At 56.3% G+C, this 119,273-nt stretch overlaps 4 protein-coding genes across 11 annotated transcripts in view; 2 read left to right on the forward strand and 2 right to left on the reverse strand.

The window, feature by feature from the left end:
• XCR1 (X-C motif chemokine receptor 1) overlaps positions 1 to 3,882 on the forward strand; it is a 7,694-nt gene extending 3,812 nt beyond the window's left edge. Inside the window, exon 2 of the mRNA XM_045856506.1 lies at positions 1 to 3,882. This exon is cut by the window's left edge and continues 1,122 nt beyond it. The gene's annotated coding sequence lies outside the window, so the exon portion shown is untranslated.
• Positions 3,883 to 7,514: 3,632 nt separating this feature from the next.
• Positions 7,515 to 78,230, forward strand: FYCO1 (FYVE and coiled-coil domain autophagy adaptor 1). 6 transcript variants are annotated; one of them, XM_045857183.1, is made up of 18 exons: positions 7,518 to 7,924; positions 16,667 to 16,806; positions 19,837 to 19,943; positions 21,527 to 21,652; positions 25,398 to 25,504; positions 26,984 to 27,127; positions 29,973 to 30,063; positions 30,988 to 33,423; positions 34,496 to 34,588; positions 35,318 to 35,436; positions 37,568 to 37,735; positions 39,146 to 39,295; positions 40,012 to 40,223; positions 42,858 to 43,002; positions 59,312 to 59,407; positions 67,625 to 67,835; positions 72,753 to 72,862; positions 74,682 to 78,230. In XM_045857183.1, exons 2-18 carry the CDS (start codon positions 16,752 to 16,754, stop codon positions 74,755 to 74,757), a joined length of 4,446 nt encoding a protein of 1,481 aa, XP_045713139.1. In that variant the 5' UTR covers positions 7,518 to 7,924; positions 16,667 to 16,751; the 3' UTR covers positions 74,758 to 78,230. The 6 variants fall into 6 exon arrangements, with proteins under 6 accessions (XP_045713144.1, XP_045713139.1, XP_045713143.1 ...); XM_045857187.1 differs by lacking the exon at positions 7,518 to 7,924 and adding an exon at positions 12,479 to 12,497; XM_045857185.1 differs by lacking the exon at positions 7,518 to 7,924 and adding an exon at positions 13,286 to 13,548.
• On the reverse strand, positions 49,635 to 54,560 carry CXCR6 (C-X-C motif chemokine receptor 6). Of its 3 annotated transcripts, none has more exons than XM_045857190.1 (2): positions 54,408 to 54,560; positions 49,635 to 51,547 (listed from the first exon to the last, which is right to left on the reverse strand). In XM_045857190.1, the coding sequence occupies exon 2, from the start codon at positions 51,524 to 51,526 to the stop codon at positions 50,480 to 50,482; it is 1,047 nt and encodes a 348-aa protein (XP_045713146.1). In that variant the 5' UTR covers positions 51,527 to 51,547; positions 54,408 to 54,560; the 3' UTR covers positions 49,635 to 50,479. The 3 variants fall into 3 exon arrangements, with proteins under 3 accessions (XP_045713146.1, XP_045713147.1, XP_045713145.1); XM_045857191.1 differs by having other exon boundaries at positions 54,381 to 54,433; XM_045857189.1 differs by lacking the exon at positions 54,408 to 54,560 and adding an exon at positions 54,234 to 54,398.
• A 7,617-nt stretch (positions 78,231 to 85,847) lies between the features above and the next one.
• Positions 85,848 to 96,017, reverse strand: CCR9 (C-C motif chemokine receptor 9). The gene is made up of 2 exons (XM_045857293.1): positions 95,970 to 96,017; positions 85,848 to 87,294 (listed from the first exon to the last, which is right to left on the reverse strand). Exons 1-2 carry the CDS (start codon positions 95,988 to 95,990, stop codon positions 86,212 to 86,214), a joined length of 1,104 nt encoding a protein of 367 aa, XP_045713249.1. The 5' UTR covers positions 95,991 to 96,017; the 3' UTR covers positions 85,848 to 86,211.
• Between the last annotated feature and the right edge of the window lie 23,256 nt (positions 96,018 to 119,273).

Below are 119,273 nucleotides of genomic sequence, written 5' to 3' on the forward strand. Positions count from 1 at the left end.
GGTGCTGCCGGCTGCAGGGGTGGGGGCGACATACCTCACGCTGGGCCAGTCCTCTATGCCCCCTCTTCTGCAGAAAGGTGGCTCACTGCCCAGAAATTGTATATTGCCCTCGAGAAAAACATTTCTTAGATTCCGAGTTTATTACTCATTCTTTCATTAACGCATTCATGGAGGCCTGTATTTCTTATCATTGCTGAGTTCAGAAGGTTCTGAATGAATGGAAACCATGAAAGGCTTCCCTGAAAGGAGCATTCTTCAAGACTGGATGAGGGGCCGAAACTCACTAGGAGCGATAATTGCACAAGAGAAGGCTGCCGGCGAGACGGTCTCTGCCATTCCTGACTGTCGGGTTGTCCCAGCTGGTTTTGGGGAGCATGGGTTCTGTCTTCCTCAGTGGCGACTGGATGAGACTGTCCGCAGGACAAAAAGTAACCCTAGTCTCATGTAAGCATAGTCGGAAGGAAGTCTGGAGTCTAGAAGCTCGCGGCTGGACTGGAGACGTGTTCTGTGTCGTGACTCCAGTTTCCAGCACATGAACTGGCTTTGCCCATTTAGTCCATCGGTCTCTTATGGAAACAAATGGATGCAACAAAGGCTGTCTTCTGCATGGAGTGTGCATTGGGAGGAGATAAAGATAGACAAGGTAGAGCTGCTCCCCACCAGGTGCCAACAGTCCAGCTCCGAAGGCGCAGATAAGTAAGCACCCACCTCGGTGAAGGCGCCTAAGGTGCAGGTGCCTCTGGCATCTCATTCTCTCCAGCTGGATGTTGAACAGACGCTTCAGATTCGTCACTTCCCACCTGCAATGTTCTCCTCCCACTTGATGGCACCAGCCTCCCCTCCGGTCGCTCGGCCTCCAAACCTGAGTCATCTTTGAGCCCTGCTGTCCTTTCCCATCACTCCCATGGCCAGGTTCCATTGACTCCACCTTCCCAAGGTCTCTCAGAGTTGTTCTCGCCATTGCACGCCCACGGATCCATCCCCAAATGGCCTCACTTCCTCGGTGCCCTCCTGCAGCTCACCTCTTTCCCCACCAGTGTCCTCTGCGTTGAAATCAGGGTGCTCAAAACCCCCAGTGGCTCCTTATCACACAGGAAGAAAGACCAAACACCTCAGCAAGTGCTCCAAGGCCCCTGCAATCCAGTGCCAGCTGACTTTTCCATTCTCACTCCACCCTAAAGCCCCACCCCCACTAGCTTGGGATCCAACCACAAAAGACCATGGGGCCTCTTCCAGACATCCTTCTCCCAGTTTCCTCTGGGCCTCTGGCATGCTGCCACCTGGGTCTGGACACTTGTGCTTCTGCTCCCTAATGTACAAGCCCCAGCTGAAAGGCCAGCTCCTTCAGAAGGCCCTCCCCAATCTTCAGATCAGGAGAGCACTCTCTGGGCTGTCGTGGCACTCTGCTGGTCCCCTCAAAAATATCATTTGTCCTTTCTACCACATGTCATAGTTACACACGCGCATGGCTTATCTCCCTGCCCCAGGAGACCGCAAATCGCCTGAGGGCAGGAACTTGGTCCTACGCCCTGCCAAGCAGGGACCCTGGTGCTCTGTCGCAGTGTACTAAGTGGGAGCAAAGAATGACAGCTGTCACTCTTCTTCTAATTTGTGCTTTTTTGAGGAGCTGTGCCCAGGGGCACTTTCTACCTTCCTTGCCCCAGGCCTCTTCTTTATAGATATTAACCTTCCTTTCCTGGTCTATGCGCAGAGTACATTGCTTAATCTTTTCCAAGGTCAAGGGGCAATGACTACACTTGATCTTGCTTTTTAGTTCATGGTACACATGCCTGTCTCTTACACGGTTCCACCGCTTCACATCCAAGGACAGAGGGGAAAGCCACCCTCTAAACTTTCCCATACACACAGACCTGGTCCCAATCTGTCGACCTGATTCAGCTCCGCAGCGAAGCCTTTGGCAAAGCTCCCCGGGTGATCCAGACATGCACCCTAGTCGGAAACATTTGGCTGCAACTCCTTGAAAATGGGACTTCCAGGATCTGCCACAGATCCTTGGGCAGGACCTTGCACAGAGTCACTGCGGCACTCAATATATGCCTGTTGAATAAGGTAGCAGCGAAGACCGCCCTGGGCTGGAGCCTAGAGAGCTTACATGGCATTTTCCCCTCCATTTCCAGCTATGATGTCGATGATCCAGTTGCCCCGTGGGTGGCCAGCCGTGGAGGAGTTTGACCTTGCCGGGGAAGAGTGAGGCTCTAATTTTAAGAATTAGGTCAGTAACACCTGCTGGAGAGGGCTGGGCAGTGAACCAGAGAAGGGACTGGCTAACCAGCAGGCGGGGCCGTCACTCGCCGTGGATGGAAGAAACAGCAAGAGGAAGGAGACGGTGAGATGGTTTCAGGGTCAGAGCTAAGCCTGTGGGCCTCTGTCGGGCGCATCACCCGGCACCCCTACCTCTCAAACGGATAGTATTAAACTTTTGTTCAGTTTTTATGTGCACGGCAGGCTGAGCTGAAGGAGCAGAAGGACAGAGGTTTCCTGCTCCTGTATCCACTTGGCCAAACCAAAGTGGGTTTTGAGCCTGCTCCTCTTAGAAGGCAGGTTTGGGAGGTCTTGTATCACCACGGGGCATCCCCTTGGAGAGGCTTGATCCACCGTCTCCTTGCCCCACCCCATTCCTTCAGTCCCCAGATGCGTATCCAAGTATTTCCTTCAACACATACAGCCACCTCCCTAGGAGCACTTCGTGAAATACGATCATGTTCATCTCTTTACGTTTCTAGTGCTGTTTTGGCACTCCTGATAGACCAGCTCTCAGAGGGATCTTTAACCAAGAGTCCTCTCCTAATCCAGCTCCTTGAGAATCCAAGGGGAGAGGCCAGGAGACAGAGAGGTATAAATGGGAAGGTGGAGGGACATCCTATCAGAAAAGGAGCATGGATGAGGCCAGGGATCACACTCTCTGTTCTCTGACCACCCCCTCCACTCACCACAACCTCCTGCTTCCCCCTCCCGCCACCCACTGAAACCACTGTGCGACCTCAGCTAGACTCTTACGGGACTGTCGCTCTCCCAACAGTTAAAAAAAGGATGCCCCGGACGCTGGGCTGCAGACCTACCCTCCCGGAGCCTAAAAAATCCCCAGTGGTACCCAAGGAAGACCCTCCCCACAGCATTTCCATCGCCACGTTCTCTCAGACAGAAGCAAGAGGAGAGGAACCCTGCCGATTGTCAAACAGGGACAACCTCCAAGCCCAGGGCAGCCCCCAACCTCCAATGACCCCAGCCAGCGTGGAACTCCCTCGAGAGCACAATCTGTGTTGCATGTCTAGAACCTTCCTTGGTGCCCTGGACTATTTGTGGCTGGGGGAGTAAGTGAATAGGAGACCATCTTTTTGGTTTGCTTTGTTTTCTATTTCCATTTCCTCTTCTGATCATTTGCCTATAGTATGTCTGCCAGTCAACTCCTGGCCCCACCCATGGGCTTCCCATAATCCTCCTCTTGAGCCCGCCAGCCCAGACATCGGCCGGTGCATTGAAGTCTTGAAGGCTTCCATTTGGGAAAGCTGGCAGAGGGGCCCCCATGGATGGGAAGCCCAGCAGACAGATTCCCAAAGTAAACGGGCTGAGCAGGCCCTTGGAATGGGAGGCCTGGACCCAGACGCCAAATCCAAGCTCTTTCACTCCCTCACTGTGACCTTGGGTCTCTCAGAGCCTCAGTAAACGGTTATCTCTTAAACTGTATAAATGTCAGCAACACAAAGACAGACCGTAACCACACAAGAAAGGTGTGCTGGAGGTCATGTGTGTAAAAATACTTGCTTTGTAAAGCATTTGGCCGCAGACTAACATGCATTCCTCTTGTGATCATCTTATGAAAACAGAAAGCTTCCTTGTATCATATACACAAATAAACTGCTACCCAAGATCATTACATAAGACTCCTCAAAGTTCTCTGCTTGCAGAGGGGGGCTGGGCTAGGATTTAGAGGTGAAAGGAGGGATACAGAGGAAGCATTGGAGCTCAAGAGTGGAACAAGACCCAGGTGTGTCAGGATGGCAGGAAACTGGCCCCATTTAGGCCTCAGAAAAAATTGTCCGAGGCCAAGTCTGCCTTGAGTGCTCTGCGGCTCGGTTTTCTGTCCCTGTCTCTCCGGTGGCCTAACACCCAGATGTTCTGTCCCCAAGTCCGGGGCTTTTTCCTATTTCCTGATCCAGCTGTGTCTGAACGGGAACCGTCCAGAGATCAGCCCTCCCACCAGAAGGAATGATACTGCTTCCTGCTGGGGATGTCAGGCATCCTGAAGATCTGGCAGGACATACTTCGCAGTCTGGGGAGGAGTTTGGGAAGGGGAAGTGGGATTATCCTAACTCCTCACTAAATTATTCTGAGTACAGAGCTCGCCTCTCCACCGTGGATGGACCGGTCCAGATTTTAGGTGTGAGGTTGTTGCAGTGCCCTCCCACACAACCTCCCCAGCCCCCACAAAAGGAAGTGTGGCAAGAGGGACCACAGGAAGACAAAGACAGCCCAGTTCCTTGACTTTGACCATTTCAGAAAATCAGTCTTGAGCATCGTTCATAGTTGGAAGAAATGGGTGACAGCTGGGCCTGGGGGATTGGACGATTGCAGGGATCAGGGATGAGGGAGGAGCTGGCGGGAGGAGGTGTGGACCTCGAGGTGGTTCCTGGCCTCCTTTGTGGAGGGCCCGCCAGTGCCAAGCCAGTGCGAAGCCTGTGTTGTGGGTGGGGGGGAGACGGCAAGGACGAACTAACCCTACTCCCCAGCTGGTCAGCCGCTAGCCGTTCCATTTGGAGAAAGGTTTCCATAGGACCACTGCAGTCCCAGGGAGTTCCTGGCCCCCTTTCCAGACGATCTGAACGAACCCTCTGGACTAAGAGAAAACGACCTGGCCTGATTGTCCACATAGCTGGGGATACACACCTTAAACCTGTCGCCGAAGCTATTCCAAGGAACTTTGCAATGAATGATGGGAGTTCGGGGAAGGAAGTGCCCACCTGTATCTGTTCCCCCCACTTTGATTGTGACTGGTTCAACAGTCTGCCTCTGACCTCATCCAATGGTAAAGAAGATATAAGGTTAAAAAAAAAAACACCACCACCAAACATTGCTAATTCTCCGAAGTATCTTCTGCTTATTTCAAAATTAGAGGACCCACAAATTTTGGTCCCAATGGGAAGTCACACCCACTTTGCTGGCTGGGTCCGTAAGCAAGGCACTTTCCCTCCTTCAGAGGTTTGTTTTTGTTTTTGTTTTTGTTTTTCAGTTTCACTGGAGGGGTTTGAACTCAGTGATGTCAAAGATCCCTTCCCATGATTAAAAAATAAAGTCTACCCTGGCTAGTGTAGCTCAGTGGATGGAGCGCGGACTGCGAACCAAAGTGTCGCAGGTTCGATTCCCAGACAGGGTACATGCCTGGGTTGCAGGCCATAACCCCCAGCAACTGCACATTGATGTTTCTCTCTCTCTCTCTACCTCCCTTCCCTAAGAATAAATAAATAAAATCTTAAAAAAACTGCCTGAAATTTCTAAAAAAAATAAAGTCTATGGGTCTATAATGTCACAGGTTGCATCTCCATTAGCTTAGGGCATGTTATGAGTTGAATTGTGCCTTCCTCCCAAATTTGCGTGTTCAAGCCCTAACCCCCAGTACCTCTGAACGCGACCTTAGCTGGAAACAGGGTAGTCGCATATGGCATGAGTTAAGATGAAGTCTTTCTGAAAAAGGGAGAATGTGGACGCAGACCTGGACCAAGGGAGAATGCCGTGTGAGGACTGGGTTGTCCTGCCAGAAACCAGGGAACAGCAACGATTGCCAACAACCACCAGAAGCTGGAGGCGGTCACGAAACCCATCCTCCCTCACGGCTGCAAAAGGAACCAACTCTGTCAACGCCTCGATCTCTTCACCCGAGCAAACTGGCACGGGGCACAAGTGCCAGTGGGTGCGCGGGGAATTCCAGCGCGTCTCAGACGCCCCCAGTATGGTTTCATTGTCTGCCTCACCCACACGGAAGGCTGCAGCTAACTGGAGATGCATGCAGGAGATTGCAAACTGGCTTCTCCTGGGACCTACTCTGTGCTGGGTCCATACATTTCCACATCTCACAGCCACCCTGCGAGGCTTCGGTCTCCCCACTTAGACTGAGCAGAACATCATGGCTCTGAGAGGTCACACTCCCACATCCAGGGCGTGGCTCTCAGTTTGGGCCGCACGCTAGATCCCATGGGGAGCTCAAAAAAACACTGATGATGCCTGGGTCCCACATCCACGGATTCTGATGCAATTGGTCTGGGGTGCTGCCAGGCACCAAGATTTCGAAAAGCTCCCCAGGTGGTTCTAATGCAGAGCCAAGTTTGAGAAACCGGATCTGGCGTGTTTATTCATTTGGTCACTCACTCAACACATATTTGATGAGCAACTACTGTGTGCCAGGCATTGTGCTATGTGCCTGGCACACGTCAGGTCACAGAGTCACCGTACTGTACCAGCCACTGAACATTTAGTGCACAAGACACAACAGTCATGAAAGAGGAACAGACTCGAAAGGTTAAGGTAGGAAAACCAATCAATATAGCAAAGCAGTACTACAGAGAGGGAAATTTTGTATGTGCGTGACTTCCTCAGGTGTGACCCGCAGAAGCTAAGTTTGCTTTTGGAAGAATATCCTTTGGGTTTATTGTTGTTTTTTTTTTAATTCACATGACAATCCTTTTAGTCAAGCATGTGGAATGGACACGTGCTTGTGGTACCCTGCCCTTTGAACACCTCACCTTTTGTGAAGGAGGAGATACAGCAAAATCTAAAAGCATTGTTTGGCTGCCTTGCTGATTACATCCTGGTGCGCGTTAATAGAATTCATATAATAATCATCATCATTATTGTTATTTTGAAGTGCACCCTGGGTACCAGGAATTTGGGGAACACTTCACACCTATTATATCATTCAGTCTTCACAACACTTTTCCTCGTTTTACTGGTGAGGAAGCAGACACCAAGAGGAAAAGAGACCTGGCCAGGGTTACACCACTGGGTGGTAGCCAAGTTGGAACCACAGCTCCATCTATTTGATGGCAAGACCTCCCAGCTAATTACACCCAAGAATGACAAAGTGTTATCTACAGTGCTTCCGGGGAATCAACAAGAAAACAAAATGATTTTGTTATTACCTTTCCCACATACACACTATAAGAGCAGATATTATTGCAGAGAGCCATATTAATGAATGCATTTTGCTCTATTGAGTCCAGCCTCAGAGTGCTTTGCGACTTAGAAAATATAACTTGTGAATGGAAATTGAGCTGAGAGTTGGGCAGAAGTTAGGAACGCTAGTTCGTACATGAACGCAGTTTTAGATTTTCAGTAGTGTCCTGTGTTAAGAAGTAAGGGAGGTCAAAAGACGGGACATTAGACCCAACAATGTGTAATGTTTTTTATTTAGTCCAACATATTAAAAATATTATCATTTCAACATGTAATCAATATAAAAATATTCATTTTACATTCTTCTTCGTACTAAGTCTTTGGAATTCAGATGTATTCTGCACTTAAAATCCATGCACAACTCAACTCAAACTGGCCGCATTTCAAACTCTCAGAAGTCAGGCATAGACAGCTCTGCTTTCAAGAAACCGCCCAGACGCGCGGCTTGCAGACACACAGGCCTGCGAGATTGAAAGGGTTAACCGCCCGCACGCCAGGAGGACCTGCGGAGTTGTAGACCTCAGCTCTGCGGAGCATGCTGGGAGTTGTAGTCTGCGCCCGTCCACTCTTGGGTCCGGTGGGCGTTGTAGGCCTCGGGCTTGCGGAGCATGCCGGGAATTGTAGTCCGCGCCCGCTTGTGGCGGGGTCTGCGTATCATGGCCGTCTACGCCGCGCTCTCTCAGTCTTCCGCTTGGCCCCAGAAAGTTTCGGTTCTGCCCAGCGGTGGACCCACGAGCGCGTAAGTGCCACCGGGGGACCAGCCGGACTCTGGGGTTGCGTAGGCTGCTCTCGGCTCCCCAGCGGAGAACTTCCTTCCAGTCGCGGCTGGTCACCTGTTGCCCTTCCCGCGTCTCCCACAGACCCCTCCCGGGCCCCTTGCCCAGCGGCCCGGGGAAGTAGCTCAGGCAGGTGATACTGACCCTGGAACCCAGGCTGCCACTGGTGACCAGTTAGAACCCCCCCAACACCAGCCCCAAGACCCCTAACGGCCGAGGGGCCGCAGAGGAACCCACCTTGTGAGGGGTGTCAGAACAAGCTGGGATGTTTTAGGCACCGGAGGACAGGTCCCCAGGTGTCTGCTTGCATTGGCCCAGAGGCTGGCCGACCTGAAGAAGCAGGTTCCAGGCTCAGCTGGGCTAGCACAGCGCGGACCTCCACTTGGAGAGACTCCACTGATGTCCCGAGGACGGTTTGTTCATCCCGGGACATGCTCCGGTCGCGGCCCGTCGCGCTTGCCCCACTGGCCCTGTGCCCTGGCGCAGGGTCTCGGGATCGCCCCCGGGCCACCTCTCCCGAATCGCCCGTGGCTTTGCGGGTTGCCTCCGGGCGGCCGCTGCTGCGGACCTGATGGAGTCCGTGCGATGCAGAACCTAGGCTGGGGGTGTAGAGAGGGGGCTGACTTGTACTATTTTTATAAGAAATCTTGTGGGGTTGACACATTAACCACGTGCTTGCATCTCCGGGTGGCTTTTGTCACTCTTCACAGTTCTCATTGGCTGCCCCCTCCAGAAGAAAAAAAAGAAAAAAAAATAGAGCACCAAGTGAAGCATGGCCCGTGTTGGCCACAGGCTCTCTGCCCCTCTGCTTGTCTGGCCGCAGCCGTTTCCTTTTCCGGCAGAGAAATGGGTCAGGGGCTCTGAGGACGGAGGATCAGGCCTTAATCTGCTCACGGCCCTCCTGCCACCGCCAGCCTTCGGGTCCCTGCCATCTGCGTAATGCGGGTGCTGGGTGATGCGGCCGCCGGCAGAGAGGTGTCAGGTGGAAGGTTTTCTGCGTTCCGTGGCTCCCACCTTCTGCCGTGGGCCCAGGTTGAGTGAGCCGCACTTGACCCCCACCCCCCTTCCGTGACAGGACCCGTTCTTAAAGTATTGAATGCCCCGTGCCGGTTGCGGGCCATTATTGTTGTCACCCCGGAAAGCAGAGTTAATCAGCTGCCTCGGAGATGGGCTGTAGTTTCTCTGATTCAAAGGATCTGAAAGGGCTCTTGCTTTGGGAAATGGGTTTTCTGCCTCTTTTGTTTTTAAATTGCTTTCAGGATTTTATTAGGGAAGCAGTTAAACACAGGATCTTTGAAAGAATCGTGTAGTGAGCCCACGCCCACCTGTTAGATTCTGCAAGTAATATTTTACTTGGATGGTTTTTGTAGTTGTGTTAGAGTCAGCCCTCTGCCCACTCCTTGATCTTTGCTCCTGGTGGTTGGTTTCCCGGGACCCAAATGGGTTCCGAAGCCACGTGTTTAGCCTGGTCCTTTTCGGGGGACAGGATGGCTCCCACAGCTGTTTGTGAGGAGAGGGACCGCTTAAAACAGATGTCTGGAAGGGAAAATTATTCTCTACCCTTTAAGGTTCTTCTGGTTGGACTACTAGTCAAATTAACATAAAACAAACGGGTAAGAGAAAAACAAGCTAAAGTTTGATCATACGTAACCCTCCTGTATACATGGGAGAGACCCAGCAACACTGGGCAGCTCCCCCAATGGTGGAAGCCATCACCTTAAATACCGCCCTCAGCTAAAGAGGAAGGCAGGGGTTGGGGGTGGAGGGACAGTGATGGGAGGTCACCAGGTGAGCCGGGAAACACGGGGGTGCGGTTGTCACACAGATGTCGGCCCTGCCTGCCCCGTGGAATGCAGAAGCAGGCCCGGCACAGGCAGGGGGAACACCCCAACCAGCCAATGGAGATTTCCCTTCCACATGTGAACGTCCTTTTACCAAAGGAAGCTTCCAGGCTTTCAGAGCTTCTCCCACATCTGCCCGTTTCCGTATTTTGCCATGCATAATGCGCATTTCGCCCACATTTTTGAGGGAAAAATAAGGATGTGCATTATACATGGGTGGTACCTCACATACCTTGTGTCTGTTCTTGTGTTTGGTAATATCCGTTGCGTAAAATTTCTTGTCCCATAATATGTTCCAGAGCAATGCTAAAATTCCTTCATAATACAAAAAACAAGTATCTAAATATAAATAAATAAAACAATTAAAAAATTAAAATAAAAGATTTTTTTTCCCCTTCAAGGTTGGGCCCAAAACTTGGGTGCGCATTATACAGGGCAAAATACGGTAACTGAAAATAATCGGTATCCCAAAGAGGCATCTTTTGGAGTGGTGAACTCTGCTCCCCTTCAAGAGCAGCTGGTGACTTTGACCCACGTTGGTCGCCGAGGCCGTGGGCTGCTGCGTCCAGAACACGCAGCCAGCACCCATGGCCGGCTGACCACCTTCCTCCAGGGGAGAGGCTTGGCTGAAGGGTGAACTGTTTTCTGGTGATTCCAGGGCCACGTTTGTTGACTCAGGCCTGGGACGCCTTTGACTCGCAGCAGAGGAAGTGTGTCGGCTAGCAGGGGGCTCCTGGTGAAAACCATGGCTAGGAACCCAGTGGGCAGCTCCGGGCGCTGGAGCGGCCCAGGCAGCGCAGCGGGTGAGGTTCGCTAGCCGTGGCGTGTCATGGCCGGGAGCCGCCCGTAAGCAGACATGAGTGGAGTCTGACCTTGTCAACATCTGCTCACCTGGTGGAGGAATGTCATTGTCTTGCTCGAGAGACAAACTGTGTTTTCTGTTTGTAATCTCAGTGCCAGTGTTTGTTTGTTTGTGTGTTTGTTTTCAAGCTGTTGATTGGTGTACGAGCCTCTGTTTGAACGACTCAGCAACCCAGTGGGGTGGGTATTGAGTTGTTTCCATGAGACTGTTTAGCTTGCTGTTTTTGAATGTGTCACTGCACTGTCCCAGCAATAAGAGCTTCACTGTCAGAGCACGTGGGCTCCGTGGCTTTTAGAGGGTGAGGGGGGCGGAGCTGTGCTGCCTTGTCCAGGAGGGGAGGCGTGTCCCCCCTCCTCACGTTGGAGCCAGTCACCCAGGTGGTGGCAGTGGCTGACCACTGGTGGTCCTTCCCCCCCCCCCCGCAGCTCTCGGTGGCATTTGAAAGACACCAAGTGGCTCTTTGTTCCTGCTTTCAGGGATGAGGGTGTGTGTGTACATCCGTGTAGTTCTGAGGACAGACAGGAGAACTTTCGGTCCGCTTTTGGTCCTGTGGCTCTGCGGCTGGTTCAGGGGTCAGGGGCAGGTTTGACCAACCATCTGGGGCAGGGGCCGGTAGTGCACCCTCTGCCTGGGGCAGGAAACTGTTAGGGAAGCACTTGCAATTTAGAAGAAAAACTTGAAGCAGAAAAAAGCATTCCAAGCAAGTCATTAGCATGCAGAGAGCTAGGCCAAGAGAATCCCTAGAAGGGTCCATGAGGGGCTGGACCACTGACCCCTTAACGTGGAGCTGGAGGGAGTTTTTCCAGGGCACCCGCAGACTTGGTTAGTCAGGTCGGGGGCACTTAGTAGGAGCCTCAGCCCAAGGTGACTGCTGAGGATGCCTGCTCTTCTCTTTCCCCGGCTCCGCAGTGAAGGCAGGTCAAGGTATCCTCCCCTCATTGTACCTAAAAAACAAACGAACAACCTTCCCCCCCCCACACACACGCGCACACACACACACACATACACATGCGTACATACACTCACATACACAAGGTAGGAAGAGGTCAAATAACACCCTCAGGACGGAGATATTTGCTAAAATTGCCTGGAAATAGTTTGGTGAGCTAAAGGCACCGTGGACCTCACCCCATGCTGGCGTGATCTTTATTGCGTTATTCATTGCACGATAGGTAATGGGAATTTCACATGACTAGTCTGATTCTAAATTTGAGTAGGTCCAAATTGGCGAGACTCAGCTACAGTTGATAAAGAAGACTGTTTCCTTGCCCACTGCTACAACCCCCACAGCCCTGGTTCTTGCTGCCCCTCGATCTGCCAGCATAGCCCGGCCCCTGCCCCACCCATCCCTGGGTCGCTGCCCTTGTCACCCCAGGAGCACAGCCGAGCTCAGATCCGTCAGTGCCTCCCCCACCCACCCTCGCAGTGTTCCTGTTGGATGGTTCCAGACCCCGACTTCAGGAACAGAGGAGGCCGAGGGCCTTGGGCAGCGCTGGGTGAGTGGCGGCAGTGCTGGCTGGGTCAGTGCGTCCGGCCAGGTCAGTGCGTCTGAAGTCTCCATCCCCTTCAAGAAAGGGAGACGATTGCAAGCAAGGAGTGCTTGGGAAAGATGAGTCAGGCGTACGGTTGGTCAACATTTTAATTATAGGTCTGAGGGTAGGGCTGCCCAAGGAGCCGCGGCTCACGTGTGCGGCAGTGTCTCCCTCCGGGCCGGCCTCCGACAAACTGAGCACTCTCCTAGGCACCTTCTTGAAGCTCTGGTGAGGGCAGCCCGCCCGCCCACCCACCGACTCAGCGCCGAGCCAGCGGGACCGTGGGCCCTCAGAGCCACAGGTACCATCCCAGAGCCCCGCCCACAGACGGTAGCCGGGCAGTTGCTCCTGGGTGTGCTGAACCAGGCCAAGGCAGCGGACTCTTCCAGAAAGGCTTCCTGCTTTGACCTGAACTTGTTAACACCCTTCCTGGGTCTGGGTGGGATTTGTTTGAGAGTGGGAGGAGCCCCATTGTACCGTGCCCTCTCTGGGTCAGTTCTCAGTTCTTGTGTTATTGTTGTCAGTACTTGTTATGAGCAATATGACGAAGTTTGAAGGCCGGACCGGGCTGCCTTTCATGCCCTAGATATCCTCCTCCCCTTCTGATCCTTCATTTCTGGATACTCGGATGCTGTATTGCCCCTGCCAGAACCCATTTCTGGGCGACGAGAATATTAGTCATTTGCACCATAGTGTAAATAAGTTTATGTGAGTCAGTCTTTGTACCTTGGTTTGGCACTCAACTGCTGTGTCTATTGTCTAAGGCCTTTAGGGCTTCTGGGCAGGTCTAGGGGGAATTTCAAGGTGGGGGAAGATCCTTGACCTCTCATATAATACCTAAGCCATGACTAGGTGTTCAGACAATAGTCCCAGGTAAAACAATAGTAAAAAATGCATTTAGTCCCTTTTCCTCTTTCAGAAGGTTGGGTGTTGTCAGACACTCTGGCTAAGCTTAAACATGATTTTGAGTTGTTGGCAAGAAAACACAGTGTTCTCCCAAGTGGTTAGTGTCAGAATTGGATTGAATTGTGGGACACCAGGTGTCAGAAGTGGTTCCTGGTGTGGGAAACAGCCACGATTTGGTGTTAAGAGTGTTGTGAGTTTAAAAAAAAAAGAAAAAGAAAAAAAGAAACTTCGTTCCTCAACCAGAGGGCAAGGCTATCTGGAGACACAGGAGCTGAGCACAGTGTGGAGGGAGACAGGGCCCTTTCTGTGCTCGCACTGGTCACCAGCGGCCGCGGATTAAGGAAGAGAGAGGGCGCGGTGCTGAGTCACGTCCCTTCCAGACCCGTGGAGTCGGCGTCCCCGTGGAGGCCGTGTCTTTCAGGGAAGCCCGGCCTTCCTAAAACCGGGTGAGGAGGTGACCCGCGGCCCTGGTGGGGAGCCCCCTCGGCCTGCGGGCCCAGCACCAGGTTCTCGGGGCTCGGTACTTTGGTAGTGACGCGGGCGGTTTGGAAAGGCAGCTTGCGCGGTCAGCAGCTGGCACCGTTCACCCCGCGGCCCGGGAACTGGGCTTCAGCGGGGCACCGGCCGGGGTCAGGCGAGGAAGGGCCGCTGGGCTCGGGCCACACCGGGCGGCCTCACCAGAGTGCCAGGGAGTCTCGAAGGAGCTCGCTCGTGTCTGTGTTCGGCTCATCGTGCCAAGATGCCAGTTTGGTTTGCCCGCGTTGCTCCCTCACGCCAGACTCCACAGAGGGCCTCGCCCTCAGGTTTCCAGGAAACCCGGCTGTGGTACAGGCCTTGCACTGTCCGGGCCGGGCCGGGCCTGCCGAGCTAGCACAGAGCACGGGGTCTGTCCTGATCGCCGGCCGGCGCCCCACCCCTCCCACGTGCGCAGGTCTTGCCTGGGCTTCAAGTAAACACGCACGCCCAGCAGGCTTCCTTTACGGTCGGTCCGTGGGCGTTAGTCATCTTCCTCTGGGACTGGTTCTCCCAGAAGCTGCAAGGCTCTCTGTGCTGGCAGCACTCTAAAAAGAGGAACGCCGTCGCAGAAACAGGCTCCCTGTACCCCAGCTCCCCCGCAGCCGCCCTCCTCGTGCCCTTTCCACCGTGTGTCCCCCGAGGACCTCCGGCCCATTTTTTTCAGGCCCGGCCCCGCCCAGCTGCCCTCACAGCGCCCACCCCTCCTGTCCCTTCCCCAGGCGGAATTCGCTTTCCCCTCTCTGCGGGCCCACCGCACACAGCTTCCTAAACTCATCGCAGTGCAGGTGCTGTGGCTGAGACGTCATTCACAGCGTGTGAGTTTTGACAACTCGAAATACGTTTGTCAGATACTTGCGGTCACGTGACCACCACCATAACCAAGATAGAACAGAATTGCCCCCCCAAATTTCTGTGTACTCTTTTGTAGTCAAAGCCCCCCTTCACCCCCAGCGCCTGGCAACCAGTGATCTGATTCCTCCTCGATGTTTTGCCTTTGCAAGAACATGCAGGTAGAATCGTAAAGTACGGAGCCTTTTCAGTCTGGCTTCATTCACGCAGCATAAAGCATTTGTTGTGTGTGTAAGTGGTCTGTTCCTTTTCACTGCTGAGTGCCCATCACTTTCTGTCCACGCACCTGCATGGACCTCTCCTGTCGTGTCTCAGTATCTGGATAGTTCTCTGTCTGTCTCCTTGGTGCCCAGCCGAGCTCCTAGGGCCGGGCTGGGCCTTGCCCACCTCTGCGCCCCCAGCCCGCACAGAGTAGGTGGTGGCAGCGCGTGGGGCCGGGCAGCTGTGCACTGACAGTGATGGGCCTTGATCCTCTCCCCCACCAGGGGGGCCGAAGTGCCTGCCCGGGCGGCGGAGCCCCTGCAGAGGTGCGGGCCAGCCTGGGCGCCAGCTCTCCCCAGGGCCCTGCTCAGGCTGTGGGCAGGGGCTGGGTGGCCTGGCTCCTTGTAAGCACGCCACCCTCGGTTTGCTGTCTGTGGTGGGCAGGTGCCAGCCCTTGCTGGGGAGCTCCAAAGGTTCCGGATCCCCTGACTCGCTGGAGCTCCATGTCCTCAGTTCCTGAGGGTGTGTGTAGGATTGTGCCTGTCCCGTTCCTCCTCGTCTGGAGAGGCCTTCTTTGGGCCTTGTTTTTACTAAGTCACAGCTGCCCTGGCTTGTGAGTTAAAAATAGGCCGGGCCTATCGGCCCTGTGACAGGCCCTCCGCACCCAGGCTGGCTCTGGAATGCTTGTGTAAATATTTGGAGGAGCTGGAGGCTGCTGACCATCTCTGTTCCAGGATCTTCCTGCCTGGACTCCCAGAGCAGTAAGGGGACGACGGTGGCGGCTGGGTGGGGCCGCGTGGCCCTCGGGGCCGCAGCACCGCGTTTGGGAGGTGGCTGGAGGTCGGGATGGTCCCTGGAAGTCAGTGGAAGTGGCCGACCCTTTGCTGTGGTGGCAGTGGCTCAGCTGCACACACACCCACGGTGTGACATCAGACTGCCGGGGCGTTCGAGCCGCAGCGGCTCCCTGCCGGCCTGTGGTCTTAGGGAAGCTACGCGACCTCTCTGAACGCCAGTTTCTCCTCTGCACAGTGTCCACCCGGTGCTGCTGGGTGACCTTGGGAATGGAAATGGCCCCGTGGGCCCAGTGCACAGTAGGTCCTCGTTCAGTGGTGGCCGCTCCTATGGCTACCTCCAGTCTTGCCAGCTGCTTTGCCAGCAAACCTTCTAGCTTCCCGTGGACACCTGGGGAAAGAAGTCGGGGTTCGGGACGAGGACACGGGGGTCTCCAAGTACGCACTCAGGCCTCTTTTTGGCACTGCTCTCGTCTCCTCATCCTTGTGGGGTTCGGCCGCTACAGTGTCCCTAAGTCACTTCAGCAGCTGCCCTAGTAGGATTGGTAACTCGGGACTCACCAGCCGCAGGAGGACAGTAACCGAGCTTAAAATAGAAGTGTCCCTTCACTGGTGCCAAGGGCCGCCCGGGCCCCCGAGGACAGGCCGGCGGTACCTGCCCAGCCAGGCAGAGCTGGCCTCTGGGCGCCTGGAGCTGCAGGCCTGCCCCGAGGGAGCCGCTCCCCTTGGCCCAGCACCCCGAGGGTTCGTGTCCTGGTCTCTGGCCCCCCGCCCCCAGCAGTCCTCAGAGAAGGGTGTGGGGGAGCCGGGGGTCGGGAGTTGGCAGGCTGGTGGACCGGGTGGGGTTGGTCTAGTGCCGGCCCTGGTTTTGAGGGAATGGGGGGGCCACCGGGAGGTGTTTTTAAAGGTAGAGAGTGCAGCTGAGCTGAGGGGGCAGGTTAGGAGGGGAACTCACAAAGAATGGGCCACACTGTTGGGTGTATTTTGTTTCTTTTTAAGGCCCCAGCCAGTTCCCTGTGTTTGAAGGTAAGTGTGCCCGGAGCTGGCCAGGGAAAGCCCGCAGAGCCAGGCCCACACGGGAAGGTCGAGCCTGGCCTGCTGCAGGAGGGTGCCCGGCGGGGCAGCGCTGGGCCCAGAGCAGCGACCGTGCCCCGTCTCTGCGCCAGTCTGTGACTGCTGCTTCCTCACCCCCGCCTCCCTCACGCAGGTGCCAGCATGGGGTCTGACCTCTGCTGACCGGACCACCGGGCAGGAGGTGCGCCGCCAGGCCAGGCGGCCTGCAGCCCGTCGCCATGGCCTCGGCCAGCGTGGAGAGCCAGCTCCAGAGGATCATCCGCGATCTGCAAGGTACGCCAGGCCACACGGCGTGCGGGTTCGGCTTGGAGGAGCCGTCGCCGTGCCGTTGCCGCTGCCAGCCGAAGTTCAGCCCTTCCATCTGTGGCCACCCCGGGGGTAACTGGGCCCTCGGGGCACATCGTGCCACAATGTCCGGGGCTCAAGTGTCCATCCCACAAGGCCGGGAGAGCTGCTGGCCCTCCTCGCAGGGCCCTGGAGGGGCTCTTTGTAAACAAAATCAAATACTCCTTTGCGGTCTGGGGCTGATTTCTGTGTGTGTGTTCTTGGCTGAGTCGTGAGCCTCAGGGCTCTGATGGAGCTGGGAAGAACAGTCTCCTTCCCTCTGAGCAGGAGACTGGATGCCCGTCCTTCTCGCTTCGGTGTCTCACCTGCTCGTGGTGGGCAGGCGGCCTGTTCTGGACGGACTCCAGCGTGGGCCTGCCGCCTCCCGGGCATCCCCTCGCGAGGCCTGGCCCGGGGAGAGAGACCGCCGCGCGGGCCCCCCCTGGAGGGAGGCGCGGCGGGAGGGTCCCTGCGAGGGGCAGCCCAGGGCCCGGGGTCTGCCTCTCTGGGGACGGTCTCCCAAGTCTCTCTGGGGCTTCTGCACGGTGGCTGCCTCAGGCTGCAGCTCAGCGCTTCCTCCCCGTCACAGGGTGCGGCGCAGTGACACCCTCGTGACAGACAGACCGCTCACACACAGCAGGGCCCGCTGCAGGCTCTTCTGCCAGGGCCCGGTGCTGTCCTCATTCTGAAGGTCACAGTCGGTGAGATAAAAATCGCTTTCTCAGGCTTATCTCCTATTTCTGTAGCTCCTCGGGCCTCTAATAGCTAATAATTCCATGGCATTTCACGTGTGCCAGGCACTGTCTCACACGTGTCTTATGCGTGATAAGTCAGAGTCCTCACGTGCAATTCCGTGCCGTGGGACTCATCGTTATTCCCACTTTGCAGATGTGGAAGTGGACGCAGAGAGGTTCAGTGACTTGCCCAAGGTCCCACGTCCAGACCGCAGAGTCTGGCTTGCACACACACCCAGTTCAGGAGTCTGCTCTTAACTGCACCCATCTCCCTCCAGCTAAAATGCTGGGTGCTTTCTAAAGAACCTACACACACACGCACGTGTGCCCAGGGGAAGTGAAATGCCAGTCTCTGCAACTGACCTTGAGAGGTTTCTCCTCAGCATAGGCAGGCTTCCCTGTTCAGTGTCTGGTCGGGGACCTGGCGCCCCTCACTGGAAGGGAGGGAGGGAGGAGCCCTGGTGGAGCCGCCCCCTCCCCTCCGCAACACTGCCCCCCGCCGGAAGGAGGGCGGGCATCAGCATTTGCTCGGTCGCCCTCGTCTACCCCGTGTTCTGGCTGCTTCTGGGCACCCCTGACGTCCCACAGCCGTCTCAGTGCCCTAGACCCGGCCCACGGAGCACTCTGGTGCGAGTTCTTAAAGGCACCACATTCTCGGGACCCTTTCTTTCCATCTGTCAGTGGCTGTCTTAACAAGCATCCAACAAATCGGCAGCCTCTGCCGTGAGAGCGGCACGTCCTTGGCTGAGGTGTCCTGGGGCAGCGCCCAGCCCTCACCCCCCCACCCCCCCTGCAGGCAGCCCGCTGCTCCTGGGGGCGGCAGTTACTCGTTGGGCTTTGGTGTCAGGAGGGCCGCGGGTCAGCTCACAGCTCCGCCTTTGAACCCTGGAAGATGTCAGACAGGTCCCTCCCCCTTTCCAAGGTGCGATTGCTTCCTTCCCGTGCAGGGGAGGATGGTGATGACACCCACTCCTTGGGTGCTGGCAGGGCATACGTGTGATTCACAGGAAACCGAGATATCCACAAGTTTTGTGTCTGGGTTATCAGAGATCGGTGCTGAAATCTTGACACTTCTTTGAAGGAAAGGCTCTTTCAGAATGTCAGGAGTTCCAGATCAGTTTGGGAGCGTGAACCCAGCCTAAGCATGGAGAAGGGAAGCTGAGAGTCTTTTCACCAAGGCCAGCCACAGCTGACACTTTACTAGGGCACAGCTGGGCAGCAGTCACTTACACGAATCCGTCCCAAGAACCTGTCTTCGCCCTGAGCTGACTTCGCCGCAGCTCAGGCCCAGCACTGGGCAGACCTGTTCTTGGCCGAGGTGCGTGAGAGCAGGCCCTGGGGCTCCTTTTCTCGTGAGACTTGTCGGAGAAGGAGGTAGTTTTGTCGTCCAGCGCGTTCCAGCCATCTCAGCTGGGGACATTCTTCTAAGTTCTAAGCCAAACCCAGCCTCTCACAGCCCCCTCCGCCCCGCCTCACAGCAGGGCTGAAGGCGGTTTCCCCCTTTTCTGCCCTGGGAGGTCAGTTATCTTAGAAGTTACGGGGTGCACTCTGGGCAGGAAAGCGCCTGAGAAAGCCAAGGTTCCCGTGTAAAATTCGACGTCATGCTTACTCCTTTTCACCTTTTAGCAGCTCTGGAGTTGGGGTGTGTTGAAATCAGTTGCACCGTAGATTTGTTGAAGTGATATTCCTGCCTCACGGAGCTATATTAAAGGAGAAGGACGTGCAAAGCCTGGCCCCTCGTAGGTGCCCAGTTCCCAGAGCGGGTCCTGTCATTGTCACTCTTGGCATCGTTGTCCTTAGTGTTGTTTACACGTTCTGGGTCTCCTTGGAGCCTGCACTCCCCTGCACTGAGCAGCAGGCTGGTACTGAGGAGCCGTAAGCAGCGTGGCCAGGGAAAAGGGCAAGGCTCTCTGGAAGCCAGCGTCAGGGCCCTGCTGAGGGACTCGCCCCACAGCAAAGCTCTGTTGAGCAAACGCTGCGTGTGCACTCGAGGCCTGCACGGTGGGCCTGCAGGGCGGACCCAGAGTGTGCCCACCCAGTGAGCTGGGGCAGAGCACCGGGCTCTCAGGACACCTGGGCGCCTTCTGGCTCGGCCTTACGTCCCCGTGGGCGTGGGCCTGGCGCTGCACGTTTCCCCTGTGCTTCGCCATCGTCGACTCCCTCCTCCTCGGGCTGCCCGGGCTTCTGCTTTTCTCTCGGAGGTCCAGCTCCACCTGGTTACACGTTCCTGTTTGTTGTCTTAAAGGTGCTGTGACAGAACTGAGCAAAGAATTTAAGGAAGCAGGGGAACCCATCACAGACGACAGTACCAGCTTGCATAAGTTTTCTTACAAACTCGAGTATCTCCTCCAAGTAAGTGACTCCTGGAGTGTGTAGCCTCTGCCCTGCTGTCTTTTGCTGTTTCCCTCACGGCTGACTCATCCGCACTCAGGATGTGGTCCAGGGAGCTCGGGGCAGCCCTGAAGCTGTCCTGGTTTGACCGACGGTCTGGGTGGCCCCCATCGAGGGCACGGGCCTCCGAGTGCCATGCTCTGGGGAATCAGAAGGTCACCCCTTAGGATGACTTCGGGGATCCAGAACATTCTTTAGAGATGTAGGTCAACTTAAGGCAAGTAACAAGGTCACTGTATAGCAGATCGTAGCTTTGGGGTGGTCACGTCCCCTTGTGAAAGTCTGGGGAAGCTATCGAACCTCTCTCTGCCCTAACGGATACGCACGTGTGTGCACAACCAGGCACACACTTCCCAGCAGCCTGCGGGCCCTCTGAACGCGGTCTGGCCGGACGCCTGCTTCCGCGTCTGCTGCGCCCTAGTGCGGTCCGCAGACCGGCAGTGCCAGTGTCCCCCAGGAGCATGTCAGGGACGTGCTCCTGGTCCCCCTCTGATGCCCCGAGTCAGGATCTCTGCGGTCAGCCCAGGAAGGAGTTCCTCCTTTAACACGCTCACAGCAGAACGCTTGTGTGTGCTCGGTTCAAGTGCACAGGTCTAAGGAACTCTGCAGGCGTGGAAAAACACAGGCAACTCACTGCAACAGGAAGGAAGTAGACCACAGTGGTAACAGAAGTGAACCTTTAGGAGGTGGTATTGGGCATTACAATTTTTTCTTTTCTGTTTTTTGGGGGGTTCTATCCAGATTGCCTAACAGTACGTGCATGCCTTCTACAATCAGAAAAAAGGACTGTGAAATATGCTGTGTTACAGAGAGATACCCCAACACATTTCGAACACCATTCGTTTGCGCCCTCACACCCACCGCGGTGCGCAGGGCGAGGGCCCGCCGGAGGGGCAGCCGCAACCCGTTGACGGGCCCCCGGCGCCTGCCTTCTCAGCCGGTTCTCTGTTTCGCACTGGGAAGGTGTTTACGGACCTTTTGTTTTCTCGCATGTCAAAAAGTTCATTTTGGTTTTGGATTTGAAATGACTCATAACCGACACCGATTTGAATGTATCGTTTATATATTAAGACGTTGACACTCAAGTAACTGAGATAAAATGTCACTAACTCGTTTCCCTGAGTTGGGACATAGTTGGCACTCTCCCTGTTGCCCTTAGGACTTTTCACCTGTATGTCTTTATCATAAGTCGCTACGTATCTTTATCAAAGTCGTTAATGGCAACTCTGGTGGTCTTCCATGCACCTCTGCACAGAGGTCCCTTCAAGAGATAAATCTTTTTTTTTTTTTGGTAGGGGGTGCTGTTATTCCTGAATCTTAGTAGTTGTATGACCTCAAGCTAGTTGCTTACCATCTCCTAGCCTCAGTTTCTTTATCTGTAAGTTGGGGATTAAAACACTTTCGTTTGACAAGAAATAAAAATAATGCCGGTAAAGGGGCTAACTCAGGGCCAGGCAGCTAAGCAGCTGTTGTCATTATTTATCACCTAATGAGATGAATGGCTGTGGTTGAGATCGCCCGTCTCTGTCCCATTCTCTGCGCAGTTTGATCAGAAGGAGAAGGCCACCCTCCTGGGCAACAAGAAGGACTACTGGGACTACTTCTGCGCCTGCCTGGCCAAGGTGAAAGGAGCCAACGATGGGATCCGATTCGTCAAGTCCATTTCGGAGGTGAGCAGAGCAGCCATGGGCCTCCCGTCCTGCTCTTCGCCTGCCTTAAGCATCTCTCTGCAGAGACCTTTGCTGCAGACAGCCAAGGGAGGAAGTGGGGTTTACGGGTGGCAAAGAAGTGAGGAAGTCCAGCCCTGGCTGGTGTGGCTCAGTGGACCGAGCGCCAGACTGTGAACCAAAGGGTCTCCGGTTCGATTCCCAGTCAGGGCACACGCCTGGGTTGTGGGCCAGATCCCCAGTAGGGGGCATGTGAGGGGCAGCCACACACTGATGTTTCTCTCCCTCTCTTTCTCCTTCCCTTCCCCCCTCTCTAAATAAGTAAATAAAATCTAAAAAAAAAGAAGAAGTCCAGTCCAGGGACACTCAGTGCCCACCATTAGCTCAGGGAAGCCCCCTGCGTGAGTGTTTACCAAGCTGAGAGTGGCTCAGTCCCGGCTCTGTTATTAGACCACGACTGCGACCCGCACCTTACCCAGTCTGCCCATGGTGCCCCCCCCCCCCGCCCAGGTGTACAGCATTGTGTTTCTTAGGTAGAAATCTTAATGTTTGCTAGGCTGCTGTCCCTACAGTTTTCCCAGAAAACTTGGATTTGAAAGGAAGAGAGTAACGTGAGATCTTAAGAGATGCTGAAGTGCTGGTGTGCTAGGTAGCTGCCCATGTCCCGCTCCGAGTCCCTGGAGCAGAGCGCCGTGGTTGGCTGCTTTACAAAGCTCCGGAGCAGTCTGTCTTTCTCTCTCTTTCTGCCTCTCCCCCACCCCCCACTCCCGACGAATCTCCTTTTCTCGCAAAGCCTGGTCCATCTGGGAGTAAAGAACTTTACGCATTAGGGAGCAAACAACCCCCTGGATTTAGGACGGGGGGTCTAAAGTGTTCGAACGTTTCCCTTTTGGCGTCTTGTCCGCACGTTTAAAGACACCCGAAGGCCCGCAGACGTGCTCCTTGGCTGGCCTCCGGCAAAGACCTCAGAGTCAGGCGCTCTGGGAAGAACTCCTGCCCGACCCAGGAGCCAGATGGGTTTCTTCTTAGAGCGAGGGACAGTTGGATGGGCTGGCCCGGATGGCTGGGCACTCTCCACCAGCTGCACCCTCTGGCTCCTGAGCTGATGAGGCAGCGTCCGGCCTCGGAGGAGTCTGCTCCGCCAGTTTCTTTCATGTCCAGGCTGCACAGACGGGTCTTGGGGATCGTGCCTGGTAGGACGCTCGGGTCCACGGTGTAGACCGGTGTCTGACGTGTTGTAAAGCTGGAGCGGGTGCTCAGTGTGCCCCCTTCTTCGTGCACCTGGGAGTCGCCCGCCTCTCTCGTCTCTTCCACTCCTCGCAGCAACCGAAGCCTTCGGCGTCCTGCTCCCGGCAGCTGAAGCCCAGGGTCAGGAAATGCTTACGTCCACCCTGCCCCTCTCTCGCAGTGCGGGGAAGCCCATCCAGGCCAGAGAAACTGTCCTCTAGCAGCGACAGCATGCCCTGCCTGCTCAGACGTCCTCAGGGTTTTGGTGGCGGGCACAGGCTCCACTTCGCATAGAGCCCGGCTGTCTCACCTGCTGAGGGCTCTGCTCTCTGGGCACCACTGGGCAGAGTGGCTTGGGGTGTCACTAGCAGGGTGGGCCGCTGGACACTCGGGCCGCCTCGAGTCAGTCATCAAGTGCCAGCCAGGCCAACGAGCCAGGAGGAAGAAGGTAGTGGACAGGAAGCACTGCGGGGCCCCGTAGGCCCCTTTGGTGTGGAGGCAGCCATTGGACTAAGGCAGCCCCAGGCTGCAGTCAGCCACTGCTGCAGGCTCACGGTGGGCTCCACCTGGACTGCACGCCTCTCCCCGCGGGGGCAGGGGCGGAACTGGGTGCGGCCTGGCCTGGAGCGCACTCAGTTCCCATGCACCTTGCAGACTTCCTGTCCTCCGCTGCTGCTGCATCGCTTCCCGGCACGGTGCATGTGAGCTGTGATTAAATGCTAAAAAAAAATCAGGAATTAGGTAATGAAAGCGGACCCATGATCTCAAAAAATAGAAAGTAAAAAGGCTGTGCCGTGTTTTCATTTATAGTACAAAGAAACTACTGTTCTCTTCGCCGAGGGGTGTTTGAAGAGACCTCTTAAAATAAATAGCTCCTTTTATATAAGTATGTAAAATCAGTTAGTAGGCCTGATTAAAACTACAGACTCATGTCTTCCATAAAAAAATTAAATATGCAAAGTGCTGTTGCAGTGGCCGTTTTGCTAACACAGACAAGCCGCCTGCTTGGGAGCTCACAGACCTGGGCTGCCCTGCGAGGCTCTCACTCGGCCCCGTGGGGCCCCGTGTGGGTGTGTGTTTGCACGGCTGCCACGCTTGGCTTCACGGCCCCCGGCTCAGCTGTTCGCAGCTGCCCGCGGTTCCTGGTCGTCCCCACCGGACACTCCGTCCTCACCTCGCTCGTCAGTGGCGAGAGCACTCAGACCCGGGGGTGGCACTGAGACTCTCCGCTGGGCGTCTGGCCCACCCGGCTGCCTGCAGACATGCCTCGGTGGGCTTCTGAAGCCCGCGGCAGGCTGCCGCCCACCCCCATTTCCAGGTATCCTGACTTTTACCACAAACCCACAAAACTCATGTGGAAAATATCTTACAGCATTTACAGCTTTTGGGGTTTCACACCTTTTTGTTGTTTAAAAAACTTTGTGTTGTGGTACCATTTCCTCAAGTCAGCAGTAGGAAGTCGTAAAGCTCTGAGTTAAAAGGTGTCTGATTTTGGGCTGAGGCATGGGCAGTATGAATCCTGATTTACAGACTGGCCTCACGTGTCTCCTGTGGCTGCCCCCTTGATCCCGTCTTTCTCGGTGGCTCTGTCTGCAGCCGGCAGAGTCTCTGACCGGCAGACCCCAGGTCCGTCACAGCAGGCTTCCGTGTTCCGGCGTGGCGGGAGAGGTGTCGACACGGGCCTGCGCCCCTGCCCTCCGTCCACCTCAGACTCCCTGAAATAGAACCATGCCCGTTTTCTCATCACCCCGGTGTGACCGGGCCACCTGGAGACTCCCCGCCCACGGCTCTCGCCCCCTGGGCACCTTCTGACCAATGCAGTGAGTGGGCACAGCTGAGGAGAAGTCCCGCCAGGAAAGTTGGCAGATGCGTGGATTTCACTGATGGTCTCATGCGAACACAGAGGAGGCAGTCCCACAGCCGTCGTACCTTCCTTGAAGTGCCCCTTCCACACTCTGCCCTTTGCCCCCTCTGCCCCTCCACACGGACTCCAGCCGAGCCCGATAGGCCTCTTCCCCTGCGTCTGCTCTCCCAGCAGCCCCCAAGCGGCCCAGACGTGAGCCGCACGGAGACCAGCGCTCGCTCAGGCTCACTCCGGGGTGTAGAGCCCTTCACTGACTTCCAGGTTTTACTCTGGGTGTCCCAAGTAAGCCGTGCCGTCCTCCTCCGACTCCACACCCAGAGGGCCCAGTGGGGCCGAGGGGGTCAGCGGCCTTGCAGTGCAGCCGCAGATGCTGGGGAGCCTCCCGTGGGCACACCTGTCCTAGCGTGTCTGCCGGAGTCTGTAGATCGTTCTTGCAGGGAGCCCGGAAGACGCCGACCCACTCCAGGCCTCGCGCTCAGGGGTGGCGTCATCAAATGTTTCAGGTCCTTCGAGAGACGTGAGTGAAGCCACTGTGTAGGCAGGGGCGGGTGACGTGTATTACCGCCCTGTTCCTGTTTGCTGCAGGCCAGCCGTGAGGCCGGGTGTCTGCGTAGACTTCGGCTAACCGTTCTTCATTTCTGTGTAACCTTCTTCCAGCTCCGCACATCTCTGGGGAAGGGAAGAGCATTTATCCGCTACTCCTTGGTGCACCAGCGGCTGGCCGACACCTTGCAGCAGTGCTTCATGAACACCAAAGTGACCAGGTACGGGCGGGCCAGCACTGGGTTGGCCCTGCGCCGTGCACGGGTGGACTGGAGTCCCTGGTCAGCAGTGACAGCTGCAGCCGCGGTGCCTGTCTGGGGCGCACCCGGCACAGCAAAGCCCTCCCGGCTCTGTCCCCTCCCCTCCCAGCCGCAGCCCTCGACACCCGTGGGGCTGGAGCACTGAGTGCTTACAGGTGAGAAACGCGAGGCTCAGGGAGGTGCTCAGTGCCTTCCACGAGGCCCCACCAACACCGAGTGGGTCGTAAAGCAGGAGTCGGGTCCAGCTCGCTTAACTCCTGCTGCCAGCTAGTCGTCCCTGGGGGGTGGCCTGTCCTTGGTGCTGGCCCTAGTGATTGTACACGCCCCACTGGTCACCAGTGGGGTGCAGCCTTGGCCTTTCAGCAGAATTCCCTGTGGGGTTTTTAACACCACTGAGCCTGGGCCTCACCGCGATAACTCAGGCACTGAGTTAATACCTGCCAGGCACGCCTGGGCTCCCTGGGGAATGTGACAGCGACCAGTTTGGGAGCCTCTGTGCCACTAGTGATGGAGTGGGTGGGGCGGGGAGGGGATTGAGCCTGTGAAGCACGGGAGGGGCGGTCAGACCGGGAGCTGCAGGCCGTTGGGCACCTCCTCGGGTGGCCCCGCACCCCTTCCCACTCTGCCTCCCCTCTCTGCCTGGGGAGCGCCCCTCCAGTTAACCAAAGAAACTGCTTCTGGACCTTTTAAAAAAGACCTGTGGGGGAAATACTTTGTTTCCTTTTGTCACCTTTAAGATGGGCTTGCGTAAAGGTGTGTTTCTCACGCACGAGACATGCGACGGGCTTGGTGAGTTCATGTGAGTTGCAGGAGCACGCTCGATCTGCAGGTTATTTTGTTCTGGAGGTTGGTGAAAACCATCACGGCAGCCTGGCCTCCGGGGGCCCCCGGTGCACAGACTCAGCCAGGGTGCCCTTTAAACTCGTCCGTCGTCCGTTTAAAGTCCTCCTGCTCACAGGAAGTGAAACACCCAACAACACACAGTGCGGGGCTCTTGTTTGTTGTCTTTAAAATGGGTGCCAAGACAGAAATTAGCAGTGAGTTCAGTGTCCTGGACTGAATTCTCCAGAAGAAATAGGAAATGGGGTTATTTACCTCTCACAAAGGAAGTGTTCTTCCCCCCGCGGCCACCCTTTCTTGGCAGGTGATTGAGGTTTAAGGTTTCTCGTATTCTTTTTGGGAGATAGCTGTGATAGAAATAATAAACACAGAAGCATCTAGTTCATCTCGGCAATCCCTGTGAGGAAGTGCAGCTTGTTTGCGAGCTGTGTGCTCCTGCAGTGAAAATCAGATGGGGGTGGGGGGTGTCTGTCTGTGTATTTAACTTCGTAACCTGAGTTAGAACCGGGCGAGGCCAGGGCATGCCGAGAGGACCCATTAAATTCACTCTTTGTGTTCCTGTGTCAGCCTGGTAATCCGCACCCTATTGTCTCCCTGCAGCGACTGGTACTACGAAAGAAGCCCCTTTCTGAAGCCGAGGCTGAGCTCGGACATTGTGGGCCAGCTCTATGAGCTGACCGACGTTCAGTTTGACCTGGCGTCCAGAGGCTACGACTTAGATGCCGCCTGGCCGACGTTTGCCAGGTATCCGGAAGCATCGCTTGGTTTGAAAGATGGGGGAGAGATGCCTGGAGGTTTGAAGGTCACCGCCAGTCTTCTCAGAGCACTTTTGTCTGCTCGGCAGACATATAAACCTTGGCAACACTGAGGCCTGTTAATCGTACAGACCTGGTTGGATTATGACTCACAATAACATCCGAAGGCTCCGGCCTTTAGCTAACCTGACTGGCCAGGTGGTATGAGTGAGTCTGGAAACGCATGTGCAAAACCCAAGGCTTGTAAGTGTGCCAAGGGCCTTGGTGTGGAAGTCTGGGGAGGAGCCCACGGGTGCTTTCCCATCCGTGTCTTAGGGGGGTGTCTTAGGGGGTTATCACGGGGGCCTTCCTGGCAGTAAGAGAGGGCGTGAGAGCGACGGCCCACCCATGTGAGGGGTGCTGGAAGGTGTTTTCACCTTTCACACCGGGACGGCACTCCACACGGCATCCGGCTGAATCCTCGCAGCACTGCGGGAGGGAGGGAGGGAGGGAGGGGTGAGGGCACAGGCTCAGAGGGGAGGGACTCGCCCAAGTCACGCAGCTCGCGGGCAGCAGGGCAGGGCACCAGACTCAAGTGCAGCCTTCTCTCTTCGCTTTGCTTTCTGTTCATAATGCTTTTAAAATTTCAGTTTTCATAGTTGGTATTAGGGCATACTTTCTGCATAGAGAATAGTACTGAATATGATGATTCCCGTGTACAATTGAATAGTTAACATTTTGCCACATCTACATCACATGTAACTTACTGACTTTGAAGTGATTTCAGAATTACAGAAAAGCTACAAAAGTGGTACAGAATACTCATCTTTTCACCCCGATTTGATCCCCCAAGTATCAGTACTTTACCAGGAGCGTTTTCTTCTTCTTCCATGTCTGCACGTTGGTTTATTCCCTAAGCCATCGGGGAGTAAGTTACAGACTTGCCTTTCCTCTACTCCAGTGCACTCCAGTGTGTGTTTCCTAAAATCAGGGGCGTGACCTCAGTACAGGCATTAAAATCAGGAAACTGACATCGTTACAGTACTACTGTCTGATCTACAGACCTTGTGTACGTGCTAAGAACTATCCCAGTAATGTCGCTCATACTCGTCGTCCAGGATCACACGGTGCGGTTGTCACCGTGTCTCCAATCCGAAACAGCCCTCTTTCATTTGGAACAGTGTCTCAGCTTTCGTTTTTCATGGCGTACGTTTGTGCGAAGTGCAGGTCGGTTGCTTTGTGAAATGTTCCTGAAGGAGAGTTTGCCTCTCGTCGCCTCTGCATGAGCGTGTCTCCTCCTCAGACTCGGGCTGAGCAGTCTGGCAGGAACACCTCTGAGGCTGTGTCCTTTGTGGCGGGATGCCTGGAGTTGTTCTGCTCCGCCGTGAGCTCAGCCAACTGTGACAGTTTGGCCTAGGCGGTGTTTGCCGGGGCCCTCCTGCAGTGACTGTCTCTCCTGTTGTGGTCTATATGCGTCTTATGGTGAGACACTCTGAGATTGGGTTACCATCTTGTTTCTTTCAGTCTTTCATCTGTTAGTTGTTGCATCCATTGAGATAATTCGGGCAAGAGTTGTTTTACCACGCTTGTATTCTTAAATGTTTTTAGATGTGCAGTTCAGTCTGCATACCTTGCATCATGAGATAGCTATCCCTTTGCAACTTGCTTTTTCTACTCCACACTGTTTTTGACATTTTGTCCGTACTGGCACACGTGTTTTTTTTTTTTTTTTAAGATTTTATTTATTCATTTTTAGGGAGAGGGGAAGAGGAGGAGAAAGAGAGGTAGAGAAATACCCACTGGTTGCCTCTTACACACCCTTAACTGAGAACCCAGCCCACAACCATGTGCCCTGACTGGGGATCGAACCAGCAACCTTTCGGTTTTCAGGACACCCAGCCCACTGAGCCACACCAGTCGGGGCTGCAGTTCTATAGACGTATAGTAGGGTCAGCAGCTCGGGCCCATAGGGCGGTGTGTAACAACTGTGGAGTCTGTGGCCGCCTTCATGCTACAGTTGGCAGAGGTGAGTTTTGACTGAGACCATAAGGCTTGCAAGCCCAGAATGTTTACATCTGGCCCTTCCCAACAAAAGGTTGCTGGCCCGTGGTGCAGAGTGTTCTGCCACGTGAATTAATCAGCTTGTCTGTTGCCCTAGTGATACGGGTTCCACCCTCTGCACCGCTGCAGACAGTGCTGCCAGGAACACCCGTATGCCTCCTGTGCACGCGTGTGTGTGACCCTCTGTAGGCAGACCCTGAGATGTGGGATTGCTGGGCTGTGGGGACCAGCAGTTTTAAAACGCAGTACTTGTAGGTCAAGGAGAGGACTCTGCTGAAGCGAAAAGGTGTTCAGTCCACACCGTTCCTGCTAAACGGGGATTCTCCCACAAGTCTTTGCGTTGCCGGGCTGTCGGGCAGAGCTCTCTCCAGTGCGGGAGGGCTCTGCGTCCACACTGCCCAGTGCACGACCTGAGTGGAACGCAGTCTGGGACGCAGTGGCCATGGGCGCCTGAGCACAGTGCGGCCTTCATTTACCAGGTTGGCCGCTCCTTCCTCCTCTCTAGCAGACACCAAAAGTGAAGGACAATTTAAACCCAAGGTCGGGAAACATCCTGTTCACTTAGTTCTTTTTTGGAACTGGGAGGAAGGCCGTCGTGTTTAAACTTTGGCGATGGAGTCCATTTGCTACAGACCAACACAGATGTGCTCTTTGGTGGAAACTGTTGGGTTTGCCTTTTCACACTTTCTCTGCCCGGGAAATCCCACCTGCCCCCGTCTGGCTTTCGTGTGTGTGTGTATGTGCGAGCGCGTGTCCTGCTCTGACACAGGCATGTCTGTTCTGTGGCCCTGCAGGAGGACACTGTCCCCCGGCTCCTCTGCCTACATGTGGAAGCCCCCCAGCCGAAGCTCCAGCATGAGCAGCTTGGTGAGCAGCTACCTGCAGGTAATGCCAAAAGGCCGGCAGGTTCCTCGCTCTGGCGCCTGCCAGGGCGTGCTCTTCCCTTCACAGCTCAGGGCGGTGTTCTCCGACACCTGCTCTTCCAACCGGAGCAAGACCCACTGTTTTCTAGGGTCCGGGTTTTTACAGCCAAATAGAACTTAGGCCTCATAAAAACGGAATTCTTTTAGAGGCTTTAAAAATGTTTGAAAAGAAGCAGTTAACACTGCGGTTAAAAGCAACCGGACTGTCAGATCCGGACTGTCGCCTGCCACCTGTGTGCCCCCCGGGAAGGTGACGGACGCCCCAGAAGCCTCAGCCTCTCACCCGCCCAGTGGGGAGCGTAAAGCCTCTGCCGCTGGTCGGGGGGATTGACTGAGGGAACACGGGAACCGTGCCTGCGGGGTTGACGCAGCGAGTGCCCGTTACATGCTCGTGGGTGGGCTTCGCTTTGTTAGAAATGCGAACGTCCTAGCTGTGTGTGGTTTTATGGGGAAGACCACTGAAGTTAATCAACAAAACAAAATGAAAAGTAATCAGGCAGCATTACGAGTAGAAGATTGACTAACTGTTTGCCCTGTTTTGTGGTTTAATCACAGTGAGAGTTGCAGGTACAGTGCAGTGGTGAACAGTGGTTGAAACATAACGAGTTATTTAAGAGCTGACATCCATTATGCTACCAGAGCTGCAGGAGGCTCAGTGGCGAGTGCGATTCTGAGCGTCGGGGGCTCGTGAGTGGCGTTGGGTCTTCAGGGTGCGCTGCTGGCAGGTGCTGTGAGCAAAGGGCTTTTCTTTGAACAGCTCGATGGACTAACCTAAGATCATATAATCGCTCTGTTTTTCCTTGTGTTCTCATTAAACTCTAAAGCTTTTCCAAATAACCATGCCATTTCATCCCAAAGCCCCTTGTTTCTTGCTTTTCCTCCCCAGACTCAGGATATGGCCTCCAGCTTTGACCTGAGCAGCACCTTTAACAACGAGGCCCTGGAGGGCTTCGATGAAATGCGGGTGGAGCTGGACCAGCTGGAGATGCGGGAGAAGCAGCTGCAGGAGCGCATACAGCAGCTGGACAGAGAGAACCAGGAGCTGAGGGCAGCTGTCAACTCGAAGGAAGAGCAGCTGCAAGTGGAGAGGGAGAAGGGTCGCTGTGCTGCCCAGGACAACGTTCGCCTCACGCACATGGTGGCCGGGCTCCAGAAGCAGCTGGAGATCACCCAGGCCACGCAGAACACCGTGACGGAGCTGCAGGCGTGCCTGCAGGCCCTGGAGCTGGGCGCTGCGGAGAAGAAGGATGAGGACCGCCACTCGGGCCTGCAGCGACTGGAGCCCATGCTGCAGCTGCTGGCACAGGAGCTCGAGGCCACCCGGGCCTCACTGGGCAGGAAGAACCAGAGTTTAGCCAGTGTCCCAGATCCGCCGGGCACAGCTGAGCAGAAGGCCGATGTGGCACTGGACACAGCGGGGCAGCAGCAGCAGCTCGTCCCCAGTGCCTCGGCCCGGGAGATCCAGGAGCTGGGGGAGAAGCTTCAGGCTCTAGAACGAGAGAGCACCAAGGCCCAGGAGCTCAACCGGCAGCAGAGTGCCCGGCTGGAGCAGCTGGCCAACGAGCTGCAGCTGAAGGAGGAGGCCCGGGCGGGCCTGGAGCGCCTCGCAGGGGAGACGGCCTCACTCCAGGAGGAGCTGTCCGGGAAGAGGAAGGAGGCAGCCGAGCTCCAGCAACGGCTGCAGGAGGCACTCGCCCACTTGAACTCCGCGGAGGAAGAGCTGGCAGAGCTGAGGCAGGAGGAGAAGCGGCATGGACAGGAGAAGGAGCTGCTGCAGCGAGAGGCCAAGTCCCTGGTGTGGCAGCTGCAGCTCCTGGAGACGCAGCTGGCACAGGTGAGCCAGCATGTGAGTAACCTGGAGGAGGAGAAGAAGCAGCTCATCCGGGACAAGGACCACCTCAGTGAGAAGGTGGGGACACTCGAGCGGCTTGCTGGGCAGCCGAGCCCAGGCCCGCCTGTGGCAGGTGAGGAGAGTGAGGCCCTGGACTCCACCCCTCGGGGCTCTGCCCCACAGCCGGCCTCGGAGATGCCGGGGGAGCAGGGAGGCCTGCAGGAGGGACCGACAGGCGATACCAAAATGCAAGGGAGCAGCCAGGAGGAGGAGCTGCAGCAGGCCAACAGGGAGTTGGAGAAGGAGCTGCAGAGTGTGGTAGCGCGCAACCAGCTCCTGGAGGACAAGCTGCAGGCCCTGCAGGCTGATTACCAGGCACTACAGCAGCGGGAGGCGGCCATCCAGGGCTCCCTGGCTTCCCTGGAGTCCGAGCAAGCCAGCATCCGGCACATGGGTGACCAGATGGAGGCCAGCCTCCTGGCTGTGAAGAAGGCCAAGGAGACCATGAGAGCCCATGTAGCAGAGAAGGAGGCTGCCCTGCAGAGCAAGGAGGTCGAGTGCCAGCAGCTGCGGGAGCAGATGGAGCAGGGCCGGCAGCTGGCAGAAGCCCGGGAAGGGGAGCTCAAGGCCCTGGAGAGCCAGTGCCAGCAGCAGGCCCAGCTGATTAAGACCCTCACAGCAGAAAAAGGCCAAGAGGGGCTCAGCTCACCTCAAGAAAACGCATCTCAGGAGCTAGCTGCCCAGCTGGTCCTATCTCAGGCGCAGCTGGAGGTCCACCAGGGAGAGGCTCAGCGAGTGCAGGCGGAGGTGGTGGACCTCCGGGCCAAGCTGCAGGCAGCGCTGGGTGACCAAGAGAAGGTGCAGAGCCAGCTGAGCGTGACCGAGGCAGCTCTGCAGGAGCACAAGGCCCTTGTGCAGCAACTGAAGGAGCAGAACGAAGCCCTCAACAGAGCCCACATCCAGGAGCTGCTGCAGTGCTCAGAGCAGGAAGGGGCCCTGCAGGAGCAGAGGGCCCATGAGTTCCATCTGAAGATGGAGGAGCTCCATGCCCTGCGGGAGGAGCTGTCTCAGGCCAAATGCAGCTCCCAGGAAGCCCAGCTGGAACACGCCGAGCTGCAGGAGCAGCTGCACCACGCCAACACGGACACCGCCGAGCTTGGCATCCAGGTCTGCGCGCTGACTGCTGAGAAAGAGCGGATGGAGGGCGTACTGGCTCGCACCATCCAGGAGCTCCAGGATGCCAAAGAGGTGGCCTCCAGGGAGCGAGAGGACCTGCTACACCAGGTGGCGGGCCTGCAGCGAGAGAAGGAGGGCTTGCAGGAGAAGCTGAAGGTGGCCGAGGAGGCAGCTAGCTTACTGCCTCGCCTGCAGGACCAGCTGGCCCAGGCCGAGCAGCGGGCCCAGAGCCTCCAGGAGACTGCGCACCAGGAGCTCGACACCCTCAAGTTCCAGATGAGCACCGAGATCATGGACTACCAGAGCAAACTTAAGGTAACCCTAGCCTTGACCCCCGGGATGCTCCTGTCTCCTGTGGCGGGACCTGCTGGGTGCAGGAGGGTATAGGTTGCATCCTCAGCCATGTGGCACACGAGGGCCCAAGAATGTCCTGAAGGCCAAGGCAAATGTGCTCCCGTTCCGCTGTCAGCATCGCCCTGCAGGAGACGCTAGGGGTGTGATGCTGAGGAGTGATGCCTTAGCCTGGAAGTCTAAACTCTAGGCCATCGCAGACAGGTTTGGCCCACAGAGAACACTTTTTTAGTTAGCAGTCAACATTTAAAGAGCAAGATGTTTACAAATTCAGTTTGGGTGCTCCTTTGGAAATCTTGAGAGACCTTAAAGCCTGTGCCCTCAACCCCACGGGGCAGCGGTGGGCAGGAGCAGGGTGGGGGCTGCCCACATCAAGGGACAGGCGTCCTCGGCATTTTCCTTGCGATCCTTTATGCAGCTGCCCAGCCCTTTCGGGCACGCGAGTTTGAGAGCCCTGCTGTAGCCTGGAACCCACTGCAGAATGCCAGCAGTTCCTGGCTGCCTGGAGCCCTGCCTCTGCTTCTCTGTCCCTTCAGGCGCCGTTCTGGTAGCAGGTGCGGTTGGAGGGAACTGAGTCAATTAGTTATCGCGAGGCCCTTGGCACAGATGAGAACAGCAGTTACCACGTGCCTTTGATACTGCACAAAGGGAAGGGGTCAGGGGTCAGGACGGCTCTGGTTGCCAGTGCCGTCTGCGTCCAGGCCTGTGCCCTCTCAGGTCGCTCCCACGCTCTGCTCCGAGGCAGCTGTGGCCTTTGTTTCCACAGGTGTGCCTCCTGCCCTGTGAGCCCATCCCGTGCAGCTCCATGTGGCTCAGAGGCCGCTTTTCCCCTCGTAGAAATGCAATTCTAAGTTTGGGGACCAAGCCACGTCTCTTAGTAGGCTTGAAAAGATTTTGTTACCGATGAAGCCCGATGCTTACTGAGTTTGGGGCAAAAAAAGAGAGGTAGCTTGGTTTTCACCCTTTTGCGGGATGTGGCTAAGGGAGTCTCAGAGCAAGGACCCCACTTCTGCGATCCCTGTCTCGTCCTCTCCAGACTGCCAGTGAAGAGTGCAGGAGCCTCCAGGACCAGCTGGAGGAGCGAGGCCGGCAGCTGCGGGCTGCCGAGGAGGCCATGGGGAAGCTGGAGGTAGGCCTGGCCCGGGGGAGTGCCCTTCCGGGAGCCCGACCTGCAGCTGACCGCGTGGGTCGGGGGGACTGGCGCGGTGGCCTCTGCCCGGTCGTTTCCACCCCCAGTGTGGGCGCCTCTCGGGGAGGAGGGGACCTGGTTAGCTTTTCACTGGGCCATCGAGTGGCTCCCTGTAGGGCTTCCGGGTCCCGAGCTGAAGCTGTCGTCAGTTCACTTTTGCAGACCCCCTGAGTTTTGTATCATGGTCCTTTTCCACTCCCTGGACACCGGCCAAGCGTGTTTTTCACGCGGCCTCGTGGAAGGGAAACCAGTGGCCTGTCGCAGTCACCCTGCAGACGTGCTCCAGGCCAGTGGCTCTGAGCTGCGCAGTAACGGGTGGCGCTGAAACCACGGTCCTCAGGGCGGCGGCTGGTCTAACTGAACCCTGCCCCCCCCCCGCCCCCCGGAGACTCTGATGCCCACCACCCCTCTAGCCACCACAGCCAGTTGCAGTGCTGCTTAAGGGACATAACTGCAGATTGGAGCGCGTCACAAATCGAGACGCCACAGACAGAGACACAGGCCCTTGGCCTCTGGAACTGAGAAACAGACAGACACACACACAAACAAACACGAGCCCCTCCGGTGGGAAGTGGCCCAGCCAGACGGGGTAGAGCGCACGGCAGTCGCTCTGCGGTGTCTGGCGCGCGCTTTTGCGAGCCGTGTCTTCTCCGTGGCGCCCGTTGCCAGGCCGCCCAGGCAGGTGTGGGAGAGGAGCTGAGCCGCACCAGCGCGCACCTCTTGGAGTGCCAGGCCGCCGTGCTGAAGAAGGACCAGGAGGGGGCCGCCCTGCGCGAAAACTTGGACAGGTCAGTCGACAGTCCTTCCACGCGGCCAGTGGTGGTCTTCAGGGAAGGGGTGCTGGGTGCAGCCATTTAGAAAGTCAGCCACTCACATGAAGGCAAAGAGGTCCTTTTTCGAGAAAAGCCACAGACTCGGAAAGTGCTTACGCCGGAAGCGGGGCGCAGAGAGCCCGGCCGTCTCCCCATCACAGCCCTGTAGGCAGCGCGGCCTTTCTCCTCCTCCCACTTCCGCGCCTCTGGTGGGCTGTGTTTCAGTTCACTAGTGTCGTGTTGTGGAAAAACTCACAGGAAGTAAAAATTGGGAGATAGTGGTGATAACAACAGCAAGCAAAAAATGCCTAAAGTGGAACAGGCACCATTTTTAAGTTCTTTGAGTCTTCCTGCCCTTGAGCCTGCCCACCGTCCAATGAGGATGGTCTATCATCCCCGCGTCGGAGAGGGGGGACGCGGCTCAGAAGGGCCGAGCTGCCCCCCCAGCGTCGGACAGCGTGTAAGCCACGGGAGCAGGGTTGGAGCCCAGAGCATCTGGCTCCAGACTCTGTTTTCTCAGCGACTGCCCTGAAACAGTCAGACAGATCGTGTCGTGTTCTGCTTTACCGTGGGGTACTGCTGTGTGTGTGTGTGTGTGTGTGTGTGCGCACATGCATGCGTGTGCTTTCCTGCCTCGGATGTGACTCCAGCCCCCCCTCATTTCCGCTGTGTTAGGTGTGGGTCCCCCCCAGCGCGTCCCGAGCGTGAGTGAGTGTGCCGGGGCCCCGGACCAGCCTGTGTTCCTGCAGCCCGTCTGGAGCTGGGTCTGTGGAGAGCACCTCCCGCTGTCACCCTTCCGTCGTGACTTTGTGACCTTACACTGTGGGCCTCTGTGCGGCCAGCCCCCGGGCCTCCTGCGCCGCCTCGTCGTCAGACTTGGGGGCTACCTGGAGTCGTGAGCACCAGCCCCCCCATGTCCTGGTGGAGCCAAGCTAGTCCTGCCGGGGCCTGGTTAAAACAGGTTTAGCAGGAGATGCTGGGACTGGATTGCCTGTGTGCCCCCCACAAAGGCAGGCACCCCGAATCGTGCCAAGGGTTTCAGTTTTCCACCCACCCCTCATCCCCCTGGCACCCTCCTTCGAGACCTGGGCCCCAGCCCCGACGGACGTCCAGAGCACATTGACATGCAGTCACCTGGACATGCATTCCTTCTCCTCCGGCTCTCCTTGGCTGCCATTAGCCAGGTTCCGTGTGCATGGCAGTTTACATAGAACTTTCTCAGTTGGTGATGTGTTTTTTTAAATGCTGTAACAGTGGTGGTTTGTGAGGTCTCCAAGCCATTGTTTTAGCTGCTCAGAGTTGCACAATCTCTCTGTCCAAGATTGGATTTTATGTCACACTTGTGTGAATAAACCATGGTGGTGTGTGCATGCCCATGAGATCATTCCGGTGGGCGGTGTCTAGGAAACAGCCTCCTGGCAGCATTGCATTGTACTGGATGAGATGCAGCTTCGTCCCTGCAGAGACGTCTGTTTACGGGAGCGTTTATAAGCATCTTGCTGGGCCTTGGGCTTGGTGGAGACCTTGGAAAGGCACTGCCTTGGGGGATAGCCGAGCCGAAGGTGGGTGGGCAGGGGTTGGAAGACGGCGTGGCTTGGCCGGCACCCTCTGCGGGCCCTCAGGTTGCGCAGCTGGCGGCACGGCTGGGAGTGCCCGCCGTGTGCCCAGCACTGTGCCCCGTGTGTAGAGTTACAGACACGTGCAAGACTCCTGCATGTGGTCAGCTCCAGAAAGCTGTGCCCCTCTGTCCTTCCAATCCTGACTCCTTTTCCTCTTGCAAATACCCGCCATCAGCAGCCCCTGAGCTTTGCCCTACGGGCTCCTCTCGTAGCCTCGGTGCCTGCCCAGAGTTCCCTTCAACCCGGGGTGTTCCAGGTGACCTGAGGTTAGCTGCTTTCCCAGGATGCCCCTGGTGTTTTGTGTGCGGGGGAGGGTGAAGAGTTCGGGTGTGCGAGGGGGGTCTTCAAGGCTAGCGGGGTGCATCAACTGCCGAGACGGGAAAGGCTGGGAGGGCAGCGGGGCCTCTTCTTAGAGGCCTGGCTGGGCCCAGAGGCACAGGGGGAGCGGGAGGGGCCGGTCCTCAGGAAAACTGGCCCTCCCCCTCCAGGACCCAGAAGGAACTCGAAAAGGCCACAGCAGAAATCCAAGAGTATCGCAGCAAACTCTGCCAGGAGGTGACAGACCGGGAGAAGAATGACCAGAAGCTGCTGGCTGACCTGGACGACCTGTCTAGAACCAAGAAGTACCTGGAGGAGCGGCTGATAGAGCTGCTCAGGTGAGTGCAGGGATTAACCCCAGCCGGCTGGCTGGCTGGCGTTGTCCCCCAAGCCTGGCTTTCCTTCAGAGAAATGCAGCTGTCCTTGAGAGGACTCTTCAGGGGGAGATGCCCCTCCCCTGCCCCAGCTGTTGCATTCTCGTGCTAGGGTCCCCCATCCCCCCACCCCCCACAACATACACACACCCTGACGTACAGGTTCCGCTCAGGCCCTAGGCAAACAGTGGATTTCAGTGTTCCAGCAAGTGCCCAGCAGGCTGGTGTTTTCATATTGCTCTGTGATGTTTTCAGAGTCTCTGTGTGCTCAGCCTCAAGCGACAGTTAGTGACGTTTTGTGTTTTACGGAAAAGCGCAGGTCCGAGGTGTTCCAGAGTTCCCAGGGTGGGGGTGCCTGGGGCAGATGAGACAAGTCGTGCTCCAGCTGGGAGGAGCGCTGGTCCAGAGAGTGAGCTTCCCTGCTTCCTGACAGTTTCACGTGTGCTTAAAAAGCCAGTCGATCCCATGTTCTGGCTTTTGGATTTAGGGGACTTGTCTGGGGTTGACGTGGAGTCCCGGGCTGGTGATGGAACTAGTTTCCCTCAGGACCTAAGTGGCGCTGGTGATGGCCCTCAGGGGCCGAGGTGCTGCTGGGCCGCTGTCACCCTCAGGGTGTGGCCCGGGTTCCCTCTGGGAAAGAATTAAACCTTCCTGCGTTAGAAGCCCAAAACCCGGAACATGACCAGTAGCAGCAGTAAGGACGCCTCCATACCCACCTTCTCTGGTGTATTGGCATACGTGGGCACCGCCAGGCCTTTCCCGAGATCCCCCACTTCTCTCAGACTCGCTTCCTCGGGGGGTCCGCACCTCTCGGAGGAGCCGGCGGGGATGAGCATCCCGTCAGATCTTCAGGCCGGGGGACCTTTGGTCTCCGGCAGTGATGAGTGCTCCCTGGAACCGTAAACCGTAGACACGTAAAGGCCCCGAGCACACTGAACACCTGAGTGGGCCGTGCACGCCTGGTCCTTGGGCTCACAGCACACAGACTGGCCTGCAGTCTGACAGCACGTTGTAGCTTAAACTCCCAGTGGCCTTGTGCGCCGCCACTGAGGTGCCTGAGCAGTGCGTCACCCTTGTCCATGCTGGCCAGCCACTCTTTAAGGTTGCCAGAGCCACTTACTGACACCGTAGGCCACCTGTGTGCCTTCACGTGTGGTGTCAGGTAAGGGCCTGCGTGTTAGGAAGGGTCCTCCTGAGTCCAGGACTGATGTGAGGTGACAGAGGGGACCTAGAGTGGGACACGTTTCCAGGGTAACAGTGAATTCTCCTTCTGTGTCTTGGGCATTTTGGCGTTGGTCTCTTGAAATGAACTGGAGATGATTCTATTGTTTTCATGGATTCTTTCTTTTTTTCTGACGCGGCTGCATCCCCCAGGGACAAGGACGCCCTCTGGCAGAAGTCCGATGCCCTGGAGTTCCAGCAGAAGCTCAGTGCTGAGGAGAAGCTGCTTGGGGACGCAGAGGCGAACCACTGCCTGGACTGCAAGCGGGAGTTCAGCTGGATGGTGCGGCGGCACCACTGCAGGTCAGCGGCGCCCCCCGCAGGCTGGCGCCACCCCGCCAGGGCCCACGGCCGGAGCAGACGGCCGTGGCAGGCGCTGGCACTGGGCCTGCCTGTCTGCGAAGAAGAGCACGGGGCTCTTTGGTTGTAAGGGACCTGGGCCAGGCGGGTGTGTCAGGCAGGGTATTAGCAGGGCACTCGGGGATCCCTGAAGGGGAGGAGACTTTAATACTGATGGGTGGGTGGAGTTAAGGGGACCCACAGGGATGTGGAGCACCCAGAGACCAGCAGCCCCGGGCCCTCCCTCAGCCTGCAGGGACCAAAGGGAAATGGCGTTACTCGACCCCAAGGAGAACAGGGTCTGAGGCCTCCCCGGAGGAACCCAGGGAACAAGACCCCTAGGGCCCAGAAGGGTAGGCTACAAAGAATCTCGGATTGTGGCCAGAGCAGAGGGCAGGGCTGTTGTCTCTCAGGCCTTGACCCTGCCCGAGGCCTTGTATCAGGGAGGTGGTCTTGGCCTCCCACGGCCTGGGAGACAAAAACGTTCTCCCACCCAGCTCTCCAGGGTGGCTTTATTGGAGCCTCACCACATGGGCCTTAAGGCCACTCCCCGAGGTGGGGGCAGAGCCCGGTGTGACGAGAGCCACGTGGCATCCAGGACCCAGCGCGGAGCCCCATTCCGGTGCTGGGCACCGTGCAAGTCTCAGGAGGCCTCACCGCCCGTGTGTTTCGGTCCCCAGGGCCTGCGGCCGCGGTTTCTGTTACTACTGCTGCAGCAACTACGCCGTGACCAAGCCGGGGGGCAAGAAGGAGCGCTGCTGCCGGGCCTGCTTCCAGAAGCTCGGCGGGGGCCGGGCCTCCCCCGACAGCACCAGCTCAGGCGCCAGCCAGGGGCAGCCCAGCCCCACCCCGTCACCAGCCCAGGCTGGGCTCCAGGCCACCGGAGGCCAAGGTCAGGCTCCTGCCGCCGCCCTCAGTGTTCCGTAGGTGCCACACACCCCTGCCCCCACAACACACACACACGCCGCTACCCAGTCTCGGCTAGTTACCGGCAACAAGCTCGGAGTCAGTGTTTCCAAACCCAGGCTTTCATGAAGGAGGTGCTACAAGTGGAGTGCCGCCAGTTCGAGACTGCCTTTACGGAGTAATTAGTAATCGGGGTCTGTTCAGGCAAGAAGTGAAGAGGGCATACCTGCCTCCTGGTGTGGCTCAGTGTCGCGGACAAGAGGTCCGTGTCCCTGTGAGCTCACATCCTACCTGGGGACCGCACCCCACGCTTGGGAGATGCCCGACATGCTGCCCTCTCCCCGAGTGACCGCAGGCCGGGCGCTGTGTCTGGGGACGACCGCCGCCTCCCCTCCCCCCGCAGCCCGCATTCTCGCTCAGTGGCCGAGGAGGACCTGTTCTCCTCGTGCCCTTTCACCTGGCGCGGGGAAAGGAAGCTCTGTTGGGTGCCTGCCGCTCCGCTCCCCGCACGGCCCCGCTGACCTGCCTGGGCTGCCCCCTCGGGAACTGGCCAGCGGGCGTACCTGGGAGGCAGCGCTGACACGGCGAGGGCAGAAGTGAGTCTCGTCTCTGCCCAGGCGGCACTGCCCCCGCGCTGGTCCCGGGGGACCCCCTTGGCCTCTGCCTGGACCCAGGGCAGCTGGCCACCGGAATAGTCAGTTCCTCCTCCAGTAGACTGGACCGCCATGGGGGCTGGCGGGCTCCGTCACCCGTATCAGGTGCAAAGAACCGCTCGGGGTGGGAGTGTGCTTTGCACAGCTTCAGTATTTCTTCGCATCTTTTGCCCAGTTAGAATTTTTTTAATTACTGAATTTTGAGGGTCCTTTATATATTCTGGATACAAGCTATTTACAGATAATGTGTTTTACAAACATTTTATCCTAGTCTACAACCTGTCTGTTCATTTTCTGTCAAAGAGCAGACGTCTATAATTTTGATGAAATCCAATCCATTCTTTCTCATGGATCGATTTTTTTTCTTTTCTTTGTGTAGTCTATGTCTCTTTGCCTAACCCAAGGACTTAAAGATTTTTCAGATTTTCCCAAAAGTTTTATAGTTTTAGGTTGCAGTTTGGGGTCCATGACCCTTTTTTAAGAAAAGATTTTATCATTTTTAGAGGAGACAGGAAGGAGAAAGAGAGGGAGAGAAACATCAGTGTGAGAGGGAAGCATCGATCGGCTGCCTCTCACACATGTCCTATCCGGGGATCGAACCCACAACCCAGGCACATGCCCTGATGGAGAGTTGAAGTGGCCGTCTTTTGCTTTGTGATATGACACCCCTAAGCCACTGAGCCACACACTGGTCAGGGCTATGATCTACTTTGAGCTCATTTTTTTATATGGTGTGAACTATTAATGGAGATTCTTTTTCTTTTTTTCTTTTTTTTTTTTTTTGGCATAGTGTTGTCTAGTTGTTTTACTACCATTGGTTGGAAGGTGTATTCTTTTCCTAAAGAATTGCCTTTGCAGCGCTGTTGGAAATCAGCCGAGCCTCCCATCCGTGAGTGTAGTACCGCGCTCCAGTAGTTACGGCCCTTTTCTGGGTTCCCTCGGTGGACCTCAGTGTGGATTCCTGGTGCTCGCCTGTGGCTGGGCCTATACAAAGCAACCAACCCCGGTCCCTTCTCAGCCTGTGCCTCAACCCCTTCATCACGTAGACTTCAGGCGAGAGGAAGAAGCTTCCTTCTAAAGCACAGCCGGTCCCCACAGCCTTGTGGCAGGCCAGCTGGGAACTCGCGGCTCGCGAACTGGGATCCTCCTCTCGCCCTCCCTGGCTCAGCGGCGCGCCTTCTAGTGACAGTGGGGCACAGCACTGGGCCAGAGCGCTGAGGGCACTAGTTTCGATTTCTGATATGCCCTGTCTCCTCTTTTGTCTGCCTGCCTTCCCCTCTCCCTGTCATTCTTACTTTCCTTTCACCTCAGACCGGCTGTCACATTTTCCGTGACACGCGCGAGCGAGTGCCTGTGGGCGGGCGGCGGGCACAGGAGCGTGCAGACAGCATCCTTCCTGCCGGGCGGCCCGCAGAGCCGAACACAAGTCCCCCAGTCAGGAACACGGTGGCTGCTGCCACTCCTTGCAAGGAGGGAGGGTCTTTCCCCCACCCCCACCCCACCCCACCCCACCCCCAAGGGCTGGGTGGACATGCAGGTCAGACTGAACCCCGTTTTCACGGAGGTGTGAATGGGAAGTGTCAGGGAGCGAGGCCTCAGCACCACAGAGGTGTGTTCACGTGTCTGCCAGGGCCTTTCCTGCTTTGCAGGAAAGGTAAGGCTTTGCTGCTCCTTCCCTTCTAAACCGGGGGCCTCGGGTGAGAGCTGGAAACCTCTCTAAGGCCCTGGCTCGAGAGAAGTCTCTCAAGCTGGCATTCCGTTGCATCTGTGGTCCCCACTCTGCCCCTGGCGTGTCCCGGCAGCCAGTCCTCGCGCACCGACATAGAGCTGTCGCAGGGTGAGCCCTTGGTGTGTCCTGGTGGCTTGTCCTGCGTGGCTGCACCCCCTCACTTCCCCGAGGCCCCCCCCCCACCCCGTGCACAACCAGCTGTGTTTCTCTTCCCTCCCGGCCTGCCTCTGCGGTCCAGGCGCGCACACAGACCTCCGGCCCCCGGACGACACCATGTTCGACATCATCACGGACGAGGAGCTGTGCCAGATCCAGGAGTCCGGCTCCTCCCTTCCTGAGACACCCACTGAGGCCGATTCTCTGGACCCGAGCGTGGCCGAACAGTGAGTAGACGTCGCCTCCGTCTCCTGAGCGTTCACTAGAATGCCTGGCCCGTGTGCTTTCCTGCCAAAGCGGCCAGGGAAGTTCAGAAGCAGGGCTGGCTGCCCCCTGCTCGAGGGAGGGTGCCTCGGAACAGGGCTGGGGTAGGAAGGCCCTGGACGAGCACCAGGGCTCAGGGTGGGCGGTGGGAGCCTCGTCAGAGACCCCCGGGACGTCCGTGGTCCGCTGATTTCAGCATGCATTAGGGCCTCTCTTGGCGTGGGCCGCTATGTTCACCTGCTTGGACGCCAGAAACCTGTTTTCCCATAGTTCTACAGGCTGGAATCCGGTCAGCAGCTTGGTTTCTCCCGGGGCCTCTGTCCTGGGCGTGCAGACTGCGGCCGTGCTCCCCCGTGGTTGTCTGTGCGCGTGTGCCCTGCCATCTGTGTCCCGTCTCCTCCTCCCCCGGGGACACCGCCCGGATTGGACGGGCCCGCCCTATCAGTCTTATTCTCACTGAGCTCTGTCAAGGCCTCGCCCCCAAATGCAGTTGCGTTCGGACATACTGGGGGTTGGGACGTCCCCGAGAATGTGGGAGGGATGCTCTCAGCCCCGTCGGAGCAGCCCCCCGCTCTGCCGCCCTCCGCCGGGCCCAGCAGCGCACCACTCTCCAGCAGTTCCCTTCACCCTTTGGGACCACGGCTCAGGCTGGGCGCCCCGGCCGTGAGAAAGGAAGCTGGGGCTTCTGTCCCTTGTCCTGGGGAGGCAGGTGGCTTCTCCCAGAAGCCCCGCTAGCTCCTGAGAAGCCTCTCGGGGCCCAGCGTTCTACGGGCAGCAAACACACGGGCGGGCCCATCAGCCGGCACTCGCGGCGCCAGGGACCCTCCAGTCCCCCAGCCCGGGCCAGGGCTTCCCCGCTGTCGCTGCTGCTCGTGGTTGGGGGCCGGACCCCCGGACGGCTCCCACGCCGCAGACGACAGCTGACGACCCCACGGGGCACCCCTGGGCACTAACTCTCTGCGACCCTGCCTCCCGCCTCAGTTTTCTGGGCTAGCTATTCTCCAACAGGGCTTGTGAGGAGAGTTTTGCCAGTTTCTAAGTATATGTAGTGACTGCACCAAGTCCCACCATATTAAGTGTCAAGAGTTTGTGCCGTGGGACCTGTAGGAAAAGGTCAGGCCCCCTCCGTGGCAGCGTCCGTGCGGTTCCCCCGGCAAAGCACTGGCTGTTCAGAAGCACAACAAAAAGCCGACCTCGCTCCCGGGGCCGGTGCCTCGTGACGCAGCTCCCGTCCAGCCAGGGAGCTTGTGGCGCTCTGGCTGGCCCGCCAAGCCCTCTGTTCCTCTCTCCCTGCCCAGCACTGAGAGGCGGCTAGACGTGGCCTGTCACGTCTGTCACCCAGGATTTCTGCTGCAGTGGGCGGTGATGCACGTCATCTCCATGGGGCTCTCGACACCGGGGGCTTGGGCTTAGGTGTCCCTCCGTGTCCTGTGTCCTCTTACTGGAGAGTGACCGCACTGACGGTGGCCCCACGGGGAAAGCCACCCTGACCGCTGCCCCAAGGAAGCCCCTGCTCACCGTCACGCCTGTGGCTTTGGGCCCTTTCTCTTCCTTCTGGGAACCCCCACCTTGGAATTCCTGCCTGACCACATCGGCCTGCAGTGACCTCCCCCACCCCTGTGGCCCAGTGGTCCCCAGGGTGTGCTCCATTCCATGAGCACCAAGTCCCCCTGCTGTCACCGCCGGGCAGCTCTTCCCTGCCAGCGCCTCGACCCCAGGCAGCTGGAGGTGCGGCGGCAGGACTGAGCTTCAGGGCCCGGGGGGGGGGGGCAGCCTGCGGGGGCAGCCTGCGAGAGAGAGTGGCGCCCCTGCCGCCCTCTTTCCCTCACCGCCCCGCTCCCCAGTGGGAGCACAATCAGAAGGGGTTCTGACAGCCGACCCGTGTGTGTGTGTCGGTCATGGGAAATCAGGGCGTGTCCAAGGAGACTGCCAGCGTGCTGGTCTGTGGGGCAGATCCGCAGCGGACCAGCAGAACCCGCTTGGGGGTGAAGAGCCAGCCCCTGCACCAGTTAGGGGCCTGCCTCATCACACACCCTCTCGGTGCGCTAGCTAGGGCCCGACCCAGGCCTCTGTGGGAGCTTTTCCCCATATTCTCTTTCTGCCCAAGTTTCAGACCAGTCAGAAACACCAGGAGTCCCCAGAAAGCATGGGAGTGTAGTGTCCAGGATGTGAGTAAGCATCCCTGATGCTAGGAAACTTTGAGAAAGAAATCGGCAAGTCCAGAGTCGGAAGTGGCCCCGGGGGTGAAGCACCCTGTGAGTCCAGACGCGTGGGGGGGAGGGCTGCCTGGGAGCCGAGCGGCGGGAGGCCACTCCGCCGGGCACCGTCCCTGGGCCAGCAGCGTCGTTGACAGGTGGCCTCGCCTGGTCCCTGCCCAGCCCTGCACAGACTGGGGTCATGATCCCCATTTCACGTCAGGTGAAGGCGCCGAAGCCTCAGGAGGCCAGGTAACTTGCCCCCTGCAGTCCCCAGCTGGAGGTCGGTCCACCTCGAAGAATGCAGCCCTCTTGGCCAGGCCCCCCCTTTCCCCACTGCACAGCAAACACCTGCCCACCCCCTCCCCCGCCCCCGTGGCCACTCCTCCCCCCACACACAGTTTGTGGGGAGCTGACAAACTGTCTGTCTCGCCCCTCCTGGTGGTGATGGGACAGGAAGAGGTCCCCAGATCCAGACTCCCAGGGACACCTGGCAGGATGCCACCGCCTCTCAGAGCGGCCTCCCAGTGTCCTCCTTTCTGCACACGGCTCAGAGCTGGAGAGGTGGCGTGAGGCAGGGACCTGCCCCGTCCTTGGGTAAAAGGATGATGCCTTCAGAATCCTCCAGTCGTGGCCGTATACCCTCCCCACAGTCACCCCCCCACACCAGGCCCGCCCTCTGCCACCTCACTGGCTGCTCTCAGGGCTGAGGTAGCCAGCAGAGGAGGAAAGAATACTCTGTCGGGGCTGGGCCTTGGACTCCTTGGACCCCTTGGCCTCTGCTCAGCTTCCACCCATGCATGGCGACCTGGAGGCCTGGCCTGATGACCAGACGAACAGACCGCATGGCGACGAAGGGCCTAGGCTCCAGAGTCAGACACCCCTGGCCAGGTCCCGGTCTGCCTCCTGCAGGTTCCGTGGCTTCGGGCACCGGGCCCCTGAACTCAGATCCCTCCCCTGTACAGAAGGGACGGGCCAGCACCGGCCACTAGGGTTCTTAGGATCCGAGAGGAGTGAGGTGTACAAAGCCCTGAGCCCAGAGCCCGCGCCCAAGGAGCCTTCCCCGGAGCCGTGCTGGGTTGGGGTGTCCCACCTGCATCGTGCTGCGTAGGGCTGAGCTCTGCGAGGCTGGGCTGTGCGCCCGTCCTGGCACCGCGCCCGCCGGTCTTCTCCAGGGACACCGCTCCGGATGCCCGGATGATCTCAGCTTCAACTCACCCACACACTGTCTCTACCCCCAGCGTACCTCTGCTAGTGATTTCTTTAGAACTGATGCTTCGTGGTCAAATGCTTTTGGAAGCTGTGGTGGGCTTGTTACCAACCGGGACATCTGACACCTGGTGTGTCATAAACAAAATGAGAACAGGATATGGTGACGATGGTTAGGGCTAGAAAGCCGCTCTGTGCTTAGGTCAACCCGCTGAAGCCTGCGCCTTCAGGGAGCGGAGCGGGCAGGCACCGGCGGCCGCAGAGCTGTGACACCTCTAACCAGCACTGGGGGCGGAGGAAGGGGCTCTTCACCGGGGTCCCAGCCTGGGGCTGCTGTGTGAGCTTTGGCACCCAGTAGTCTGTCTGAACCAGTTTCCTCGTTTGCAGAGTGGTGCTGGCTGTTCCGTGAACCACTGTCTGGGCACGCGGAAGGGGGTGCCGCCTTGAGAGCCCCTCTCGGGAGAAGGCTGGAAGGAGCGCCCTGACTGCTCGGGGGCCTCATGTTCTTTGCTCTGCCTCCGCCCCTCCAGCAGGGGCGGCTTGGGGCTTTTCCTCCCACAGCTCCATTCCCTCCGTCCAGAACGCTCATGGGGATCACCTGGGCTTCTCCCAGGTGGACTCTGTGTCCAGAAGGGGCAGTGTGTCCTCCTCTGGGCTCTGCCAAGTGTTGGAAACACGGTCAGGGAGAGGCCACACCCAAGACAAACTGGACTCAACCAGGGTCCCCGCCCAGACTGCCCCCGCCTCCCCTCGCCACCAGGCCTCCTACGTGATGCACTTGTGTGCGTGGGCCAAGGGGAGGATTGGGTGGGGGGGGAGAGCAGGTCTGAGGGCGGGAACGTAGACCTCACGGGCTGTTGTGTGCATGGACTGAAGTCAAGACACAAAAGCCCGTGACCTACGGGGCTGCGCAGTGTCACCGGTGATGCACGGTGTGCACCCAGGGCGGGAGTGGGAGAGTCGTGTCTGCTCTCAGGTGTCGCAGGTAAGGAAGGGCCCAGAGCCTGGCGGACCAACGAGCGACGGATGAGTCAGGAAGGTGGAGGGAGATTCAGCCGCGGTGCTGTTCCTGGGGACAGGCGGGCAGGTCTCCTAAGCTGTGGCGCCCAGAGCGAGCACGCAGAGCATAGGCCGGGGGTGGGGTACAGACCGGCAGGTGCCTGGTCAGAGAGAGGCGGGGGTCCCAGCAGTTGCCCCCGTGTTGCCGTGGCCCGGCAGCCTCAGCATGGCCCCTGGAGACCCTCGTGCCTCACCTGCCCTCCTGGAGGGAGCACTGTCCACGGCGCCAGCGGTGTGGGCGGTGGAACGGGCCTGGGAGGCCGCGTGCTTTCCCAGGGGTGCGCAGAGGTGGAGCTGCCACTGAGCCCGTATCTGAGAGACCCGAGCCCTGCTTCTCCCGTCGCACCGCACTGCGTCCCCTGTGGGACCCTGCGGAGAGGCTGCAGGGCCCGGACACCCGACTCCTTACCGTGTGTCCTCAGGTAGGGCCTCTGCCTCCGGGGCTGGGCCCCTGTCAGGGAGTCGGCTGGTGGCCCCCCCTGTTACAAGTGCTCCACGTGCAGGCGAACACGCAAAGGGAGGTGACGGGAACGCCCCCACTGACGCGAACTCACAGGACACAGAAGTCAGCCTTGCGATCAGGAAGAGGGCAGATGTTGTTGTTTGACAGTGGACTCTGTTGTCCACGGGGCCCGAGTGCAGTACAGTAACCCTCCTCGTGGGTGCAGGTGGGCACGCTCCCGACGCAGTAGGCGGGGTCACGTGGGCCCTGCAGGGCCCGACCCGCGTGTGGCGACCAGAGTGCACGTGCCACGCCCCCCCACCCCCCACCCGGGGGGGGAAGTGCGCCGCCGTGCCTCGCCAACTCAGGTGGCTTCCGTGTCGTGTTGTTAGTTCTCTGCTCTTGTTTTGAAAACTTACCCAGTGACATGGGTTTATGAGATTATGCGTTTTCAGCATGTGGTTCTGCAGCACGTCATCTGTGTATTGCACTGTGCGCCCATCACCCAGAGTCTGGTCTCCTTCCGTCAGCACGTGTTTGACCCCGTACCCTCCTCAAGCCCTCCCCACACGCCTTAGCCTCTGCCAACACCATCCTGCTGTGTGTGTCAGTGGATGTTTTATTATTCCTTTTTTAAATCCTCACCTGAGAATATATTTATTGATTTCAGAGAAAGAGGAAGGGGGAGAGAGAGAAAAAAAACAGTGTGAGAGAGAAACATCGATCAGTTGCCTCCTGCGCGTGCCCCAGCTGGAGACTCTAACCACAGCCTAGTTGTGCACCCTGACTGGGGATCGAACCTGTGACCTTTCGGTGTGCAGGAAGACGCTCCAGCCAACTGTGCCACCCAGCCAGGGCTTGTGTGTTCCTTTCGTTTGTTCATTTGTTGCTTTCTGTTCTGTATCCCACGTCATGAGTGAAATCATGATCCTTGTCCTTTTGCACCTCACTTGCTTCGCTTAGCGTAATACTCAAGATCCATTCAAATTGCAGTGTTTCATCTTTTCTGATGGCCAAATAGGTTTGCCAGTCTGGTGAGAGAGAACCATAACTTCTGCCGTTGGACCCCCCACCCCCACCCCCAGCACCCGCCCATGAGACCAAACTGTGCTAAGTGTTCTGCGTGCATCACCTCGAGTCTGCACGCCAGCCCCGAGAGGTCAGAGTCGTGTCATTGTCCCCGTTTCACCAAAACGAAAGAGGTGACGAGACTACCGGGTCGGTCTTACCAGCTCCTAGGGGACAGCGCTGGGATTGAACCCTGGTCTGTCTTAAACCTCCAAACCACGCCGTCCAGCCCGTTCTGACCCACGTCCCCTGTTGTCGGCTGGTCCTGAGTTTGGCGAGTGACGAGTGCCCCATGAACCGAAAAGACCCCTTTAAGCCGGTGGAGCAGATAGGATCTAATAAACACGCCCCGGTGTCTGACATTTAAAGCTCTGCCTCGTCCTGTCGCCGCATCGCGGAGACGAGCAAGGGCGCCCGCAGTCTGGCGGGCGGCTGGGAACCACAGCGCAGGCGCTGGCTGTGTGCCCTGCTGTGTTCCACTTCCTTGGGGGGGCGGCGCCCTGAAAGTTTGCACCTTTTAACTTATTTCTTGTGCCCTGAGCCCCCAGATAACCTCTTTGATGTATTCCAGACATATCACATTAAAGTAGAGGGTGCCTCAGGGATAAAAGTAGTTTGGAGACTTAAAAGGCTTTATTTCTTATTCATGAAAATTATATGCTCTGTGGTATATGTGTGTGAGAATCATACGTACGTGCATACATAGAGGGTTTGTGCGTGCATGTGTGGGAGAGGCGTGGGATAACTCAGTTTTAAAATGAGCAGACCCACCGAAGAGTCCAGTCCAGAAACACTCCTCAGACGCACGGTAGCCTTGAACTCTGCCGTGCACAGTTGTCTGGCCTTCTGGGGACCCCTGGAGAGCTCAGCCAGGCAACTCGTCTGGGCCCGGTCGTGGTGCCTGGTGCTAGTCCCTCGAGGATCAGTCACGGGGAAATGAAAACCCCTCCCTCCCTATGTGAAAGTCAGGCCCTGCAGAACCTGACATCACTTGCGGGGTGGCCGAGGCCTGAGCCCTGAGGGCCGGCGCCTGTTTTCCCGGCTGCCTTCATCTCCCCCGCCTCCCAGGAGCCAGAAGAACCTCCTGAGCGTGGGAGCTCAGAGTGTCCCCTGCCGTCTGCAGCTCCGTTGGCCACGCCCCCCTCTCCAGCCTCCAGTCCAGGCTCTGGGAAGGGGGACCGGAGGGTTTTAGAGTCACGCGTCATTCCCCTCGGTGTCAGGACTCTTGGGGATGGAGGAGGGAGATTCCTTCCAGTTTGTAGACCCCGCTTTGAGCTCCAGGCCTGGGTGTCCGAGGAGGGAACAGGGGTGTTCGTGCCTGAGAAGCAGCATTCCACACCAGCTGTAGCATTCGGTTACGTGTCCGGGAAAACCTACACCCTGCGAGCGCGGCCTTCATCTTCCCATCCCGGGGACACAGCCCCACCCCCACCGGCTCCCAGGCCTCCCCTCCGAGCCCCGCAGGGCCTACAGCTGGAACATGCTGGTGGCCTCCGCGTGGTGGGAAGTCGAGCCCGTCTTGGAAGTGTTCTCTGAGAAATTCTGCTGCCTCGAGACTCCCAGGTAAGGGAGGCAGCCAGTGTCTTTCATGAGCTTCCAGAAGTTCTTCTGAAACTTCAGGCCCACGAAGGCGTAGAGCACAGGGTTGAGGCAGACCCGCAGGTAGGCGATGGCCTCGGTCACCACGACGGCGTACTGGAAGCTGGTCCTGCTGTGGTACTCCCAGCTCCGGCTGCGGATGATCTTCACGACGTTGAAGGGCGTCTGCGTCACCAGGAACAGAGCCACCACCAGGAAGATGATCTTGAGAGACTTGTGTTTGTGGAAGCCTCGGGCGTGAAGCAGGTTCTTAATTATGACCGAGTAGCAGACGACCATGACGGGCAGCGGCAGGAAGAACCCCACGGTCATCTGGATGGCAAGAACCACGGTGGGAATCTCCTCGTTGTGGGGGCTGCAGACGGGCCTGTCAAGCTCACGGACGTCGCCGTGGATGATCTGAGGCAAGGAGACCAGCAGGGAGACCGCCCAGGCGGACAGGCAGATGGCCTTGGCCCGGCTCATCCGCTTCGCCTTCTCGTTGTAGGCCTTGGTGGCCTGGACCACCGCCACGAAGCGGTCCACGGTGATGCAGACGAGGATGAGCATGGACGTGTAGAAGTTCGAAGTGTAGATGCCCAGCAGGACTTTGCACGCGGTCTTGCCGAAGACCCACCCGTGGATGCTCGCGTAGGCCCAGAAGGGCAGAGTGCAGGCGAACACCAGGTCGGCCAGGGGCAGGTTCATCAGGAGCACGTCCGTCAGGTTCCTCAGCTTCTGGTAGAAGGCGTATATGACCAGCACGAGGGAGTTCCCCACCAGGCCGCAGACGAACACTGCCACGTACATGCAGGGCAGGAAGATCCCGCAGAAGTGCAGGAAGCGTTCGTGCTCCTGGCCGCTGCTGCTGCTGCCGCCGTCGGAGGTGTTGAAGAGCCCGTGGTCTTCGTAGTAGTAGTCGTGGTCGCCGGCCATGGTGTCTGCTCTGACGAACGCCTGTGAGTCAGAACACGGGGATTATATCCGGGGCTGAGGGTCCCCGCTGCCTGTCCTCCGCCGGACCAGCCATTGCCCACATTCAGGGGGCAGGTGGTCCCCTCCTAAACCCACCCCTGCTCGGCCCCCCACCAGCGCCGTCTAGTACACGGGAGGCAGCGAGTCCAACCAGGAAACTGCCCGATGGGACAAGGAGTTCTTCACCAGCCCTAAAATTCTGAGGGTCTCCGCCGTCTGGGAGACCACGCACCTTCCGTGAAATCGCGTGCCGACTCTGTGGCCACGGGGTGCCTGTGGTGAGGGGGCGGCGCCCTCCGGAGGAGCAGCGCGGCAGCGCCCGTCTCCGCCTGCCGGCGCCTCGCAGCCTTGCCCGCCCGCCCTGCGCCCCGTTTGTTCTTAAGTGAGACCCCGAACTGCTCGTGAAGGCCAAGGCCTATACTCCCCTTCCAGGGGGTCCCCTGTCAAGGAGCCCGGAGACCAGGAGGAGTATGGGGGGTGGCCAGGACTCCCCTGCCCGGGTGGCCCGTCCCTCCTGTCCTTGCTCTCAATTGCATGCATTTTAAAAGACAACCGACGGAAAATCGAGGCGCGGAAAAGCACGTGGGCCCAGCCGAGCTGACCCCTGGCCGAGGCCTGGGGAGTTCTCCTCCCCAGCGTCCTCTCCCACCGCCTGTCAGTCACCACGAGCCACCATGGGAGCCTGTTTCCTGAAGACGTCCTGGCCTCCAGGCATCTTTTTCTTTTTAAGATTTTACTTAGTTATTTTTAGAGAGAGAGGAGGAGAGGGAGAGAAACATCGATTGGTTGCTTCTTATGCGCCCCCATCCGGGGGCCTGGCCTGCAACCCGGGCCTGTGCCCTGACCTGGAATGAAACAAGTGACCTCTCAGTCTGCAGGCCCATGCCCACCCCACTGAGCCGCACCAGCCGTGGCGTCAGGCATCCCTTAAAAGGTGGTTCCCCCCGAAGGGAGCATGGCTTCAGCCTTCGTGACTGGCAGTTTGGGCCGCGGGGCCTCCTTTAGCAGGTGGAAGACCTGGTCAAAATGGGATGCCAGCTGGGCAGGTGGCCAGAGGCCTGGGCCAGCCCTGCAGTGAGGCTTATAGCAAAGCCCAGGTAGCTGCCCTTCTCCCCTTGGGCCCCAGCCCTTCAGGGCTGGCCCTTCCCTTTGACCCTTCTCTCTTTGACCCGTGACTCTACTGAGGACCACAGGCAGGACGTAGAGGTGATGTGGCCCGTGGCGTGGGCATGGGCCCCTGGCCTAGTGTCACCACACACAGTGGCTCATTTCTGGGGACCCAGTGCTGTGGCTGCTGGTATCTCAAGGAGTTTAGTTTTTTTTTAACTGAAACAGACATTATTTATCGCACATTTCAAAGTTGGAAGGAGGAGGCAGAAGAGTCAAAATACCGACCGACCAGACAAGGGCCCGTGAAAGGAGGCATCATCGGTCCTCCCCGATCACTCGGAGACTCTCCCTGAGTGGAAACGCGTCAGCCCTGGTGCCGCCCCTCGGTCTTTCCTGGGAACAGAGTGCCTGTCTCTGCCAGGAAGGACCTTGCCTTTGAAGGGCGAGGCGACTCGGCAGAAAGTCCCTGCCCCTGGACCACAGACGCTCGTTCTCGGAGTGTGACCGGCCCGCGGCAGGCGGCAGGCGGCAGGCGCCGCCAGCTCCCTGGGCTCCGGGGGCAGGCAGGGCAGGCGACGGGTGTGTGTGTGACTGCTTCACGAGGGGCCAAAATTTCCTCACTGTTTAGAGCATGAAACAGGAAGCTCTGCTTTTCTTAAGAGTAACGTCAAATCTCCACCACCACTCGGCTTTCTTTTGAATCCTCCTATCGTGGCTGTTGCTGGGTCCTGGCACTAGCATCACGCAGTCCCCAAAGGGCCCGAGCAGATACATCCGTGACAGTCCGTGCACTTTGGTAGTGTGTTACCTGGCTGGGGCTGCGTGTTCTGTGCAGACAGCGCATTAAAAATTCCTTTGCTAGAAACGTGAAGACCATGCATTTATCTCCTCTAACCAAACTTACATATTGACTTCCAAACATTTTTTAAAAATAGTAATATATGCAACTTTGGAAACAGTGTAAATGTCTGACCATAAAAAAATAAGTTAGAATTCAGAAAAAATATAATTCGTGTTTAGGAAGGACTTTTAATACTTCGAAAAATGTAATACATTTAAATTGCTCAGAAGAATGTAAGCACAAAATGAACATCAGCTGTTCCTGTTACAATGAACAGGTGAAAAAGGAATATAAAATCGATTGTGGTTCTTAACCTTTGATCATAAACCCCTCTGGGAGCTGCGTCCTGTGAGCTGCAGACCTTGCCTTTGGAAACATGCACACACACCCCTGCAGATCTGGGGGGTCGTGGACCCTCAAACTCTCAGCCATACATTCAGTGACTATATTTTTTCAAACAGAAAAAGGACCAGGTTTTAATCAGCAGTGCGCTTCCAGCTGGCGAAAGTAGGGCCACTTATTTCCCTTACATTTTCCAAAATTTCTACAGCGCTGTATTGTGACAAGAAAGCAAACCATACTCTGACAGAGCAGCCTGCCATCAAACGCAAAAGAAACAAAGCCAGAAAGGTTATTCAGTGAGCAGGCAGGCAGTGACTCTCCACCCGCCGGGATTGTGTCTTCGCCCCCCAGAACCACGAGCCAGCAGGCACTTACTGTGAGTCCCGCACCACGTCAAGTCATCTCCACGGCCCTCTAACCCTCGGCGGCACGCAGCGGAGACGCAACGCGAACCCAGAGCAGCTGCGCGGTACGCTCCTAAGCCTGTGCATTTTCAGCAGGACCTGGGGCCCTGGCGTTTACCTATAAAGACGACGAGGAATGACTCACCAGCCGAGGTGTTTTGTCAGATGGTTCCAGAGATGAGCTCTGCTCCACAGCAGGGGCTACCTCTACCCCTCTGTGATGTGGTCCATGTTTCCGCCGAAAAGCTTTTAACTCTTGGTGATTGGAAGAGACCTAACCCATCAGCTCGATCAGAATCCACATGACCAGCCTGCACCCATGCAATTTCGGGTCAAAGATAGGAAGCTGTGGTTCTGTTACTGTGAACTCCCTGCCCCCTGGCTGGCAGCTGCTCTGTGGGGAACTGAGAGAGGCGTGACTGTAAGCCGAAGGGGAGCAGCAGGTGCTCCTGGCTCGGGCGGTCCACTGAAGGTGGCGTCCGTGCCTCCAGGTCGTTTCGCTCACTAGTCACGCGTCTCCTGGGAACAGTGTGAATCTGGACCGACGTGAAGTCCACGCTCCGGCCTGGGCCGTGCGTGTGTGCGTGCAGCTCCGACAGGAGAGCCGCCGCCGATGCACAGCGGCCCTGCAGAGTGGGTGTCCCCATGTCACAGGGGAGGGCGTGCAGGCCGTACCTGCGATGACAGTCCCGTGTGCATGCAGCCGGCACGTCCAGGCGCAGACCCAGCTCTCGGTCCTTGCCAGGCCAACGGGCCGATGTCTCTCGGGCTGTGGTCTGAGGCTGCCCTGCCTCCCGAACCCGTGCCGCCGGGGCCCCGCGGCCGGCAGCACTCACCTGCCCGGCGTGTGCTGGCTCAGCTGGTTTCCTGAGGCTGCCCTCTCCGCTCCGGAACTCCCCGGATAGCGAGCACCCTGACAGTGTCTGCTCCAGTTGGTCTCCATGGTCCGAAAATGCTGGCGCTTCTGGGAAGTAACAACGCTCAGGAGGCAGGACTTGGAGGAATGGTGCCTGGGTCACGTTCCCCTGTGGCCCCCCCCCCCCCGCCCCGTGGGAAGGATACCAGGTAGAGATATGGGCTCCGCTGCTTTTTTTCCCAGAAGCAGCCATCCTCTTGCTCCCCCTGCTGAACACACCCTCTCCTGTGGCTCTTCCTGAGGGCAGCGTGTCAGGCTTTGGGCCCAGTGACTAGACGCAGCCCCAGGGTCTGGAGACTAAATGCCCAGTCCCACCAGGATGTGGGCCCTGGCCTGGGTGCTCCCGTGTGCGGCCGTCCAGTCCCAGTCACTTGCCGGTGAGGAAGCAGGTTAGAGAGGTTAGAGGTCAGCTTGCTGGCCCGAGAACACGCCTGCAAGTCGTTTTTCAATGAAGTAGGTCAGACTGTTTCTTCCCCCAAGCCGGTACACACGAAGTGTTCCCCAAGGGCGGGAACCCTGACGAGGTGTGGATTGTGTGCCCCTGGACCGACAGGCGGGGGGACGGCCGGGTGGGTCGCAGACCTAGGACAGGCCAGCAAACGGACAAGCCAAGCCAAACACTGGAGGGGGTGTGGGCCAAAGCACTTGTCCTTCCAAAGGAAGGCCTTCTGGGGCAAGACAGCCCGTTGGAGTCAGCCAGCCTGTCATTTTAGAATCTGGGAGCTTTGGGAGATGAGCTTCCCCCCACCCCCCAGGGACCATGTCGTTTAGGACGGGTCTGTGAGGGGGGGCTGAAAGGCCGGAGCCTTGCCGACACGTGCTCGGCCGTGCCCCCCTCCCTCGGTCGTCGCTGGTATCCGTGGGGACGAGCAGGCCCCCAGCTGCTGCCCGCCACCCCTGTGTGCTCCGGCGCGGGGGGCGGAGAGGGGGTGTGTACGTGGGAGAACGTAGCGGCGTTTGTCCTAACTGTTCTCCATGGAACATTCTCCAGCGAAAAACTTGCAGCTGAATTGGAGGAACGAAGCCACTCACCACTTGGGGGCCAGAATTTTATGTCAGCCACTTCACAAAGTGCCTTCTGTTAACTGCCAGTTTGTGGTGTTCATTGTTTCGAGGGTGTTCACTTTTCTTTGAAAGAAAACTCTAAAGGCAAAGACCCACCCCTGTGTGCTGGGTTTCCCCCGGAACACTGAAACATTTTCTAAGCAGAACGGAGGGAAGAGTACAAGGGAAGTGGCAGCCACGCCTGCTGCAGAGTTCCCTCCGAAGCCAGACTGTGTTGACCTGCTCGCTCACCCCGAACACCTGGCGTGCTCCGGCCAGAACCGTCAGGGCTGGGGACGAGGCAGTTACTGCTGCCGGCAGGAGAGGCCAGCTGCAAGGCATCGGCAGGTGACCCCTTACCACCCACCCTGTGGAGGGTGAGTTCAAAATCATCCTCAGAAAAGTAGCCCCTCACCAGAAGGCAGCAGCAAGGGAGTTGGGTGTGGCTTGCTCGGCGGCGCCCCCTGGTGTTGGTTGTGAGGATGGGCTTGCTGGTGTGCGCGTTGTGTCAGGCCATAGTTACCAAGTAATCAAAAATCAGAGTTCCAGAAGTGCTCTTCTTTGCTTGTTTTTCAGGCAAAAGAAAACCGGTAACTAAAAGAGAAAGCACTAGGAATTTACTTTAATAGTAAAGTAAAAGGACACCCCCGATCCATAGTGAAGGCGACACATGAAATGACTCGGCCCAGCCTCCCGGACCGAGCTGGTCGGCAGAGCCTTCTGCAGTGACGGGCACGGCCTGCGTCCCTGCTGCCCGGCGCGATGGCCGCCAGCCTGTGTGGCCACTGAGCACTCGAAGTGTAGCTGGTGCAATGAAGGAAACAAAATATTTTTTCTAATTTTGATAAATTTGAGCTTAAATAGCCACATGAGGCCAGCGGCTACTGTACTGGACAGTGCACTTGTAAACCAGAGACTCTGTAGTCCACAGGAGGCAGGTCGCAGCTCGAGGCTGCACAGGAGGCTGCCGGGCTGTGTCATTGGCCGCAGCGCCGCTCCCGGCTGCACCGGGCTCAGCCGGGCAGAGGGCAGAGGGCATATGTGGCCTCCAGGAGAGAGCGTCAGCAGGACGCTCCGGCCACGGGGGCCTTCTAGGCAGCTGGCCCTTCCCCAGCCAATCTGATCAAGCAGGGAGTCCACTCCCTGGGTGGTCTGTAGAACTAAAGTTGTACGGCAATCAATTCAAAAAGAGACTGAGGCACTTTGATTTGTGAGAAGAAAGTACGATAGATTCCAGCTGCAGAGACCAAGCTGCAGGAACCCCACCCGTCCCTCATCCGTCATCTGGGCGGGCTGGAGCCCTGGGCCATGTTCCCGGAAAGTGCCTCAGTGTCCCTCTCATCTGTGGTCACCACGTCACCCTGACTTGGTTCCAAAGTGGAGCCTTGGCCCTGTCCTCTGTCGCAGGCATTTGACACGGAAAGCCGCCTTTGCCCGAGGCACGTGACTAGACATTTATCGAGCAGAGACTGTGTGCAAGGCAGGTGGCCGCCCTCAGGGTGGAGCGGGATGACGCAGAGGTACGTGCCTCGGGACAGGTTCGGCCGGACTGGCCATCCGGGAACTCAGCAGGGAAGGGTGACACTCCGCCGTCCTCCATCCGAGGCCCCCAGAGCTGGCAGTGAGCTCCCATGGCCGGGGCCACGGGAGAAGGAAGGTCACCTGTGGGCAGCGAGTTTGTCTCACCCTACGACAGAAGGCAATGGGTCTGGTAGGGACAGGCTGCCCCCTAGTGGCCATGCTTTTGTCCCTTCTCACAGTCTTTCATCCTTGGACACCTTCTGAGGATCACTCAGACATCCTCCGCGGTGCCCCGTAGGGACGGCAGAAAGGCACCTCCATCACACCTGCTGCCTAGGTGTGGGCGTAGGGAGATGTAAAGTCAAAACAAAAGCCTCGCAAAACAATACCGATCCTCTCAATGTGCATGGATCATTTCTCTTCTGTGCTTTAATGTTGGCCATAACTTACTTCAGTTGATTCACAATCCCCTAAATGGGTCGTGACTCACAGTCTGAAAATCTGTTGAAAAGGACCTGCCTCTAGGCATTGCCTTCCAGGCCGCAGGGCCCACCGGGCTCGCTCCTAGCCCCGCCCCCGCCTGCCTCACTCGGCTGCGTCCTGCGGGGCCTCCTGCGGGGCCTCCGCCGGGGCTGGCAGGGGTCCGGGCCCGCTCTGGAAGTCACCGACTCAGGGTCTCCTCCACGGGTCTGCCCCCAGGTCGTTCTTGTCCATAGGGGTTAAAGATACTCCGTGGTCAAGTAAATACAGAAACACTAGAGTTAAAATGTAATGGATAACTTTGATGCAGAGCTTCTCCGAGCCTCAAATTTACTGTGGCTGTTTAAAGTGTGCTGTGACTGCCCTGACCGGCACGGCCCCACTGGGCGTCATCCCACAAAGCAAAAGGTCACCGGTTCGATTCCTGGTCAGGGCATATGCCTGGGTTGCAAGTTTGGTCCCCAGTCGGGGGCGAGTTCAAGAAGCACCTGGTCGATGTATCTCTCACACATCGATGCTTCTCTCCCTCCCTTTCTCCCTCCCTCCCCTCTAAACCAAAGAAAATCTCTAAATAAAGTATGCTGTGACTTTCTGAGAGAGTGGGAGCTGCCCCCCTCCCCTGGCACCCGCGTCCCGCCAGACACACTTTGGGAACCACAGATGTCCCTGCGGCCAGGTGGCCCTCACGGCTGGCCCTGCCCCACAGCCTTCCTGTCGGCCCCATCAGCCCTGGGCGCCGGTCTCGTTCCTGGAGATGGACCAGCGCAGGCTCGTCTGGTCGCGGCCTGGCGCTGAGAAGGTGGGATCCGTGCCACCGCTGCCCCGTCCCGTGGCTGCAGCCTGTGGGGTGGGACGAGGGGCGGTCCTTTATCGTAGGGTCTTCCCCTGGGGCAGCTGTCATCAGGGGAGTCACTGCTGCCCTGGCGTCCTTTCCCCGTTCAGCGGCCCTCGGCCCACAGAGTGTGCCAGGCCCCTCTCGCGGCCTCCAGGACTGAAGGGTTTCCCACAAGGTCTGAGGTTGGCTTCGTGACTCCCAGGATGAGCACCTAAGGGTGTGTGACCCTGCGTTCTCGTTCGTGCCATTTCAGGGACGCCACGTCCAGCTCGCTGACCCCGGAGGACTCCGAGGACATGCTGCTGGGGCAGGACGCGGAGATCCGCCTGCTGCGGTCCGGAGAGCTGATGTGAGTGCCGGGCGCGGGGCACTGCTCCCCAGGGTGGTGTTTGGGGCAGAGGGGCCGGCCCTTCCGGTGTGGGGGCTGGAAGGCACCCCGCGGCTCGGACTCGGCACCAGTGGTAGCTTCCAGGTGACACGTTTTTTAACGTATAACTTACATGCAGTGGAACCCCCTTCACGGCGTGTAGCGCTTGGACTTGGACAAACGGGAGGGTGCGTCATCACCAGTCACCCTGCTCAGGGCCACAGCCAGCCCTGCTCCCCACCCCTGCCCAGGAGAAGCCGAGGTCTAGGAACGAGAGCTGACCGGCCCCAAGGGACCAGTCTTGATGAAGACACAGCCCAGGTCCCTCGCCCCGAAGTTCCCCGCACCCCTGGGTGTCCATCCCTCTCCCACAGGCATGCCCTGCAGTCTGCTCTTCTTGAAAATAACTTTCTTTTCTTGTCGTGAAAGCAACACATCTTCAATGCAGAAAGTCAGGAAAGTAAAGATAAGTACATACATGATTTTTACCATAAATAATCTACGTTGCATCTTGCAGTCCTTTTAAACTTAGCATTGCGTGAGTATTTCCCCGGAGCAGTCTTTTTCTCCAGCGCTGTTTGTGTCCGGCGGCTGCAGAGCTGCCGAACGGTCGCCGAACAGGCCCAGGCGCCCAGTCCCCGGTGTTCCTCCCGCACCTCCCGGGTGCAGCTGCTGCCCGAAGCCCTTAGATTCAGAGCACGTCCGTGAGGCACATGGAAGCAGACCCCGCCCTCAGGCTCAGAGCTGAGTCGGGGGGAGGCTCGGCCCACAGTGAACGTGGGAAAGGGCGTCGTGCACGCGGCGCTGGAGGGCAGTGCTTGCCCTGGCAGGGAAACAGAGAGCAGGGTAGGCGGCGGGGGAGTTTGCCGTTTCCGACAGAGCGACCCCAAACAGGTGAGACGCGGAGGAGCCGCGCATCACTCCGGACCCGGCTGGCCGTGGTAAGGACTTTGGTTTTTGACCTGAGGGAACGCGGCCCCGAGTTAGGTGTGGAGCAGAAGGGCGACTCCCTCCAGTTTACAGCTGGAAGAGGCCGCTCCGGCTGCTGGGGAGCGTGGCTGGGGAGGGTCGGGGGCAGAGGAGGGGGACCAGCAGTGTCTGCATCTACAGCGCGAGAACTGTGGGCGCTGGCTTTTGTTTCAGATTATTATTGGAGCCGTGGTAGCAAACCCCTGATTTGTTGTTATTAGCATCTCCTCGCGGGGGACTGGGTATTGTTCTTTACTGAAAATACGGTGTCTAGAAAGGTCAAAAAGACTAAAGGCTCAACCCAAGTAATGATGCAAGGGGAAGATTCTGGAACGTGAAATTACAAGGTGACCCAGCCTGAGCGGGGCATCCCGCCAACCAGTGACCGCGTGCACAGTGACGCACTAACATCCCACATTCCAAGACCTCTTTCCCACGGCGAGCCTCTCTAGCTTCTCTGCCAAATGTAAACGTTGGAAAAGGCCTTTCACACATAGTTAGAAATAATGCCCCAACTCATGTGGTTCAGGGGATTGAGCGCCAGCCTGTGAATCAAAAGGCCACCGGTTCGATTCCTGGTCAGGGCACATGCCTGGGCTGTGGGCCGGGTCCGCGGTTGAGGGTGTGCGAGAGGCAGCCCATAATTAGAAATAAAGCTTAACACATGGAAAAATGTTTTGTGGAATTAAGTTTTCACAAAGGTGAATGACTTTGGTCAGAGCTGTTCTTTAGAGCCTTTGGGTTTTGAAATCAGTGATTAGTCAGTCCTCTCATCAGCATAGCTCTGGGGAGTGTTTCTGTCCCTCCCTGCAGCTGCGCAGACAGACAGACAGGCCTCAGGCGCCACCAGCTGCCTCACAGCCGCGGGCAAGTTACCGATCTCTCCGTCTGTAGTTTCCACCCCCAGGTCAGGAGGACGGTGAAAGACGTCTCCAGGAAGGGCCCCCTGGAGCCGCGACGACTGGCCCCATCCCGCACCACCCGGGGGCAGCCCCCAGCTGGTGCGCTGCCTCTGGAGTCGCCCGGCCACTCCGTCACTCAGGCCGAGTCTCAGGCCAAGTCACAGAGACCCCCCCACCGGCCTTAAGTTCATCCTCCTTGTTCCACACCAGTCAGGGGGCAGGCGTGCTAGTCTCCGTGTGAGAACGAGACCACGGGGCCCGAGCGAGGGTCCGCCCTGTGGCAGTGAGAGCGAGGCAGGTGCCAGGCCCAGGTCCCTCTGGCTCCACGCCTCAGTCATCCCGTCGCGTCTGGGTCCCGCAGAGGGCCCGTACACAGAGGGCCCTCCCGGAAGAGGCCGTTCCCCACCTCTTGGGGGTTAGACCCGGGAGGAACACAGCCCCAAGAAGCCTTCCACCCCGAGCGCTCATGAAAGAGAGTCTGGGGAGGGGTCCAACGTGGCAGTGGGGCGGGTGGAAACCGCACTCACGTGCTCCTAGGCCCAAACTGGAATTGTAACTAAAATACGGAACACTCAGCCTGAATAATCCACCAGCGACTGGCTTAGCAAAAGTCTTGAAACCAAGCCCGTCAAGACTGACGGCGCAGAGACCGGGAGAGGGCTGGCCCTTCCCTGCAGAGGGATGTCTGAGCTGCAGAGGCCCCCTGAGGAGTGAGGGGTCTCTACCCTACTCCGGGCTGCCAGCCCAGAGCAGCAGAGCAGCAGAGCCGGGAGAGGTGCCCACATGGCATCTGGCTGTGGAAGTCAGTGGGGACTCTGCCCGCCAGGCAGAGACAGGCTTCTGCTAGGAACCCGGGCGCCCTCTCGAAGGCCCAGCGCACTGAGTCTCGTCCGCAGCCACTTACCCTGGGCTCCGACGGAGGCGTGGCGGAGGAGCTGGTCCTGGGAGAGAGCCTGGGTTCGAGGGTCAAGGGAGCGAGCTGAGGGCCAGCCGCCAGGGTCCCCGTGCTGAGTCCCTCTGTCGCACCGCAGCGCTGTCTGTCCAGAGTGGGGCACTCCCCTGGGACCACAGCCCCGGGGTGGAAACAGCCCCGCCTTGCACACTCCCTGTTGGGTGTGGTCACTCCCTGGGGACCTCTGCTGGGGACACAGCAGAGGTGCCCAGAGCAGAGGAGTCATCTGATTGGGAGTTGTGTGGCTCCGGGACAGAGGTAACTCCTCCTCGCCGTCCCCCCAGCCTCCCCCTCACCGGAGAGGAAGACTCCTGGACAGACTCAGTTGCGTAATTCTAGGACATGGTCCGTTTTTCCTTATATGCCTAACTGGTGCGGAGCCCTCCCTTTGCACAGCCAGATCTTGGTCTGTTTGGGCCTGGTTAACTCTGATGGCCTCGCTCTGATGACTCCCTGAGACCCCGCACCACCGCAGAGGTTGACGGGTGCCTGGCAGGTGGCGGCTAGCCTTGGTGTGCCCTGGGACGTTGGCCTCAGACCCAGCACTGCCGCCAGTCTGGTAATCACCGCTCACCCCTCTGGTGGCTCACTGAGAACCTGCCTCCTGAAACCTGAGGATCACCAGAAACAGGCAGCCAGAAGGCAGAGGCAGATCCCAGAGTGCCCGGGACTTCACGGACCTGCCCCCGGCCCCGGCGCACAGCCTGGTCCTTCCTGCACATGCCCAGGCCCAGCAGAGGCAGCCCCAGCCCGTGGGCTGTTTTCGTAGCTCCAAGCAGGGTGCCCAGGCCAGTCACAGGCAGCGTCTGACATCTGTCAGCACCAGAGTCCCTCCCAAGAGACCCAGAACCGACACACCCAGCGGTGAGTTCGGGCAGCATCAGAGCAGGATCGAGGGGTGTCACAGTGGCACCTCCAGAGGGAGCTCGCGGCCGGCACTGGGCCTCACCGAGGTGGCTCCGCGCCCTGCGGTCTGCACTTGCTGGGCTGCTCACACTCTGTGGGCCTGGTCCTCCTAGTCGGCCGGCCTGGGGCTCGGCCCCGTGATCCAGTGGGCAAATAGCACTTACACTCACTGTTCACAGGAGGACTCACAGGAGGACCCACACAAAAGCCCCGAATCAGATGGCTTCATGTGTGAATTTTACCAAGCATTTCAAAAAAAAAATAACACCTCTCCTTCTCAAGCTATTTCAAAAAATTGAAGAGGAGGGAAGACTACCTGTCTCATTGTGCAAGGCCAGCGTTATCCTAATTCCAAGTCCAGGTAAAGACAATAAAAACCCAGAAAAGTATAGGCCAATATCCCTGATGGACATAGATGCAAAAATCCCCAACAAAATTGTAGCAAAGTGAATCCAGCAGTACGTTAAAAAGATTGTACACCACGATGGAGTAGCGTTTATTCCTGGATCACACGGTTATTATAATGTCCACAGGTCAGTTAACATGATACACGACATAAACAAAATGAGAAGTAAAAATCATGTGATCATATCAGTAGAAGCAGAAAAGGCGCTTTTTAAAAATATTTATTTATTTTGAGAGAGGAAGGGAGGGAGAAGGAGAGGGAGAGAAACACTGACCTGTGAGAGAAATATCCCTCGGCTGCCTCTCGCATGCCCCCATCCGGGGACTTGGCCTGCTACCCAGGCACGTGCCCTGACGACGAATCGAACCGGCGACCTTTAGCTTTGCGGGATGATGCTCAACCAACCGAGTTGTGCTGGCCAGGGCCAGGAAAAGCTTTTGACAAAATCCAGCACCCATTCATGATAAAACCTGTCGAAGTGGGAATGGAGGGAACATATCTCAACATGTCAAAGGTGTATATGGCAACGCTAACATCATACTCACTGGGGGAAGACTGTTGGGTTGGCCAAAAAGTCCATTTAGTGGACTTAGTGGACTTCAGTTCTGTAAAATAAAAGACACGTTTCTCATTTTCACCGATAACTTTATTGATCTGGATATTTGGAGTGTGTGGACTCTCTCCTGCTATTGGCTTCCAGTGGGCAGAGGCCAGGGGCGCTGCTCAGCATCTTCCGGTGCAGGAGACAGCCCCAGAGCAAAGAATTATTTGGCAAAAATGTCAATAGTAACAAGAAACTTTGCAAGCCACTTTTGACACGTTTGATCAGTCATAGCACTTTCTCCATACACTGCACAAATCTATTTTTGCATTTCATTTGCATTTTTACCTTCCTTGAAATAATAAAGCATAATACATTGAAAAAGTTGCATAGCTTTTTCCATCTTCAATATTAAAATGGCTACATCTAAATTCACCAATTTTGATAATTTTTTTAAATGCATGCTGATATGACAGCTGTCACAATACAATCTAACAAAACCGTTTCAAATAAAGTTAAAGACAACTAAGTACTACTAAAGCCATCATACGGAAAAAACTAAATGAACTTTTTGGCCAACCCAATAAAAGCATTTCCCTTAAGATCAGGAACAAGACAGGGATTTCCACTTCCACCACTCTTATTCAACATAGTAGCGAAGGCCTAGCCACAGCAGTCAGATAAGAAGAAGAAATAAAAGGCATTCAAATTAGAATGGAAAAAGTAAAACTTACTATTTGCAGATTACATGATACTGTACATAGAGAACCCCACAGATTCCACCAAGAAATTACTGGAACTAATAAATTCAGTAAAGTAGCAGGATGCAAAATAAATCTCCAGAAGTTGGTTGCATTTTTATATACCAATAATGAACTATTAGAAAGGGAAATTAAAAAAAAATCCCATTTACAGTTGCATCAAAAATTTAAATACCTAGGAATAGATTTAACCAAGGAGGCAAAAGACCTGTCCTCAGAGAATTATAAGACACTGAAGAAAGAAATTGAAGCAGATACAAATAAATGGAAGCACATACTGTGTTCTCAGACAGAAATAATTAACATTGTTAAACTGTCCATACGCTCCAAAGCAACCTATAGACTCTGGACAATTCCTGTCAAGACACCAGGGGTGTATTTCACAGAATTAGAACAAATAATCCAAATATTTATGTGGATCCACGAAAGACCCCAAATAGCCACAGCAATCTGGAGAAAGAAGAACAAAGTTGGAGGAGTTCATGCTACCTGATATCAAACTATACTGTAAGGCTGTAGTAGTCAAAACAGCATGATACTCCATAGAAACAAATGTATAGGTCAGTGCAACAGAACAGAGAGCTCTGAAATAAACCCATACTTACATGGTCAATTAATATTGGACAGAGGAGGCAAGAACATAAGATGGGATAAAAATAGTTTATTCAGTAACCGGTATTGGGAAAATTGGACAGATACATGCAAACAAAAATGAAACTAGATCACCTTCTCACACCACACACAAGAATAAACACAGCATGGAACAAAGACTTAAATATAAGACTCAACACCACAAAAAATCCTAGAAGAAAATATAGGCAGTAAAATCTAGGATATTTTTCTTACTAATATTTTGTGTCTCCTCAGGCAGGGGAAGCAAAAAAACAAATGGGACCACATCAGGCTGAAAGGTTTTTACACAGCTAAGAAAACCTGTAACAAAGTGAAAAGACAACCCAGTGAGTGGGAGAATGTATTCTCCAATGATACATCAGATAGGGGGTTAATAACCAAAATTGATGAAGAACTTAGTCAACTCAACACCAAAAAACAACCCAATTTAAAAATGGGCAAAAGACCCGAATAGACGCTTCCACAGAGGACATAGAGATGGCCCACAGATCCATGAAAAGATGCTCAGCATTGCTAGTCATCAGAGAAATGGAAATCCAAACCACGACAAGGTTTCCCCTCACACCTGCCATCAATGCGATGACGGGCGAGGGTGCGGAGACAGGGGAGCCCTCGCGCACTGTTGGTGGGGACGCAGACTGGTGTGGCCGCCGTGGGAAACGGTATGGAGTCACCTCAAAAAGTAAGAATGGAACTGCGTTACATGACCCAGTGATTCCACCTCTGGGGATATGTGCAAAGGAACCCAAAATGTCGATTTGGAAGAATAAAAGTATATGCACCCCTCTGTTCATAGCAGCGTTATTTACGATCGCCAAGCTCTGGAAGCAGCCCGAGTGCCCAGCAGCAGACGAGCAGGTTAGAAAACGGAACACTGCTCATGCGTAAAAGCAATGAGGTCTTCGCAGTTGCGACAGTGTTGATGGACCCAGAGAGTATTATGCTGAGTGAAATAATGTCAGTCGGAGAAAGACAAGTGCCACATGCTTTCACTTACACGGGGAATCTAGAGAACAGTATAAACAGTCAGTGTGGAAACAGATTCCGATACAGGGAACAGACTGACAGTTGCCAGCGGAGAGGGGGTTTGGGGGTTTGGGGGTTTGGGGGACTGGGAGAAAGGTGGAGGGATTGGGTGCAAATGGGCAGTTACAAAGCAGTCACAGGAATGTAAAGAACAGCACAGGGGGTGCATTCAGTGGTAATGTAATAACTTCCCTGACCAGTGTGGCTTGGCTGCTTGGGCGTCGTCCCCCAAAGCAAAGGTTTGCTGGTTTGATCCGGTCAGGGCACGTGCCTGGGTTGCAGGTTTGGTCCCCAGTCAGGGAGTGTGTGAGAGGCAGCTGGTCAGTGTCTCTCTCTCACATTGATGTTTCTCTTCCTCTCCTTCTTCCTCTCTCCCCCTCTCTCTAAAAATAAGTAAATAAAGTCTTTTAAAAATAATATAATAACTGCATGGGGCTGGGTGTGTATTAGAAATATCAGGGGGAGCACTCCGTAAAGTATGTGATTGTCTCACCACTGTGCTGTACAACTGTAACTAATACAAAATAAATGCAAACTAGAATTGGAGAAAAATTTTTTTCAATTGAAAAAAAAAGAAAATCTGGGGTATTTGCATGTAAGAAAAGTCAGGGTGTCCACTCGGAGGTTCCTGATGAGGGGTGTGCTTTCTGCTGGTGGTGGTTAGATAGGGGGCGACAGGGAATGGGAGGGAGCAGGGGGCAGCTAATGGGGGCAGGGCAGCTGAGGGCGGGCTGCAGAGGGCGGGGCCTCAGCACTGGCCTCCCGCCCCGGAGGGCACAGGAGGGCTCTGGCTGAGCTCTCAGTAGCACCGCGGGCCTGCACCGGCGGGGATTGTCTGTGTTTGTTACCAGTGTGTCCCCGGTGCCTAGTACCATGGCAGGTGCGTAGTAAGTGCTCGGAAGATGCCTGTTGGCGTGAGTTTCACTTTAAACTTCCTCTCTCCGTATTAAGCCCATGGTCAAGGACACCCAGAGCTTATCCTCCCGAGAGCTTCGGGTTTCTGGCCGCCTAGGAGCCACAGCCAGCCTCACCCGCCAGGGCAGCTTTTACCTACTTCAATCAGGTCCCTCCCTGCATTCGTTTGTTTGTTTGTTTGTGTTTAGGATAAAAGTGCCCTTCACAGTGGAAGAGATCACCAGCTTCGGGGAGGGCAGCCGGGAGCTGTTCGTGCGGTCCAGCACCTACAGCCTCATCCCCATCACCGTGGCCGAGGCGGGCCTCACCATCAGCTGGGTCTTCTCCTCCGACCCCAAGAGCATCTCCTTCAGCGTGGTCTTCCAGGAGGCCGAGGACGCACCGCTGGAACAGTGCAAGGTGAGGCCAGCTCCCTGCCGGCGGGCCCTGCTGGCACGCCAGGACGCCTGGGCAGGCCCTTCCCGCCGTGGGCTGGGGCTGGTCTGTCTTCTGCCGGGCAGGCCTCTCTTGAAATGTTCTGGGCCCCAGCTGAGAGAAACAAGGGTAGGAGAGCTCCTGGGGAGTTTTCCTTTCCAACCTGAGCCGGTTCACCCCTCCTTAGGCAGCCTGGTGGCCCCCCCGCTCCCAGGAAGTCACCGTATTGATGCCGAACTTAGTGTGGACACCGATCCGCATAGCGCACACCACAGCTCAGCATGCCTGGGCTCACGCGTCCCTCCTGCCTCAGCCTCCCGAGCAGCTGGGACTACAGGCGTGCTACACCCCAGACCACTGAATCAGAACCTCAGGGTGGGGGTGGGGGGGCGCAGACACCCCTGGGCGACCCAGGGGGCAGCCAAGGATGGGAACCACGGGCTGGGGTGAGGGGAGGAAGTCACTGTGCACGGGTCGGGCGGAATCCAGAGCAGAGGTGGGCGAACGGGACCATGGTGGCTGATTGAGTGTGGGGTGAGGAAGGGCAGCAGAATCCACGCCTGCTCCTCCGCAGGGACAGAGAGGGTGCGGGGGACAGTGGGTGAGAGCCCGTGTGGGTGAACACCCGAGCTCCATTTGAGTCACTGAGTGGAGGGGACAGTGAGAACAGTCAGACACCAGACAGGAGCTTAGGGAAGAGCCCAGGCCCTTAAGGTAGCTGCCCGAATCACCATTTTCCAAAAAGACAGGAGTCAGGATAGCGGGATGCAATTTGAGATCGTGTGAAACAAGGTAATATCCATTTACCCTCGTGCTCGTGGCCCACGGGTGCCTGAGGGGCTCCGGGGAGGGTGGGAAGGCCCCGAGCTGAAGGCGCACCAGGCCGCTGCTCCTGAGCCCTGCGCCCCGCGGAGGAACGTCTGGGCCCGCCCTCCCGCCGTCCCTGCCCGGCTCATGCGGACGTTGCTGGTCATTTCTGTGCTCTTTGAGTCACTCCTGAGATGCCATCCTAGCCTCCCTGAGTCTCACGTTCCTTCTTACCCGAACACTGCTCTGCCCTCTCGTCCTTTCCGGGGCTGACAGCAGCGCCACCTACCTACCTGGCTTCGGGGCCCTTCCTTCCTGAGGGGCTGGGAACCCCTGGCCGCGAGCCCCTCGGGCATGAGGCCTGAGAGTGGACTGAGGGTCACCTGCTGTTGCGCATGAGGGGGTGATGTCACTCTGTGGGCAGGTCTTTGTCCAGCTTGCAGATGAGGAGACTGAGACACGGAGTGACTCACCGGGGCCCTGAGGGGAGCATCAGTGACGGCGTGAGCCTGTTGGCCCTGCTCTGACCCCGCCGCACTGCCAGGAACTCTCGCCGGTGCCTCTGCTGCTCGCCCTGCTGTTCCCAAGGCCCACCAGACACCCAGCGCTGCGTCCACTAGATTAGACACTGGAGGGGTCCGTGGCCAGCAGGGCGGGTGGGGTGGAGGGGGTGAGTAGAGCAGGTGTCCTGGCCTTTGCCATTCCGCCTGCCCACACGTGGCTGAGCCGTGGGTCGTTCCCCTTGCTCAGTCACTCACCTGCCAAATCCTCATGGCCCCGGGAGCCAAGACTTGGGGGGGGTCGGTCATGACCACGTTGCCTTCCCCACAGTGGACGCCAGGGGGCAGAAGGAGCCCATCTACAGGGTGAGTGGGCTGCCAGGTGTTCAGAGGCTCCTCTGCCGCCACAGGCCACTGTCCCCAGCCAGCTGTGGGCGGAGACAGTTATTCCTGCCTGAAGTGCCCAACCATGCCAGCCCGGGAAACCTATTTCCAACACCCCTCTGTCCTGGTGACTTCCCATGTGAGCCCCTGACCAGCCCGGGTCTTACCAGAAACCGCGGGATGCGGTGATGACGGAGGCGCAGACTCGGGAACTGTGCTGCGGACCCGCAGTCTGTTCCCAGCCGTTCCCTGAGCCTCTGCTGTGCTCTGGGCTCCGTAGCGCCCCCTGGGGACGGAGAGAGAAGGGGGAACGTGGGGCCTGCCCTGGAGGAGCTCATGATATAACCAGAGACCCGCGTAAGTAGGCAGCTGTGATCCCACGCGGTGAGTGTCACGGTCAGCCTGGCCCGGGGGCCGGCCGGCGAGCAGGGCGGGAGACCCCTGGGCCAAAGCGGGAGACGCGTGTGGGGACCTGGGTTAGGGAAGCGTCCGGGCAGGGGCGCAGCACAGCAGAAGGCCAGCCCATTTCATTTCTGGCGGCACCTGTCAGACACTGGCCCCCGGCCACCCTCCCGCCAGGGTGCCTTCCTCCGGGCCTGACCCCAAGCTTAGAGACTGTGCGGTCAGGAAGGCACCTGATAGAAGAAACAGCACAACAGCGACCTGAGGCCACCCGTGCGCAGAACACGGGCCCTGCTCTGTCTGGCCTGGGGACCCGTGTTGGCCGGAGAAACTCAGTGGCTGCCTGGGGCCACAGAGGGGTGGGGAGGAAGCAGGACTGGGAGCAAGGACCCTCAGCTTTTTACTTTGTAAATAGCTTCACTGAGCCGTAGTTCAGCCATCTAAAACGTACAAGGCATTGCTACTTTTAGCACGCTCACGGAGTTGTGCAGCTGTCCCCACCATGTACCCTTAGGTCATTTTCCTCATCCCCCCAGAACCTCGGAGCCATTAGCAGTCTCCTCCCCACCCCCACCCCCAGCCCATGAGCAACCACCAACCTACATTCTGTCATTGTGGACTCGCCTGCTCTGGGCATGGCACGTGCACTGAAGCCAGCAGGATGTGGCCTTGGTGACTGGCTGGTCCCATGCAGCACAGAACCCGTGCTTTGTACCTGCAGCCCGAGCCGCTGGAGCCCGAGGGGAGATCAGTGAAGCCACGTGGACTGTTGTGCAGACACGCGGCGTGAGTCAGGGCACGGCCACTCGGGCACGGAGGCCCCGGGGAGAGGTCCCCAGGGAGCCCGCGGAGTCCAGTCTCTCAGGTGCCTGTCGGTCACCTTCCCGTCACCTCAGTGGCACAAGCTCTGGACACCAGAGTTATTAGTGTCCCCTGGACACTTCTGGTTTTTTATTTAAAATAATGAGAGAACTTTACACATTTGACTGTGGTAGGAAAACAGCAGCTGAAAAGCCCGAAAACCCTATAGGATAGGATGTTTGGAAGAAACCAAGAGTATTGTTCCAAACACAGCCTCTCCAGAGGACCCGAGTTAACGGGCTCCTGGGTGCTGCTTCGGAACCAGGGCAGTGGCTGCAGGCAGGAGGTGCCCTGCTCCCCAGCAGCCCCTCCTGCCCGTGCCGCCGGAGAGTGTCCAGCCGGGCCCAGAAGCCTGAGCTCACGGGCCGCTCCGCTCCCAGGACCCTCAGCCCCGGGGGAATTAGCATGTCATCGGGCGTCACCGGGCTGGAGGAGATAACGTGCAGGAGTGGCTGCCACGGAGCTCACGCACAGCAGGTCCCCATGCCTCCTGGGCCCTCCAGGTGTGTCTTGGGCCCGTGCTCCTCCCGCACCGCCTCCAGCTCCCAGCCAGAGCGGGCGCGCTGCGGGGTCAGGGGCGCACCCTGTGCACTCGCGCTCTCCCTCCCGTGCCTTTGGGACCCCCCTTTGGGTTCCTCTTCACCCGTGTTATTTAGAAGGGCGTGATTTAGTTTCCAAATCCGTGAGGATATTGTAGAGCCCCGCTCTTTATTTTTACTTTAATTCCATCGTTGGAAGACACACTGGGTGCAGCTTGAATCCTCTGAAACGTGCGCCGCCGTTGCCTCGAACAGCCTGGCAGAGTGTGAGCTGCCTGGTGCGGGGCCCACGTGCCTTGGAGGCGCCTGCGTGCTCTGCGGCAGTCGGACGCGGTGCCCCGCGACTGCCGACCGGAGCGGGCTGGCTGGTGCGGGGGCTCACGTCCTTCCGCTTCCTTGCGAGTTCCTGTCTGCTGTTCCCTCAGCCGCTGGGAGATGCTGAAACACCCAGCTGCAGCTGTGACTGTGTTCCTTTTCTCCGTGTAGCCATTTTCTCTTCGTGTGTTTCGGAGCTCTGTCACCAGGAGCGTAAATGTGTAGGACTGCTGTCCTCTCGGAGAACCGACATCTTCGTCATTACGAAGCTACCCCGGGTCGTATTCTTTGATGGGATATTTCCTTTGATACTAACGTGGTCGATCCAGCCTTCTTCCGACTAGCGGTAGCATGGACATCGTTTTGTATCCCTGTACTTCGAACCTATCTGTGCCTTCACACTTAAACTGCACTTTTCAAGGGTACGCTGGGCACGGGTCTCGCTTTTCTCCAGCCTGGTGAGCTCCGCTTTGCCATTGGCACGTTCAGACTGTTCACGTTCAGTGTGATCATTGGGGTGGCGAGGTTTGACGTAGCGGTTTCCCGTTTGTCCCCGTGTGTCCCGTCTGGTGGCCGTTCCCTCCGCCCCTCAGAGCGGTGCGAGCTGCGGCAGCCGTCAGCCTCGCCGGTTCTCCCCGAGATCGCCGTCCTTCGTCACGCCACGTCAGTGCTTCGGAAGCTGTTGTGTTGTATAAAACGGGGGCCAGCAGGAAGCAGCCAGGCAGATGGGTTTTACCTAGAGGAAGCCCCAGCTTCCTAAAGCCGCAAAGATACCGGTGCTCCAGCCGGCAGGGCGTTCCGGCACTGGCCACGGTTACAGAGGCAGGGGGACCACTTTTGCGGGGTGGCGACTAGTTACTGATTCTGGGTGAAACTTGTACCTACCCCCACTGCAAGCTGCCGACAAACCCAGGCACCCCAGCCCTCCCGGGGGCTGGCCCCAGCCCCAGCCCAGGTCAGCGTTGCCCCAGACAGGGCACTCGGCCTCCCTGGGCCTCCGTCTCCTCCCCCAGAGTAAAGCCCCCCCCCCCCCAGAGGATCCCGGGGCCCTGTCAGCCTCCGTGACGCCTTTTCCCGCCCGCCTCACCCCCCAGGTCCTCATCCCCGCGACCCGCTGCGGCTCCCACAAGGAGAGTGTCCGGGGCCGGCTCAAGGTCCGCGCGCCGGGCGTCTACCTGCTCGTCTTCGACAACACCTTCTCCAGGTAGGGCGGGGCCCCTCGCTGGGCAGCGTCCCGGCCGCCCACCGCTGGTCCGGGGACAGAGGCGGCATTACAAATAGATGACTTAATTATCATCAGTTTATTACGAGGGGTCTCTGACTGCAGACCCCGGCACTGTGGGGTTCCAGTGTCTGCTACCCGCCTTAGAGCACACGCGCAAGCTGACCCTTGCGGGCTCAGTGCGTGCCAGCCGTGTCCCCAGCCCTCCGCACTCACTAAGTCGCTTAAGCCCCACGGCGCCCCCTGCAGTGGGGACCGTCTTTCTCCTCGTGTTACTGCCAAGGCACGGACGCCCGGAGGGGCCAACGCTTGGCTCTCCCAAGCCGCACACCCAGTGCCGGAGCCGGATCTGAGCACAGGCGACCCAGCTCCGGACTCCGGACTCCGCCCGCATACTCCCCTGCCTCTCCGATGCCCGGGCTCCCACTGTCCTGCCCAGAGAAAGGCCCGTACACGCAGTGGCAGGGTCCGATGGGGAGGGCCGGGGGTGGGCAGGCGGACAGGCTGGTGCATGAGAGAGCGGGGACTAAAAGAAGGAAGGCTAAAGCCAGAGGCAGGCAGGACCAGGCCTGCGAGGTGAGCTCCCCGCCCTCCCTGTCAGCGAGCGGCAGCAGCAACGTGCACTGGCTCCAGGTGGCACTGTCAGAGCGCCGGGACGGCCCAGCAGCGGAGGGCTCGGGGGCGGGAGGGCAGGAAGGAGGGGACACCACGCCGGGCCGCTGGAGGGGCGGCCAGGGGAGGAAGTCGGGGAGAGGCGGTGTTGGGTGTGCACCTACCATCAGCCGGGGCTCCCGGGGACACGAGACAGGGGACCCTTGAGGTTACTGGCACCTGTCCCTTTGATGTCTTCCGCCCTGCCTCACCGGCACCCAGCCGCATCTCTGAGCGGTGCCCCAAGCTAGCGGCCACCTCCCCCCACATGGGCACCCTTGCCAGTCCCCTGGGGCTTTCAGCAGAAGGACTCTGTAGGACACCCGAGGTGAGGAGGCTGTGCTATCCCCGCACTGCCACCAGGCCGTGAACTCCCGGGGCTGTGGCCAAAGGCGTCCACCCACAGGGAGGTTGGGAGGGCGAGACTCCCGCCCTGCCCGGCTCCTACACGCCCCCATGAACAGGAACACGCCTTGAGTCAGCAGGACTCAAGGGCACAGGTCCAGCGTGTCCTGTGGCCCCTCAGAGGGCAGGGGTCAGCCAGGCCCAGGCTCCGCTCTTCCCTCTGTGGGCCTGCCTGGAGCCCCCGTTCCCTCTGCGGGGACCGTGAGCCTTGTCGCTGTGTCCCTGAGCCCCACTGGCAGCTGACGGGCCGAGAAGGGGCAGGTTGGGGGCAGAGTGCAGCTCCGAGCCCCACATCGGCCCCCGGTTGAAATTAGAGGTGCCGGTGGTGCCGTGGCCAGCTCTGGCCTTCGCCTGTTGAGTCCGTTTGCAGAGCTGGGTGGCCAGGCAGACTCGGACGCCCGGTCAGCATGGAGTCCATACCCCCCTCACCTCTGAACCCCTGCTCCGCCCGCCCTCCGCTCCCGCTGTGGAGGACGGACCCCCAGGCCTCCAGCGCCCCCCACCCCACCCCGGGGCCTTTTCAGAGCGGCAGAGCAAGAGGGAGCAGCGCACAGCGCGGTGCCAAATGGGCGTTTCCGCACCCCAGCCCCAGGAGAGCCCGTGGTGATGTCCCCAGACCCCTGCTCCTCTGCAGGAAGAGGACTGGGCTGGACAGGCAGGAAATGGGGTGAGGGGCCCGGGCCACTGCAGCCTCGGCCTCTCGCGCTCCGGGTAACTCCCCCCTTTTCCATTTCTGTTCCCCCAGGTTTGTCTCCAAGAAAGTGTTTTATCACTTGACGGTTGACCGGCCGGTGATCTACGATGGAAGTGACTTCCTGTAGCCCTGGGCACCTGGGTTTTCAGTTTCACTTTAGCCACAAGAAACGCTACCTTTCTCACCTGTCACATAAAACACTAAAACAAAAACAAACAACAAACAGCCAGGCCCTCCAGGGCTGATCAACTATGCAACTCCGGGCGGCAGGCCCTCGCTGCCCCTCACAGCTGCTCTGGGCGTCGGCTCGCTTGGCCCGGGCCGAGGGGGCTCCAGCAGCGTTTCCCTCAGTGAGGGGCCTGGCCGGCTCACAGCCCGGGGGGTGCTCTGCCGAAGGAAGGGTTCCACCACGCTGCCCACTGCCCCCCACCGCCCCCCGAGGACACAGTTGGTTCCAAGGCTGCTGCAGAGAGGGTCACAGGCCGGCCAGCAGCGACACCCGCGTCTGCCCGCGGAGCGAGCTGCCCTGCTCTGCCCGGCTGGGCCCAGGCTTCCTGCGTGGCCATGAGCCGGGGCGCCCTTGCCAGACCCTGTGATGTCCTGGGTCCTCCCGGGACTCAAGAGTCGGGGTGCCCAGGGGCCCTTCTGAGCTCTCAGCCAGCCTCTTCCCGTCATGCTCCTGTCCCTCCCTGTCCCGGTGAGTCCGGGGTCGTCCCCAGACCCAGCCTTTCAGGAGGCCCCCGGCTGCGCCATCCCCCTGGCCCCCTGTCGGCATGCTTCCGTCCCGAGGCAGAGGCCCTCACCCCCCCGGGCTCTCGCCTGTTCAGAACGCCACCCTGACTGCGAGAACCGAGGACACATCTGGAAACAGGACCCGTCGCACTCAGAGCCTGCAGCGGCTGTCTGTGCACAGCTGGCTGAAGCCTAGTGCTGGCCAAGGTCAATGCCACGACGAAGTAGGGTCAGGCCGTGGCCTTGAGGTCCCGCTTCTCAGCTGACGATCTCTGTTTACACAAGCGAGGGCTCCGGCTTTATGTGCAGACGCGTGTGCTAATGATCGTAGGGTGAGGACCACTTTCAAACCAACAGGTCTGGGGTGACTCGCGTGTCAGCAGGTGTGGTTCGTGAATCTGCCCTTTGCTCACCTTTTGGCCTCAGCTCCCCCGCTGGCCAGGTTCCCCACACTGCACCTGCCCACTTCCTGCGGCTCAGCCCGTGCCTGGCAACCAGGGACCCCTCCGCCGCAGACAGATCAGCCCTGCTTCCTCTACACGGACAAGAAGGAGATAATCTTTCCGTTCTCCTGCCCTTTCTCTGCCGCAGAAAGTCGTCTTTGATGGCCTGTCTGTACCTGTTGGGGGTTAGGGGGGGAGCAAGCGTGGGGCCCCGGGCAGTCCTCTAGGTCGCCTGGTGACCAGGGCAAGTCACAGCGCCTCAGGGCTTCGTTCTGTCACCTGCCAGTCTCACTGGGCTGGTTCTGAGGGCCTGGGACAGGTCGGCGGCCCAGGCTGAGTCCAGCAGAGACTCCGCGTGCCCTGGGCCCCGGCAGCGTGCTCTCCTGGGGGCCGGGTGGGAGGAGATGACCTTTGCAATGGACTCAGACCCTCCCCTTTAAACAGGAGACTTGGGTGTCTCCAGTTCATTTAAACGGGGACTGGTGCACAGAACCTTCCAGAGAAAAGGTGGGCCTGATGCTCTCTTTGGAGCAGCCTCTGGCAGAAAGCCAGCAGAGTCTCTGCCCTCTCCTGCTGGCCAGGGCCCTCGGCCCCGTGCTGGCCCTCGCGGGTGTGCGGCAGCGCGAGGGTGGGCTGTTCAGGGCACCTGCCCTGCCTTCCAATGCAGCCGCCCTGCAGGAGAGGGAAGCGGGGAGTAGCAGGTTCACCGTTTGCAGGGAAACGACAGTTAGAAGAGAACCCTAAGCAGCCTGGCGTCTCATGAGTACTGAGCTTTCCCCGGACACTGGAGACAGTCCGGGCTGACGGCCCTCCCCTGGTGTCGCCACCATCCGCAGCCAGAGCCAACATCTAGCAGATGCTGATCTGTTCCCTGCGAAAGGCCGGGATACTCCAGCAGAGCGGGTACATTCCTGCTGCAGCTTAAAAAAACGGCGTGGCTCTTCGACCCAGAGCCACCCTGGAGAGCACCCTGCGCCGTCAGCTGCGGTTGTCGAAGGGCCTTTGCCGGGCTCAGAGGACCGCCCGATTGCTGGTGGCCGCGGCCTGCCCCTGCAGCCTGTTTGTTTTTTGTGCCTGACGGACCCCTGTCCTTTGTTATTTTGCCGTGCGAGCTCGAGTTCGCTGTGCACTCTGCAGCTGGAGAACATCTTGCCCTATTTAAGTGGTTTGTACAAATAGCTTTATTATTTTTAAACAGGCCCCCAGCTTTACTGAGGCTCTGGGGTTGGGGTACCTTTTAAAAATGCAAATGACAGCGAACTACCGAAGGCGGTAGCCCGGGCAGTAGACGAAATTACACTAGAGATCAGCAAGGGGGAGGTGTCCCTGGGACCCCAGATCACGCACAAACACCTGCACAGCAGCCCCTCCATGGCCCACAGCTCTCTAACAGCCACTTGTTTTTAGTGCTGACGCTGGCTGTCCCCACAGCCTCAGGAGCCACTGAACCTCCCTGAGCACGTGGCCTCCGGGGGCACAGGCATCCACGAGGAAGTGTGTGGAGAAAGTGTGGTCTCTGCAGAGCTCTCTGGCCGGAGCCCACGGGCCGGCAGGTCGGCTGAACAAGAGCAGACGCATTCTCACGCAGGGTTCTGGGACTGAAACCCCCCACCCCGGGGTTGGGGAAGTGGAAATTAAAAAACATGTACTCCGAAGTAAAGGGGGTGGCTTTTCCAGACGGTTGTCACCCACCTATGGTGGCAAAGTCCTTCCAGGCTGACGTGAACAGAAGTCCCCCATTTGGGGATGAAGGCTCAGAGTCTTTATGTCCTGGTGCTGGTAGACGCCCCCCAAGACAGTGTCACGGGGATTCCATCTCGTGAGTGTCCCTGGCCCAGGACACTGGGGGGTTCGAGCAGAGAAGCCGTGCTCGGTGCTTGGAGCCCAGGGCCGCCTGCACGGGGACTGCCGCGCCAGCCCTCCACCGTGAGAGACACGCAAAAGGCACTTTTTAGGGGAAACTTGGGTAAGTTTTTCTCATTGTCATTCTTTCAAGGAAATGGGAAAGACCGAAGAGAGCTTTTTCCCCCTTAATCACTTTTTTAAAATAATGAAGTAGACCGTTGAATTTTGGGAGGCATCCCTGATAGGAACGCCCCTCCCGTGGAACTTCATGCCGGGTTGTCCGGAGACGCGCCTGCCTCTGGTGGCTGCCACACCGGGGCCTCTGCTGCTCAGCCTCCGATTGGAATTGCACTTGAACTGACTAGTCCTCAATTCTCGCGGCCTTAGGGGACAGCGGGTCTGGGAACCCAGTCCCTCCTTATCTGCCAAAGAATTACCCAGAAGCACATCAGATGCCAACCCCCCACCTGCCCGGCGGGGGTGAGAAACTTTGTACCCCAAACATTTCTTTATAGCATCTGCTGCATCACTTGGAAATGTATTTTTAACCTCAGGATTTAAATAAACACTATGATATTGAGTGGTATCATCTTTCATTCCCTTGGGATGTAAGGGTCGGATGGGGTTGCCCAGACCGGAGTGGGGCTGCCCTCCTGGGGGATGAAGGGCCCCAGTGGGCCAGCGGGTGTCCTGAGCCGTGGCCGCCTGGCCTGATACCTGGGTACTTCCTGCCCCAGTCTGAGGTGGGTGTTCAGACCTCCCTGAGCCAACACGCTGTGCCACCCCCCTCCACCCCCACCAGGCAAGCTGCCCTCAACCCAGATCTCGCCAGCCCTTCCGTGGTACCCCCAGGGCACTGTGAGCAAGGGGCAAACCTGATTTACCAGAACCCTGGGGCTGGGGAGAAGGTCGTGGACGGCATGAACCCACGATTAGTCCACCTGTGGTACCGCACTGGGTGAGAGCGCCAGGCCGGGCAGCCGGAGAGGGAGGGGTTCGGCGCCCACCACGACTCACAGGGCTCTTGCTGGGGCAGGCCTGGAGCGGCGCCTCCCACTCCCTCCCGGACTGGTCAGGTTGAGGTCAGGCTGGGCAGTCCATCACACCTTAGACTCACACCTGGGGTGCCAGAGCTCCTTCCCCTGAGTCCCCTGTGCCGCACGGAACACCTCCTGGCCCCTTCCCTCCACCTGCCTCCCCCAGGCCCCTCATGCCCCCAGATCCTCGTGTGGCTTCGTCTTTAATCAATTATTCTGGAATAAGTCACACTCTCTGCACCCGTGCTCTCCCTGGCTTCGCTCATCGCCATCTCCCTCCTTCCCCTCAGCCTCGCAGCATCGGGCGCCGTGCCGGCCACGAGAGTGATGCACGGTGACTGAGTCCGTGAGGACGCAGGTCGGTGCCAATGCCTTGGTCAGCTGTGGGCCCACAGCAGCCCCGCGGGCCAGCTTGGCCAGGGTCAGGAGCTCCTGGACCTCCCTGGGCAGAGAAGGGCCCAGGGCGAGCCTGCGGGAGGTCTGAGGAAGATGGGGTGCGCTGAGCAGTCTCTGGCTCCGCCCCCTGTACCCCCTCTTGTTGGCGATGCCCTCAACCCAAGCCCCGCACTGTCCAGCGACCAGCTAGAAGTAACCGAAGATCGGTTCATCCAAACACCCAAAACAGCACAGAGAAGGATTTCTGTGTTGATAGAACAGCCACTCCAAGGGCTTGGTGGCTCTGGTCCAAGAACCAAGACACAGATGCACCTGCTGCGTGTGGGGCTGGGATCTGGGGGCCTCCGTGTCAGACCCCCCCACCCCACCTCCCCCGCCTGCTGAACCACCGAGGAGCCCGGGATGACCGAGGTCTGCTCCAGGTTCTCCAAGCCCCATGCTCCGTCCCAGGCTCCTGGCCCCATGCACTGCCGCCTGCTCCTTGGCCCTGGGGGGACCGTGCCTCTTCAGGCCCCATGGGCCCCTTGGTGCTGGAGGATGTCGCGGTCCCCTGGATGACTCAGAAGAGTGCTTCCAGCAGGGTGAGCCCTTTCGGTCTGAAGGTGCATGGGAAAGCTCCGGCGAGGGGAGCTCACCGCCCACATGACTGATAAGCAAATAATTGGTGAAACCGGTTGCCCGAGATGAGAACACCGGGCTTTTTGGGGGGGGGGGGGCGGGGAGCAGCTGAAGCTGAAGCAATGAAGCACCAGAGGGAGGGCAGAGCTATTATGAAAGCGGCTCTCAGCGGTCTAGGGTTGAAAGAAAGTTCAGCCTTTTACTTTTCCCACGCCCCACTGGCTTCTGGGGAAAGACAGTGAGGCCGCGAGGCCGAGCAGAAGTGCAAGGCCCAGCTCTGGCCTTTGATGTGCGTCCCCGCCTCCCCCTCCTCCGGGCGCCGTGGGGGGCCTGAAACTGTGGTTTCCTCCCGCCTCCAGTCCGGAACGCATGAGGTTATCTCAGGGTGGGCAGCCCCACCTGGAGCCTGGAATCAATGGCCCCTTAGCTAAAAAGGGAGGTTGGAGACAGGCCTCCCCAGACCTGAGATGCCCGAGTGTCCTTACTGAGGCCTCATTTCCTGGCCCCGGGTGGGCCCGTGGCTCCAGGGACTCGGGAGAGACAAGGTGATTTCAGGAGGGCCTCCCCAGCTTGCTGCTCCCAGCGGGCCTGGCTGGGCCATGAGAGAGGAGGAAGCCGTGCCCATGAACCTGAACCTCTGTCTGCCAGGCCGGCGGGGCAGGCAAGGGAGATGGGGGTGACGCCATAAGGATGGGGGAGCAAAGAAGGGGTGTGGAAAGCAAGATAAAAGGGAAGGGCCTTCCCCAAGGCTGCTTTCCCGGGGAGCTGGACTGCAGGCTAGGGTAGCAGAAGTGGCCTTTCTCCTTGGAAGAATGGGGGGGGCAGTTTGCGGGGGGGAGGTGCAGAGCCGGTGTAGCCGAACCAGCCACCCCATTCAGTGGATGCAGCGCGTCAGGGGAATGAAGGCCCGGACCGCTTACCAAGCAGACAGCGAAGGCAGAGACTGCAGGCGTGGGAGAGATCATCGGCTTGCGGCGCTGGCGCCGAAGCTGGCTCCGAGGCCTTGCACGCCCTCACGGAAAGCCACGGGGAAGGGGCAGTGCCGTCACTCCCTCCAAGACGCCTCGGGACAAGAGACGGGGTCCACGTGCAGAACCAAAGTCTGTGTCAGGACAGCCCTCTCCGCAGCAAAGACCCCGACTGGGCAGCTGGGTGTGTTCAGAAAGGGGACTGCACGTTGGTGCCCCGAGACATGGAGGGGGGCAGGGACACCGGCCCGGGGCCTCCCGGAACGCCGAGGGTGCAGACGGCAGGCCCCCGGGGGACGCCCGGGAGGGACCCAGGGCTCAGCTTTGCTCCCGAGTCAAGCTGTTCACTTGGGGTAAGTGTAGGGCACGTACCGAAGAGTTTCTGCAAAGAGTTCTCCCATTTGGGTTACCTGGAGGCCCAGGAAAATGCAGATTCACGGGCACCGACCCAGTCAAGTCCGGTTCCTCGGGTCTGGTTCTTCCACCAGCCCGCCAGGGGATGCTGGCGGAGGTGACCTGTGGACACGTCGAGCAGGGCCTTGGGGATGGCCGCTGTGCCACCGCTTTGGTTGGAACTTGAGGACTTCGGGTAAAATGAGCGGATGGGTCCTTTTCCTAATTTGATTCCACCAGCGACCATTCATTCAGCCTTGGGCCCACGGGGACGCCATGACGGAAACTTCACTCTCGGAGAGGCAGACCCTTCTAGACAGATCCCCTGGGGGGAAACCACGCCACAGGTAAAATCTTTCTACAGCCGCTTGTTTTCAATGGCTGGTGTTTACATTCGAGGGGCATGTTGCTACCTGGCAGATTGCTGGTCAGTGGAAACAGCCCCTTTCCCCAAATCCAAAATAGTTCCATTCACGCCCAGAATGTGAGGATCGGAGGCAGAAACAGGAGTCTGATGCCCATGGGTGTATGTGTGTGGGGGCGCAGGGTCAGGCTAAACACGGCTCCTGAATTGTGACCCCCGCACAGAACTCAGAAGCTCTGAGCTTGGACGGTGGGCTGGCATCGCTCCCCTAACTTCTAGCTGAAACGTAGGTCTCCCTTCAGTGAGGAACATAAACAATCTTAGCAAGACCTGTGACTTTGTCACCACGGGACCTGACAGATGTCTTCGTATCATGCAACAGCTGGAGAAGACTCTCGAATGTCATTCATGCGCATCCCCACTCAGACGTGAAGGGTGCCCTTCCCCTGCTGGGAGCGTTCAGGTAATGCCCCCGTACAGAGGCGCCTGTCTTCCTGGTTCATGAATGTGCTTTAGTATTTAGAGGATTACGTTTAATACACTTGGTTTCCTCTGGGATCCTGTCTGCCTCACTCACTCCAAAACACTCTGAGAAGGGAGCCGTGGGCTCTGTCAGCTTGCCGAAAGGTGCACGAGACACGCACGGAAGGGGCACTGGTTTTTGTGGGAGATGAGAGGAGGACCCCCTCACTGCAGCACGGCTTACGAGTGGCAGTAATAGCATGTTACTTGTGACTTATTACATATTACATACGACTTAACGGGCTCTTGCCATGAGTCAGCCGGCTATTGCTAATGAGGAGACCGAGGCAGGGGGAGTGGTCAGTCTGAACCCTTTGGAGAAGATGCTTCTCCCGCAGCTCCCACTGAGATGGTCTGGGAACCACCCTCCTGCCCCTGGAACCTTCCTCGTCCGATGGCCTTCCTAAGCCTTCTGTGGGCCGGGCCGGGATGGGGCAGGACTTGGCTTTGCCCGGGCCCTGACCTTGGCTCTGAGCGAAGCTCCAGCGAAGGAGGCTCGGGTTTGGAAAGCCAAGCACGCCCGCGCAAAGATCACACACACACACACCACACGCGTGACAGCTTCCCATTGGTCGGCTCAGGAAGCCGCCGGGAGAGTCCAGGGCTCTCCTCCTTCCCCGCAGCCTCCGCTGCGCATTTCAGCCCGTCACGGACACAGGTGACCGCACCCTCGGTGGCGGCGGCGGCCCCCGGGGAGGGGTGGCCAGGTCACAACGGCAGGCGCTCCCTGGGGCTGGCTGCTCCCTCATGCAGGACTGTGTTAACAACCACCGAGGGCCAGTGGAGGGGATTATGACCACACACTGTCCCGCAGGAGGTGGCCGGCGGCTGTCTGAGGCCCTCGCCAGGCCATGGGGGGCGGGGGCGGTGCTGCGGCCGGCCCTTCTCGCCAGCCTGCCCTGGGCAGCCGGCTCCCCTCAGCTGCCTGCAGGTAACAAGATGCCAAAGGACGTCAAGGTCGTCTTGGTTTTTTCACACTTTTCCGGCAGCTGATTTCTGATACCTGAAGTACAAATTGGACACAATGACTTAATTTAAGATTTTTAACACGTTTATTAGTTCAACAGCACACTGTGTCTACTATATACAAAGCACTGCGTGGTTGTGTGGGGGCCGGGCATGTTCGGCACGGACACCAGGTCACAAAGCGCTCCCGGAGCTGCTTGTCTGAGGGCTGACCCGCGGAGCTGCCTTGGGAGCCGCCCGCCCGTCTGCAGACCGCGGATAAGCCGGGGAGGCCACCCGCCAGCCGCGGCTTCTCCCCCAAGGGTGTCACCTGGCAGAGCCTCCTGTTCTGGTCTCCTCTCTCTCGGCCACGTGACCCTCGGCTTGTCCATGTTGCCAGAGGGTGAGGACTGAGGGAAAGGACGATTATTTCCCATTCTAACCTCAGCCAGCAGGCAGGTTCGTGGTGCACACACGAGTGTTTGCAGAATGAATGAATGAGTGAGCATTCCGTAGGCCTGGAAGGCAGTTCCCAAAGGCCAGATTTCGAGCTGGCTACTTCAGAACAATAACCCCCACTTGAATATGTGTGTTACACAATGTGTTGCCTTAAAGTCTGTTTTTAAAAAAATACATATATATTTAGTAAAAAGGCTACTTTTTGGCCATGAAAACATATTTTATTTCATTTCCTCATTTTCCTGATGTCAGACTTCTAGTGCGATGTAATGACACACTATAATCCTTTTCTATCTTTCTTTCAAAAAGTACTCGACACAGTGTATTTTCTAGAAATGTTGGGTGGCTCGCAACTTCCTCACGGATTTCCCCGTGCCAACTCTTCCCACGTTCTTATCTTTAAGGTACATCCCTCACTGAGACCTGGCTGGACAGGAATGTAAAATAGTTGCATGTATGCAATCACTTAAACACTAAGACAATTTGCCAACAAGGAACACTTGAAACCCTTCAAACGCAGTGCGGCTAATCCTGCACTGAGGCTGGGGTAGGACCTGGGCAGTCCAGTAGTGAGAGTCCGGTCCCTTTGGAGCTGGGAGTGATTACGTGCCTTAGGATGCAACGCAGGGTTCATAGTTCTTGTGGTGTCCCCACGTCTTTCTTAAACGTCGAAGGGGGGAAGGTGGACCTCCTGGCACTGTTGTTCCAACTCACGTGCATTGGCCGAAGTCTCACTTACCTGCAAACCCCCACTAAATCCCCGTCACGGTGCCCCTCGGGTAACTCCAGACCCAGAGCAGACTCCACAGCACAGTCGCGCCCCTCCCTTCCTCTTCCCCACCCTCCCCCCACTCCGCGGCTGCCCTGGGGGCCCCGTGACACACAGCACCAGAACCACAGCACCAGAGGGCATGGAATGGAGAAGCCAGACTCGGTTGCGTTCTTTCTGCCTAACTGCGCAGTGTCCTTCCGATCCGGCCTGTGCTTATTCCTAGTCTTCCAGGTTTCTCGGACGACATCCGGGTCTTCTAGAAACCGTGGCCACACAGACGGCTCTGTGCGTGGACTGGCCTTGGGTGCGTCCTCTCCCCTTGACCGTGTTTGTCAGACCGGAGCCCAGGTGGACGTGCTGGGCCAAGGTGCGTATTTGCCACCAGCTGCCCCCCCGCCATGGGATGGGGTAGCGATGGGTTGTGCCCCCTCTTGCTCTCCCTCGTGGCTGCCCGCTTTCTGCTCCCTGTCTCACTAACACGCGGTTTAGAGCGGGCAGGCGACGGAGGAGAAGGCGGTGGTGGCCAACGCCTCTGTGTCCCTTTGGAAGGCCTGGCCCCGGGGCTGGAGCCGCAGCGGTTTGCAGCACATGGGGAAATCAGACGCACCCTCTAGACTCGCGGTGGATCCGGTGGTTTACCTGGGACACGGCACTGGACTCACTGGGAGCCACTGGGGAGTGAGTGTGACCCAAGGAGAGGGGGCCAGCCAAGGCGGCTTCCAGGTGTCCTGGAGATTTTACTTCCTTATCCCAGTCTCCTCCTCCCCACGCTCTTCACGTGGCCGTTTGAGCTGTAATGCGCATTTGAAATGTAGATACAGGGGGAAGACAGTGACTGGTAACAGATATTTTTAATGGACGTTAAAAAATTATTTTCTAGTATACCTAAAACTATTATAATATCATATGTCAACTGCAATGAAAATATACACCTAAAAAGTGTTAAGCACTTTTCTAATATATGAAATGTAATGCATTTGCCGACGAGCTTAAAGAAAAACATAAAGAACAAAAAGGGGAAAAAGAAGAATTACATGACTTTGTTTTCAGCCTCATGTCTAGGCTGAAAGCCGGAGGACCCGCCAGCGATGTGCAGCCAGAGGAGAAGCGTGGAGGTGAGCGCCCTCCCAGCAGCCTCAGCCACCGGGGGGCGGATGGGTGGGGCCGAGTTCACAGGGAGCGGACCGGGTCTTCACAAAGGCCACTTGGCAGGGCGAGCCCACAGCCAAGCCAGGCTGGTCCTGCAAACTCAGGTTCCCGGGGTCCCTGCGCAGGCTGAGGAGACCACTCCCACGACACTGGTGGACAAGTGGCATGCTCGCCCACGTCAAGCCTGCAGGCCGGCGTGGCACCACAGAGCCCCCAGCAGGAGTTGGAAGTGGGGTGGAAGTCGGCCGACTCCACGTGCCGGGCTGATAGGGTCAGTTCCCCGGGGACTCACTGGCCCGTCCTGCACAGAGTCTCCAAAGAGGAACGGGGACCCTCCCCCCGTCCCCCGCCCCCGGCCCAGAACAAGTCAAGGGGGCCAGAGGGCAATCAGATCTGAGAGTGTTCGGGAAGATTCTAGGTTAAGGCTCTGTAAGACCTGGCATAGGAATCGGCCTCAAAACCAGGGCAGAAACTCCCCGAAGTTGGAAGTTTTGGGGAACCCCTGGGCTCTCGGGGACTATGTACAGCGGCCACTGCTTCTGTGTTTCCTTTGGAAGGGGAGGGCTTGGGACCGAAACCGCGGCCATGCGCATGCGCGGAGAATCTCGGCCGCCGCCGCCGCCGCCGCGGGCCAGGGGCGGCTGGGGTGGTCTGCCCCCACCGCCTGCCGGTTCGTTCGCCTTTGAAAACTGCAGGCGTCGCCACTGGGCGCCAGTCGGAGCCTCCTGGGATGGCCAGTCCGTTCTGAAAACCCTGTCTCGGCAAGTTCTGACTCAAAGGAATCATTTTCCGATTCATTTTTTTGGAGTTTTCTCTTTCTCGCTTCCTTTTCCTTCTTTGGTGTCCCTCTGGCCCCACTGGGGGCCATGGGCGGGGAGCCGCACACGTATTGATCATTCTACTCCCCAAAGGACGAGCCCCCTCAGAGAGAAGGCCCCTCAGAGGGAGAGGGGCCCCGAGGTCGTCTCCAGCACCATGGAGGACAGCTTCAGGCTGCCCTCCTTTCTCGTGAAGGAGGTCCACTGCGCCTGGCTGAGGCAGCCCAGGTTCTTCAGGGTTCTCATGAGGTCCCGGCGGAACCGCTCCCCCACAAAGACGTAGAGCACGGGGTTCAGGCAGCTGTGGAAAAAGGCGATGGTCTGGCAGACCTGGAGGCAGATGTCGATGCGGTTGGATATGGTGCAGTCCCAGATGAACTTGGTGTGGATGTTGGCGGTCTGCACCAGCAGGACGCTGTTGTAGGGGAGCTGGGACACGAAGAAGACCGTGAGGACGGTGACGGTCACCTTCAGGGCCTTGTGCTTGGACGACTTCTTGGCGTGGATGAGAGTGTGGATGATGAGGGTGTAGCAGCAGGCCATGACCACGAAGGGGAGGAAGAACCCCAGGATCACCTTCAGGGTCAAGACCACCGACTTCACCCTGGCACTCTTGTCGTGAGGGTACACCATGGTGCAGAGGGTGATGCCGGACTCCTCCTTGGTCTGGCTGTACAGGATCTCTGGGGTGCAGAGGGCGACCGCCATCACCCAGACGGTGACGCACACCACCTTGCTGTACAGAAGCCTTTTCTGCCGCCAGGTCTGCGCTCTCGTGGCCTGAGCGATGGCGATGTACCTGTCCACGCTGATGCACATGATCAGCAGCACGCAGCTGTAGAAGTTCATCTTGTACATGCTGTTGACCACTTTGCACATGAAGGTCTGGAATTTCCACTGGTCAGCGGCGGCGATGGCCCAGAAGGGAAGAGTGAGGAGGAAGAGGAGGTCGGCGATGGCCAGGTTCAGCAGGAACATGTCCGTCATGGTCTTCACCCTCGTGCAGTACCAGTAGACGAGGATGACCAGGCTGTTGCCCAGGGTGCCCACGAGGAACACGAGCCAGTACAAGGGTGGGAGGAAGTGGCTTGCAAACTGCCTGACGTTGTTTTTCTTACAGAAGAAGTTTGTGAAGTTTAAGGTCACATAGTCGTCGTCCATGGGGTCATAGATGTAGTCAGCAGACATATTGGGGACGAGGCTCTGCAAGGAGACACAAGACAGCACCAGGTCAAGGACAACATTTCGGAGGTTCTGTCCGCCGGCAGAGGCACGGACCACTCGACCTTTCCAGTCCCAGAAGTCTGTGATGAGACGAAAGAAATGTGTGTGCAGGAAGCAGGAGTTCTGAGAGCGTCTGCTTGGGTCGTAACAGATTCATTTATTCAACAGATGTTTATGGAGCAGCTACAATACGTCATACCCTCTGTCCGTGCTGAAGATACGGTGCTGGGTGAGTCTGACGTGGTTCCCACCCCCAGGGAACTACCTGCCTGTGGATGGTGCATGCAAGGAGCGAGCCATCATGGGACACGTGACAGGTGCTGTGTTGGGGATGGGTCCCCCCGGACCACTAATGGGCACAGACTCATCAACCTCTGTGAACGATTCTGATTGTCCCTCCTCCTCTCTGTCCCGTCCTCCCCAGCAGGTCCCCAGAGGCTCTTCAACTTTTCCGGGTCCAGCCCCCTCTGAGTCTCCAGAACGCTGTGGGTCCTCTGCTCCAGAAGCCTCCACACACACCGTGCACACGCGTTTATACACCCTCACATACATGCACATACACCAGCACCAGGACAAGCTATAGAATTTTCAGGGTCTCTTGCTGAAAATCTGTTAAGAATCCCAAGACAGCAGAGCATTAAATCAAGCAAGTGGTGCTTCTAAGTACACGGCCCCATGCAACTGGGCAGGGCAGATGCCTGTGAAGCTGGCCGTCCTAGGCACACACACACACACACACACACACATGCACACACAATCATGCACAGGTTTGCACATACACTCACATATGCACAAGTGTGCCTCCACTCATGCTCACATGCACATAGGTACACACACACACACACTCACACATACACATATATGCACATACCGTTGAGCCTCCACAGTGCACACTCACACATATGCACACAACTCATGGGAATGTGCACACACACGACCTCGTTACGGTTTCGGCGGGTTCCTGGCCCAGGGCCAGCCCAGAACACCTGCTAAGGGAAGTGGGAATAAGGGCCGGTGATCAAAGCCCTGAGATGCAAGCCCTTGCATCTGGAGGAAAGGGGGAGGAAGAGCCGCGGGGATGGAGGAGGGACGCACCCCGCATCTGCCAGAACCTCAGACACTCTCACTTCCCACCGGCACCCCCGGGACTCCCAGCGAGGCTCCCACGTTCCACTGGGAGCCGGAACCGCAGCTCTGGCTGCCTCGCCCCAAGGCACACCCCTTGCCAAATTGCCTCTCCACCTTCATCTCACCTCAGGCAAATACGACGGTTGTTCAGTTCGCCTGGACGCATTGGGACCAGAAGTAACCTCAAACCCACCATAGGTTTTTATTTTGTTTTAAATATTAAATATTTAAGTATAAATACTTAGACTACATATTTAACTACTCAGTGAAATAATAAAATATCCTCTGCCAGCCTCCTGTTAACCACGGTCTCCCTGTCTAGACACACTGTAATTTCTGTCTATTTCTAATAACTCCGGCCAGCATTTCCCAAACTGTCCTTGGGTGGAATGCTGATGGTTAAATGGTGGAGAATCTCTGTACACTACAGCACTTTCTTTGAACTTCACGATACTCACGAGCACATGAAAGGCTGTGAAAAGTCTTGCAGAACTTGATTTATTATAACTGCACGTTATAACTGAACTATAACGTTAAGAACTGAATCAAGTAGTTCCTGCAAAGTCCTTCAGATCCGGGGATTTTGCAGAACAGTGCTCCCTAAACTTACTGGAGCACGGAACCCGTGTGCGTGTTTGACTCGTGCTCTTTAAGATATCAGGACACACCACGTTGGCGCATAAAGGGCAGGAGGTGTCAGGAGGCTGTTGTCTCCTGGGTTCGGAAGTCCGCACCGAGAGCAGAAGGGGCATGTCCACTCTGTTAGGGCCCTGGCTGGTGGAGAGTACCAGGTGACCCAGGGAGGACACCCACGGTAACTTGGACTACACCTAGGAAAATAGGGAGTCTAGTCCTGACTCTACCTCCGGTGTGTGACCAAGACAAAGTCCCAGTGCAAAGAGGGGGACCCTGGGAGATGAATCCTGGAGACGGCTCAGCGGGGCGGGCAGCCAGGAAGGGTCCGCCCACCGTGGGAGGGGCTGAGGGTACCGCCTGCCCCCTTTTCCCACGTGCTTTGTCCCCAGGCCCGACTGATCCGTCCTTGGTCTACAAGCAACCATTTCCCTTGCTGTCTGGAAAGCCAGTCTCGTGGGTGACACATATTTGAGTGAAGATTTGGGGAGGATGACATTTTGGAGGAAAGGCAGTAAAACCACGCAAGTGACAGGTGTCCGTGGTGAGTCCCCATGATGAAGCATGAAACTGCTTTCAGAGAGGGCTTTTTTTTTGTTTTGTTTTTACACTCCTTGGGTCAAACAGACTCCCATAGGAACCCGAGCTGATGCTGGGAGGCAGGGCGGCACACAGCCCCCCCCACCCCCAGATGCAGCCCAGGGGGTTTTGCAGGGGGGACCTCCAGCAGTCCCGGTGTCCCGGGGGACCCTGCATTCTCCACTGCCCAGCGAGGGGCCTGTGACCGCCACTCCCCAAGATGAGTCCTGGAGCCAGGCGCCTGCATCCCACTCGAAGCACAACACGCACAACGCATGTGTTTCCTTCCTGGGTGAGGGTTGGAGGCCCAGTGCTTGGGCACAAAACTACATGGAGTCAGGGACTCCCGGGGTGCCTTTTTTTCTTTAATAATTTTTTATTTCTCAATTACAGTTGACATACAATATTAGATTAGTTCCACGTGTGTAATGCAGTGATCAGAGGTTTACATGACTCACCAAGTGGTCACTCGGGTAAGCCTAGTACCCATCCGACACCACACAGTTACTGCGATATTACTGACTATATTCCCTGTGCTGCACGTTACATCCCTGTGACTGTTCTGTAACTAGCAGTTTGCAATTCTCAATCCCTCCCCCTTGTCACCCTGCTCCCCAACACCCCCCCATCTGGCAGCCATCAAAGTGGTTTCTGTACCTACGAGTTTGCTTCTGTTGTGTTTGTTCATTTTCTTTTTTAGATTCCACATATAAGCAAAGTCACGTGGCATTTGTCTTTCTCCGTCTGACTTACGTCACTCGGCACGCACAGTGCTCTCCCGGTCCATCCATGCTGTGGCAGATGGCGAGGCCTCCTTCTTCTCTGTGGCTGAGTCACATACCGTTGTATATGGGCACCGCTCCTTCTCAGCCCCTCCATCTCCCAACGGACACCTAGGTTGCTTCCCGACCTTGGCTCTTGTGAATAATGCCGCAAGGAACATAACGCATGTATCTTCTTTTCAAATTAGTGTTTTAGGTTACTTTGGATAAATACCCAGGAGTGGGTCTTTCTTTGTTTTGAAGTCTATTTTGTCTGGTACAAGTATTTACTACTCCAGCTTTTTCTGTTTCCTTACATTTTCATGGGATATCCTTTCCCATCCCCTTCCTTTCAGTCCGCGTGTGTCTTTCATTCTAAGGCGTGTCTCTTGTAGCCGCACATAGGGGGGTCTTTTCTGTTATCTAGTCAGTCACTGAATGTGTTTTGATTGGAACATGTAACCAATTTACACTTGAAGTAATTGTTGAAAGATATGTATTTGTTGCCATTTCATTCCTTCTCCTCCTTTTTCTCCTCCTCCTCCTTCTTCTTCTTCTGTTTCTTCAACATCTCTTGCACTGCTGTCTTGGTGGTAATGAACTTCTTTACCTCTTTCTTGTCTGGGAAGCTCTTTATCTTTTCTATGATTCTAAGTGACAGCTTTGCTGGGTAGAGTAGCCTTGGTTGTAGGTCCTTGCTTTCATCACTTTGAATATTTTGTGCCAATCTCTTCTGGCCTGCAAAAATTTTGTTGAATAATCAGCTGAGAGTCTTACGGGAGCTCCCTTGTAGGTAACTAACTGCTTTTCTCTTGCTGCCTTTAAGATTCTCTTTGTTTTTAATCTTTCCCATTTTAATTATGATGTGTCTTGATGTGGACCTCTTTGGGTTCACCTTGTTTGAGACTCTCTATGCTTCTGGACTTGTATGTCTGTTTCCTTCACCAGCTTAGAGAATTTTCTGTCATTATTACTTTAAGTAGGTTTTCAATTCTTTGCTCTCTCTCTCCTCCTCCTCCTCCTGGTACCCCTGTGATGTGAATGTTGGTACACTTGATATTGTTCCAGAGGCCCCTTAAACTATCTTCATTTTTTTTAAAATTTTTTCTTCTTTCTGTCCCGATTGGGTGTTCTCTGCTTCTTTATCTTCCAAATTCCTGATTCAATTGCTCAGGTATATTTTAAAAGTGATTCAGTTCACACACACACACACATACACACACACCCCTGGATATGTATACATTTTGTCATGACCATATTTGTTGTGAAGGTAAGCCTACATTATCCTTCCAAGTTCAAAGCTTTGGTCATCTTTATGAGTGTAACAACGATCATTCACAACCCAGGCTGAACAAAGGCATCTTGCTGTCTCAGGACTACACTGACGGCTGTATACATTCCAGATGGGTGGATATCCTTTGGATCATAGACACAAGATGCTTTGAAAATCCTCATAACAAGTCCGTGTCAGTATTTACGAACACATTGATTCATTATCACTGAAGCATGCCAGACCCAGTGCTGAGCACAGTCGTGCGTGTATTTTATCCTGAGGCTTCCAGGCAGGGGCAGGCCCCTCTTTCAACGAGGGGCTCCGGGCCCCCATGAGGAATTCTGAGTGAAGTCACTACTCCATCCTCCCTGTTTGGAGTCGTGGGTTAGAGCCACTGTTCTGGAGAAGCTGCCCACAGAGGCTGCTCTCAAAGCCTGGGTCAGTCAGACAAGGATCTTGAGAGAGGATTTGTGGAAACGCTTGAAATCCACACATTTTTTACCCCGCATTCCATCCAAGAGCACATGGCAGAACCTTCTAGAATGACTCCCCCCCGGCTGCTCTAACTTTATTCCCAGTCTGCATTAAGGGAGCTCCCCATGTAACTGACTGTCTCCACTGAGAGGGGGGTGGTCCTCAAGGGGCTTGTTAGTGTATCTCTGCATCCTACTCACTGAGATCTACTCTAGACATTGACTGGGCACTGAAACACAAAAGATCAGTGAAGAAAGGCTTCATCGCTCCTGAAGAACACAGGAGGGTTTTTATTCTCATGAAACAGGAATTTTATGACTGATCGGGATTCTCTTTTAAGTGGGAAGCTCAGCCAAACTCGTAGCCCAGTTATAGTAACCGTACAGGATCTTTGAGGCCGGCGCTGTACGATGAAAACATGAGACAAACCACAGGTCAAGTTTGCATTGTCTAGAAGCCACATTAAAGTAAAAAGAAACGGGGGGATTTCATTTCAATGCGTTTTATGGAAAACGGGTGTACCTAAAATATTACCATTGCATTATGTCAGCAATCTGAAATCTATTGAGGGATTTTACTTCCTGTGGGGGGAACTGTTTTTGGCCTGAGTATGTTTTACACTCACAGGCCATCTCGGTTGGATCGGCCACATTTCAAGGGCCCCACCGTCCCACGTGGCTTGTGGCCACCTCAGCGCACAGCACAGCTTCAGGCTGCAAACACCAACTCTAACTCCTCTTGATCTTTTCCACCTATTCTGTCAACTTCTTCTGACCCCGTTTTAGTTTATGTTCTTTTTTTTTCCCTATTCTGATGTATGTATATTTGTGAAATGCCTACATTAGTTATGAGACACGAGGTTATGGGCGGGGGTAGTGTTAGAAAGGGCTTATTCGCAGTAAACGTCCCAGCCCTGCTTGTTGAAGGGCTTGACCAGCTCTCTTTCGCATCTTATTAAAATGTCTACCAATACTCTTACCAAAGGTTTCTCTTCCTGTATTTCTTAGCAAACGACGTCGTTCTCAGACCCTCCTGAAAAAGCGCGGTGTTTACTGAAGCTAGACTTCTCTTGCAGCCTGCTGTGCCAATGAGCTGAAGTCCGAGCCAGTTTGGGATGCTTCCGCCGCGAGGAGAGGTGATTGGTGAGCGCGCCAGGGGCGCAGACCCGCACGGCGGTTGGGTGACGGCGGGACTGAGAAAGGGGCGGGCCGTCCCAGGCTGGAGAAGCGTTGGCTCTTCGTGTCCCATTCACGGGCAGCGAGGAATGGAGTCTGTTCACTCGTTCAACAGGTGTTTCCTGGGCACCGTCCACATGCAGGCAAGGAAACGATTCCCGGAGAACACTGTCCAACTTGATGATGGAAGTGAGAATGGAGCGAGACATCAGAAACTTCCGCAGCTCCAAAGCCAGGCCCGCACGCAGCTGGGCGGGGCGGGGCGGGGCGAGGCGGGTGGGGGGGGGCCCTGGCAGCAGCTGCACAGCGCGGACGTGGGTCTTTGGGGACAGTTGGGTTACTCCGAAGGAGCTGCTCATTCAGGGATTTGTATCATTTGTTTCAGGTGAATTTTAGCATTTCGATCAAGAAGAGAGAGGGCATGACAGTCGTCCATCTCCGTGAACGCGAGAGCGCGTGCGGCGTTCTCAGGGGGCACCCAGCACTCAGCGGTGGGGCTGCCCTCTTCTCCTGTGCGTTTCTGTTTCTATTCTAGAAAAACCCTTCGGGACCCCGGCAGGTTTAGGGTTGATTTTGAGATCTTAGAGACTACTGGGCCTGACCCCTTCGTCTCAGAGAGGAGGAGACAGACGGGAGAAATGGCAGGTTCTGCCCCCAATCCTTAGCCGCTGGGAGTGGGGGGGGTGTCAAGGCCAGAGGCAGCCCCCAGCTCCCCCAGCCCCAAGCTGGGGCGCTTTTAATCCCCCCCACCACCCAAAGCCTTGCTCTCCACATTCTGATGTGAAAACGACCAGGACAAATCTGAGCCACCGAGACAGGGAGCGCCCCACCCCCACCCCGCCGCCATCTGCCTAGCACCACAGGCTGCCTTGTGGCGAGCTTGGCTGAAAGCAGCACAGACCGGCCTTGGGCCAGGGACCAACCTCCTTACACAGGAAGGTCAAGAGGTTGGCCCGCCTGTGTCCCCCCCCACAAGGCATTCACCGCAGGCCCAGCTCTCCACCTCCCCCGCAGATGTGCCCTCCTCCCCTCCGCCCCAGCGACAAGGGCTGTGCAGGGGAAGAGGCCTCCAGAGCTTGCCAAGGCCTCCCCTGCTGACGCATTTTCTCTGGAAACCCTCCACCGACTGACTCCAGGCCCCTCAGCGCCTCCTGGGGGGGCGGGGGGAGCAGATTGGATGGAAGGCAAAGACAGTGTCCTTCGAGGCTCTGTCCCCCATGGTCCAGGCATGCTGTCCCCACACCCGGGGGAGACAGACACCCAAGCAGGGAGACTTGACCTCCGCCCACAGGGAGCGGCCCAGGGCAGTGGAGGGTGCTCCCCGCAGGGGTCCCCCTCCAATCCTCCGTGAGACCTTGAGCCCTCAGTCTACTATCTCAGCTTCAGCTCCCACATCTGTAAAGGGGCTCTGTCTCTCCTGTGAGCAGGAAGGACCGCGGTGTCCTGGGCAGTGACCAAGGTGCCGGGCCTCCTCGGGAGAGTGGCCGCAAGGCCATCACGGCGGCTCCCCGATGAACCTGGGCGTTGGGGCCGCAGCCGTCCCGTCCATCCCCTACCTGGGTGGTGCTGGCCACACCAGGTCACGTTGGGGTGCATTTTCTTCCCGTCCGAGGCTGACTTGCCGGATTTGGATATTTTCCAAGATCCCGGATGGGAAAACCGAATGACAGTCCCCAAAGCAGCCACCCCCCCACCCTTAGCTCTGGTCCCGCTGCATCGGGGTGACGGGCCAACTCTAACGAGAGGAGAAACCGGAGGGTCTAATTCTGGCCGGAAAAACAGAGACACACCCCACCCCTTCACCAGGTCCAGATTAATCACCTCTTGCTGTTGTCACAAACACATGGTGACACATACACAGCGCTAAGCGTCACTAGCATACCATAAACGGCCCACCTGACGTCAGCGACTGAACCGCAGCGCCGCGAAGACCATGGAAACCTACCGTCCTCTGTGGCGTCGGTTTGTCAGCTCCACTACAAAGGCCTGATTTCAAATATCTGCCTGTGAAGACCCAGACTTGCCCTCTGAGAAAGGCCTCAGAGGTCTTTGCAAGGTGTTTATGAATACAACAAAAGCATGGGAATTTAATATGATTCTGTCATTGATCGCATTTGGCTGTCAGGTCATAAGGGAGTCCCTGGGTAAGGACTTCCTGGCTTTTGTTAGCTTCCTTGTCCCTTTCTGAGATGTACGCCCCACTGTGTGGTTTTCTGAAAACCCCTACTATGCTGTGGGAGAAATGACAATCAGCATGCCTACCGGGGGGGCTCCTGTGAAAACAAAGTCAGGGGATCCGCCCTTGCCCTCTTTTGTCTGCGTTTCAGAAGAGACACGTGGCATGAAGCCCACCCTAGTGAAAGGTCATAAAAACCCTTACCTATCAATAAAATCGAACAGAGCGTCTTCCTCTGTCTCCACAACATACTGGGAGGGCTTCTGGCCCTTCCTGTTGGCAGAGCCCCTCTGCACTGGCGGTCGGCCGCCTCTATGGGGCGCTGCTCAGCAGAGATCCTACCCCAGGAAGCCTGGCAGAGAAGCCCCTCCCCCACAACGGACTGTGCCCCACACCCCCACAGAGGAGAGACGGGAGTGCGCTCCCGGTAGCCCGGGGAGCGCGGCTGTACTCACCATGAACTCCGTGGGTGTCATGGTGGGCCAGATACAAGCTTGCTTCTAGAAAGAGGGAAAAAGAGAAAAGAGGACTCATCAACGAACCGCAATAAACACCTAAAGATGCAGGTGAGATGTTAGATCTGTTTTTCTCACGACAGCGCAAACCTCAAGCAAGGGTTGGAGTCCACGGTGTGCGGACGTCAAGCCAAACCGTCCAGATTTCGGAACCAGCCTGGTCGTCGGCACAGAAACGAGAGAATCCTCTCCCCTGAGAGCCCTCTGGGGCTTTAGCCTCCCGGCCTGTCCTTTTCCCATTAGCCCGTTTTCTCCGGACTCAACTCTGTCCGCATTTGCTTTGCTAAATTCCGCTGTCCCGTTCTATCAGCCTGAAGATCACAGGACGTGGGGAGGCCGTGACCCAGACTCCGCAGGGAAGGGGCCTCGGGGTAACCCGGTAGCAAGAACGAGAAAGTTGGGTGGCATCGAGGGCCCCAGCATCGAGGGCCCTCTCCCGGAGGAGCCCAGCACCCCGGCCCCTGCCGGCACGCTCCGTGTACAAGCCCAGGGAAGGACAGCGGGCCCTCCTCTCTCTGCGCCCGGACTCCAGCAGGCAGAGGGGGTCCTGGGTTTGTCCACCAAAGGACAGACAGCTCCCTGATGCCCACGGCCTCTGAGCTGATGAAACCAGTCTCTGCTCTTGTTCCCATGTGCTTTGAATCTCCGTGAAACCCAGACCCCCCAAGGGACCCTTGGAACAACAGTGGGACCCCCTCCAAGGCAGAGGGCTGTGCCTGAGTGGGCGTTTCCTTTTCCGCCTGCCGTGTCCAGCACCGCACCCCAGCGTCCTGGAAGAGAACACGTGCCTTCATCAGTTCAAGCCTAACCTGTTCATTTCCTTTTTGTTGCACAACATCGTGGCTCATCTCGCTTTTCTGAAAGTCCAGCCGTTTTCAGTGCGCCCCGTAGTATGGCACAGCCACTTTGGAAAACCGTCTGTCAGTTTCTCAGGAAGCGAACCATCCCTACACTCGCCCTGTGACCTGCCCGTCCCACTGCTAAGGGTTCGCCTAAGAAAGGTGCGAGCACGTGTCCACCCAAAGACGGATCTTGGAATGTTCACGGCGGCTTTATTGGTAGCAGCCCACTGTGGGAAGCAGCCCAGGTGTCCGTCCGGCGGAGTGAATGGGTAAGTAGAACGTGGGCTGTCCCCACGACAGAACGGAGGTGAGCCACTGACACGCACGGCAGCGTGGGCGGGTCGCCAATAATTGCGCTAAGAGGCAAGACCAATACACGTGCACACGGCGTAACTCCACTCCTATAAAATTCTAGAAAAGCAAGCTCATCTGTCGTGAGGGAAAGCAGACCAGTGGTCTCCTGTTAAGAGAGCGCGGCGGAGGGTGGGGCAGGGGGACGGTGCGGGAGGAAGCCTTGGGAGGGGGTGACCGCCGGTCCGTCCGCGCTCTTGACCGTGGGATGAGCTCTCGGGTCCGAGCTTGCATTCCGCCCTCTGAAGATTTGCCGTGGACTGCAGGTGGACCACACTGGCTGCACTGACTGCGGTGCTTGGAGTGAAGGAATGAGGAAAAGTAGGATCTGATGAAAACGTCTGGTTTTCTTCACGCGCCCGCCGCTCTGGCCGTTAGCAGGGAGGGGGAAAGGCGGCCAGAACTTTTCCCTTCCATCAGCCTCTCACAGCAGCCTTGCTCTGTCCCGTGGGGCCTGAGGGGGCTGAGGCCTCGGTGCAAGCTCAAGTCTTTAAAAATTGGAGGATTAGATTAGATATTAGAGAGATGGTTGGTGTGTTTGTGCATTTGTGTTTCACATGCGTGTCCCCTGGCTCTGGCTGCTGAGAAGCCCTGAAGGCAGCCCCACACAACAGAATGAGCACCTCGTGCCCCGATCTTGGGTTCTAAATACTTTTCTGCACCAACAGGGACCGGGGCTCCTTGGGGACAGGGATGAGTCCAGAGCTGGGGCGCGGAAGCCCCAAGGTGACCCCGGAACTGCTTTTTGTGCCCAAAAGGCGAGGACGTGTTCCGCGGACCGTAAGAACTCGTCAAAAGGACGTAGGAGCCAGTCCGATGGGCACCCCCCCTTGCCACATCTGAGGCGATCTGAGCGTCTAATTAAATAATGAGAGCAATTGAATGAGGACCCATGAATCCATACTGACGAACAATAGGAGCAAATAAATAAGGGGAGGAACAAGTCGTCACGGCGCCAACCAACACATCTAGAAGGAATAATGGAACTGGAAAAATCACCAATAGATGTTGAAATGGGTGGGTGAACGTTTCGTAAGGAATTGGATCTTTACCTGGTCTCAAAGGGTCTCCTCCAAAATTGCGCGTTGCCCACCGGCTTTATCGTTCTCCACCCCCACCCTCTCCCTTTGCTGAATCATGCTCAATAAAAAAAAATGCAGTGTTGCAGGTTTGATTCCCAGTCAGGGCACATGCCTGGGTTGCAGGCTGTCACCCCCAGCAACCACACATTGATGTTTCTCTCTCTCTCTTTCTCCCACTCTTCCCTCTCTAAAAATAAATAAATAAAGTCTTTAAAATAAATAAATAAATAAATAAATAAAATCTTTTAAAAAAATGCCCACTTAAGTTTGGAAGATCCCCGCTCAGCCAATTTAACTTCTTTGCAGTTTGGGGAACAGGAAGATTGGTTTGGGGGACATCGTTAGGAAACCCTTCATAGATATTTCTAGTAGCCGTGGCTAACCTCACCTCCTTTGGAACTGCGTGAAGAGACCGAATATTAATCAGATAATACCTGAGGACACAAATTTCCAAAACAAAAAGCAGCCAACCAAAGAACAGAGAGCGGCTCGGGCGGCGGTTCATGGCAGCGAGTTTCAGTGTGAACACAGGGATTGACGAGGAGGACGCTATCCTTATCTGCTGTGGGTAAGAGTGTGGGGTGAAGAGCTTACCGCTGCAGGGGTAAGGATGAATCTGGGTCATCTTTTTTGGAAGGTGAAGCCCTACGTGTCAAAATTACAAAGCACAGCGGCTCTGACTCAGCAATTCATCTGCTGGGAACACAGCCTACCGGCATTTTCACCACAAAACATAAAGGTACGTGCACAGGGATGTACGTGGCGGCATTTTTTTTTCCAAAACAAACAAAAAATACTAGAAACAACCTACATCTCCAGAAGTGAGTAATACTCGGATACGCCTGTTCAGTAAAGCACCTGTAGCCAATAAATAGAATAAAATCGACCTCACACGGATGTGAGGAGGTCAGTGAGATTACTGGGTAAAAACACCAGGTGTTGAAGACTGTGTTACATAGTAAGACTGTTGCATGATCTTTTAAAAAAACACGTAAGGGGTCGCCCCCCTCACTGCCGACTGGTACTGAGACATTTTCTGGAAGGAGCTTGAACAACGAGAACCGGTGAAAGTGAGACTTCCACTATTTCCTTCCATTTTGTAAACTATTTAAATGTTTTACTTTGTGCATGCAATTTTATTTTAAGAGCGATCATAAAGATAATCTGTCATCTTTTTTACAAAATAACAAAGAAGAAGAAGAAGGCCCGGTGTTCTTCCGCGCCGTGGCCTGTTTGCAGAGCTCGGCCGAAGGAACACCTGACAGCCCGCTCCAGCCCACAGCCCACAGGGGCGAGTGTCGTCGTTAAATTCAGCAAGGCTGCTCTTTGTGACTTTGAAATCCTGCGCTAGCTTTTTTTTTTTTTAAATCCTCACCCAGGGATATGTTTATGGATTTCAGAGAGAGAGAGGAGAGGGAGGGAGGGAACTGGGGGTTAGGGGAGAGAGAGAGAAATATCAGTCAGTTGCCTCTCACAAGTTCCACCCAAGCATCGGACCCGCAACCCTTTGGTGTTGGGATGATGCTCCAACCAGCTGAGCCGCCCAGCCAGGGCTCTGCACTAGCTCTTTACAAGGGTTCATCTTTCTCCCACGATCAGTGTGTTTCTCGCTCAGAAAATGTGGAGAGAACCAAAGAGTAAAAAGGAACCACTCTCCGCCCCAGACCTAAGGACACCACCGACGGCCTTTCTCTCTGTTCCCCTCTGCTCTTCGTCAGAATGTTTGCTCCACGAACTGCAGAGCCTCGGAGCTTGCTTTCATTTTCTTTTCACTCCCCGAGAAGGAGGGAAAAACAGAGCGGGGGGGGGACCCGCCTAAGACAAAACAGAGCAAAAGGGTTGGGAGCGCCCTGGCGTTTGCTCAGCGCCGGCCAAACCTCGCCCCTGGCTGCTTGGTTCTCCTTGCAGACTCCCTGGTGCCTCGAACTGGAAAGCCTGCCCTGCCTGCCGCACCGTGCAGGTGCGGGGAGCCCAGTGCACCAGGCGTGCAAGACCCCCACCTGCCCCTTGGTCCATCCTTCCTGCCTGTGGGACCTCGGCAAGGAGTGACACGCCCTTCCTGAGCCGAGACCTCCTCCCATGGGCCCATCCGGAGGGTCCAGAGCAAGGCTGTGCGTGAACGAACGCTCTTTGCAGAATGCAGAGTGAGAGGCAAGGGGACGTTCTCCATCCCCCAGCTACTGAACGTGCCCTGATACCTGGCACACTTGCTTGGCGTCAACAGTGTGTAAGACGTGATCGGCATTCTCGCAGCTCACATTCGAGTGCCATGGATACGTCACGGCTGAAAATGCCAACAATGGTAAATGCTAGGGAACGCTTGGGGAAGGAGGAGAAGGTGGGCATGTTCTGCGGCCCTGGAAAAACCCAGGAGGCTTCCCAGAGGAGGCGATATTCTTGCTGGCCCCTGAAGGCTGGAGAGCATGGGGACGTGCACCGAGGGGGGAGAACCTTGCTGCGGGGCAGGGAACACACCAACAAAGGCACGAAAGCCAGGAAGCCTGAGAGGCTCGCAGGACCTTCGAGGCAGAGAAAAGCAAGAGGCAGCCGAGTCTCTAAAAGCGGGAAGTGCCTATTAGAAAAGTTAGTCTGGTGTCGGTTACTACCCAACCATTACTCTTCTCATTGTCTCCTGTCCTCAAGTCACCAACACGAAAGTCACCAGAGAGCCGCTGTAGACAGGGCCACTCCTCACGTCCACGGCTCACAGTCACCCAGGGAAGCAAACCCTAATGAGAGTCAGAAACGCAGATGCTGAGTTTGATCTTTGTCCAGTTTGTTGCAGGGTCAGGTGCCCACCCAGCCCCCACCCCCATCGGCCCCGACCTCGGGGACCTGGGCCCCAGGGGGCTCCCAGGGCGAGCCTGTGAGGGGTGTTCTGCGCAGAGAGACAGATATTGGAAGAGAGAGACAAGTGGCTCGCTAGCTTTGGTTTGTGCACGAGGAAGGAGAGGGGCTCTCGCAAACGGGTGGCCCTCTGGCAGCAGAGCGCCAGCTCCTTAAGAGCTAAACCGGGGGTGGGGGCGGGCATGTTTGAAAGGACGAAACAGTCTTCACTGATGAGTCATTTAAAATAAAGTAGCTTGGCTGTCATCTGATTATAAAGGAAGGTTTTCACAGCTCACCAAGAAATTCCCCTCAAAGCAAACATGCATAATGAAGAAAATAAAACCACAAACACTGCTTTCCTAGTGCAGCCACTGGGTTAGCGCACTTTCTGAGATGCCTTCTTTTAGACTTTCCTTTGTGACACCCGTACACACACACAGGGGAGGAGGAGGAGGAGGACAGGTGATACTCACCGCGGAGGGCAGTGGGGACAGGCCGTGGGAGAAGACAGCCCCCTAGCCGGGGCTGGGAGGGACCGGCTTCCTGCCTGCCTGGGACGAGAGGCGAGCCTTCTACGAGTTCTGAGCAGGCAGTGACCAGCTCAAAACACCAGAAAGGAAGCCAGGCCACCGCTGTCTGTGTTGTCACTGGTGGGGTGGCCCGGGAGGGTGGGGAGTGGGGTGTCAGCAGCTGCAGCTTTCAAGCAGTGAGGAGTTGACGATTTACAACCGGAAATGAAAAGCCCAGAACTGCTGGGCGCAGGGAAGCGCTGTGCCCTGAAGACGCATGCACAGGCTGAGCATGTCAGAACACCTTTTCCTAGACAGCATAGCTGATGGCAGGGAAGAGGGAAGTGGACAGTCTTGGCGAGACTCTTTATATCGGTAAATAAAATAATATTTATTAAAATGCCTTAAATATATTTTACTAACTATGTGACTACAGTTCGCCCATTTTTTTTCTCCCCTTTATTCCCCTCTGCCCTTTATCCCCTTCCCACCATCATTCCCCCCGCCCTTAGTTCATGTCCATGGGTCACACATACAAGTGCATTAGCTTCTCCATTTCCCAAACTCTTCCGAGCCTCCCCCCGCCTATTTTGCACCTACCATGTATACTTCTTATTTTCTGTACCTTCCCCCACTCTCTCTCCACTGATACCCCTCCATGTGATCTCCATTTCTGTGATTCTGTTCCCGTTCTAGTTGTTCGCTTCGTTCGTTTTTGTTTTTGCTTTTGTTTTCTAGGTTCAGTTGTTGACAGTTGTGAGTTTGCTGTCATTTTACTGTTCATGTTTTTTATCTTCTTTTCCTTGGATAAGTCCCTTTAACATTTCATATAATAAGGGCTTGGTGATGATGAACTCTTTTAACTTGACCTCATCTGAGAAGCACTTTATCTGCCCTTCCATTCTAAAGGGTAAGTTTGCTGGATAGAGTCATCTTGGATGTAGGTCCTTGCCTTTCATGACTTGGAATACTTCTTTCCAGCCCCTTCTTGCCTGCAACTTTTCTTTGGAGAAATCAGCTGACAGTCTTATGGGAATTCCTTTGTAGGTAACGTCTCCTTTTTCTCTTGCTGCTTTTAAGATTCTTTATCTTTCATCTTGGGTAATGTAATTATGATGTGCCTTGGTGTGTGCTTCCTTGGGTCCAACTTCTTTGGGACTCTCTGAGCTTCCTGGACATCCTAGAAGTCTATTTCCTTTGCCAGATTGGGGAAGTTCTCCTTCATTATTTCAAATAAGTTTTCCGTTTTTTGCTCTTTCTCTTCTCCTTCTGGCATCCCTATGATTCGGATGTTGGAACATTTAAAGTTGTCCTGGAGGTTCCTAAGCTTCTCCTCATATTTTTGAATTCTTGTTTCTTCATTCTGTTCCAGTTGAATGTTTACTTCTTCCTTCTGCTCCAAACCTTTGATTTGAGTCCCAATTTCCTTCCCTTCACTGTTGGTTCCCTGTGCATTTTCCTTTATTTCACTTTTCATAGCCTTTACCTTTTCCTCTATTTTGCGACCATATTCAACATTTTCTGTGAGCATCCTGATTACCGGTGTTTTGAACTCGGCATCTGATAGATTGGCTATTCTCTTCATTGCTTAGTTGTATTTTTTCTGGAGCTTTGATCTGTTCTTTCATTTGGGCCATTTTTTTTTCTCAGCACACCTGTTACATAGTGAGGGGAGGAGCCTTAGGTATTTGCCAGGGAAGGGCAATTCATAGGCTACATTGTGGTGTTATATGTGGGGGAGGGGTCCGAGAGGGAACAATGCCCTTTGCTCAGCGGGCTTTCAGTCACTTCCCCCACCTCCCACAAGCAAACTGGGCCCTTCTGGTGCTGACTCCCTGGTAGGTGGGTTTGTGTACATTCTAGGACCCTGTGGGTCTCTCCCATGAACTCTCCTGTGAGGCCAGGAGTTTCTCCTGCTGCTGCAACCCCACAGGTTTTTTTGGTCAGAGGTTTTGAGGCTTTATTTCCCCGCACTGGAACCCTGGGTTGCATGGCCTGTCTCACTCCCCAGTTGTTCCTCCTGGCTTATCCGGTTGCAAATGTGGGGCCACCCCCTCCTCCAGCTGCCGCCTTGCCACAAGTCCTCTCCACCTCAGCTACCCGTCTCTGCCCCTCCTACCAGTCTGAATGAATGTTTCTTCTTTAACTCTATGGTTGTGGGACTCCCACACAGTTCAATTTTCTGGCAGTTCTGGTTATTTTTTGTTTTTAACTTTGTTCTTGTCCTTTTTGGTTATATGAGGAGGAAGAGTGTATCTGCCTATGCCTCCTTCTTGGCCAGAAGTATGTAATTCCTTTTTTTAATCCTCACTTGAAGACATGTTTGTTGATTTGAGAGACAGAGAGAAACATTGATCGGGTGACTCTCTCCCAGGCCCTGACCCGGGAACTACCCATGCCGTAGGTATGAGCCCTGACTGGGAATCAAACGCCTGACCTTTCCGTTTACAGGACAATGCTCCAACCAAGCCACCTGGCCATTATATCTTTCAATGAAGCTCACAGGACACGTCTTCCCAGCCACAGCCACAGTGGGGCTTTGGATCACCACACAGTTGTACCCCCTCCGGGCACACAGAAAAGGCCCACGTTGACCACTTGCTGTGATTGTGACAGACTCCCCTTTTGTGTTTCTTCTGGAGAAAACCTCAGCCACAGCCCCGTGGGGGCCGAGCCCCTCTCTAGTGCCCGATGGGCTCCATGGGACTCTCCAGCGGAGCGGCCTGTCCATGACCGTCCATTTGGACAGAACATGCTGATGCGTAAGGTGCAGCTAAATTGATTATCTGAATAGGGAAGGCCAAGGATTAGTCCCCTGAAGGGTACCGACTGTGACCAGTAAGAGCGAAAGCAACAGTTGATTCAGCAGCCGTGTGGGAGCCATGAGGTCCTTCCCTCGTCCCACCGTCGTTGAGCGTGGTGTCTGAAACGCTGCATGACTGAGAGTCAGCCTTTCACTTCTCCCCCTGCACGGGCCACTATCTGCAGGAAAGGACGGGGCCGGAGCGGGAAGAAAAGGCTCCCCTAACTGACTTTCCGGCTGTCTTTGGGCAGGGCAGCCATGAATTTGCTTCTCCCTGGGGCCCGGCAAGGCTTCTGGAAGACTGAGACACGCACGCACTGTGGGTGCAGGAGGATGCTGGGCTTCCCACCATCTCCGGGCTCAGGCCGCTTCTTCCCCAGGTAAGAGCATGCGCACAGACGCTACTGGCCCACCAGCTTGTGGGGTGAGGCTGCGGGAGGAAGGGAGGTGAGGATGATGAAAGAAGAGAAGGATTAAATGCCCCATCGGGGGCACGTTCCCTCCCCTGTGGGCCTCCCGTGGTCCAGGTGAGGCAGGGACACTGAGGTAGCATCCAGCCCTGGAAGAGGTGCTTTAGAACCCCCAGGTCCCCCTCCCCTGCGGGGCAGAAAGGAGGCTGGGGAGGCAGGAGGCTGCGTGGAAGTGGGAGAGAGAACTGACTCATTTCTCGGAGGAGCCTGGGACAAATGTGAGTCTGCTGTTGGCCATCATCCCATTTAGGTTCACTCCTCGGAGGGAAAGCCTGTTCCTTCGTTTCCTTTGCTGTGGTTTTCCCTCTGCAGGTGGGATTCAGAGCTGGGTGGCTCTAAGAGGTTGCAGGCTCCCTTTGGCAAAGGGCACTGCCCTCTTTGCCCTCTCGCCCTGTGGAAGGCGGGCTCCAGAGGGCAGGCAGGGCGTGCGTCCCCCCCAGACCCCCCAGGTCAGTGCTGTGTCTGGAGGTGATGGGCATTTAGGGACTGACTGTGGAGTGGCAGCTGCAGTCTGTCACCTCCGCTGTCCAGAATGAGAGATGACCCAGTGGACTTCGTTGGAGGAGCCATCGGGGTGCCAGGCCCGGGTTCACACTCCTCCACCCCCACATTCTGAGTGTCTAACCCAGGCTGGCTGCAAACCTCCGCTTTCCAAGGTCTCCAAGTTTAAACTAGACCCACAACCCTGCCCTCCTCCCCAGCCTCCCACACACCCCGGGAGGGGGATGATGCCAGGTCTCCACTCTTCCTCGATGAAGGTTTTATCTGAACTCGGGGACTCCAAAGTGTGTGCTGGAGGTTAACCGGCGTCTGGGGGGTGAGGGTCTGACCCATGCAGCGACAAGGGGTCCCAGGGACAAACTCCTAAGGAATAAAATACACAAGGACTCTTCTTTTGCCCACTACCTGGCTGATGCCAGCAACCCTGGGGCCTTGGTCATGGTTGCAGCCCAGCAGTGAATTCTGGGGATTTATTAATTCTCCTTTGATCACATTAATGGAAAAAAAGGAACCTCCTGTGAGTCCTGGGACTCGAGCTTTCGGCCAGGCCGGTATCGGCGCTGTTGAGCGCACGGCCACCAACCACACGGAGCAAAGGACACGGACTGCGGTTAGGGGACAGAGAACCTGTTTTGTTACATTTTATTTCATTACAGCCGGTTTCAATTTAAATGTAAACAGCTACATACAATGGGGAGGGACCAAAAAATACCCAGAATGTATTTATGAAATATCGTGTATCTCCTCTTCACTGTTTAATCTTCAGTCACCTTCACGGTACTCTCTCCCTGGTGCCGCAGGCTGTGGCCGTGAGCAGCCCTGGGAAGCCGCGAGGCTGGCTGGGAGGCAGGAGCAGAGACAGAGAGGGAGGGGATGGGTGAGAGGCTGCCCACGCCGCTGCCGCAGCAGCAGCAGGAAGGAGAGGGATGGGAAGGCACAGCCGAGCGGCCCGCGGGACCTGGCACAGGTCGGGTTATTGCAGGATGGGGAGGCTGGGACCACCCAGAGGCTCTGGAAAGACTTGGGGGCCCTTCACAGAGAGGGGATGCGAGAGGAAATGGGGGTTGGGCAGGCAGAGACACACTTAGCTTTGGATGTGATATGTTTGCGGTGCCCAGGTCTGGAGCTCAGAGGCGGGGTGGGGGGTGGGGGGTGGAGTTCATCGTGCAGCTGCCAAGCTCTGGCAGAACGGGAGCAGTTTAGGAGGGAAATAAAGGTCATCCTCATCCCCCACGGCTTGGTGCTTGGAGCACATGCAACGTGAGCCTGCTTGCAGGGTTGTGGTTGCACGTGCCTCAGCTCTTAACGCTGGAACTCGCCCTTGCGTCCCGATGCCCTGTGTCACCCTGGAACAGCTCGTGTGAGCCCTTCACCCGCTGTCTGTCTGTATGCCGAGTTCCCACTAGGTGCCAGCTCTGATCTGAGAGGCAGGGGTGAGGCAGTCATCGAGACCGGTAATATTCACCTGAACGACAGAATTGAAGCATAGGCAGGACGGAGTGGCCGAGGGGTTTAGGGAGGGCTCGCTAAAGAGCAGATCCCTAGAAGGTGAGGACGGGGCAGACCACCCCCTGCAGAGGGAGCCGGCGGCAGGACGAGAAGGCCCACGTGCTGGGACGCAGAGGCGAGAGTGGCAGCCCGAGAAACGGCTGGGCCTGGCCCTGTGGGGACTGGGGCCCGGGTCTGCGGCTTTGATCAGATGGAGGTGTGAGGTTTATTGGACATGAAGGGAGTCACGCAGACAATGACACGAGCTGACTTCCACGTCTGACAGCTCGCACGCCACCGCGTGGGAGACTTCAAAGGAAGCGGCAGAGGCGCACGGTCTCCCTGCAGGCTCTCAGCGTGGGGCCTGCCTGCAGGGCCAAGCCGACTGGTGGCAGCTCCGGCTGAGCTGGGCCCCACTGGCCCCTGAGCCTCCTCCCGCTTCCGACTCTAGGAGGCATCAGCCTGAATCCAGAACTCTCCCGACCCCCAGACTGAGGGAGGGCGCCCCGCCGCCTGCAGTTAACCTTTGCAGGGATGATGGCAAGGACATGACGAGGTGGCTTTTTTTTTTTTTAATCAATAGGCTTTATTTTTTAGAGCCGTTTTAGGTTCACGGCAAATTTGAGCAGAAGGTACAGAGTTCCCGATACCCTCTGCGGCCACACCTGGGCAGCCTCCTCCTCCTCCGTCGGCACCCCCGCCGGAACGAATGATTCATGGGTCACGACAGATGAGCCCGCACTGACACACTGTCACCGCCCAGAGTCCACAGCCCGCACTAGGGGCCACTCTCCGTGGTGTCCGTTCTGTGGGTTCGGACAAATGGGTGATGACCTGACCCACCAGGAGGGTACCTCACGGAGCAGTCCCACCGCCCCCCAAATTCGCGGCTATGCTCATGCATTCCCCTCCCCCCCAGCCCTTGGCAACCTCTGATCTTTCTACCGTCTCCATGGTTTGCCTTTTCCAGGACATCCTGCATGAGAGGGGACCACCCCCAAACGAATTTATCAAAAAATTGTCTATGTATTTTTTTAAATAAGATAAGCTCATTTTATTAGACTAGCATTGCCCTAGTGTGTATTTTTCAGGACACTGTTATTTTTTTAAGATTTTTATTTTTAGAGAGGGAAGGGAGGGAGAAAGAGAGAGAGAGAGACATCAATGATGTGCGGTTGCTGGGGGCCGTGGCCTGCAGCCCAGGCATGTGCCCTGACTGGGAATCAAACCTGCGATGCTTTGATTCGCAGCCCGCGCTCAATCCACTGAGCTACACCAGCCAGGGCTTTATGTATTCTTAAATGTTGAAACTTCAGGCACCTTCAAAGAATCCTCCATTTGATGCGGTACATCTGTCGAGACTTTTTTTTCCACTGCTCAAAACAGTTTGAACTCATCCATTTTCATGCCTTGTAGTGCTTCTGCTGGTTTTTATTGCACCTCTTCCACATGGGCAACACATTTCCATTTGAGGACTTTTTTCATCAGGGAAACAAAAAAAAAAGCCACTCAGGGCGAGACTGGGTGAGTAAGGAGGGTGGGGCACGGGAGTCATGCGGTTTCAGGTCGAACACTCAGTGCGGTGTGGGCGGGTGCGCTCATCAATCACCCGTCATGAAATGGGCAAACGCGTTGAAAGAGTTCAACAAAATCCTCAGAAGCTGAACACAGCCTCTCACAGCAACGCCAGCTGGCGCAATGATGCAGATGGGTCTCTAGAATACTTACCTAATGAAGGAAGCCTGTACTATAAGGATCCACACTCCTGAATGTAATTCTGAGGGTTTTGGGGTCCCCTCTCCTAGTTAGGCTCATACAGCACGTAGTCTTTACAGATGGGCTCCTTTCAGTCACATACATTTAAGGATCCCCCAACTTTTTTCATGACTGAATAGCTCCTTCCCTTTAGTATTGAATAATGGTCCATGGTCTGGACGGACCACAGTTCATTTATCCATTTACCCACCGCAGGACGTCTTGGTTGCTTCCCAGTTTTTGGCAATTATGATCAAAGTTGCTCTAAGTGCTCACAGGTAGGTCTTTGTGTGGACAGAAGTTGTAAACACATCTGGGGAAATCCCAAGGAGCATGGTTGCCGGACCCTGCGATAAGAGGGCACCTGCTTCGTAAAACACTGCGCACCTGTCTTCCAAAGCGGCACACCATTCGGCATCCCCGCACGCAGTGGGTGGGAGGGTTCCCGTTGCCCCCCCCCCATCCCCGCCAGCGTTTGGCGGTGTCGGTGGGCTGGATTTCGGCCATTGCAATAGCTGTGTCGGGGTACCTCGTTGTTTTAATTTGCATTTCCCCGATGACATAAAATGCGGAGCATATTTATCATCTGTAGATCTTTTTTGGGTGCGGTTTCTGTTAAGATCTTTGGCCCATTTTTAATTCAGTTTGTTTGTTTTCTTCTTGGTGCGTTGTAAAGAGTTCTTTGTATATTTTGGAGAACAGTCCTTTATCAGCTGTGTCTTTTACAAATATTTCCTCCCAGTCTGTGGCTTATTTTCTCATTCTCTGGACATTATCTATTGCAGGGCGAAAGTTTTAAACTTTAATGAAGTTTAGCTTCTCGATGCTTTCTTTCCTGGACTGTGCCTTTTGCGTTTTATCTACAAAGCCATTGCCACGCTCAAGGTCACTTAGGGTTACCCCTATGTGATCTGCTAAAAGTTTTCTAGTTTTGTGTTTTACATTCAGGTCTGCGACCCATTCAGGTCATTTTTGTAAAAAGTGTGAGGTCTGTGTCCAGCTTCGTTGTTCTGCATGTGGGTGTCCAGTCGGTCCGGCACCATTTGTTGAAGAAACTGCCTTTGCTCCATTGAACCGCCTCTGCTCCTTTGTCAGACACCAGCTGCCCGTGTTCGTGGGGGTCCATTTCTGGGGGTCTGTCCTGTTCTATCGGTCTGTATGTCTGCCTTTCACTAGTTCCATGCTGCCTTGACTACTGCCAGGACTGCTTTGTTGGTTGGTTGGTTGGTTTTAAACTTGAGGGCTTTGTCTGAGCCTACAATCAGACCATGGAACTTTGAACTCTTCTTTTCCTGTAAGAAATGCCAAGTAAAAATGGACGCCAGTCCAGAGCCTCGCCCTGCCCCCAGTCCTGTCCAGGATTTTGGCCCCTGCCCTGTCTCTGACCCCACGTGACACGGACACTTGGTAACCTTTTCAAAAGCTAAAAGTTCAGTGACTGGCATTTTTAAAACTCAGAAATTGTCCACAGCATTAAGATAACTGTGTTAAAAAATGTCCTTAGTTTTAACAATGGCCACGCCAGAAGGACCACATCAAAGGTCAGGTCCCTGTCGCCGAGGGTCTGAGAAGAGACTCCTGATGGTCAGCAGCTGCCCCGAGGCCTCTGGGCTCCTGTTTCCCGCTGGTGTCGCCCACCTGAGTGCTGGACGTGGGGAAACACAAACTCAGGCCCCGCCCTAAGTAAGCTTCGGATGGCTCCCCGGGTGTCACTTGAGAAATGACTGGTTATTTTTCAATATTAACCACATTTAGAAAAATACACCCCCAAACGACACAGAACAGCCTTCCTCAGCCGAGTCCTACGGCCCAGAGATAGTCCATCCATCTCCGGCTGTAGAGTCGGACCCCCAGGTATACCAGTTGGCTATTGCCGTGTAACAAACCAGTCCACAATGGAGTGACTTAAAACAATGATTATTCTTTAGCTCATGGTTCCATATGTTATCATTTAAGCTGGGTTTAGCTGGGCAGTCCTTCAGGTCTCCGCCAACCTCAGCTGACCTCAGCTGGGCCTGCTAATGCGTCTGTGTCGGCGAGCAAGCTAGCCAGGGCCGGCTGGCTAGGGTGGCCTCGGCCCCCGTGCGCGTGGTCTCCCGTCCTGCACGGCTTTGCGCTCGTGCTGACGGTGAGGCTCCGAGAGAGTAGATGTGCACAAGGCTTCTCAAGGCCTGGGCTCAGAACTGGCGCGTCATCACATCGGTCACATTCTATTGATCAAAGCAGGTCCCGAGGTCAGCCCAGACTCAGCAGTGGAGAACTAGATTTCACCTCTTGATGAGAAAAGCTGCAAAGTTCATTTCGAAGAGTGTGGGCAGCAAAGACTGTTGACTGGGGCATCGATGAAGTTAACCCACCACACGGGGGGATGGCTGGGTGGTGGGAAAGGAGGAGGATGAGGCTACTTCAGATGGGGCAGGGGCGGGGGGTGGGGGGCCTCTCTGAGAAGGTGCTTTTATGCTCAGAGCTGAAGCATGAAAAGGAAAAACATCTCCAAGACAGAGGAAAGAGCATCCCCTAAGAGGTTATTATAAATGATGCAGCCCCCGGGGGAAGGGGAAATGTCCATGTCCAGCACGCAGACCTGCTGCGTGAACACATTAAATAAAGGACTGAACGGCAGGCAGACAGGAGACAGCCCAGCATCCGCCCAGCACCACAGTGCTCGTCCCCGAACCTCCCTCCACCCACAAAGGGCTGCTGAGAGCCTGAAGGTGGTTTCAATGACTGTTATTTTCATGACATGGTTTTGGTTCCTTAGAGAAATGTGCCGCCTTAAATTAGGATGTGGGGGAAAGGAGGAAGTAAAATCAGTATTAATGAAGACTGAAGACAGGAGAGGATGATAGCAAGAAAGGGGGAAGGAGGGAGAGAGGGGGGTAGGAGAACCTCAGCCACGTGGGAAGTGCAACCCATGAGCGGAGGGGGTCACTATCGACGGCATGAGATAAAGCAAATACCAGAGAATTAAGACAGAATTTTAAAAAACATTATGATGTCAGTATACATATATATTATATACATATGGGTCTGTGTGTGTACACACACGCACATGGAGGAATGAGGGAGTTACAGGCAAGCAGAGGGAGGCATGTGCACTGAGGGGAGTGGAGGAGCTAACTGGCTGCGGAAGGTCGTGTTGGGATCTGAGCCATGAATAACGCTTCGGCAGGTTGCATGGGAGTCCGTGGGGAGAGGGTGGTATTCTAGGAGGAGCAAATAGCTTGAGGAAGGCTCGCAGGCAGGAAGGGTTTGGATTTGTTAGAATTTGGGGAAGGACTAAAGTGAGAGGGGGTAGGGAGGTCTCCCAGAGAAGAGAGCACTTCAGCCAATACCTCTCTGGTGAGCTTTTGGAGGAGACACAGAGGATTCTTATGACCAAGGAGAAAAGAAAGGCAACTCAAGACTCCAGGAAAAACAGAAGGCTGTGTAAGAAATGCAATGTAACAACAGGTCACTGCGTGGCTCCGCCGTGAACAGCATTACATAGTCACTATAATATGAACACGGTTCTTAAACATGGACACAAGCACCAAACAAAATGATACGGTAACGATGGGAAGGTTTCTGAGGCTGGTGTGGGAATGGAAGCCTCATCTATTATCGCAGGATGCAAATGAATAATGCCTAAAGGTGATTGCCAAAACACACAGCTAAGAGAATGAGTTAAAACCTTCCAACAGGAAGTGTGGCCCACAAACCAACATCACATCACCTGGGAGCTTGTCAGAAATGCAGGACTCAGGCCCCGCCCCAGACCCACTGGGTCAGGTCTGCACTTAGCAAGAGCCCCGGGGGATTCATGGATTCCGCATAGTTTGAGAAGTGCCAAGAAGTTGCTTTGGGGAATCGGATGGGGCATGGGGAAAAAAAAGAATAAAGAATAGGAGGTTTTTGTCGTGCATGTTATTTATGACTTTAATTTTACAGGTTTTTAATAGTCAAAGACATAAATGCCTGGGTGGAATGTGGTTCCTCTCTTGTATTTATTCTTTGTCCCAGTTTAAGCTCTTCCTGGCCCTGGCCCTCAGCTTTGCCTGGGTGACCTTGCTAAGGAAACCACAGCCCCTCAGGCTGGGACCAGCCAGGACATCAGCCTCCCTGGGCCTTGGAAGCGCTGGGGCAGATGTGACCCCTCGTCCGCCACCTGCGGACTTGGCCATGGGGCCCTCCTGGGTCTCCTCTGACCCCCTGCCCTCCCTTCGGCAGCAGCCTAGGAAGCGCCCGCGGTCACACACCATCTGCACCACCTCCCAGCATCTGTCTTCTCCCCGTTATCTGTTGTTGCTCTGGGGTTCTAGGAGTGCTCCCCAGGCTACCAACAACAGCGTGGTCACTTGCTAGAGCCGTGGGGTGCTGCGGCCCCACCGGAATCCAAGACTGGGGCTGGGCCAGCAGCCGGTGCTTTAGCAAGCCCTGGGGGTCCCACTGCTGGCTGCACCATCCTCCACCCCCCCACCCCCCCCATTCTCTTGCTGGGTTTGTTTCTCACAAATCTCCCCTGGGCTCCCCCAGGAGCCCCTCCCCCGTGATAGCTTCAGCTGCCCAGCCACTTGCCACAAAAAATGGAGACACAGCCTCCTGAGCCTGCTTTTGAACAAAGGCTGGAGCCTCTCTCTATGGAATCTTTTGAAAGAATACGTTAAAATGGGGGTGACGGGATAGCGTCACGTGCAACCCCTCACTCCACGCCACGCCCCCACCCTTTGGAGCCCATCCTTGTATTCGCTCCCTGACCTCCTCCGCACACATCAGAACCAACTACAGGAAGCATGGATCTCCTGTGCCCCCCCCCCCGCCCCGCCACTTCGGTCCCCTTCCCTCCAGCCCCCAGACTCTGGCTGTCAGGCAGGAAGATGCCCTGTGCAGATAAGTTCCCTGCGGTTGAGGGTGAGTCAAGGAGGCTGGGCCTGCCACTCCTTGCTGTCACCGCTTTCTCGTCTGTCTGTCCCTGTCAGGGGCGATGAGCCCCTCAGATAACCCCGGTCGGGGGCCACACACTGACATCACTTCCTCAGGTGGGCAACCGGCAGGCAGGAGCCCAGATCCTAAGCTCCCCGCGTCTCCGGGGAAGAGCGGGACCTGGGATGGCAGAGCAGGCCTCCCGCAGAGCAGAAAGCCAGATTTCCGCCTGCGCTCGGCTGGAAATGACCTTTCTTGTTATTAGGTTTCTCGTTGCCTTTTATCTTTGCTGTTGAAGTCTTCAGGGCTTCGCTCTGTGTGCTGCAGGCGCGTGGGTGTTAAAGTCGAAGTCACGCTACGGAAAAGATGCACGTGCGCGCACACTCACCACAGGCTTTGTTTTTCTCCAGGCAGGCAGATGTTTTCACAAAAACTGTTACAACTTCACTTTGTGCAATTTCTCTTCGAAGAGAACTTCTGCTCCATCAAAACCCGTAAGAAAAATAGTGACAAATAGCCCCAGTCTTGAAATATACGAAAGGATGAAGGAGCGGTTCCCATTTGGGGAAAGAAGAACTTTGGAAAAGATGCTCTATCCCACAGGTAGCCAGGGAAATGCATGTGGAAATAATAACAGCAACAATATGTTTGCCCTGCAAACAGACAAATCTTTGTGAGTTTCATATTGAGCGGCGGGGTGGGGGTATTGGGGGGCAGAGCGAGAACTAGGTACTCCCCAACTCCTGAGAGTGTGTGAACTGATTCAGCCACACTGGGGAGGGGGCACCGTGGCGGGGATGTGTCCTGATGTCCCAGCAATTCCACAGCGGCCCCCCCTTTACAGAATATCCATGCAAGCTTGCCAGGTTGTTTTGGTGAAAATGGAGAACAACCTACATGTCCACCCAGAAGACGATGATTTCATCAAGGACGGTGTGTCCATGCTATGGACTGCCACACGGCAGTTAAAAGAAACGAGGTGGAGATATGTACTAACGTCGGAAGATCTCCAGGGTGTGTTTCTGAGCGAACACAGCAGCTTGTAGATATGTTCAGTGCAGTGACCTTTCTGACGAAAACAAAACGAAACCCCGAGATGACATTATCTGTATGTCTAGGAACCTATTCATGTTTATAATTGCAGAGAGAAAACTTTGGAAGGAGTCATACCCAAAGGGCCCCACTGCTTACCTTTGGGAAGAAGCTGGGGGTTGGCGGGAGGTGGGCAAGGAGGTGGCTAGCTTTGCCTGCAGCCATTGACTATTTCACCACGAGGGTGTATTCGGGAATCATTTGCATCGCTGTGTAATTAACCTTAAATATTTTAGGATCTTAAGTGTTTCTACCTTTCAACTAGCACACAGAAAAACTGTAACTTCTCCTCAGTGTTAAGTAAATTTTGTATGTGGGCAAATACATGATTACATCTCACTAGCAAGTTATAAAATCATGCCATTTGTCAACCGCTCTCATGGTTCCTCTGACAGTTAAGAGCAAAGATAGGTTCTCCGGGCTCAACCACACACACACACACACACACACACACACACACACACAGTCACTCAGCCTGGGCACAGCATTTCCACCCCATGCCACAGTGCGCTAACCTTCAGGATGCCTAAACCACATGCAAGCCAACCCTCTGTGATTAGCCGATAACTTTGTTTCCAGGCTGCCGTGCCATCTGATTGTCAACTCATAATTTCAGAGCTGCCAAAAACCAAGAGACACCTGGCTCGGCGGTGCTGCCGGGGGCCTGGGGGTGCAGCCTGGCCGCCAGGCACCTGGTTTCCTGACTCCAAACCACGCGGCTCCCTCTGGGGGCCCCACGAGCCCCCTTGCAGCGAGCTGCCCTGTCCCTCCCACCAGCTGCGCTTCAGAGTCGGCGGCGCCAGGGAGAGGGTGACAGACCCACAAGCCATCTCAGGGACGCCCTCGCCCCGGCGTCCTCACCTTTGCCCCTCTAATGAGGCAGGGTCGTTGGGTGGAAAGACACGGAGGCTCGGAGGAAAACGGAAAGGCGGGTATCGCGGGGGCTGGCGCACCTTCGCTGGCACAGCCACTCTCCCCGCGGGCAGACTCACTGAAGAGGCCGGGTACGAGCCTGGGTAAACGGTCTGGGACCAGAGGTTAGAAGACGAGGTAGATACCCTCTTCGACTCCCCCAGACTCTGGGGTGACCTCTGCTTTCTGGACCAGCCATACTCAAAAAAAAATTTTTTTTTAATTTCAAGGACTTGGGGATTTTAGGACACCAAAAGTCAAAGCTTTCGCCCTGCCCAGTGTGGCTCAGTTGGTTGAGCATGGCCAGTTTGATCCCCGGTCAGGGCACATGCCTGGGTTGTGGGTTCGGTCCCCGGTCGGGGCCCGTATGAGAGGCAACCCATCAATGTTTCTCTCTCACATCGATGTATCTCTCCTTCTCTGTTCCCCCTGCCTGACCAGCCTGTTTCAGCCCAAACCTGCTTTCTTTAGCTCTTCAGTGGATGTCCCCCCAAGGCCTGCTGGGCTGGGGGACAGGATTTCTATGTCTTCCTAGTGACTGTGTGTGTCTCCGCTCTGCCCATGGTGTGCATGGTTGGCGGCTGACCTGACAAGAGTCCTTGCAAACTGTCACGTGCTGACAAGTCACCCGGGGATTTTGTTAAAATACAGATTCTGAGTCAGCGGGTCTGGATGGAGTGTGCGACTCTGCATTTCTAATAAGCTCCCAGGCAGCTGGGCCAGAATCCCACTCCAAGCAGCAGATGTCACGTTTGGGAGACGTGGGGAGAAGCCATGCATCACAGTGGCCACCCGAACAGAGAAGGGGAGTCAGGGCCTGAAGGACGTTGTAAACTGTGGCGTGCAGGGAAAATGCCGGCTGCTAGCACTAGTCTGTATTATATAAACTATGTGCTTACCTTGGATTCAGGGAGAGCTGGGATTATCCCTCTCACCGCTTCCTGAGTGGGAGATGGAGCAAGTCCCCGGTCTTCAGTTTTCTTAGGGATAGAAAGGGAGGCTGTCATTTAAATAAAGATAGGGTTGCAGCATTCTAAGTCTATACATGTTCTATGCATATATATGTTTATCTTAGTCTAAATGAACAAATGGTGTGTGTGTGTGTGTGTGTGTGTGTGTGTTTAACTCACTACACATTTCTGCTAAACGCTGAGATGCAAGAACCGGAATTGGCTAAAAATCCAAAACTGTTAAAGCAAACGGCTCTGCTGGGACTCATCTGTTTCCGATGGTTTAAGGGCTTCTTAGGGAGCCCAGCGTGATTTATGATTTGCTGCCACAGCTCTACAAAGCTGGTGGCTGCAACGAAGCTTCAGTTACACAACCCTGAAGCTCAGGCAGAAAGCTGGGGGAAATCCACTCCCGAGAAAATTGCTCCCCTGAACCCCCTAGATCTCGGGAGCTATCCAGGGCCGGAACGTGGAGTCCATTCCACTGGGGCCAGTATTTCTCTTTGCTGAGATGAGTTTTCTAAAACGGTGCTAAGTTGCAATGGTGTAACCTGCGGATCTTATCGCCCGATCCCAGCCTACCCAAAACATTCTTCCAGCCAGGCTGACAGACGCACTCAGAATGGCAAAACTTTGAATGGAAAGAATTTACATGGAAAGGCGGGCCATTCGGACACAAACATGGCCCCGAAGAGCCTGTCCCCACAGTGTTCTCTCTGCCCAGTGTTGTCACAGCTCTGTTGTTGCACCGTTTCCTCTAGTCCTCAAGCCACCTTGAGAGGCCGACACCACGGTCCCTTCCATGGCGCAAAAGAGGAAACGCAGGGAGAGAGCAGTTCATTGACAAGTGAGTTTTAAAGACGGAAAATTTAACCATCCTGTTCTTACCTGCACCATGTGAAATGAAGTTGTGAACTTGATTAATTGCTCCGTGAATTGTCTGGGAACCACCCGCGACATATTCAAGGATGCACCCACAAAGCTGAATATCACAGCGCCACTGATGACGTTGAAAAATCATTAACAACTCAAGTCTCAAACCAATTACTGCGGACGTATCCAGGCAGTCTAGGGACTGCCCCACTCGGAAGGGTGCACGGACGTAAATATATGTTCAAAGAATTGTTAGCGACGTGAAAAAAAGCTCTAATGACGTGCTATGACGTGGAGTGGGCAGGGCGTTTCCACATCCGCGTATTCATTCCCCGTAGTTAGCGGACACTCGCTTTCCCGGCGTCGCTCTGGGGCCGCAGCTGTGCCTCGCGCAGACCCGCGCTTGCGGAGTTCCGAGTCTGGTGCCTGTGAAAACTCCTTCGAGAAAGAAAAGGCTCCAAAACGTTAGCAGTTGTCTTCTTAAGGGAGTGCGGGCGCTATTTATTTTTCCTCTTTATTCTTATGCAATTTCCACATTTTTTTTATATTAAGCGTGGGTTTTATTTTTCAGGATTCGTTGAGGTCTAATTGTCACACAGTAAACTACAGCTATTTCGAGCGTACGATTGGCTAAATTTTGATACATGTGCACCCCGGAGGCCACCGCCACAGAGACGGCGGCGAGCACAGCGTCACCGCCAATGTTTCCCTGTGCACCTCGACCACCCTCCATCTGCCCCCTCCCCACCCCCACTCCCCATTCGGCCACCAATCTGCTCTCTGTCACTGTGATTTGGTTTGCATGTCTAGAATTTTATACAAATTGGAATATATTGTATGTACTCTTTTTGGGGTGGGGGCAGGGTCTGGCTTCTTTCACTAGCAGCATTATTCTGCGAGTCACCCAAGCTCTGCGTGTATCCATAGTTGTTCCTTATTGCTGCGGACGGGAGTTCAATTACGCAGCTTCACCACAGCCTGCTACCCATCCACCGGGCAGTGGACACCGGTGGCGTCCAGTCTCTGCCTATTACAAACGATGCGCCCGTGAACGTTCACGTCCTCATGCACGCGCACGCATTTCTTTCCCCCACCGGAAAACACCTTGAGCTGAGATGGCCGGGCCACGTGGTAACTCTGTTTAATTTTGGAGGAACCGCCAAACTGTTTTCCAGTGACTGCACCATTTTTACACTTCCATCAGGAGTGAATGAGCCCATCATTCCTTCTTCCTAAAAATTTACATAAGAAATAAATGAGTATTTGTTACTGTAGAAAAGAAAATGTCAGGAATGTATAGAATATGAAAAGCTTAAGTCCCTTTACTCCATTCCTTTTTTAGTTCATCATTCGTATTTATTATTACAGATCTGGTGGGTGTTCATCCAGAGCCTTTGCTTTGCCTGTGCATGCATGTGTGTGCACACGCACGTGTGCGCATGCACTTGTATGTGTGTTTGCCTGTGTGCATGCATGTGCATGCGTGTTTCGTGGGCGCTGGTGTGTGGATGGGGCTGCATGTGTGTGCACGAACATAGATGTGTGTTTGTGTGTTTGCCTGTGTGCCTGTGTGTGGACATGTGTCTGCATGTGCGTGCGTGCGTGCATGTGGGGGTGAGTGTAGTTCTCAGATGGCTGTCGCCCTGGCTTCACTCGCTGCACAGTGAGGCCCAGAGGTCCCTCCTTGCCGTTGTTTCCGGCTCTCCCTCACTCTGTTGAATGGTTGCCGGGTATCCTGCTTCAGTAACCAGGAAGGTGTGTCTTTTAACACGGTTAGAATTTCATTTGCCCGTCCCATGCAAGAGGCAGGTCCCTTCGAAATTTTGAATCAGTGGGGCACTTGCTGAAGTTCCTTATCTTCTCTTTACTGAAGAAAGGTTGCCCG

This window comes from Phyllostomus hastatus, unplaced genomic scaffold (assembly GCF_019186645.2).
Source record: "Phyllostomus hastatus isolate PE091 unplaced genomic scaffold, TTU_PhHast_1.1 phas_scaffold_129, whole genome shotgun sequence".
Classification (NCBI taxonomy): domain Eukaryota; kingdom Metazoa; phylum Chordata; class Mammalia; order Chiroptera; family Phyllostomidae; genus Phyllostomus; species Phyllostomus hastatus.

Bases quoted from the DNA above. Each gene is read 5' to 3' on its own strand.
- CXCR6 (XM_045857190.1), bottom strand. From the start codon at position 51,526: ATGGCCGGCGACCACGACTACTACTACGAAGACCACGGGCTCTTCAAC.
- CCR9 (XM_045857293.1), bottom strand. From the start codon at position 95,990: ATGACACCCACGGAGTTCATG. The intron at 87,295-95,969 runs GTGAGTACAGCC...GTCTCCTTGCAG, and splicing joins TGACACCCACGGAGTTCATG to AGCCTCGTCCCCAATATGTC.
- FYCO1 (XM_045857183.1), top strand. From the start codon at position 16,752: ATGGCCTCGGCCAGCGTGGAGAGCCAGCTCCAGAGGATCATCCGCGAT. The intron at 27,128-29,972 runs GTATCCGGAAGC...GTGGCCCTGCAG, and splicing joins GCCTGGCCGACGTTTGCCAG to GAGGACACTGTCCCCCGGCT. The intron at 37,736-39,145 runs GTGAGTGCAGGG...TGCATCCCCCAG, and splicing joins CGGCTGATAGAGCTGCTCAG to GGACAAGGACGCCCTCTGGC.